Source organism: Lottia gigantea (genome assembly GCF_000327385.1).
Source record: "Lottia gigantea unplaced genomic scaffold LOTGIsca_21, whole genome shotgun sequence".
Classification (NCBI taxonomy): Eukaryota; Metazoa; Mollusca; class Gastropoda; family Lottiidae; genus Lottia; species Lottia gigantea.
In genome coordinates, this window is record NW_008708458.1 from 2,279,316 (window position 1) to 2,423,494 (window position 144,179).

The window sequence follows — 144,179 nt, forward strand, 5'->3', positions numbered from 1 at the left end:
ATTTGTTTACAATGACGTATTGCTGAGTACATTGTTGTCATGGGATGAAATGTAAATCAGTGATGGTCAATTATAGTATCATTAATGGGAAAAATTCAAGCGCTGTTCCCAAACCTGCTGTGAAAGCAAAGTTAATATACCTGATGAAATCAGGATGGAGGTCTACTCCAAATCTAGATAAATTCCCTTTCTCCTGCAGGTTAGGGCAACTGTTCTGGCAAAATTTCCCTCAATGCACTCTGCATGGCGTTGCCCGTCTTCATTAGCCCACATGGTGCAGAAAAGCAGGACGGAATCCTCATTTCATTTCATTTCAAAGGGAGGTAAACGGTCAGAGATCTGATATTCATGCAGAGATACCAGAACCATTATTATTCAAATCATCTCTAGTGGTGGGTGTTTTCTGTGGCATTAAAACTAAGTTTATCATTTCTATTTTCGTAACAAAATTTATTGTATTAAAACAAAAACTATGTTATTGAACAATTATATCTTTATATACGATCTCCCAGACACCATTAGTCTTGATTTACCAGTCTGTATCAAATTCAAGTGATTATAAGTTGAAGGTTGATGAAAACAGACTGGTCTGGTCTGGTGGCTTGAATAATTCAGATAATATATGATAATTCTGACCCAACTCAATAGTGATTTAGTCCTTTTTTTTTATTTTCTATTTTCGAGGTAAGTATGTTTGATATATTTTTTCAAATTGAAATTTATCAATGTTTTTAATTCAATTATTAAGAATATTCTTCCGCATTTTCTAATATCGAAAATTCTGTTGAGGTCTTGAAGATTGTGTCTCTTATTCAGTGTTTGTTGTTATTTTATTGTTTTATAATACTGCAACATAAGATGAAGCAGTGAAGCAGTGAATGAGTTGGACAAAGGAACAATTAATTTTCTAGCCTTGGAAAAGACAACCCGAGGTTTGGTCCACTAAATCTAATAGACCCATACTATTTTATTGATAAACAATGGCCCAGTACATTTCTATTATCTGGCATACTCCGGAATTCACCAATCTTAGATATATTCCACTTAAGTTTCCTTTATCTTAGTTATAAGCAATTTTGACATAAGATCTGGCGGCTTGAAAGGAAAGTAACATAGACATAATGTTCTCTTCAGGGATTCTCAGTTACATTGTAGGTTAATTTAGAGAACAGTTTTTTTTAATTTGATGATTGTAGCATATGGTTTCACTGGACTATTTTAAATGTTATCTCTGTCAAGGGAAATCACTCTACTAACCTAAACCGGATATAGTTATTATATATCACTCAAGGGAGGTAACTTGTAGTTTATTGGAATAGTTCTGATAACGTTTCGTGTTACAATCCAATTTGACCATCAAAGAGTGTTACGAAATTAGGTTGTTAAACATTTAGCTAAAGACGTCTATTGCCATTAAAACTGTTGTTTGATTTCCCAGTTTGAACACATCTATAACCCTTCTTATACCATTCTGACAGACTGACTGACTGGTTCATGTCGACCTTGCGACAGAGCAAATGTAATTTCTGCTGCAACTAGCGGCAGTTTGATTTGCTTAACCATTGACTTAGGGAGGGAACGGACGAGGTGCGGTTTCTAGTGTGATGAGGGATCTTACAAGGAAATAGAAAAAGCGAATACACGAGATACGGTTCGGGCATGATTGGTTGCTTGTAGTGTTCGGACACCACACGACCTCGTCTATTCCGACCTCGTCTATTCCGACTTCTTAGGCGACCCGAGTGAACCGACATCTAAAAAACGCACTTGCCATCAACTACAACCATCCAGTAATCACATGTGTCCATTACAAGATGAATCCCAAGACATTCTGCGAATCACCAGTGGATCTGAACCCCTTTGGATATGTTGCCGGATAATAGCAATTAGCAAAAAAAAACACGACTTTCTTGATCATTAGTGTAGTAGGGTTTTGGATATAATTTGTAGATTGCGGTTTGGATAAGAAAGCTAGATGTCAGTTATCCCTTTTTGGTTTCAATCGTACCATGAAGATAAAAATTAATAAAATATAAAATATTTTTTTCATTAAATATATGTATTTTTTCAATATTATATTTTCTACAAAAGACAAATCTGTATAAAAAATTAAGCAAATACATTCTTTGATCGTATTGTTAAATGAGGTTTGCTCATAAAGGTTTTCCATAATTATTTGAATAAAGATATGACACAATGCACCTATTTGAATATGGTGCTGTGTAGAATACGGTTACTATAAACTACAGATGGTATATCTTCAAATGTGTCATAGATATTACGAATTTCATACTTACACCTTGACTGCAATAGTAACCTTTCTTGTATCACGGAAGTTTGTAAAAGAAGTTGTAAACATACAGCCTTTCTTTCGAGGGCTCTGATATGCAAAACTTGCTGGCGTCCAATCCAATCAAATAGCTGTATACCGTGATGCAAGAAAGGTTGCTATTGCAGTCAAGGTTTAAGTACGAAGTTTGTAATGGCTAAATATTGTGAAGATAAAGATGTTACTGTCAAATAATCGAGGTTGATATGGTATTCAAAGGGATGTAACTAGAAAGATTATCGTGGGTCTACAGACAATATTTGGTCAATTCTAAAAGAAAACACACCAATATAATATATGTTAGCAAATGTCCTGAAGTATTTTGTGCGAGTCATTTTCCAAAAATTCCAGCAACTGTGTATCTCCAAGTATACATCAAAACACACTCTATATTGCGCCAGGCACATGTACCTGTTTTAATAGTCCTGCGCCAAACCTATATTGAGAAGTAAAAATCAGTAAATTTGATGATGAAGATAATTGTAAGGATTTAAAGATGGATGGACTATACTCTGTGCCGCGGATGGATATCCAATATGGCGGTTTGGGTGTAATATATTTAAAATGTTTTGTGTTGCCATAGTTTCAGCTTTTGAACTTTTCACTTCCGTTGCACGTTCTCGGTCTCGTTTATATTTGGTTCTTCTGTTTTGAAACCAGACTTTGACCTGAAGTAAGGAGATATGGAATTTAACTATATTTAGGACTGAAAGCAATGCTATATCATATTGTGAGACTGGTATTGTCGTCCGTCCGTCCGTCTGTTTGCAGCACGTTACGGAAAAGCTATATATGGAAAATGTGGAAGTAAAACGTTTTGACTTCTATGCGCATTTCCTATTGATAATTTGAGTCACCCTAACTGTGACGTATATTAATACTCAAAGTTACGAAAACGAGAAACGCATGACCAAAATGGCTTGTTCTTACCTGCGTTTCTGAAAGCATCAACCTGCGAGCGAGATCTGTTCTCTCCTTACCAACTAAATACTGATTCTGATGAAATTCCCTTTCTAAAATATCCAACTGATCTCCAGAAAATAATGTCCTAGCTCGTTTTGGTCGGTCTAGGTCTAGTGCTTTGGGAAATACTAATTCTTTGGTCACACCATTGGCATCTGAAAATACAACAGCACTATATGTAATTTAAGAACCAGTCGAGTCGAAAATAAAGTCGGAGTTCTGGCTGGATTCAGCATTCCATAACCTCTCATTTAGTCGTAAGGGTTACGATGCACGATTTGCGATACAGTAGGTCGTATCAAAATACTTGTGTTTTCATTTCTTCTATTTTCTACTGTATTTAATTTATCGGCATTCTACTAAGACCTTAAACGTCACAACGTCGTTTCTTATCATTGACGAGCTACAAAACCGCAGTGCGTTTCCTAAACATATACAGCGATTTGTAAGCTAAGCTTAATGATGAGAAGACGTGGACCTTGATAATAACAGACTGTGCCCAGTGAACCCAAAATACACTTGAAAATGTCAGTTAAATTCAAGTTGACAGTGGGACAATCGACTTCTCCATGTTTTAGCTCAGATTACATCCAGCCCTACTGAGAGGTAAAATACTTGTCACTGTGAGAATAAGATAGGGTTTTCACGTGTTAAATATTTTATAATTCAAACACAGCCGGATTGAAATTGACATAATTGTGTACTTGTAGATTGAGGATTATGCCAGCAGTTCGTGTGCAATTAAATCCATTTACTTTAGATATTTGAAATTCTATTAAAATTCTAAGTCTAAGAATAAATTTTCCTACACCATTTTTTACTCAAGGTGATTTTCAGTTTTCCTCCGTTAGCAAATATTCTCATGGACCAAACCATCATTAAGTTTTCTGCTTAACAATGAGGTATTTAACATTACATTGTAATGAATATAGCTCAGACAACGACAGCATATATTGAATTGTAAATATATAACATTACAAAAACATTTCGTATAAAAATTTCGGATGTTTCATTATTTCGGATCATTTCATTTCAGCATCTAATATGATTGCTTGTTCAAATCATTTGAATAAGTTTATCAACCCACAGGTAAAAAAATCACTCGAAATATAACATAAAACCCCATTTGAATAAAAAAAATTGGAAATTAAATGAAAACGAAATGAATGGAGTTTTACGTCCTATTTTTATGTGGGGTAATTAAGAAGAGCAACGTCATGCAGGTTGCGATGAGGGAATTTTTGTCAGAACAGTGACATTCGCTTGCTCTTTTTAGATTTCCAACTGTCCAAGGGATCCTTAACTAATTCAGCACTGGCTCGCTCGATGTGTGATTACATTCTGTTAGTATTCAAGGTAAAACCAGTTCTTTGAGGCAAGCTAGATGACCCGCATGTATCCAAATGGATAATGCACCTAATGCCACGGTAACTTGAAGGCGTGTCTAATGTGATTTTAACGAAAAAAGAAATAATTTTATATAATAAACGATAAGAATTATATTCTATCTAAAAGCTATAATCAACCAAGGACAAATTTCATTATAGAGAAGATGGTTTAGTGAGACTCCTAGCGACAAGAACATTGTACTACAGAGACCCCTAGTGGTGATGACATTATCTAGTAGCGCCCCCTGGTGATTATAACATTGCACTTCTCTGCCACCTGGTGTTTGAAGGTAAAGAATGATTTTCATAAACGTCGTCCTTCAGAGTAAGATATAAACAGAGTATTTAGCTGTCACAGTTAATAAGATAAGTTGAATAAAATGTCGAGTAAATTGTGACAATCTTCTATAATAAAACACAATGATTCAGTTGAGTAGATGATCTCCATGTTATGACAGTCAAACAAAACTTCAAGATCTGCTCCAAACTTAAAATTTCGTTTCACATTATTACATGCTTCGTTACTTCGTTTTGTGAATTCCACAAATTACAATATGCCACATGCATTCTTAACTAATTGATATTTTAAATTGAAGTTTTGTATTTGATATAAATGACGTTATGTAGTGAAACATTTTGATGAATGAAAAATGCTGAATTGACATTGTGTGTATAGTTTTGTTTGGAATAAATTGATAAATACAACACTGTACTTCTACACAGCACCTTGACATTGAGCACAGGACTTTTAAGGAAATTTTTTATCTTTGTTGATTGAAAGTTGGGATTTCCTGGTACTTTCATATTTGAACTAGACAAGGAAGTAATTTTTTTCCTTTTTCACAAATAAACCAAAAAATATTATATTTAATTTCGTTACGCCATATCATGGAAAATATTGTATTATATTATTTGAAATATATGGTCGTTCCTTCAATAAATTCTTCTAATTCTGATAGAACTTCATATGTTTTAGATATATATTACAAAAATCGAGCACTTGCTTATCTTGTTAAACGAACAAAAATCGTCTACTTTCACAAGTGTGACTGTACATGATAATGAGGAGATGACATGATGAGGTTGCAATGCCCGAAGCGTTAGATTGGCATCAGATAGATGAACAATAGATCAATGTTCTGTGTTTTATTTTGAGTCAATTGTCTTGTCTTCGCCGTGCACATGGTGTTTGTAAAAAACAATCGCACCATTGTCCAGTTTAACCGAATTATATCGTAGGTAGGGAATTTTCGTTACAGCAGAATTCGGAAATAAAATTTCACATGATAATCAAATGTGTCGCCATATTTCATTATGGTATTTATCTTGGTCATTGATTATATCAGACTATTCAAACATTTTTTTGATTTCCCATCACTAATATAAGAACTAATGCTGAAATTTTTTTGATATTTCATGACAATTGTTTTTGCAATTGTAGAATGCAATTGCTTTGATAACGTACACCATTGAATGTTGATTTTGGTTTTAGTTTTTGTCTAACCCTATTTTGTCCGCATAAAATGGTCCTAATGGTAGCAGTATACAAAATATAATTAAAGTTGTAAATTATACATAAAAAGATTACTAAAATATGCTATTTACTTTCTTTATATATATACCCAGTGCTTCTAAACACTGGAAGAATTCTCACAAGGGGGAAATTGAAATACCATGTGGAGGAATTATTGTCAAGTGGGGAAATGGGGAGGAATCGTCGGACTAGGGAGGACAGAAGCACTCTACTATACTATATTTGTATAAGAGGGGTTATTAAGAAACAGGGTGTGCCAGTTGTTAGCAGTATTGGTGCTTGGGATCACGACGGCTCGTTATTTGTAGTACATGCCTTCAGACATAATTCTCCACAACTATGCGTTAATCCGTACATTCGTTTCCGAGGATTACGCAAGCCCATTTGAGCAATGTTCTAAAACAAACGGCAAGATACTTTTAGTGAAAACCTCCGAGGGTCACATACATGTCCCGAGCTTGTGATGTTTTTCATTATTTCCAGCACCTAACTTTTCTAACCTAATCAGACTGCCAATTTACATGCGAAGTAGGTTAATAGAAAAAAAACAGAATATGTTAAATTAGAGCGGAACTGGTAATCGCATGACAATCTAATTTTTTTTGTGATTTCTTGAATTCATCTCTAAAGATTTAAACTGTTTTCGCACTTATCTCGTAAAATCTTTTAAAAAATATAAATTCATGTAATTCGATTTACCGACAAGAGTACGAATAATAATAGTAGGTAGGGGCAGCTCTGTGAACTTGATTTAACTTGGCATATTTGACTGAGAATCCTAGAGATTTACTCATATTGTCGTGAGTTTGTTATTATGGTGTTTTCTGTCATACTTTTCATTAGTCGATCAGATCAGTTGTCTCGAAACACTCGAAAACATTTCAGGGAATGGAGGGTTTGATTCAAATGAACAGGCCTAAGATGGAACAAATACTTATTTTAGAAATTGGAATAAGCCGCTCTCTAATTCCCATGCTCCTGATTTTCCTTGAGAGAGAAAGACAATTTCGTGAAGTATGCAATGAGAGGAAGTTTGCTATCAGAAAACAATCAAAAGTAAAATCTCACCTTGAACTGTGATAGTTTGACAATATTCTGGATATTTAGATCTTAAATCTTCAGACTGTATCATATCTCCTTTCGTATCATTATCCATCGTCGAATCACTCATTGTGTTTAATTATTCATCTAATTAATTAGGTACATATTTATCTTCATCCCCTAATATGGTGTTAACACTATTTAACTACTTAAATATCTCAATATCAAAATTTGAATTTGGTGTTCATTCAATCATCTATTTTTAACCATTACATCGATTCGATATTTCAAGTTCCAAGATTCAATACAAATAAAATCATCTAATGTGAAAAATATCTTCCACATTTTACTTAATGTATGACTTGAGAAACATTTTTCCCGTCTTAAATTTCTATTGGCTGATGCATTGGTGTAGCTCGCTCTTATTCCATGCTTCAATTCCGCACCCCAGGGAGCTCTGATCACGTGATGAAATTACTCCCAATTGAATAGATCATGGTTATATGAATCAAATGAATTTTTTGTGGTTTTTGTACTATTAGGTTTAAGAAATTACAAGCAAAAACACTAATCATCGAAACAATCCCTTGAAATCAATTTTATGTTATATTTTGAGCACTATTATAACAGTTTAACTAGTCTGTATTTGTAAAACATTCTCGAAATAAGCTGAGTTCCTTCTATAGAATAGTGAACTTTGCAAAATGTTTTAATTGGCAGCAGGGACTGCAGGGCGTTTTGGAAGGATTGTCAAGTTCCCCACGTGAAAAGTTCATAAGCTGTTATCAATGATTCGCCATTATGCTGTTTTGGATTTCGGGTTTCGTTTTGGATTTCGGGTTTACTTTTGCGATTCGGCTCATTAATACATATTCAGCTATTAAAAACTATTAGCTCAATGGACCCTTTGCACAGAAGTTCATTCAGATTACATGGATTACGCGGTGTTTTCGAAGGATTGTCAAAAAATTATTAGCTCTGTACACTCTCTACATAGAGGTTAAATTCATACACATTACATGCATTGCGGGGTACTTTCGCATAATTGTCATGCTCTGCTATCAAATTTTTTTTAGCTCTGTACACTCTCTACAATTCATACACATTACATTCATTGTGGGGTATTTTCGAAAAATTGTCATGCTTCGCTGTATAGCTATATCAGAATTGTTCTGTAATGGAAAATCTAAAAAAAAATCAGTATTTACATGGGTATAGTCGTCTGAATATTTATTTTACTATTTTATTGAAGTTTCTTCCGAGGTAAAATTATGCACTTTCCTGGTATGTTGTATTAGATTGAAGAGTAACCGGGAGTCTGAAAAGTAATAAGGGTACCTGAAAATGCGCTTTATCCGTTTTCAGAGCTGTAAAGCCAAGATATTCCAGATTTTTCTTGTGGGCTTCGATGAAATTCAGATCATGTTGGTGTTTGTCATACTTAATGTGATTCTATATTATATATCTCTGGTTATGAAGTTGCAGATTTTATTATTGACAATTTTGAAGGTGGGAAAGGTTATTCCGTACACGTACTTATGGCTAATATTAAAAAGATATTTATAAAGAATTAGTTGTTGTCTGGTATCATCGTTACAATATGAGTAATTGACCTTGACGAGAACTATTAAAGTCCTGTCGAGATTCGCTGTTGACAACACGTCTTGGTGATTTTAATGGTGAAAATCCTTAGGTTAAAGTTAGCACTATGTAGCTCGAGGAATATAGATATACCATATTTCAACCACGTTTAGGCGAATCGAAAAACACTTTCTAAACGTACACATCTATCGGGGCCATCTTTATCTTGAATTAACACCATTCCTATTTCCAGTTTCATGCCTTTATTTTCTGTAATTTACATAAAAAAAACGTAACCAGATTATGATGTTACTATGGCAAACAGCACGTGGTTTGAATCATATTGCAAAAGCCACGCCTTAATGTTGAAACACCTTCTAGATACTAACAGGAGTTACCAACGTCGGGCGGACCTCTTTAGAACATTCATTCATCATGAACACCTAATCAGAAAACGAAACGAAACTCAAACGAAAATTTAAAAGGAAACACCATCATAAAAAAGAATAAATAAATCCCTTTTTATCAGCTGCTTTTCCGTCATACCATTTTATAGCTATGGCGACTCGAAATACAATTTTCATTAGCATTACTGTTTGTATTAATGAAATGATTTAATTTGCTATAAAATATTTCTTATTACAATATATTTTTATCTACAAAATGCTAATTTCAACATTGAAACAGTGTGAGACCAAGTTTAAATTTTCACCATACCAACTTGAATGCAACTAATAACACAAAACAGTTTGAAAGGATTCTTTAATGAATGCATCTAAACTACTCGAGGATCGTGAGTGTCGTTTATTTCTATTAATAGGGTTCGGATGAAACCAATGGGGCCAGAATAGCAAGCAATCCCAAACACTTGAGACCAACACGAGCCAGTTTCTTTAATTTCCCTTTCCGTGCCCCTGATAGAGCGAAACAGTTGGGCAAAATTTCAAAGTGCCCTGCACAAACACTTGAGTGAAATTGGCTAAACTGTGATCAAACACAAGGACAATGGCCACTTCAGTTAATTCATTGGTCACTCACTGGTCATTCGAGAATAAACAATAGTTAATAAAGTGATCCCCCTTTGAAATAATCAACGTCTTGTTAATCTTGACACGCCCTCTATTGTATGACCACGCCTCTATGATTGAAAGAATTTAAGAACGCAATTACGAGAAAAATGTCATTATCTGTCTCCAATATGTCACTTATTTGAATAATTATATTGAGCTTCAGAAAACTGCAGTAAGAAGTTATTGGGTCAATTTTCTGATTTAACTATTTCAATTTGATATAGATTTGAAATGATACGAAAGTACAGAAATAAATTAAATTTCACGTGTAACTGTGTGCAGTAGACTAGGGAGTGTCTTGCAAGTCCAGTGGCGTATGTCTTTTTCAACTTAAAAAATGGATGAAAACGGTGCACTCTGAACCCCGGATAACAGTAATGTACAGTTTATAATACATTGACTGAGAAACTCCTACCACCTTAATGTATTAAAGCTAGGAATTTCTCCTTTCAGAGGTTTTTTTTCAGAGGTTGGAGTGGGAGGGGCTTTGCCTTGTTCCTCTGTAGCTACGGGTCTGGAAAGGGGTGATCCAAATTTAAATATTTGGACTTGCGTTGTACTTGCACTTTGTAAGAAATGGCTCAACAACCAGTGACTCAACTACCATAGCGACTGATTGAACACAGCCCATGGGCTCCACGGGATCCCCATCGACAGAAAACATACAATGTGTACTAAATTATTAAAAGGGTAACACACAATATGAAATGGACAACTTATGGACCCTACCAAGGGTATTAAATCGACTTACAGAAATGGTCATAGAATGCAGGAGAGCATACATGTTAATAAAATCCACGGAAAGGAGCCCCCACCGACTTGACATTTGTGTTTGGAACTCATGGCCACTTCAATTTTTCGCAACCATACGCAGCTGATAATCACTATGATGTGAGGACACATTTAAAATAATATTCTCATTGCACCCCCAATTGCACACCACTTCATTTCTAAGAAATTTCAAAATATGATTTTATACATTTCATGAACTTGTCATAATACTGAAGGGTGGTTTCAACAGCAAGGCCAACCAGCGTTTACCTTCAAACGCAAAGTCTCTGAGTTGGATAGTTTTATCCGTCCAGCAATGAAAACATCAGCTGTTGACGCGAATATTAGATCCCTCAATCGGAAATGGCTCTCTAAGGTTACGCAGGTCCTGATCGACCATTACCAAACCACACTTCAAGAGAAGCTGACCACCATTGTACCAAGTCTTTATCATCACCTGCCGTCGACCGCATCGTTTCTCATGCCCTGTCCTGGGCCCGTCGCTCCTATGGGAAACGTCTCACTCAAGCTGTAATCACCAAGTTCTACCAAACAATCAACGAAACAAAAACCAGAGTAACCATATCTCTACCAACTGAAATGGATACTACACCTGCACCATCTAGAGCCACGACGCTGCCGAACCAAACCCCTAAACGAGCCCGAAGTTCAACCCTAACCCTAGCGTTTTTGGACCAGCAAACCACCCCTCAGTCTCTATCCACGTCGAGATGTACATCCAGACCTCCCCCCCCCCCACTCGAACGAGATCCCAGTCCGTTCCCAATTCTACAATTCTAACAACTACCAAACCAGTACCAATCACACCGTCGACGACCATTATATCCGCTACCAAACCGTATTATCACCAAACCAAGGACAAATCATTATGGAAGCTACCCGCTCTCAAATCTACCTTGATTATTGGATCATCTAACCTGAATCGAATTACCAAAACCAGTTCAGACACTGAAATACATTCTTACCCCGGTGCCCAAATCCATCACATACAGTCAATCCTGGAATCATACGACCATGATCCCAAACCTACTACCATTATTCTTCGTGTAGGCCTCAACAACCGTGATCAGCTACCAAAGACCTCCTTTAACCAAGCCCAGAAATTAATCGCCACAGCCAATAAAACCTTCCCAAACTCCAAGATCCTCTTCACATGTATACCCATTTCAAATAAAATCTCGAAGAAAGCACAACAGAACCTCAGCACTCTCAACAACATGATGATGGAGTCCAGTATCAACAGCGCAATCTTACCACCCTACGAAGAAGAATTCGAACCAGTTGATAATCTTCATTGGTCTCCAGAAACAGCAAACAGCATTTATTTGTTTTGGATACACCAGCTTCAAGCATCGAGTAAGTCTTTAAACTAATTACTGGGGATAAAAATACTGAGAAGCCACCGCTAGGCCAAACTGTAGTTAACTTGAGCCGCAAAATTCTCACACCCCTTCAGCATTCAATCTTAGACCGTGGACTTAAATTTATTCCCACACCAAAGATAGCTAACTTGAATTATCTCCGACCATCCATTGAACGATTTCAACGAAATCTTAGCTGCACATATTTTTTTCGAAACCACCCCCCACGTGGTGCTAGAACAATGTTTATTCCTAAATCCACGTGGACACCCCCTCAGGCCGCCATCCATCCTGAAATATTGAAAGCATTTGCGAGTATGAATAGCCAAATAGTGAACCTTTCCATAACACACGAAAAGCCTAATCTGACACGAGTGGAACATGAAGCGTTAAACTTACTTAAGAAAGACGATAGTATTATTATTAAAAAGTGGTTCAAAAAGGTTCATGTTGTGTCATTCTGAATAGGGAGGATTACGTTTCAGAAGCAGAGAATCAACTGAATAATCCTAAACATTATTCCATTTTACCGAAACCAATTTTCAAAGAAACTGCTAACATGATTAACAATATTCTTGCCGATTTAGTCAAAACTAGTTATCTCAAACAGAAACAATATGACTATCTGTCTGCCAAACCTGATTGTCGCGAGAGACATTTGTACACTTTGCCTAAAATCTATAAGAATCCAACCAAGGAGTGGTTTATCTCGAATAAAATCCCTAAAGGCCGCCCGATTATATCTGACTGTGGTAGTGAGTCATATGCAGTGTCAGAATACATTGATCATTTCTTACTACCTCTAGCATGTCAACATCGCGCCTACCTTAAAGACACAACCGATTTTGTCAATAAAATAAAAAATCTTCGAGTTCCTTCTAATGCTATTTTAATTTCTATCGACGTTTCTTCTATGTATACCAATATCGATAACACTACTGGTTTAACGGCAGTTCGTAAAGCTTTTAAACCCAGATCCAAACAGACCCGACGATGCAATTCTACAGCTTTTAGAGATTTGTCTTAGTCGAAACGATTTCACATTTAATGGTAAAACATATTTACAAACTTCAGGGACAGCAATGGGCAAACGATTCGCCCCTTCGTACGCAAACCTTTTCATGACAGAGTGGGAACGTGAGGTGTTGCCCCTCTGTCCATTTGACCCACTTTTTACGGACGCTTTTTGGATGACATTTTTATGGTTTGGACTTATTCTATCGAACAGTTTTGGGAATTTTTTGAAAATCTCAACAACCACCATCCTTCTATCAAACTAACCGCAAACGTGAGTTACAAAAGCATAGACTTTCTCGATACTAGTCTTTAACGGAGATTCCATAGCAGAAACAAATAAACTGGATATTAAAGTGTATTTCAAAGAAACTGATACTCATCACCTCTTGCACAAGAGCTCCTTTCACCCAAAACATACCTTTTCTGGTATAATTAAGTCACAAGTTTTACGATCTCATCTAATTTGTACAAGATCTTCTGATTTCAACCAAGCCTGTACGATTGTTTTCTCAAAACTGAAAGAGCGTGGGTACTCTAAACAATTTTTACGAAACATAAAAAATTCCACCTTAGCACAGATAGCAGCTAAAAACAGACTTTATGCCGAAGTACCTCCAGGTTTAAGAAGTGCTCCCTGTTTGTCCAGTAGATGCAAAACATGTCCCTTTATATCAGAAACTCATTTTTTGTAAGCAACTCTACGAATAAAAGGTACCCGATTCAGGAACATCTAACATGTGAACATTCGAATGTAATATATTTAATTTCATGCAAGAAATGCCCCAAACAATATGTAGGAGAAACTAAGAATAATTTACGAACTCGTTTTAATGCTCATAGGTCAGACATCAAATTAAGGAAAGACAAGCCTGTTTCTAATCATTTCAACCTCGACGACCATTCAATAGACGATCTCGCCCTAATCCCAATTGAGCGTATAGAAATTGACTTGCCCGAAGATGAAACTACCAAATTCCGTCAATCTAGGGAAGCCCATTGGATTGAGACATTGAATACAGCAAGACCTATAGGACTAAATATTCATCATAATGTAGGCATAGCACCCTTTGTTGTCCCGTTTAATACAACCAGCAATCGAGCAAGCAAGATAGTTCATGCCCACTATAAGAGCCTTCAAGAGAAATGTCTATAGGCAGAAAATGGTTGTTGCATATTCAAAAAATAAGAACTTAAATGATAATATTGTTCATAGTAAACTAAAAACAATCGGCACATAACAGATACTATACTTCTTATTTTTTCTGATTTCAGATCAGAATAAGAACAGAAGAAAACTCAATATCAAGACCCTTAATCCTAATTTCTAAATAAAGTGTCTGCTCCACCATAGGCCTGTACATTTGGGAGAATCAAACCCTCCCTTCCCCGAAAACTAAAACAAAGGGTTCTTCTTCCTCCTGAGTTGAGACTGATTTGTATCCTTGGGCCGGTGATCGTTTCTGCTGTTGGTTTAGTTGGCTTTTATCATTTCGTGGATATGCTGGATTATGTTGGGGTCGTCGATGTAGTGTCCCAGAAGACCTCACAAGGATGCCTAGCGGTCGGCTCGATGGAATACGGGATACGCGATGATGGTTGGTTGACAGTTAGTATAACGATATCTGACTTCTTGCCAGTGGTTGTTGCGGTTGGAATTTGTCCAGAGCATAATGAAACGTTTTATAATAATATAATATATATATAGATTTAAACAGAATAATATTCTATATTTTAGTGTTAAAGCAGAGATCAAGGTAAGCAATAATGCCAAAAGTTGGAAATAAATTGAACGTATATTCTAAGTAATAAATGACACTAACAAACATGTAAGGAAATAATAGACACGATTATGATAATCTTTATAAAGCACCAACACACTGAGTTTTTAAAACTCGTGTACTTAAAATATATTTGAGGCGATAAGAGTGAAAACCTGATATCCAACAACACGCTGAAGCGCAGAAAATTGCATTTGAAGCATATCATTTGTTGCTCTGACAAAACAAAGTAATATGAATATTTTAATGCTTAAATAATGATAGTAGTTATTTGTGAAATTTTTGGTTGGTCAGTAAGTCAGTTAGCCAACTTCTCTCTGACTACAATTTTGTCAGGATCGCATTTTTGCCGGTTAGGAGATAATTAAACTACTTGACAGTGGATTTGAGGACCAGGAGTTACCCACGGTCGGTGTATTAAAAGATCATCTTAAACAATATTAACAGTAATCCATCTCTAAACTTGTTGTTCATAATATGCCCACCCCCAGAGCAGAAATACACCGGCATAAAACTGACTTAAGGAGGGGTCTCAGAATGCAGGAGAGCATATGTTAGGAAAAAAACTCACGGCCTCACACTCATTTATTTGAGTCACTGCCATATTGTTGGTGTTGTTAGTTCAATTTAATACAAATTGATCATTTTTCTTTTGTCAGGCTATTGTTGGCTCTCAATCCTCCTTAATTCAACAATGAATTATTGGATTGAGTTCTAAATAACGACATATTTTGCAAAACTGTAGGGGGAAAGCTCATGGAATTCATTTCAACAGAGTTTTCTCCCTTCCACCTCAGAGAGAATATGACGTTTATATATTTTTAGCTTGCATGTTGCCAGCTAAACCGGGAAGGCGCAGAGCACATTTTAAAAGATTTTTTCTTCAGTATTGTTAGTGGTAAATGTGAAAACTTTGTATATGGTGGCAACCAGAATAATTTTACAACACTTCAGGTAGGTTCAGCTTTATATAGGATATAATCGTTTTTATAAGTTATATAGAAATGGACGCAAGTAAAGAGGTATAAAATTTACTGGTATACTTAATACTATACTTTTAATGCATTTCAACAATTCACATGCTCATACAGGCAACATTATCAAGATATAATGATAAGATTTAATGGTTCTGTCTATAGAAGCGGATAGAATATAATAACATATCTCTTTCGGAATACCCCCTGTCAGTGATGCAGGTCGAAGGGGCTGACATTGAAAAAGCGTCTAGTCGTTCAGATGGGACAATAAACCGAGGCCCCGTGTGCTACAGGCTGTGCACGTTAAAGATCACTCGACAGATGGAAATTGGAAAAGAGCAGGCTAATGTCGCTGTCCTGGCAAAAATTCTCCCGTTGCACCCTGCATGGCGTCGCCCGTCTTCATTAGCCCACAAGATGCAGAAAAGTAGGACGTAAAACTCCATTCATTTCATTTCATTTATTTTGAACGCTAAACATTTACCTAAAATTATGACCATTATCGGTTAAAGGGAAAATTGACGACTCTAATAAATGAATAAGGTTGTAATATTGATAAATTCATAAATTCATTTTACAAACTTAACGATGTATTCTTTCATTTGTTTACAGGAATATGAAGAGTGGTGTGGAAGCAGGGGCCAGTAATAATATTCTTGAGGGATAATCTACCGAGGTAGAATATTGAAATAAAAGTTTGATATTTTCACTTTCGTTTTTTGTATCTGTCTTGGGTTTAGCATCCGTATTAGAAATCGTAGAGAAACAGTTGGAGTTGATTGAGCAGCATGTACATCCATAGAGCATTCAATCAAACGTCTGTGGTTCTTGCAATTTCACTTAAAAGGTAATTCTGTTTTAATTTCAACGTGTAAACTAGGCTTATTATACGTGATATTATATGTATGTCCTTTGTATTGTTTGACCTGGCGACAGAAAAAACCATTTTATGCATCTAATTTTAGAATTGCTGAGTTAAAAAATAGAGGTTTTTGAACTACGGACCTACAACTCTTCACTTTCGAAGGAATTTGTGGGTTGGTCCTAAAAGGAGTAATATTAAGAAAAAGATGGAAAACCCCTGTTTTAGGCTACGATTAATCTGACGAAATTCTTTCACGATATTCATCTCCTCGTCATTCTTGTCATGTCACAAAGAAGTAGACTGTTACTATACATAGATCATTATCTAAACTTGGGACTTCTTGAAAATAGATTTAGTTACTGGGAATTCGACAGGTGGACTATAGCCGGGATCGTCATGACCTTTCTCTCCACCTGTAGTTAAAGGGGCACGATGTTCATACACTAGGCTGCGAAACATTTTTTAAGTTAGATCCTCGATCTAACACAAAATCTTCCAGTTTATTTGTTACCAGTTCCAAGTTCTCCTATACCACACAATTTGATTCTGTATAAAAACTTGTTGAAATTCAATATTTGTGCTTCACTCATTACTACAGAAGCCTAATCTGCGTCATATACACTTAGTTAATAAAATAAAATATTTAAATTACACTTGTTACCTAAGTTATTGTCCGATATTCAGACTTTCATTGTGTCCTGATAATATGGTGTTCCAACTTATGAGGTTTTTGTTTTTTCTTTTCCCCAAGTTATTGAACAATAATCTGACTTAAGCACCATTCCAATCCATTTCCTGGAAATGTGAATGGTTGTTTTGAATTCCAATCATTCATCCGTAATAACCGACCAAACCGGAAGTTGATAAAACCCAATTGTAGACATAATGTGAACATATTGTACCTAGTATTTAACTATTTGTACTGATGGAATGTAACGAGTGGGTATAGAAAATACAATACACAAAGACGTGTCTGATTGAAGTTTAAAATCTACATCGTCACGTTCACCAATATTATCAAGCCCCGATTCAACCTGGTGTGTTCACCATAAAAATAAAACATGAAACTGTATCAAAAATACCAGCAGAGTTAACGGCTAGTAGAAATTGGTCCGTAGATTAAGTTCGATCTCTACAGGAAAAAAGCCCAAAAGCGTTCTGTTCACCAATACGCTGGATGACCACTATCTCACAGAGAGTAAGTGTCTTCTAGCAGCGACAATGTGGACTCATTCACCTAAGATCGAATGCACTGTCAAGTAGACGAAAGTAAAGTCCCTTCTGACCTTCTTTCTAAAACTCGTGAACTAACAATATAAGAGTGTTGTGTAGGTGTGAAGTGGGCTTTAAAGTATGTAACTAATCAAACAAAACAATATTGAATAAAAGATGACTGGATGTTCGAATGATAAGAAGTGATCTAACTAGCCAAGGGTGCGGTTTTCAGTTAACATTTTGTAATCAGTGATAACATTTTCACTTTTTCTTTTCTTAAAATTTGTGGGAACTAAAAATGAAGTACCTTGTTGCTTTCGCGTTGGTTGTTCTGGTTGCTTTGGTAACTGTAGAATCGGCGTCTGTTTGTAAGTAATTATTTAAAAATTATTTTGAAATTTTGGCACTTTGTCAATTGATAGTTTATAGAAGTTTGGGCAAAAAAGTGGCTGAGGCGTATTGATATGAGCTTCATATTCTGCATAATGTGTCGGTTCCTGTAGGAAAGTACCAACCCCTTTGGATACAATTAAACACAACAGGGAATACCACCAAACACAATATGGGGTACTAGTAAATACAACAAAGGATACGATACCAAAAAACACAACAGAGGATAAAAGTAAACATAGCAGGGGATACTAGTAAATATAACAGGAGATGCAAGTAAATATAACAGGGAATACCAACCCCTTTGGATACAATTAAACATAACAGGGAATACCACCAAACACAATATGGGGTAACAGTAAACACAACAAAGGATACAAATAAACACAACGGGGGATAACAGTGAACATAACAGGGGATAACAGTAAACATAACAGGGAATAAATATAACAGAACATACCAGTAATTACAACAGGAGATGCATGTAAATACAACAGGGGAGACCGGTAAATATAACAGGAGATACAAGTAAATACAACAGGAGATACAAGTAAATACAACAGGAGATACAAGTAAATACAACAGGGGATAACAGTAAACATAACAGGGAATAGATATAACAGAACATACCAGTAAACACAACAGGGGATACCAGTAAATATAACAAGAGATACCAATAAATATAACAGGAGATACCAGTAAATACAACAGGAGATATAGGTATATACAACAGGAGATACAAGTAAATACAACAGGGGATACAAGTAAATACAACACGGGATACAAGTAAATACAACACGGGATATCGGTATATACAACAGGAGATACAAGTAAATACAACAGGGGATACAAGTAAATACAACAGGGGATACAAGTAAATACAACACGGGATATCGGTAAACAAAGCAGGTGGTTCTATAAAACATAGCAGATGTAACGGTAAATATAATATATATTTTATTATAGCTTGTAAGTTGGCATCTGAACCTGGAATGTGTAAAGGATACTTCCCAAGATTTTACTTCAATCATAAAAGTGGTAAATGTGAAGGCTTTGTGTATGGTGGATGTGGTGGCAATGAAAATAATTTTAAAAGTCTTCAGGTAGGTTCAGCTTTATTGAAAGGGATATGATTGACATATAGAATACGAGTATGAAGCAAGGGACATGGACATAAGGGTATATTATGTCTAAATTTACTAACTCAATGTTTTACATGCTCACATAGGCAACGTTATAAAGATATACTCTAATATTCTAAATCATTCATTCATTCGGTTTTTAAATTGTACGATGTATGATGTATTCTGTCATTTCTTTACAGGAATGTGTGGAGCGGTGTGGAAATGGGGCCAGTAATAATATTCTTAAGGGGTAATCTACTGAACCAGGAAACTAAGAGATCAGCCAAAATTTACTTAATGAATAAAAACTTAGATGTTTTGTCTTTTGTGTTCTGCATATACCTAGGGTAAATCTTTGGTTTCTTTTAAAATATAAACTTAAACACGTGATCGGTAAGAATTGGTTGATCAATCTGTACATTATGTCCTAGTCCAGATAGCTTTCAGTCTGGTCATCTTCTCGTAAGCAGTGTCGCCGCCATTGCTTGTAACCATCCTGTCTGGCTGACTTGAGGGACTGACAGGGAAAATCGTCCACGCCTTTCGATTAGTAACCAGACGTTCGTTGATGAGGCTAAGAGGGCCTCGCATGGTCCAATCATCTGTGGGTTGATGATGAAAAAAAAAGATGTTCTTAAGCCATTATTTAGTCTAGGTGCTAAATATGTACCAAATAATGCATAGCATACTCTCACTTTAAAAGACATACTTCGGCTATGCAAATCAATAATAGTGTTCAAAGCTTACCGTATAAATCTTGGCCTTCCATATGCATCCATAATTACCCGTGTTTGAAAATAACATTAACCAGTCGCCTTTTCTAATTCCGCAACTGTTAAGTACTGGATAATCAATTATTATACGTTCTCCTTGTATATCCAAATTAGACTTTATCAACAAGAGAAACAGTTCTCGGGTACTTTAGGTTTTGGGCATTTGATAAACTTGTGAAAAGAGCAAAATTACAAGAGAAATATGTCCAGTTTAATTTTGGAATTATGAATTTCACTATATTCAAGGCCCAAATCATCCCATCAATCAATGGCTTAAATGAGAATTTGTCTCCTTTTATATCTATCATATCAAATGTCTGTAACATAGAGTGAGAAATAATTTTTCTATTTGGATAACCTCAGCTCAAAGGGTAAAAACTGTAATGAAACCAAACAAAATTTATGGCTTTGAAGGACACGTAAGGATGCTATGAAATTTGTAACAAGATGGAAACAATAGTTCTCGAAAGTTAAACAGACGAAACTACGTATGGTTCTTACATGGAAATAACACACACGATCGTAGTTCACAGCCATTTTGAATCTCTACATTTACCTTAATTTTTGAATAAGTATCATATTTCAACAATGCCTTCAAATAACATTTAAAGCTATTATTAAGTGTGATTTGAAGGCTTGGTTGAATATAATAGCCTTTATTATAATTAGACTTTCTAAGTCGAGGAGGAGATTCTAAATGGTTTGGAAATACGTTCGTGTGTGTTATTTCCATGTAGTTTCGTATGGAAAGTGAATCACTCAATTTGGAGATTTCCAAACGGAGGAGATATAGTGATCAATCATATTAAATGGACAGAACCTGTATCCTACAACTTAGGTCAAATATTACGATAAAGTTTTGATAGAAGGCAATTTTCAATCATCAGTGAGCTCTGAGCTGAATGTTTAGGAGAGTATCTTCTATAACACCTATAACTAAAACACAAAATGGTAGATCTTATCAAATTTATTTGAAATTGCTTAAAAGGATACTACATGTACCTCATGTCCTAGTATGGACATAAAAAAAACTCCATTGATGAACGAAGACTTATTTTAACCAATTTTAAAAGATTAAATTTTTTGGACATAAAATTATATAAGTAATAAAGATGCAATGATAAACGTATATTACCCTTCACCAACAATTAGACATTTCATGATAATGGACCGTCACCATTAAAAATATGCCTGAAGAGTCATTTTTTTTTCTTCCTGTATAACAATAACCTTCAATTTAATTGTATATTTTTCATTCACCACATAATGCTACATTTAATTTACCTGGTGTCATAATTACACAATTGTACCTCTTTATGATCAGGTTAAACCATAAAACTTAATAATTATTGAATTTATTGGATTTAAATTTAATGTTCATTCTTAGACATTCTTAGAGATCGCCTGGACTCTTTGACGTGGTTGGCTAAAGCCCCCATTTCTCAAAGGATTGTTTTTTTCCTTTCTCTCCGATCTATACCAGATTGTTCCCGATGATTTCTTTTTTGATCGGCCCGATTGTTGTCAAAATCGTCGGCTCGTGGTCGTCTTGGTCGTCTTAGTCGTCTGAAGTTCACTTTGTCTCGCCCACACTCTTTAGCTTTCGGTTGAACCTCTAGCACTCTCGAGCGACGTGTGTCAAAATATACAGCGGCTCCATGCGTCAACATAAGCCCACATTCGGCCACTCTCGCGCAAAGAACGGTAGAAGAACGGCAGTTATCGGTAGCTAAGCGGCCGATCGTCAATTTTTCGCTCGAAGTTGAGTTGTACCTTAGGATACTTGCGCGTACTTTCGCGTACCAGAAACAAATCAGTCGTGCGAGTAACGTCCGTGATTACCCCTACCCATTCGATTTAGGACTATTAGAGGCAGTTAATGGCGATCAGAGTCGATTCGGAACGGCAGTTGGGCCGATCAAATAATTTAATTCAACGGGGAGAATCTGGTCCAGATCGAACCAACTGAACAAAAACAGTAGCCGATCACTTTTCTGTACCCTTCCCTCGGAGTCCATCACTCCAGATCTTCCCCGGAGTGTATAGTGCTCGATAATGCTCTCAGGTTCACGACTTTATTTTGCAAAAATGAAGCCGATATACCAAAATGTTTCCGTTTCCATGATAGGCGTTAAACGTCCACAGCACTTAATAAGGCTAACAAATGAAATTAAACAAGACATATCTGTTTGTATGCAATTTTTAAGTAAATTTTAAGGTGGAACTATTTTTCCAGAAATTGAATTGCATGGTGCTCATGTTCTACAATATACTGTGATAGTGCTGGTAATCATACTTTAGGCTGTGGGGAATATTTTTCTGGGCGTTGGTTTTTCTTTCAATGGCATTGTCATTGGAAAAAATCAAGCTATTATGAAAGACAAAACTTTCTTAGAGTCAGTTCCCATAAACTGTCATTTCTTTATGGTATAGTCACCTATCGAACAACAACAATATTATTTCATATCTATAACATGTTTTTGGTCACCATTTTGAACATTCACTTCATCATTTAAAAGGGTTATGTCGTTAGTTCAACCCTCTATACCTTATTAAACAACATCATATTTCGGGCATGTCATATGCCTCGTAAACTGAATAATATCTGTGATTCTATTTCCCGTAAGGATTGGACAAGTTTTCGGGCTGCAGCTCCAGAGGCAGAATTAAAACCATACACATACAACAGATTATTAGATGCCGCTTGGTCACAGAATACTTACATTTCCTGTAATACGGGAATTAATTAACTCCTTTTCAAAATTCTGTACACAGCAAAGTCTCTCTGGAATATGCCCCACTCCAAAATATCATGTTGTCAAGTTTATTGCCTGGCTGCCACTTCGTAACCTGTCATATTAGACAATTACTGCCGTTGTCAGTAATTGTAAAATAAGAGGTTTAGTGGATACTAAAGCATTTTATAATTGAAGAACTATTGCATGAAGCAAAGAAATTAAGATACACGACAGATACAAGATTTCCTACTATTTCAGACCTTTTTCGAAATGATGGCATTCATTAATCTTCAATAGGAAACTTTATTTTTCTACTTACAATTCAGGCTGCCATCACATATTTTATAGAATGGCCTTCATCTACAATCTACCCTCCATTGTGAAGGAATTCGATCCATATAATGTCGAGACATGTTATGGTTGAAAACCTACGCTCTACAGCAACTTATTATTGTCATTCAGAATACCTTTTGAAGCGAAACTTAACTTAAAAAATACATTAAGAATTGATGGGATCAGTTGCCATTATCATATCAATGACTGCAATTGGTATGAATATCATTAGTAAGTTTGCAAACTCTGCCTTATACCTTGACTACGATAGCCACTCTTTTGTATGACGGAATGCAGAGATTTGATTACAGTCAATAAGAACCCTCGACAGAAAGGCTGTAAAAATTGTGGCTCTAATTGACTGTATTCACTAGCATAACTGCATTTACTAACTTCATTGATGTCTCAAAGGTGGCCATTGTAGTATTGTAGGTGTAGGACGATATTCATAAAACGTTGACCATTGTGAATATGAGCTAATATGGCTACATTGTATGGAAGAGAATATAACCAATCATAACCCGCGACAGAAAGACGTTGTAAACAATATGGCTTTCCGCTTTTTGTAGGTCGAAAAGATTTTTTGGCTCAAATTTGTCAAAACTATACACCAAAATAAAAATATCCAGTCGTTAATTTTTATACGCAAAAAGTTTTTAAAAAGAATCACGTAAGGTTTTTGAGCTCGTTATGCTTTTTGCAAGCTATTAGAAACCTAAATTTAGATGTCAACCAGTCAGTAAAATGAATTAGATATTTTAAACGAGATAATTTTCTTCTGCATCACCGATTCAAAAATCCAAGATAGTGTCTGAATTTTTTTCCGCGGACTCATAACAAAATTAAACCACGTGCAGCTAAATATAAGGCCATTCTGAATTTTTACGTGACTACGCATGCATACATAAATTTATCTCTAAGCAGATATCTTTAGTTACGCGCTCACACAAGCATTTGTTCATTCGTGGGAAAAATTTTTCGTCACGAATGACCAAAATCGTACACGAATTTACTCGCACATGAAAGCTATCGTAAGGAGAAGTGCACGAATGAATTCTGCCTGAGCTGATGGCTCGTGTGTGCGCCGGACTTTAGATACTTTTATAACTCGACATATGACGTCTATGGTGGCCCATGAGCGCCATAGCTGTTTTATTATTTTATTTATGAAAATACCTTTCTTTTGAATTTGAATTCATTTTTATTTCACTTTCATTTTGTTTTTAAATTCATTTCGTTTTTTATTTTACTTTCATTTTGTTTTTAAATTCGTTTTACTTTCATTTTGTTTTTAAATTCGTTTTATTTTCATTTCGTTTTTTATTTTACTTTCATTTTGTTTTTAAATTCATTTCGTTTTTACTTTTTATTTTACTTTCGTTTTGTTTTTAAAATCATTTTACTTTTTATTTCACTTTCGTTTTGTTTTTAAAATAATTTTACTTTTACTTTCATTTCACTTTTTATTTTACTTTCACTTTCGTTTTGTTTTTAAAATCATTTTACTTTTACTTTCATTTTCGTTTTTAAAAAAAAATTCTTCTTCATTTACTGCGCCATAGTGTCCAGATTATCCAGTCACACTTTTGTCTATCATCCAAGTGTTAGAGTAATTCCCCTTGAATGTGGTCGTGCGAGAATTAAACTCTCCTTTTTATACGCCCACATGAATATGTGGTCGTATATTGTCGTCGCCCCTGTCGTCGGTCCGTCCGTCGGTCCGTCCGTCAACATTTCTTGTGAGCACTATAGAGACTACAGTTTTTATCTGATTTTGATAAAACTTGGTGTGATGCTTTAGATTGATAGGATCTCGGTCAAGTTCGAATTTGACATATTTTCGATGAACGGTTTTTGAGATATTGCCCTTGACTTAGCACGCCTTGAAATTTGTTAAAAATTGTTCGTGAGCAGGATTGAAGCTACAGTTTTCATCCGATTCTGATGAAACTTGGTGTGATCATTGGAATTCATAAGATCTCGGACAAGTTCTAACTTGACGCATTTTCGATGAACGGTTTTTGAGTTATTGCCCTTGACTTTGTAAAAACGCGTCAAAATTTGTTAAAAATAGTTCGTGAGCAGGATTGAAGCTACAGTTTTCAACCGATTCTGATGAAACTTGGTGTGATCATTGGAATTGATAAGATCTCGGACAAGCTCTAACATGACGTATTTCGATGAACGGTTTTTGAATTATTGCCCTTGACTTTGTTAAAACGCGTCGAAATTTGTTAAAAATAGTTCGTGAGCAGGATTGAAGCTACAGTTTTCAACCGATTCTGATGAAACTTGGTGTGATCATTGGAATTGATAAGATCTCGGACAAGTTCTAACTTGACACATTTTCGATGAACGGTTTTTGAGTTATTGCCCTTGACTTTGTAAAAACACGTCAACATTTGTTAAAAATAGTTTGTGAGCAGGATTGAAGCTACAGTTTTCAACCGATTCTGATGAAACTTGGTGTGATCATTGGAATTGATAAGATCTCGGACAAGTTCTAACTTGACACATTTTCGATGAACGGTTTTTGAGTTATTGCCCTTGACTTTTTAAAAAACGCGTCAAAATTTGTTAAAAATAGTTCGTGAGCAGGATTGAAGCTACATTTTTCAACCGATTCTGATGAAACTTGGTGTGATCATTGGAATTGATAAGATCTCAGACAAGTTCTAACTTGGCGCATTTTCGATGAACGGTTTTTGAGTTATTGCCCTTGACTTTGTTAAAATGCGTCGAAATTTGCTAAAAATAGTTCGTGAGCAGGATTGAAGCTACAGTTTTCAACCGATTCTGAAGAAACTTGTGGTGATCATTGGAGTTGATAAGATCTCGGACAAGTTCTAACTTGATGCAATTTTGATGAACGGTTTTCGAGTTATTGCCCTTACCTTTGTAAAAACAAGTCAAAATTTGTTCGTGGGCACAATAGAAGCTACAGTCTTCAACCGATTCTGATGAAACTTGGTGTGATCATTGAAATTGATAAGATCTCGGACAGGTTCTAACTTGACGCATTTTCGATGAAATGTTTTTGAGTTAATGCCATTAACTTACGAAAAACGCGTTAAAAGTTGTTTTTTGCCCTTGATTAGAGCTGTGTGATTTAATTGTTTGTTGTATTTGGGTTATTGATATTGATTTTAAAAAAATTTGTGGAATTATTCAGCATGAATGATTTCTTCAATATGAGAAAATTCGTACTTTAGTCACTAAAGACTGTTTCATTTTTTCTGACAGCTGCCAGTGGGCGTATGTTACCTTGTAACGCAAGCTTTTTTTAATCTATAAAGGTGCTGGGGGTATTCATTTCCCAATATTCAGCATGCTTGCAAGGGAAATGGAGGCAGGGAAAGCTTGAGGTCGTACTGATGGTGTAACTGACAAAATATTTGTGCCGACAGGTTTTTTAGTAGAAATACTACTACAAGAAGGCATATTCCTATTATGTTCATTTGTTGTGTTCATGTCAGTCTGAGAAAATTCAACGAATCTGATGTGAAGTAATTTAAATGATTTGATCTGATCTGATCAATATTTGAGAAAGATGGCCCTCGATCTCCTGCCATGATATCACATTTGTAAGAAGATGGAATATCAAAATGTTTTTGACAAGCAGCCTAGTTTAATGCTATCTAATGTCATGACATTTCCCCGTTAAATTCCACCATTGTGAGGGGACCAAGACGGCGATATTTTTGACATTTACCCTCAACATGTTCTGAGAGTCTTTGAACAGTTAAATATTCCAAGGTTTCGCCATCACTAGTTTGGTTTCTACGTTTGGCAATTTGGGCCTTAAAATCTGTCCATTTTCGTTTAGACATAATTATTTGCTCCGTTAAGGGGGAGGTTACTCGCAAGAGCACAAGGGAAATAACTCCTGCTCACACTAGTATGCAATGACGTCATTGCTTGGATGATAGAAAGTGTGACTGGATAATCTGGACACTATGGCGCAGTAAATGAAGAAGAATTTTTTTTTTAAAACGAAAATAAAAGTAAAAGTAAAATGATTTTAAAAACAAAACGAAAGTGAAAGTAAAATAAAAAGTGAAATGAAAGTAAAAGTAAAATTATTTTAAAAACAAAACAAAAGTGAAATACAAAGTAAAATGATTTTAAAAACAAAACGAAAGTGAAATAAAAAGTAAAAATGAAATGAAAGTAAAATGAATTTAAAAACAAAATGAAAATAAAATAAAAAACGAAATGAAAGTAAAATAAAAATAAAAGTAAAATAAAAAACAAAATGAAAGTAAAATGAAAAAACGAAATGAAGGTAAAATAAAAATAAAAGTAAAATAAAAAACGAAATGAAAGTAAAATGAATTCAAAATCAAAATGAAAGTGAAATAAAAATGAATTCAAATTCAAAAGAAAGGTATTTTCATAAATGAAATAATAAAACAGCTATGGCGCTTATGGGCCACCATAGACGTCTCACTACATGTTTCATAGGTATTGATTTAAACTAAAAACTGGTTAAGAGAATTTCATATGTTTCATCGATTGTTAGGAGTTTCAATTGAAATCAACAATGGGAAATCGATAGGAACCTTATTGTTTCTCTGTATATATACTTGATGTCGTCAATATTGTTTATAATTGTATCGTTTTCCATTATTCTATCATCTTGCAACTATTATTATTCCAACCTTGATAATCGAAGATATAGACTTGATTATATTTGTCGGTGTTAGTGAAATTATGTGGGATACTGTCTTATAATTCGGTGTGGTGCATTTTTAATCCCTTTCTAAACAACCACCCAATATCAAAGTTTAATAACGGACATATGATTCAGATAACATTACCATGAAAGCATTTTACAAACGTGTTACCGTTGCTTTGCTAAAGTTTAAATCTACCAGATATTGAAGCATGTCTAGAGGAATGTAGTACTTTCTTATCAATTTTCTACAGCTGCAAGCAAGTTTATCTTAAAACACTGAAGCGGTTTTCCATGACGTGAGTTATTCATTACTGTTTCAGTACAGTATTTTTTTGCATGTGTTATGGCCGTAGAGAGTGTTTTTAATAATAAATGAACTAGTTACGCTGTTCAGTGCCGATTATCTGTGGAAAAACTAAAAGCAAATTTAAGCAAGGTGAGTCCCAGTTCGATACGGACACTATTAGCTTCTTCTATTTTTTTATTGTCTAGATAGACCATTCAACACTGTTCGCCATTAAAACATAACCACAATACTAAAAAAAGGCGACACAGAGCCGATCGCAAGTGACATGTTGCAGGAAGGATTATGACGCCTATCAAATGTGTTGATTGCAGTAAAAGTACTGTAGGAAGTACTATACAAGGGTTGGACAATATTGATACCTTATATTTTTCTGGTGTTTCTGATGAAATTGCGGAATAACTGGCGTTGCTATGGAAAACACGAACCAATTCTTTAGTGTTCTTAAAATGTGTGATCAAATTGCAGAATAATAGATGCTCTGACTAACTTAAGGTGCTTTTACATCATAGCTATCACCAGTGTTGTGTATGGTTGGGAAAAACGAATATTTGCCTGAACGCAATTCTAATTCAACTAACGACATCATTTATTGCAGCAACCTTCTCACTTGAATGGTTACTGCAAAAAGCTTCAACGATGTATGTCAACAACACTAGCTATTTTAACAATGAATGAACAGAGTATTTTTGTTAAATTGCTATTAAGGTAAGATTACCATTTATTTTTATCCATCGTATTGTTATTGAACAGATGCCTCTGGCCATGTTAGGCCATGTTTTGTTGATATTTTCCTCACTTCCGAAGGTACAAGGGTTTTAAGCCTTTTTTTTTTAAATCGAATCCGCCAAACCCAGATATATTCGAAAAGATGGATATTTTAGTAGGTCAGTCGTACCATCACTATGTACCATTTGTGTCTGTGGTTCTATCAAATATTTTTTTTTAACGAAACTAACCTCTTGCCGGCCATTTAAGACTACGTTCGCAATCAAAAGTACAAGGTTACGTGAAAGTAACGGTAATTCCCAACACTAATATACGTTCAACGTAAAGGTTATTTAAAATATGTTACAAAAAGCACCTTCGGAGGTGTGAAAAATCTTCATGACAGCGCCTAGTTTTTCTGACTCTACTACAGACAACAACTGTCAATAGAGTATATGAATGTAGACTTGTTTACATGGGATGTATGTATGTATGTATGTTTGTGATGAACATATTGATCTTTGACTCAATACCGAATCCTTAACACATTCTCTTCTTTTTTTCCTATTTTCAGAATCATGATAATGTCTGGACGATCATGGCCACGGTGTGTCTGGATGTCAGTGATTATCATAGTCCTGGTCAACATGGCAGCTATAATTCGAATATTGCCAACAGACCAATCGGTGACACAGGTTGGAGTTGTTCAAAGGCGACTTGTTCGCAATGCTTGGGCTTCTAAGACTTCTTTAAAATCGCTTCCAAATTCCATGAGTAATTTCCCAAAGCCAAAGGATGAACTAAATTTCAAAGAGTTTCAGGGGCTAGTGCGAAAACAACTGGAAAATACAAATAAAAATAAAAATAGGAGTAGTGTGTTTGCCCTCACAGGTAATATGCAGGAATCATTTGCACCGGAAGCGGAAGTGCGTCATATCTATTTTCTGAAAGTCCACAAATCAGCGAGTTCCACTTTGATGAACATTATATTACGATTTGCCATTCATAGGAATTTGTCAGTTATGCTGCCTCGAAAGGGTAATAAAGTTCGTAGATTCAAAAACTCAAGTAGCCTTATATTACCATCATTTCACCCTAGCGGTTTGTATGACATCATGTGTAACCACGCGGTTTATATTCGGCAAAATATGGCGCCTTTATTTCCAAAAGACACTGTTTACGTCGGTATTGTGCGGCAACCGTTCAATCAGTTTGTGTCTGCTTTTGTATACTATCGTGACAAGTATAAACTGAAATATCTGAAACGAATACAGGGAGATAACCCAATCAGAACATATTTAAATAACCCTTCCAAATATGAATCAAAAAGTCCGGGTTTTTCATACACGAATAACCGGATGGCGTATGATTTCGGATATCCGCCGAGCGATTTTCAAAATATTTCAAAATTTAAAGAATATCTTGTGCAGCTTGAGAGTGAAGTGCATTTTGTGTTAGTAGTTGAATATTTTACAGAATCGTTGATTTTATTGAAACGATTCCTGAATTGGAGTTTTCAAGATATTTTATATGTGATACGCAATGTACGTGCAAACACTACAATGGATTTAAACTTTACAGATTCTGATAAACAGCTTCATAAACGTTGGGCCATCTTGGACTACACACTTTATGAGCATTTCAAAACTGTGTTGCTTCAAAAAATCGCCAAAACAGGACCGGATTTTCGTGATGAAGTTGAACATTTTAATAAGTTGTTGGAAAGAGTGAGAATATTCTGTGAGCGATTTACTAACATAGGTCACTTATTTATCGAGAAAAGTCCATTTAATCGTCCATTTTTCGTGACTAAAGTAAATTGTGGCGAATTTCATATGAGATCTTTTGATATTATCAAAGTTGCTCGACAAAAACAGGCAAATAGACTTGACCAGTTGGGTATTAAATATTGTGCACTGGATAAGAAAGTCTCAGAATGTTTAAACGCTACAGAATTACCAATTGCAATAAAGTATTCTCCTAAAGCAGTAACCTGATCTTCCCCTTTCAAAATGGGTCAGAATTGCAGTTTCCCCGTACCTATCGCATCGGAATAATTATGCTTCTTCTTATGAAACACAATCTGTATGACATACAGTAGATCTAAAACATGGACCTACTATGATCTGTTGATCTCATTACAGTAGTTAACTGACCAGACAGATTATTGAAATGTTTAAACTGACTGTAACTGTAATTTTTTTGATTTTAAGGAATGCGGAAAAAATAAAACAATAACGTTTAACGTACGAATCAATGAGTTGTTTTCTATGAAATAAATGTTTTCAAGATTGTATTGGAATGTCTATATATATATGTTGACACCTGTTTCGACCATGCTCTTTTGTTGGCGCACAATATGTGTTACATTTTGAAGCAAGTAAAAATGTGTATTCAAAAAGAAAGCATTTTACAAAATAACCACAGTATCAAATACCAACTAAACCAGGCAATGCATTTCAAACTAGAGTTGCTCGTAAAAAACGGTATGAAGCCACAATACGAAATATGATATTGTGTACTACTATAAAAGTAATAACCCATTCAATATACGATAAAATTCCTTTTTTTCTTTGCCTTTTTATTTTGGGATGGAGGGGGGGGGGGGGAGATAACATATATTATGATGCTATTGTGGTCTGGTATTGATTACGATTTCTCTTGCGGGGGCTGCGTCATTTCCGGTTAACTCTTTCTGGAATTACAGGAACCACAGGCATCGGACGAAGAATTGGAATGTGCCAAACAAAAGTCAAAGTGTCCCTGATGCACATAAAAAGGCTTGAAAACCTCTTTGAGTTGTTAGAAGTAATCTAACTATCGTAGATCGAGGTCTTCTTGTGAAATCAATGATAACATTTGTAACTGAAAATGAAGTACCTGGTTGTTTTCGCATTCGCTGCTCTAGTTGCTATGGTTACTGTAGAATCGGGAACTAATCGTAAGTAATGTAGTTTTGGTTTAAATCAGAAGTGTAATTTTGAAACTTTTTGGGGGGAATGAAGGACTTAACTTGAAAGATAGAACCTGTACGTCTATTTCGGAACGAAGTAGTAGAGGAAATAAAGGGACAGGTTTGACAGCGAGAGTTATTGCAAGGAGAAACTGTAGAATTTTTGGCAGAAAATCTTCTCGAGTAGCCACGTTCTCGCAATTTTTGAAAACAATAGAATATGCCTCCTCGAAGTCTTTCTTGCGAGTGCAAATTCGATGAAATTTGTGACTTAATAATGCCAGAAAAGTATGTTCCGGATGAAAAGATGATTTGAATAAAAGTTGGTATCAGTGGATTTGAAATAAACTTTAATATCTAGAGAATGAATCTCTTTGTCGCTAAAAATGGAAGTTAATTTTGGTTGTTATTGAGAATATTAAAATATTCCCAAAATTCATCAAGTGTATGAGTCCAAATCAAGAAAATAACATCAAGGAATCTTACATAAAAAATTGGTACTTTGGGACAGAGTGAAACTTCTTTTTCCCATTCTACCATGAAAATGTTAGCAGTGGAAGGAGCAAAACGTTTTCCCATGGCAGTTTCTGAAGCCTGAAGATCAACTGTTTCATTAAAAGTGAAGTCATTGCGTTTCAAACAAATTTCTAAAAGAATTTCTTTATCTGCATGGTCTCTCGGGCTCGCTCGAATACCTGCTTTATAGCGCGTAATCCGGAATCATTATCGATTCGCGTATGCATACATGTTCTGAACGTCTAAGGACACTAAAAGGGCATCTTCTGGGATATTTTTTTTATTTTCTCAACAAAGCCGTTGGTATCTTTGATATAGGCAGGATGTGTTGACGCAAAAGCAAATAAAAAGTTATCAATGTATTCTGATACCCTGTACGCCTCGCTTGCACAATCCGATATTACGGGTGTCCTTTAGGAATTCTATTGGGTAGGAACCATTCAGTTTCGGAATGTTTATGAATTTTTGGGAGAGTGTATAGATGTCTCTGACGTGGTTCTTGATCTGGTTTTAGGTAATCAAATTGTTTTGGTTTAATATTGTCTTTATCAAGTAAATTTTTAAAAATATTTGTTATTAATTTAGAGGTTTCTTTATAGATTGGATCCTGCAAACGAGTGTAATGTTCAGGATTGAACATTGAACTGTGTTTCGGCCTCATCAAGATAATCCTGCCTATTTAAGATCACGCAACAACTACCCTTATCACTTATTTTGATAACAATATTCTTGTCATTTTTTAGAGCCTTCAAAGCAGTACGTTCCTCGTGAGAAAGATTGTCTTTTTCGTTTACTAAAGGCAACTAGATCATTCATTTCTTTAAAAGTGTCCAAAATGTCTTTGTTCATACAACTATCCGCGGGCGTAAATTTAGATTTTTCTACTAACTGAGTGATAGGACCACGAGAAGACGTGTTTCTATCAAAGTAGTTTTATTTCAAATTTCTTTCGAATCTCTTGGTTGCTTCCACTAATTGGATGCGTGATGAGAGATTCTTGGAAGGTATGAACTTCAGACCTTTATCTAAGATTGTATGTTCATGTGAAGAGAGGACTCTGGGAACCCCCACTTCCAGTTTAAAGTGCTTGGGTATTGGCGATGAAGTCCACCCAGTGATCATAAATGGCTTTGGCTGTCATTGGCGTCCAATGGATATCGTCTCCTCTGACTTTGATGATTGTATCTGCGTAGGGAATGATGGTGGTATCTGGTGGCTATATGAATTAAAGTTATCCAAATTCTTGCTGTCTATTTTATTTTTGAGTCGAAAAGTATGAGCTGTAGGTATGTGGGTGATATAGATCTGGGAACTGGGAAATACGAAAGAAGCCTTAGAAATAAGGTTGTTCATTTTCTCCATGATGGTTTCACTATAGCTTCACTTCTGTTTTTGAGATCGACATGGAAAATAATATGATCAGGGTCGATGCTGTGTTAGCTGCTGGTTGATGTTGATATTTTTTCAAGATCTGAATAATGTGATCTATTTTTGCTCCTGGGTAAGACTCGATCTGAGTATTTTGCCTCACCTTGGCTTTATCAATTCTTTTCAGATTAGATGACCCCACGAGGAGAATTGGTTTCACAATAGCAGGCAATGTTCACGAGTCTTTATTTTGATTGGCATGATATTAGGATGATACATCGAAACTGGGTCGATGAATTCAATTTTCATGAGAGCTGCTAAGATCCATTTTTGGGTCGCTATGTTTCGAGAATTAATACCATGACAGAAGCCAAATTTAGCATAACTTTTGGTGTCTATACAAGGCTGAACCATTGATGGGCCCATATATAGACATTGGCGGATATTCTACAATGTTTCTGTGCCCCACAAGGTAACAAAATACAGTCGAGATGTTGTCTTAACTTACGGGGTTGTACGAAGCAGTGTTTTACCGTATTGGTCATAGAGGCATCGCCAAATATTTGGCAATATCTTGTAATATGTTTCCTACTTATTCTTAAGCTTTTAACAAAAAATATCGAGCCTTTATGAGGCCCAGCACCAAAACCAGTTTAAGCTGCTCACTGCTTGCTTGCCTATACTCCTTTTTACCCTTTTTAAAACAAATTCAGTTTGATCAAGTAGTTAACATAAATGTAAATAGCATATTTCAAAAATATTTTTAGATATAATATACCACGTTTTTGCATACTTAACCTTTAAAATTGTGTTAAAAAATTATTAGCAGGATTTTTCTGGTTAAAGTTTTCAGATTCTATTTTTTGTGAAGAGTTTTCATGAATTTCAGCAACAGAATACCCTAACAAATCTCTTTCGGAATAAGATTCAGGTCAGTTTTTTCTGTAAATGAATAAAACTTGTGTTCGGTTTCAAACTTAACGATGTATTCCTTCATTTCCTTACAGGAATGTGAAGAGCGGTGTGGAAGAGGGAGCCAGTTATAATGTTCTTTATCTACTGAGAATATAAGCAGACTGTCAGCTACAATTTCATTAATGAATACAAATATATTTTGTCTTGTTGTCTACATATTTTTTATGCTCTAGGTTTTAGTTCAGTATCGATATTAAAAATCTAAATCTTTGGCTACTTTTATAATATAAACTGTTAAACAGAAACCATAGAATTTGATTGAACAATATGTACATCCGGAGAGCAATCAATCTGGTTTCTGCGTCGGTAACTTGACTGTCATCGTCTACTTAACACACACACATATATTTCTATCGTGTTTCCCTCCTACAAGTAAACCTCGCATTAGGCTACCTGACACTGAACCTGAACAGTACCGGACCAACAGACCAATCAAGCACTCATATGATAGGACATACAGAATATTAATGTCTGAAATTTGGTGTCAGAAATATTTAGGGCATAAAACTATATGATCTTTAATACAAATGCCCTATCTCACTCATCAGTCGCAGCGAATCAAGCGAACATCGAAAGGCGCATATTCTCACCATGGCGATGAAACATCTCCGAGAGGTCGCCAGACCGGATGACAACCAATTTACCCGGGAGTCACGAGGACGTCGCAGCAAGGTCTCCCAGATGTCTTGTAGGTTGATACATATCCGTCAGCACGCACCAGTCACTTGATCTATAGCGCGAGTGAAGCAACGTCGCGGAAACGCTGCTACAACTTCTTCTCAGTCTCTAATAGGCTTCGGAAAAATCGCGTAGACACCTCTCTCGCAGACAAAATTAGTCTTCGCAACTTCGCCGCAACAGATAGAAACAACGCGAAGACGTTTTGGAGACCTATTGGAGACTCGAGTCGCCAACTGGTCGCCAACTAGTCTCTAGACCAGCGCGATGGACCCTTTTAGGGGCTTTCAAACAAACCCATATAACACCAACATTCTCTTAGAACAGCGACATAGTTCCCTTAGCATTATAGGTACTTATCGTATATAAGGTTAAAAACAAGCCCAACTGTTTCAAGATGGCGCTTGTATTGGAATGTCTATAAATATATAATAAGCCATCTGTTTTTTCATCAATACATTTTCATTCGATCATATATAATATTTGTTAAAAATTACGTTTTACATTTGCAGAAAGTAAAAATCCATATTCAAGATTACGACTAAAGCTGGAGTATACGCCATATATGTATTTCTTCGTAATACAGAAATTGTGAACGTTAGTTAGCAACACACAATGCGACTCTATGAACTCGTGCTGCAGACTGTCAGATTTGAACGTACAGATTGAACGCCATTCTTTTTGACCAATCATACTAGTCTCAGAAACGGGATTTTTTTTAGTCCAAGTCAATGAGTAATAGTGTTCACAGTCCACCGTCTAAATTTGAGCCTTCAAGTCCATGTGTGTCCATAATTATCCACGCTTTAATGCCGACTCGTCATTTTAAGATACTCTGTGATATATAGAGAAGACATATATAGAAAAAGTTCCTAGTTTAAGGTATTTTTGAAGGAATTACACAATTTTCGTATATTTCTATTACTACTTACATATTTTCAATACTCAAATTAACCCGCTAAAATGGCGCATTTGTCCCTTAAAATCAATAGTCCATACAATAACAGGTACAATGCATTGTTTGGCGCAAACTCAACTGTTTGTCTTCGTTACCCCACTGTTTTGGTTAATTTTCCATCGACGTCTATATACATATTAACCTGTCGTTAAAGATGTGTTCCCTTATTTTCATTTATGAAAATGAAAACGAAAATACTGATATGAATAGTAAGTAGAAATGTTCTAATGACTTGGAAAAATACCAGTTTGTCTCACATGTCCATAAGTAATTCATAATAAGCTAATTTAGAAGAGAATTACCAGCAGAATTCTCCAATAAGTGACCGATCAGGAAAGGTCATTATGCAAAAACAACAAAACCACATAATAAAATAAAATATTTAGTTCAGTTTTACTGACAATAGGTACATTACAGATATTAAAAATGTTATTTAAGAGAACAAAACATGAGCATTTAAAAATATGAAAATATTAATTATCAAATTACAGATTTCTGTATCCTTTTAATTTAAAAAAGAAACTTTTCAGATTATATAGAACGATTTGTTAAGACAATACTGCTTGTTTGAATTATTTTAATTCTGGACGCGTATTCTCGAAATGATCTTAGCGCTAGGATATCCTAGGTCAAACTCTTAACATTGTTTTAAGGATATTCTTACGCTAAGATCGTTTCGAGAATACGTTGTCTGGCCAGAACAAAAATGATAATCAATTGGGATTATTCACCTTCAAATATCAATGTATTGAATCTAGATATTTTATTTTCATCTTTTGTCTGTACCGCTACACTTGACATCCATGATTTAAGGGGGTTTTTCTCTCAAATTGAATTTTTCATCAAAAGTCAATGAATATCCCGGAATTCCTTGAACATGGTAAGAAAATCTTTTCTGGAAACGAAACATCAAGGTATGCATTTGAATAAGATTGTGCATGATCAGTATATCATTAATTTTATGGATCAAAAATATTTCGCATTTCTCAGTTTGAAACATCTAAATCAAACGAACAATCATCAAAAAAAAACAATTTAAGGAAAGCGTAAAAACTCTTACAAAATAACAATTATATACTATCAAAACTAAAAACAATCAAACGTGTCCTTTTCTTAAAGGCAAACAACAAAACAAATAAACAAATACAACCTTTTCTTAAAAAGACATAACAGATTAATGAGTAATGAGCATATTTAAAAAGTAGTAAAAATTGAAATACAAAAAGTGTATATTCGAGCATACTCCAAGAAGATTCCTTTTCACATGATTTTAACTCTTCCTTTCACATGATCTTAACTCTTCCTTTCACATGATCTTAACTCTTCCTTTCACATGATCTTAACTCTTCCTTTCACATGATCTGAACTTTATTTCACATGATCTGAACTTTATTTCACATGATCTGAACTTTATTTCACATGATCTGAACTTTTTTTCACATAATCTGAACTTTGTTTCACATGATCTGAAATCGTACAACTTAAATCTGGCTAACCCGAGAACACAGATGTCAAAATGGCAGCCCCAATGCAAAGTTCATCAATTTTACCATGCCTTTCAAAAACCAATCAAACATAAACTTTCTCAACATTTGAATAAAACCAGTGGATCGTGAAATAGATTTAGGAAACTTAGAAGTCTAGTCAAATATACACTATAAGGCACAATGATAATAACTTTGATTATAATCCAGAACTATGTTGATGCTTTGGTAGGATAAAACAGTTTCTGTTGCAGGTATTACTTCAAGATCCATTTCTGAAAATAATGGTGACCTTCACCTTTATACCGGATCAATGTTGTCTACTGGAAGAGGGAGGTGGAGATAACTCTATAACTTTTTGAGATTTGTTTGAAGTTGTAACATCTTCTTTCCGGTTTCTATTACAATTCATCAAGGAATGCAGAGTTGACCTTAACCTGACTGGGTAAACCACGTGATCAGCATCATCCAATAAAAATTCTAGTTCTTTCTTTAACCTTACACCGGAGTTTTGCCGTTTCGTGTTAATGGGGGGTGGCTTGGTATTCTGAAAATGGAAATGATTGCTTACTTTCCAGTTATTAACATTTCGTGTAAGCAATTCAATTTTATTGATTTAATGTTACCCCACACAATATGTTAGAAATATGATATTCGAATACAAGACGTTTTTGAAAACATCAATTTAACTGTGGGTAGTATTAGACCTCTGATCCATAGGATCTGCTTGAGTTTATGTTGAATATATTATGAAATGAGGTATCTTTTGCTTCCATGTTTCTATTTTTTACAAAGTTATCGCAATAACTTACTGAAGGTGTGGTTTGTACTGGTTCTTTATTGGGAACATTTAACCTGATTTCTTTATCCGTTGAGGGTTTGCTTTCAATCTGAAATAAAAGAGAAAATCATAGAGATACTTGCCAACAACAATAATCAAATAGATTCAGCCGTTGCTTCCAGCTGCTCTTTGTAGCAAAAAAAACGTCTTCATTAGCCAACATGGTGCATAAAAGTAGGAGGTAAAACTCCATTCATTTCATTGTCATTTTCTTTGTAGCAAAAAAAAAATAGCTAATGATACGAACTACAAAACGGAATAACATCGGTTGCAGGAAAATAACTATGCATATGAGGAATTATATCAACTATAAATGGGGAAAATTTCAACGAAAGTAGGATCAGGTGTCTAGAATATAAGCATACCCAGGCTGGCGCCACCATTGAAAGTTTGGCTTGAGCAAGAATTTAAAGGAGATATCCGAATATGAGAATGTTTTGGAGAAGCTGAAAATAGGTTAAAGATACAGTATCCTACTTTTTCATCAGTGTTATCTGAATCCGATACTGTTGCTGGAATACCACGATCTTTTGGTGGCTTCCTACCAAATTGAAGACGTCTTCGTGCTTTAGTAATGGATGCTAAAAATAAAATACAACCAAACTACAAATCATCGTTAACAGATTGGGCGGTGATATTTATCAGTAACAGAATGTCACTGTTGGATTGTAGGCGAACTAGAGTCATCGGATTGTTACACAGATAGTTGCAAATCAATTCTGATAAAAAATGAATATTTTAGAAAACCGCACACTCTTATAATTCAGATTATCAATATATTATATACGTACGAGGATGTTTGTCACTGGATGAGCTGGTCGGAGTTTGCTGGGTAGGAGTATAGTGACCATTTCTTCTGCTAGCCTCGTATCGTCTAGTCTTCTTCCTTGAACCCATTTCATTCGATAAGTGGCACACTGTAATGACAAACAATGTATTTCATTTGAGATTATGAACATTAAAACATCTGGAATGCATTGTATTGATCAATAGAAACACTGGAAATACAAACAATTCATTTCATTGGGCATTATGCTCATTTCAAGCAAATAAAACTCATTTCATTTGTCAACGGGCATACTGGAGTGACAAATATCATTTGACATTATGCTCAGCATTGACCCATAAAACAAAATGGAATACTAAATTTAAGCGTTTTTTGTACCCAATATGTCAATCAACAGAGAAGAAAACATTACCACATCGGCGACCAATATGGATTAGGGATATCAATTCAAAGGTCCTCGAAAGGTCCATACACAATATTATGATGCGTGCAATTAAATTCAAGAACAAAACCGAAATATCTCATACAAAATACCAAGGTATCACCTTTCTGTCTCGTCTAATTAAAGACCGGGTTATCTAAACGTGGTTATTCATTAATTATATACATTATTCATTATAGTCGCTTGTTCGATACACCCACTCAAGGCAACAATTTAGTACTACACAATATCTTGTGGTCTTATTAGTTGTCGAATCGTGGTGGAGGTCTTTAACTATTTATAAAGTATAGATATCAGTTGAAGTTTAGACTAAGAGAGATCATGTTGAATTGTAATTGTATTCATGGGACCGAAAAAGAACGGTAAGTAGAATGCAATTACTCTACATTATAAAGTCCATCGAGAATGAAATTCATGCTATACAATGGTAAGCATGCACATCTTGATGAACACGATCAAACTGGATGTATTTCAATGTCAGTCTCTCTGACTAGCATCTATAAACCGTATATTTAGAAATTCGGCGACTTCGACTACATCGATCGGCTTTATGATCACGTATTCCAATTGTTTAGATAGATAGTCCCGATTCAGTGCCCATTAACGTCCGCTACAACAAAATCCGCACGACATATGCTTCACATAAAAAAGTAAAACTATGCAACAAAATTCATATAGCTAGAAAGTAGAAAATGAGCCTCTGATGGCACCTGTGATTTTTCGGTCGTCTTTATGCTCATGTCGAATACCACAGATTGACTTAACTGAAAGTACTGTAAAGAACTACAGAACGTTCGGAACAAGATCGCGTTACAAGATCGCGCGTTAAAATTCAAATACGCAAATGGTATATTCTTACAAGTATTCGAAGCCGGCTAAGCATGCAGGGGCAAATCCAGGGCCTATTTCGCTCTAGCAACCAAAGTGGCAACAGTCTGTATGCCTGGAACTCAACCATCGTCGAATAAAAGTCCTGCTTATCTATTTATGTTCAAAAGGGAATGTAATTTTTGCTGCAGAAAACTCTCATTTGCAACTGGAAGCGATATTTATGAAAGGGTGAGAAGCAAAATAATTTAAAGCAAACAATTTTGTTATTTGTCTAGGAGCACGCCCACATTTACTAACGGCATTTTCCATTTTACGAGCATAGATTTGTGTTAGCGTTCCATAAATTAAAGGAAATTGAACGCCCAAGCTGTCCCGGAGTAGTCGATGTAGTTATCTTACAATTTTGAAAATTTTTAAATTTATTCTCTATGATTTCTATTTTACCAATATTAATTCATTCATTCACTCAATTTGTATATCTATACTTCACTTTCTATTTTCTATCTGTTTGTATGACGTTTATCTATGTTGAAATCTTCAAAATTGGAGGAAATAAAGGAGTATATAAATGTGCAAGAGCAATGGTTTACGCATATCGATTTAACCGATTACCAAATCCCTAGTCGTCAGTCAGCCTAACCTACATTACAATATCACAGTCGTATATCTGGTATAAATCATTAATCCTCTATAACCATTCAATCAAGCACGTTAATCTCTTCTATACCTTACACACTACTAATCTTCTTAATCCCACCCGCTACCGGGTGATATCAACATATGACGTCACGATAGAACGTTGCTACGTGACGTTTAGAACAATAGGATCTAGTTAGTCGATTGAGTGGCAAGCTGGGATATAGGTATAGGGCTTCGATCTGCGAAAGCAACATTTTCTGTCCTGTATTCGTTTTGTGTTGTGTTTTGGAATAAAACTGAATGAAATATCGTTTGTAAAAAAGGCAGGATTTCCATAGAACCATGACGGAAGTCGAAGGTAATTTGTTACTTTAAAATATTCTAATCTACCAGTGGTTATAATTACTAAAAGCCAGAAAGATACGTTAAATGCAGTTGTAACCCAACATTGCATACAATGGGAAATGTATTATCAATATTATAAATCTTGAAAATTGTTTTATATACTACAAAGAAATACACCTGGATCAAGATAGGATAGCATAAATGTATAAGAGTCCATAAGATCAAATCATGATACTAACTATCTGTATCATAAGAGAAGATATGGGTGGTCTATGCTCCTTGGAGAATTAGTTACCACAGGTTGGGCATGCATGCAGACCAAGAGCAATTCTTGAAACCACAGTGAGTGCGTTCGGGAGACTACGTCTTGTGTTCGACCACCTGTCTTATGTAGATCTATATAAAGAGGACCATATTGTTTAAACCGGCGTAAACAAACCTATCTGATCTATATATAATTAATAGTATCATGTTTCCAATTTAATCCATGAACAAGATCATTTAATATTTTAATACCCCACATGGCTCAGTACAGATCAATTCGACCCCCGACTGTTAAACACTGGTCTATTCTGTAGAGTTGAAATTGAATTCTTCAGGGTTGACATAAAAGTGAAATGTCGAAGTTAAACCTCCGATGGTGGCGTTGGTGAGGGCGGGTTGGGGATGGGATTGGCCACCAGTTTAGAATTTCTTATCATTGAGTTTATTTATGCCTCGTGTTGTGAGCCCTCCTAGATAATTCCATGGTCCCCACTCAGCCCTCCGCCTTATGATGATAGAGACGGCACTGGCCCTGGGTTCTCAGCAATTACCCATTCCTTGTTACCTTATTGCAAGACACAATGCCTCATTTCCTGGCTTGAAAATATGTCTTGTAATTAAAGTAGAGCACAGTATGACGGGAATGGAATGGAAGTTCTAATAAAACGGCATTGTTTATCAAGAATCTGTTCTCCAAGAAATGAATATTTATTTGAAAATCGAAGGCTGAATACAAATATTTTTGTATTTTCAATATATAACCATATTACTAAATTCCCTATAAATCTAATTTACAGCAAATAGACGCGGAGAGGGCTTCCCAGAGAAAGGTATAACGATGCTTTACCTCATTTTCTGCACATTGTACACATTTGCATGCACGGCTGTCATAGAGCACATTGAAGCTGCACTTCTACACTTTCACTGCACAAACTTGTGTTTGCACCCAATGCATTAACTTAATACGTTCTGAATTTGATTTTCATAAATAATAATAATTATTGTTAAGTTACAACAATGTTGGGACTTTCGAGGCATTCGACAGCTCCTTCATATATTAAATGTTGTGCCTTATCTCGTTCTTTAAGTTCTTTGGGTGCCTTGATTATTTGAGCCAAAAACGTTTCCAATACCAATCTTGTCAATCGTGCTATCCCTGCATTGTGAATAATTATTGTTTTGACATACTTGACTTTTCTATTTTTTAGGTCTGTAAACAATTCGTGCTATTTAGAATTTGCATTTTATAGTTTTTACATTTGTTCCCCCACAACATTTAATAGCATTATGGTAACAATTATCGGCATTGGTCATCAAATCATGACATCCAGGTTAATATTATTGTCTCCTTCTTTATACTTTCTTTTCATCTTTCAGCCGAATATGAAAGAATCCGTAAACAAGGCCGAGAGCGGTTACTGTTACTCTCTAAACCAAAGGAGGTAAAGAAAGAATGGTATACAAACGTTGGGTAAGTGGTTCAACTTCCACGTCTGAACAGAAATACCAACAGCATAATGCACTCCTCACCCTGTAGCATTCAGTAAACACTTAAATATCTGAAGCATTGCGAAAAGCTTTAAAATTCGATATTGCATTGTGGAAACCCCACTGGTTTCAGTAATAAAACACTTGATGAACTACGACTGACATTTAATTGGAAATTCATTTAGATCAAAAATACTATATTCTATATTAGCAAACGTCTAATTCTTGTTGCACATAGCACAACGTATTGGCTCGATTATTACATGTCGTTTCTGAGACTAAACCATCTCCCTATAACTGATTTGCTAACATGAAATAGATTGTAAATGACCTGTCTTTGTCGTATTTCAGACCAGATGTATCTTGGGGTACACAAGAAATGCTATGGCCAGTAACAAAAACCGCCAAACAAGCTGAAGCTTCCAGAAGGGTCAGAGAGTTAGCCACACCAAAACGTAACTTTCAGGACGAGACAAATAACATTAATGTGTAAGTAATCGTTCAAAATCGACGATCGCCTAATTCAACAGTTTACATGAGTAACTTAAGTAACTTTCGAAGCCATCGTTTTTGTATTGTCTTAATTAAGAGGTTGCATTGGTAACTTTTGCATTAAGTACACGCACATCTATAATTATAAATAATTCATTACCAATACCACTCGAGAGGTAAAACTTCAATAAGACACCAGCAAAAAAATAAAACAGTGAAATGGACGTACTGTCAGCAAGTGCCAAGTTGTCTGCAATCATCTTCGACAATATTAAGGCAATGAAACTTCACTGGCAAATTGATCGAACTGTTATTTTGGTTTATGCCTTATAAGTTGTAACGCACAGCTATCAAGTAAAACTGATAATGGTCCCTTTATTTTCCAGCCCCTTGTACTACTACAGTTGTGGTAGATCGTCCACCATATTTGATGTACCAGATGGTGCTAAGAAAGCTTCAGCATCCGCTCGTATTGAACAGTTAGCCCAACCTAAGTCAGATGTTTGTAATCATAAAGACGATATGTAAGTAGACGTTTCTGGACTAAAGAACAACTGGAAATAAACCACACATACACAAGCGTATATATACTTACGGTCCGAAAAGCAAACGAAACCCAAAATGTGAAATAAGAATTGGCAAAACCTTGGTACCATCTAATGAACTATTCATTAAATGATATAGAACAGTAGAGTAATGAGGAAGAATAATCGAGCTATGAATGGTGTATCAAAGCAATATAGAACATCTCAATATTTATCTATGATAATGACTCCGGGCACAGTGGTGCTTTCGTAGATAATATGGAAATATTTGTAGGTAATATTGGTTTAAAAAAAAACTTAGTATTATTTACTAACAGCAGGAATAACCCAAAATTCTATAAGAATAATCCAGTTTTGTAAATTGAAGAGCATCTTGTTCCGTAAACAAGCACAATATATTCAGATGAAATAACAGCTGTAAGAATGTAACCAATGCATAGTTATGAAGATCGTTTCTGCATATACCCATCTCATTTCAGTGCCCAGTTTGTATACAGTTGCGGTCGATCCAGTCCTATTACAGCGGCCCCACCCGTACAGTCAGCAGAACGACCCCGAACCAATCAACTAGCCACCCATAAGAATCCACACCCTGAATTCGAGCCCAGTAAAGAAATCCAAACCATAGTCAGTACAGCAGCGATGAAAGCCAGCGCCTCAGAAAGAATAGAAGGGTTAGCAAATCCTAAAAATAGACCAGTTGGTCCTTTCAGAGAACCAGAATGGCTGGTAAGTTGCTAAATGTAGCTCTGAAGAAATCGTGTTCCTAAAATAAGGCTCAAACAACTTACAAACCACGTGATATAAGCTGATGCCAAGCAGTGGTACTTCTGTCTTCAATGAATTCATTTGTTGCCAAATAGTTGTTGCCAACAACCGTTTGTTGAGCAGTCTATAACAGTAACTTCAGCATGTCAATTTTGAGACTTTCAGCTGCAATTTCTCAATGTCACTTTCGAAAAATTAATAGTGATTAATGTCTCATAGTAATAAAAAATCTTGAACAAGGCTAAATTTTTTACTCCCTTTTACTTTTCAGGTATCTGACTCGGCTAAGAATGCAGCAGCTTCAACAAGAAGTGTAGAACTAGCGCGTGCAAAACCTCTAGCTGAGGGTTACCAACCACATAAAGAAATTGAATGGCCCATTAGTAAAGGAGCAAAACGAGCACAAGCTACACCTAGAGTGAATGAACTATCCCAACCTGTAGTCAGAGCGTCCATGGATCACCTCCAGTTCAATCCTGATGCGTTTGTGGTAAAGGCGAGTGCTCTGAAAGGCATTTGTCCGAAAAGAGTGGACGAATTGGCACAACCTATACAGAGATAATTCACATGCAAACATAAAAAAAAACTTTTTTCAAAGAATTACAAAAAAAACCCTAAAATAGAAAATATTTGCTACTGTATTTTACAAAAACTTAATGCGCCATAGATGATTCTGTGAAAAGAGACGTTTATATGATAGGACGTATAGGATACTGTTCTTGTATATAAAAACCAAATTTCGTATAGTCTCTTCAACATCGAAACTATTACATATTTCTCCCGTGTTTTGTCTGTAGCAGGTAAAATTATGGTTGTCCAAAAGTAAAACTTAAGCAAAAATAAGGGGGCGCATCTGCACAATGTCAAACCATAATGAATGAAACGTTTTAATTTATTGCAATACTAGTTATTCGCTAACGTGCAATCCAATCAAAGTAGTTTGATCAAAGAAAAATAAGATAGCTTGCCAGGCAATGTAACATACGCCAACTACCAACTGTCGGAATTGATAACAAAGTCTGTAATGGTTTAATATGTGAAACCAATCATCCGATTGTTACTGATTTCAAGCTTTACTGAGATCTCATGCCAAGTTTCATCAAAAAACGAATAAAAAATGTAGTCTCTATCAGGTCTTCATGCCAAATTAGAGGCAATGAATGGGCCATAACTCCAAAACCATTCATCCAATTTTTACCATTTTTGAACTTGAGATCTCATCAATATATACATGCATACCAAGTCTCATTGAGATCAGATAAAACCTGCACTCTGTATCATGGCTGCAAGCAAAATTTGAAGCGTTTTACCTAAGTCATGGGCAATAACTCTAAAACCATTCATCCGATTATGACCAAATTTAAACTTGACCGAGACCTTATCAATATATACATGCATACCAAGTTTCATCAAGATCGGATAAAATTGCAGCCTTTATCATGCAAGCAGAATTTAAAGCGTTTATACTAAGTCAAGAGCCATAACTCTGAAACCGTTCTTCCGATTAATTTCAATTTCGAACTTGACCAAAATCTCAACAATATATACATGCATACTAAGTTTCATCAAGATCAGATAAAAATTGCAGCCGTTATCAAGCATACAAGCCAAATTTAACGCGTTTTTACTAAGTCAAGGGCAATAACTCTAAAACCGTTCATCCGATTATTACCAATTTCGAACTTGACCGAGATCCCATCAATATATACATGCATATCAAGTTTCATCAAGATCAGATAAAAACTGTAGCCTCTATTGTGCATACAAGAAAAATGTGGACGGACGGACAGGGGTGACAGCAATTTGAATGTGGGCGTATAAAAAATGGCTATTGCAGTCAATACGAAGTTCGTAATAGGTCGACGTTGTGAAGATGCAGTGGGGGAGATGAATATCAAAGTCATTTTCTAGCCACTCACAGATATCTAAATTAGATACATGATGTTATTTTTTGACCAAAAAAATTGGAGTAGACAGCGTATTTGGATTTATTTTGTGTGTTTGTCTATGTCTACAAAATTCCTTCAAAATCTTTTTCATCAGGTTGGTTTCAATTTACAAACATTGGGCCTCTTTTCACAAAACATCACAAAGGTAGATTTTAGTAAATATATTCAAGTACAGTTAGCACATTGACTAATACGTCTACTGGTAACGCCAGTATTTCTTGTTATTGGTTCATTCGGCAACCTTCGGCAGTTTCCGTTAAACTGAATCACAGCAGAACTTCCACGGTAGGCCATTTGTAATTGGACATCAAAAAAAACTTATGATCAATTTTGTCATTAGTTTGGTATTTCTATATTTAAAATTCCACACTAAAGACAAATTCTTATGAATATATAGCAATAGAGAGCGTATAGTGTATTTGATTCTATGTACACACCCCTGATAAGTTGGAAACTGTAATACCCATCAGTATTATATATAGTAATAAATTGTTTTAGTTAAAGAACTGTTTTGATTCTTCCAGTGAAGCCATAATGTACAACAATACCTGTCACAATTACCTTCTTTCGAGCTCTTAAAATGGCATAATAACTAGGCCAAACTATATGGTCAACTGAGTAAAAAGCATATTTGACGTTCCACAAGACAACATAGCCAACCATACTGTAATAGCAGAGGTGCTGGTTGGAACAGAGGTTTTGTCTATGGATTGTTCACTGGTCTCAAAAGAGCTAGTAGTAAATTTGTCAAGCAGAGACAATCAAAGTAACACAAATGAAACAGATACTACTGTAACTGCAATTTCGGTCTTTTCTTTTTCATTAATGTTACCAAAGATACAAGATGTGCTATGGAATTTCATAACGCATACTTTGTTCAGTAGATTTGTGTAGAATGGCTCAGCTTTTGACTCTGAAGACAAAATGAAACACAATGATCAATGAGTTTTTTTTTATTTACAGAATTTTACATTATGATGTGAACATGACAATTCTAATGAAATGAATTTTGAAATCAAATTGGGAAATGTTGAGAATGACCTTGACAGACAAAACAACAACATTTTCACAACAAAATTTAGTATCTTTCACCACAAAGTATATTAACATGATTTCTCCATCAAGAACTATTCTAACTTTGCGAAAACAGAGTCAAAAGCTGCCACATTCATAAAACACAGTCCTTATGTCATGAACATCTGATTAGAACTTGAAAATATCTTTGTTTTAGCACATAACTGTCTTGAAAATGAGCTTTGATTTGTTTCATAAAATCTTTTGGTAACAAATCAGCATCTATTTTAGAATTGGTTATCAAAACTACACTTTTAATCAATTTTAATGACCAATTGGAAGAAGAAAAATATCTGTAAAGTCTTTATGAGTTTAGATCCCGATTTTGCATCCTAATGGTCAGCCTGTCATTCCCAATTTGAAGCATTTGTACCTGCAAACAACAGTATGTCAATGAGGTGTAAATTCAAGAACTATCATCCCCACCTGTTCTTGAAGCTAAGAAATCTTCATATAAACCTGGAACTTTCTTAACTCCTTCTATTTTACGTTTAATCTGTTTTGGTGTGTGTTGAAATATATTCATTGGATCTCGAGCCATGGCCTGAAAGAGAGAACAACTTGAAACAGACATTTTTTTTTTAAAAGATTTCATAATTATCGCGATGGAAACGACTAATAAACGAAGGCAATAACTTAATAACAATGACACTAATCGAAATATGAACCAAAAATATGACATATTGCATATTGACATATGTGACATTTTTCATTATTTTGAATTATAGCTTCTACTGACCACATAATCTTCTCCATGTTTGTCCATCATCTTTAAACAGAAGTTAGCTATTTCTGGTGTGGTCCATATTGCTTTTAATCTTGGTGTGTAGGCGTCCTCTTCCATGGCTGAAATATTAAAGGAGACAATTTTGATGATCAGTCAAGATGAATTTTACTGAAGCAGCCTCTTAGTTTTATCACATTACTACCATAAAAGCTGCTAATAATAATAAAAGTGCATCACAGAACGCACAATTTCAGTGTAATTGCAAGAACCACAGACATCTGCCTAGATATTAGTATGGAGCAAATTGATGCTATCAGTGTCCTAACCATAAGAAGTTAAGAAAACCTCTTTAACAATTCAAACATAGCATAGAACATGACCAGATGCAAACATGGCCACCAGACTTTGTCACTGCTCTCTTGAAAGACTGGGAAAGGGATTAGGTGAAAGGGATAGTGAAGTCCAACATGTAAATTTTTCAACTTTTGGACTAGGACTTATCGATTGTAGTTTGGAAATGAAAAAAATCGGTTTCCTCCCTTTGATTGCCGATGCTGATGTGAAGTCTAACGACCAAGAAAACTTTTAACTCAAACATAATTTGAATATAAACTGTCTTATTTGGAAAGGGCAATAACTCAATATCATTTTAGTCTATATATTGAAATGTGTGGTCAAATGCATACAAACCTTGTACAACTTCAGGCTTTGTGATTTTTATTTCTTTTTCTACTATTTTTCCATCCTAAAATCATAAAACAATACAAAAATGTCTGTCTGTGAGTTGTCAAAAATTTATTTTGTAACAAAGACCTGTATAATGATGAATCTTTACTTTTTGCCAAAGCCGGAAACGAAATGCCTCTTTAAATAAAACAATCATTTTGCATAAGTTATGCTTCTTTAACTTGAAAAGTTCGATTGTGAACCCACATTGAGCTAGTTCTTGTGCTTAGGTGTTGGTAGAGACCAGAGTGATGTAGATCTAAAGTTTAAGACATTAACCTTTCTTATTTTCTTATGAAGAGTTTTATTTGGATCATAGGACAGACCCATTTCATCTAGATTCTTCTTTAAACTTTTCTTTTCATCCCAAGCTGTTCGCATAGGTTCACTAAAGAGTAAATCAAAAGGCATTACATACCATTAAATATAAATTGGCAGTTATTCCAACAGATTAATTTGCACAATTATGAGAGGTAAGCCAAAAATTGCAGTATTTTTGTCAATTTCCTGTCAATATTCTTTTGATTATTGAACCTGACCAATATTAGGCTAGATCTATACAAACGATCACTCTCAACTACAACAATAACTATTCAAAGCCAAAGATCAATTAACCTTCTGTAGCTACAGGAGGACAATCAAGCCTTCAATTAACATATCAATAATTTAAGTTTTGTTTACTTTGCACGATTTGACAGACAAATATTGAAATTTTCAGGACGAATTGACATATGGACGATTTGACTTATACAAATGTAGAAATTACCATCCAATTGTTGGCTTTTTCAACGATTTTTTCCAAGCTTTCTTTCTGTTTTTCGTGTGGTCAAATTTTCTTCTCATTCGTTGTCTTCTTGTGCTCCCCATTTTATAATTTCATTGATTTTTTGTCAAAACTACAAGGTAAACAAATCTTTAAAATAGCACGTGTGTACAGTCTACCCTTATTTTTCGAACCATCCAATTAACATAAAACGAAATATGGAACAATTATTTAATTTCAACGAAACTTTTGACGAATCGTGATACAATTAGCGTCCATTTTTCAATACTCATATTTTTGGATGAAATTGACTTGATTATATTTCACTGTAAAATTGTTTTCATATCTACGTTTTGAAAAGAAAATGGATAACTTCAAAACACGAAAGGTCAAGGTTATTGTATGTTTACTCTCTGTGGAAATGGATGAACAGTCTGAACAAACGCATGGAAGTCCAAAGCGCCCTACCCCACAGTTTAAATATATCCCCCCACCAAAGACTCGAAACCAGTCACGTTTGTCTGACAATAACACTGATGGCGAGTTTAGGCCAATTTACATTCCCAGAAACCAAACTCTTAATGATGCCATGAAACGTTATTTGAAGGAGAATCCACTTGTTGCGATTGGTAAGTATTAGCCCACAGAAAATACTTAAAAACTAAAAGGTTAAATTAGTCTGTGATATCCTTATTAGGCCAAATAAAAAAAATGAATTGGTTATCGTCCTTGCTACTAGAAAAAGGCGGTGCCGAGTACTGACTACTGTCATAGATGAAAAACAATCAAATAACACGCCAGCAATTAGTCACGTGACCTTGTCTATCGCTGCCAGAAATATTTTTGAATGGGAAAGTAGCAACAAAATCTACAATCATTGGCCCCCATGGCCAATCAAAGCCTCCCGTATATTCCAATCTAAAAAACATAGTGCACACGATCTATTTGAACGATTGATGTCGAAATATGTGGATGAAACATTCAAACTCACCAACTAGGACTTGGACAAATGATCGTCTGCATTCCTCCTGCAGCGGCTCGCTGTCAAATTTTCCGGCTACCAATTCTGAGTAGAATTCGGAAAGTGTCTTGTCGCTGGAGATGCAAACCCCACACCATGCTTTCAATAATGTGGGGTTTTTATCTTGCGCAATGCTAGCTACTACAAAATCCATTACATTAAATAAAAATGCGAAGACTAGTAAGTAGGCTAGTTTAAATGAATGTAGGATCAAAACAGTACTGAGTTCAATAACTTCAATGCGCAAGCGCAATGTCAAGGGAGGTAATTGTACCGGAAGCTTATACGGAGCATTCGGAACTGCATTGTTATTTCGATAAATTTGGACACTCGGCACGCTTTTTTAGACATTTTATGAGAAAATAAAAATTAAAAAATATATCGAGTCGGGCCGTTTTCTCCGGTCGGGCGGGGACGATAACCAACTTTTTTTTTTTATGTCGCCTTATAGTTATAGGCCTAATACATAACTGATAGACTGCACTTATTATGACAACATGTCATTTTTGCTTGGTAGATGGCAAGTTAACGTTTGCTTCCAGCGGATGCTGATAGAGCAAACTATGTAGTTGATGATAGTTGTAGTAGTTGGTAGTCTTTATTGTAGTCTTCACATCTATTATACTAGTCCAGAGAAATAGTCTGCAATCAAATCATGACAATTGACAATCGACATACATATTCTCGGATTATAGAACCACAGACTTGTTTCTATTTAATCAACTCATCAGATAAGGTTTAATTAAATTTGCTTGTTGAATCGAGTGTTTTTCTGTTTCAGGTGCAATTGGAATTCTGGCATCATTTGGTACAGGTCTGACACTATTCTACCGGGGAGTTCATCCAGTATGGGAAGAAAGAATGATGTGGTCTCGCTGTACTTTTCAAGCACTCACTGCCCTGGCTATAGGCTATAGTGAATATAAACGCGTCAAGGAGGTGGAAAAGATTTATAAGCAATATACACCAGAACAGATAAATCAGGTATTACAGAAGAAATATGGCATTGACCCTTCGAACCTTGAGAGTAAAAGAAAAAGTTGAACGTATCCACGTGAACTACAAGTAATATAAGTTAAAACTGTGTAACTTCATTTGGTAACAGCCGGTTTACCAATCGCTCGAGTATATTTTGCGTAATTATGTGGCTGGTAAACCGTCTCTAGGGTTGAAAGGGTTAAATAGAAACCTTTATTCAACATTATGATTGCAAGCTACAAGTTTAAAGGGGTGGTTATTTCACTGTGATTATACTGGTATAAAGAAAAAATTTTTCACCTCTGTTACGATATGAGTATAATCATAGTACCGTACTAGAGTAATATCTGCTATTGACTAAAAAAACAAGAGCTTTATCATTCACTAGTTTTACAAGTTTTAAGATTTGTAGATGCTATAACGTACTAACTGTCTTTTCAGAATTTACATTGTTGTAATTTCTCTTTGCATGCAGCGAAGAACATTTATTATAGTACCCTTTCAATTTCATCTTTAAGACTCAAATTGATAATTCATGTAAAAGAAACTTGTATGTTCTCTTCATGTGGCCTTGGTCAGTGCTTCTATAGGAGGGTATCTTCTATAACACTAACTTGAGTCCACTTCCACTTCTGTTTTTTGTTGGATTGTCCAATATGACTATGTGGTATTTACTGTGGCCGTATTCCCCAAAACCAAAGTAAAATCCAAAATTTAAGGAATACAGTAATCTGATTGAATAATGAAACTTAATTCAAAATCGATTATAGCGATTTAACAATAAGCTTATGGCTGGAACAATGAAATTTAAATTTTCAAGAATAAAGCCCCAGGACCAGTTTCTTCAAATATCATAAATTAACCTACAAGCATAAACATCAAATTAACGTCTTTCTACTCACTGAACTTGTGTCTAATCATACAAAATTTTGAGAAACAGGGCCAAGGTCTAAACTATTATAGACTTGAGTATTTTCAATCATAGTCAATGAACAACAGAAGTGCACATTTTAATTTCTATAAAGTCAGATTTATATGAAAGGTGACAATTATTTATGCACAATTGGTTTTTTCATCCATAGAATGTGATTTTAAATCATTATTCAAAAATAAATGACAGTCAATGTATATATTTGAAATTCAGGCTATATACTGTTAAGTTTATATCCTTAATATTCAAGTCAAAGGCAACTAAACACTGAATATATTATCATCATGTAGAAAATTATCAAATATGCCTTATTAAAAGAATGAATAAAGGGTTAGTTATGTTATAAGTTCACAATATTGTTATGTAATATAATGTATGATAAGTTATGACTACAGATTATGTATAATAATAATATGTGTGGATGTTAGATTGGTAATAAAGTTTTTATTCAGTTTGAATATCATTTGTAAATACGAGGAATAGACTGTACAGAAACCAAACTCAGCATATAGGACAAGAATGCTGTTTTGTACATTACCATTAAGTTTTTTTCATTCCGCCTACATCGTTAAAATATTTATGATTGCTATTTCTCTTTCATCTTTCGGTCTAACATTTATCTATGATGGATGGCTTATTTAAGGACATGTCCTGGTATCTTTGACATAATTTTAAAAGGCTAAGCTCAGATATCTGCTAATTGATGCAAATTTGTACAATATCTTTGTATTTCATACAATGTTTAGTATATAAACTTTTTTTATTGTGCCATAAATTTGAATATTTCTGAGATTGGAATTACCTGGGATGGCTACTTTAATTATGTGTATCCATATTGCAGTCCTTCAAATTTTGTTTGGTTTATAGTTTAATATTATTGTAGCCTAAAGAAGTAGCACATCTTGTGCTTTTAAATTACTCAAATCAAGTACATGTTATATGAAATTGTGTTTGAATGTGCAGATACTTTAATGACATATGATTCAAGAAAACCGTTGTGGACTGTAGTATTTGATATTCACTTGTGAAGGGAGATAAATCTATATTATTAATAATATAAACTACAACAAGCTTATTGACCCGGGAAGGAGTCGTAGCAAAAAGTCCAATACACATTAAAAGGTCAGAATTTATTTTCCCTACCACCTATAACAGCATCCAAGTTTGTTAGTACACCTGTCATAAAGTTCATGATGTGGTACAAATTTGTAAGAATAAAATTCCAGATATATCTTAATGTATAGCGCTTTTTTTAACCCCTCTCACAACGATATCTATAAACTGGGCGAAAGGAGGGGGCGTGATCGCTTCGTTCTTGTTCTTACAAGATAAGTGTAACATATATGTTTATATTTCAGGTGATTTAATAACACTCTTAATAATATCATAAAAATGTTTATTTTTATCACTACAATAATCATTAACAAAGTGAGTTAAAACAATATGAAAGAAACATTTTTTATGAGGATAATAACTATCCTGTCTATCCTGCACTATAATCTATCCTCAAAATAACAGTAAATACTGGCCTTATAACATATTACATAATATTGATGCAATAATAACATATTTTTAATACATTAATTGTAGAACGATATAGAAATTAAAACAGAACTTGATTGTTACTCTAAGAGTTTACGCTATCTTCAGACAACTGACCTATTACATATAAACTAATGCTCAAAAGAAAGTACCCACCTATATAATTTACAGTACGATTAACAAAAATTAAAATAAAGTGATTAAACCACTGTAATACACCTCACACACGGTCAACACAAAATTTCACATGAAAAAATGATGAAAAAAGTGAACGAATTACGCAAACGACGCTAAAAATAAAAAGCGACAAATTCTGATGTTGCACGAAATGCACGTGCATGATGAGGGTATAAATCAGTTTACTGGACAAGTTAGCAACAGAGGATAAAGAAAAACACCAAAAGTATGCCACGTTTGAGCCGGATTGAACGAGAAAGAGCTGTGGGAATGGCGCAACATGGAGCAAACATCACCTTGATCGCAAAAACCTTCGGCTGCTCCAGAAAAACTGTAACAAAATTGATGCAGCGTTTGAGGCAAACAGGCAGTACATCAGACAGGCCTGGGAGTGGTCGACCACGTGTCACAACGCCAGGTGAGGACCGCCACATCAGGACAATTCATCTGAGGAATCGTTTCGTTACTGCAACAGCAACGGCATCGGCGGCATTGGGGCATCGTATCAGTCGACACACAGTGTACCGGCGACTGAGGGAACGTGGTATCCGAGCACGTCGCCCCTACCGAGGAGTGCACATGACACTTCAACACCGACGTCGTCGATTGACATGGTCCAGGAGAGTTCGGCGATGGCAGATTCGTGATTGGCAACGTGTGATGTTCACGGACGAGAGTAGGTTTTGTCTTTACAAAAATGATGGTCGTGCTCGTGTTTACAGACGTATAGGTGAGCGTTTAAGACCAAATTGTGTTCAGGAAGTCAGAGCGTTTGGAGGCGGTAGTGTGATGGTGTGGGGAGGGATCTGCGATGATAGGAAAACACCACTTGTGACTATTCGTGACAACCTTAATGCTCAAAGGTACAGAGACGAGATTTTGCGACCAGTTGTTCTACCATTTATCCGGCAACAACCCCGTGGCATTGTCTTTCAACACGATAATGCAAGGCCACATACAGCAAGATTGACAATGACTTTCTTCAAACGCCAACGTCGTTGTTTTACCGTGGCCAGCTTGTTCTCCCGACATGAATCCGATTGAACACCTATGGGATTACCTCGATCGGCAAATCCGAAATCGACCGACGCAACCTGTCACTGCTCAACAGCTGGAACAATGTCTCGTAGAAGAATGGCAAAGAATAACGCCTAACGTCATCCAACGTCTTACATCATCAATGCGTCGACGTGTTGTCGCCTGCATTGCTGCTAATGGGAGTCACACTTGCTATTAATTAATTAATTGATAAATAAATATTGATTATTTTTTAAAGACAATTTGCCTTCTGAATTTCTGTAAAAGTAAACCCGACCCCCCTTGTCTTTGTGTGCCGGTCGAACAGTAAACACGGCTGTCTGTTACTTAAATTTGTGTAAATTTGTTGTAGAAATGAATATTCTATTGGAATTACATAGTTGTTCATTTCTATCTGCTTTTGTTTTCTCCTAACAATTGGTCAAACCTAGTGGGTACTTTCTTTTGAGCATTAGTTTATTTTACCTTGCCCCTTTTCTAAAACCTCTCAGAGGATATATCAAGTTTAATTCTGTTATTTATCTTTTACATGATTGCAATGGCATAAATACATGTAACTCTAGAAAATAGAATATTAATTTTTTGTATCATTAAAGAAAGTACAAAATCTATATAACTAAATTAACATTTGATTTCAATATCGCTCTACAATTGATGGATTGAGCACTATGCAATATTTTAACAGTGATATTTCTATATCACTCTATAATTGATGTATTGAGTACTATTTTAACAGTGAGAATATTTTGTTATTTGTGGTAATCCAAACTTGAAGTTGGTAAATTTTTTAAAATCAATTAAGAGGCTCTAGTAACAATGCTTGGTTTTATAAAAAAAAACTTCAATTATATCATATTTTCCCTCAAATTTTCTACTTTAGATTGTTAAAATTTATAACACGTTCAACTTCAATACCTCATCTATCTATAGCGTCATCTAATAAATTCTGTAGATCTTGACTGATTGAAAAAAAATCTCTTTCGCCCAAGATTTCTGTTAATTTTTGCTACCAAAGACATTTCTGAGAGTTGTTTGAGCAAGAAGCTGAGTAGAGTGAGCAGCATTTTGAACATCGACCACAGCCACTGTAGGGTTTGATATTTTACAGTAGACCTCAGCATCGACTGAAATGTCTCTTGTTAGTACCTCTTGTAGAGAGATATCAAACAATTTAGTTCTTAAATCAAATTTTGTATATTGTTCAATACATGGTAATATATATGGTCCCTTTGCCCCTCCTGATACTAGTCAACCGAGACTAAATATAACGGCTCTTTCATGGTTGGTAGATGACAAGTTAACGTTCGCAACCAGTGGATGCTGATATCGCAAACTAGGTAGTTGTTGGCGGCTCTTTCATATTCTTGAACAGCCTTTATACAGATACACAATAACAATGGTATAGCAACCATGTCAAAGAAATATGGTAGAATCGTCAAACAAAAAAATAGCCCACTAGAATCTTCATTTTCACAAGATACGAAATTGATATCCTGAACATTCATTCTCAGTCATCATGCGTCGTTCCACAAGACATGTGGTTCATACACAATACAACAAGTGTGACTGGGTAATGCGATATAGCCTTTTAACACCTCGGGTTCTCGACACCTATGACTCTTTGATCCTCCTAACAAATGAGGGTTTAAAGTGTTGTAATACCTTTTCCGGATTATCAATTGTTTGTTTTTCTTTTTCGTGACAATAAAAGTGTCAACTCTCAGCCAATCGACGCCCTTTGTCCAATCAGTTCTCCAGGACAGGGACGATTCAGTTTCAACCGATCAGAATATAGTAATTGTTTCTCCTGAATGATATTATGAAGTTATAATCTAATAAATGTTTTACTCGTAAGGATGTTTATGTGTTTTACATGAAAAACAGTAAAATTTTGGAAAGTAGCATTGAATTAGCGGATAAGATTCGAACATCATAAAATGGCTAACAGCAAAATGCATAAAAAAGTAAAGTTAGATCTTTACGAATGGAAGTGAAAGTTAAAAAGAAAGTCAAAGAACATAAGAAAAAACTAAAGAAAGAAGCCAAGAAAAATCCACATCTTAAAAAAGGAAAAAAGGACCCTGGAATACCCAATTCATTACCAGATATTGATATTGATGGAGGCTGAGAAACGTAAACTGCAGCAAGAAGAAGAAAAAGAAAGACAGAAAGAAAGAAATTAGAGAGAAATGAAGAAATAAGAAAAGAAATTTGGACACACTTGTTCAAGAGGCATTGAAGAAACAAAGAGTTTTTGAAAACAAGAAGACTACTCAGCCCAATGATACACCTTCTCAAAATGGTGGTAAACCACTTGAAAATTCTATGAAATTATTTTATAAGGAATTTCGTAAGGTTGTAGATAAAGCTGACGTGATATTGGAAGTTCTAGATGCCAGAGATCCGTTAGGTAGTAGGTGTCATGAAGTGGAACAGTCTGTTTTATCATCTGGTACCAATAAAAAACTGGCCCTACTGCTAAACAAAATAGATTTAGTACCAAGAGAGAATGTAGAAGCCTGGCTGAAGTATTTACGCAATGAGTTTCCGACACTACCAATTAAGGCTTCAACACAGTCACAAATGGATAATCTGTCACAATCTAAACTAGATATTAGTAGTATTAGTGATGAACTCTACAGATCCAGTCATTGTCTTGGAGCTGCGAAGTTGATGAATTTATTACGAAATTATTGTAGATCTGAAGGCTTTAAAATGGCTATCAATGTAGGAGTCGTTGGTTTCCCAAATACTGGTAAAAGTAGCATTATAAACAGTTTAAAAAGATGTAAATCGTGTAATGTTGGAGCTACACCTGGTGTTACAAGAATGATGCAAGAAGTTCAGTTAGATAAACATATAAAATTACTAGACAGTCCTGGTGTAGTAATGGCTCAAGGCAAATCAGATGTAGCCCAGATTCTTAGAAATGTTGTCAAAATAGATACTTTGCCAGATTCAATTGAAGCCGTAGATGCTATAGTTAACAGGTGTAATAAAGAACAATTGATGCTACATTATAATATTGTGGATTACCAAGATGTACGAGAGTTTCTGGCCCTACTAGCTATCAGATTGGGTAAATTGAACAAAGGGGGAATACCCAATGTTAATAAAGCTGCAAGAATTGTACTTCAAGACTGGGTCAGTGGTAAAATAACATATTATACTCATCCACCAGAGCAAAGTGATGTACCAGCCTATGTCAGTGCTGAAATAGTTACTACCATGTCCAAGGCGTTTGATATAGAAAGTATTAAACCTCAAGAAATTCAAGTTCTAGATACATTAAAGAAGAAGTCTTGTAAACACTTTTTGGTTGATAGTGTTGGTCCAATACCAACTTTAACACAGGAGCCTCTATCAGAAGACGAACTCATGTCAGATGATGATGGGAATGACGAAAATATAATGATTGATAATGATGAAGTTGAAGCTATGGATGAAGAAGCAGATGGAAAAATTGAGCTGAGTAACACGACTATTATCTAAAACTAAGAAAACGAGTCAAATTACAGAAGATTATGTGGTAAGAGATGTTATGGAAAAATGTACAGCTCAATAAAGGAAGAAAGAAAGAATTTAAACAATTGCAGAAGAAAAAGAAACGTAATGACGTGATAGCTGGTAAGCTATCTGATGCTTTAAACTCGGCCTTACCTTCACAAACTAAAGCTGACATGATGTGTGATGATGATGATGATGATAATTATGATTTTGATTCTCATTTCTAAATTTGTATTGAAAATAGTTAATTGTATTGCTGTCATAAAAAAGATGTTTATTGTTCCTTTCATGGTGTTATCCTTCCCAAATAAATAGTCTTCAAGCCTCAAAGGTATCATGTTATTCATAGGCGTACAGGTCGAATGCAGACTGGTTTGTCTGAAAATGTTGAAATGTCGAGCGTAGCACTCCTCTGAGCACCGATGGCGAGAGTCGACGAAAACACTTCTGTCTGTCCGATGTTTTTCGGTCGATAAGATAATATTTGCGGTATACAAGTTCACCATTTTTGGGGAATTGATTTGGGGCTTCAATTTATGTAAATAGTCTTCAGTAGTACTAGAAACGTACGACAATCGCATAATTATATCAAAAACTAGGATTTCTATTCATATTATGTCTTTCCTAAATATGGCAGAATCTCAAGAGAATGCGAGTGCGCACGCGCACATATCCTTGGGTAAAAGGGCTCGACCCAGTTGCGTGTTTACACTGCACTAATATTTTGCCATTTTTTGGGAACTCGGCCAACTTGTAATTAGCACCATTCTGACCCCCTCAAAACTCGTTCACTCCGCAACTTTGTCCCGACTCGTCCCTGATAATTTGGCAGTCTAAACTAGGCTTAAGGTACGATTGGTCAAACAAATGGCAAACTTGTCACTATATGTAATGCTTTATTTTACATACCAGAGTCTCATTAACTGACTGTAATTTCTCAGTGGAGATTTTGAGAGTATTTACTATCCGGGATTTGGTAGAATTAATTCAACGTAATTCCGACAAATATTTTATATTGGTAATGATGTACACCACCACAGTCATACTAATAGATAAAACAAGAGGAAACGAACCGCAAAACGAAACCCGAAATCCAAACAACATTTTTGGCGACACAATAGTATTTATTTACGTTGAAACTAGGTTTGACTGACGATAGAAAAGTAAATAAATGTATGTGATGCGTATACCAAATCCCATCACTTCCCCATGATAGGTTTTAATGTCCACATATCCTTACACCATAGATTCTGTGACAGGAGCGGCCAATTTTGACCCTAGAGGTATAATGTTACCTGTCACTTAAAAGGGGAATTTGCACCATTTATCTTTCTGTAAGAGAGGTTTTATGACTAAGTTTAATAAGAAGGGGCTCTCTTGACCTCGAAGGGATGGTCATTATATTATGGCAAATTCTTCTGGGTCACAAATAAAGGACAAGAATTTCTGCATTTAAATATATCTAGAGATTGAAGCCATGCCATAATTGATGGGTCTAAACTGAATTTAAGATGACATGATCTTTAAATGATTAAGGTACAGTTGGTAAGAGTTGAAAAGTGATACCATATTATGTGAAATAGTAAAGACTTACCTGTTCCACATATGGTATCCCTTTTCATTTCAGATGAAATGATGTGGTATAAGATTGAGCAATGTGACTCTTATAATATAGTTAAGTGAACCTCCTATCAACTATGCCGTAATAACTGTGACGTTATTACGTTAAGATTGTGTCATCTTTAATTCAGAACAGTCTTATTACTTATGACATGGTAACAAGACGATGGTGATTGGAAAGACACAATTTACTGGGGATCTTTCAATCGAGAATAACCCAAATAGAATACTGCTTGCTAAACAATACTCTGGAAATAATTTGGAATTTATATTTCTATAGAGCCTATAGAGCAAGATAAACAATACATTATATTGTTTATCGTTAAATCGATATTGTTTGACTGAAATTGTCCTCTGTAAAAACAAATTTAAAAGTAATAATGATATGTTCGGCAAAGCAAAATCAATCAATCTGAATGATATTCCGATTAAACTATAACTGCGCGCAAAGAAGACCATGCTTTCTCTTTTCGAAACACCTGATGATACTTCTCTTGTAGGCGTCCGCTACTATACAAATTTCACCCTCGATTTTGCCATGTTTTGGACGAGATTTTTGATAAAAGGAATTGCCTTGCTTGTACGGATTTTTATTCAAAACTAATCGATAAACAATCGGTGGCTATCAGAAATAGGATGATTTGTTTCATGTTCAAATATCTGTCAGAACTGTGCTTAACATATTAAAAGACTTATATATTCAGCTGGCTAGCAGCAGTGTACCTTATTGACATTATCTGTTTCCAATTCTATGCCAGAACTAGGCTTGGCTTAATGACAACTAGTTAGCGGAACAGCGCTTGTCTTAGAACCAATTAATTTTGATAAATTGCTTTGCTGGGGTCCTGTTGTTACCCGGAATATGTTTGGTACTATGACGCTGTTTTCAGAACAACATGTCTTAAAGGGACAGATTCGCCATTTTCGGGTCTTTAATGTATGTAAACAGTCTTCAGAAGTACTCGAAATGAAAGGATCACAAACTTTCCTATATATGACTGAGTCTCAAGAAAAGACGAGCCATCTGTTAAACTTCTAAACACAGATAAGATCAGGACATATATACGTGGATTTGAAGTCTCAAATTTCGATGGTGAGCTGTAAACACTATTGCAGATTAGCTTACCTATAAAAGATTAAGGTATGATTGGTTAAAGGAATGGTCCCTTTAACGAGCACTAGCTATGTGCCCTAGTGATTGATGGGGACGAACATAATTGTATTGCATTCTTATGGTGTTGTTTTCAGTCGTATAATATGTTAACCAAATCATGCCACGATTGATAGTTAGGAAGTAAATAGCCAAGCCTTGTTTTCGGTGAAGGAATCCGCGGAATGATTGAGATGAGCCCATCATTTGACAAAATCACCCATTGTTGGGTGTCATAATCCATATGATTCGTTCGCATTATACTACCGTTACAATATGATTTACAACATTCTTTTGTTTCTGACCTCATTTTTGATGTATCATTTTGACGTCTGACGTCCATTACGCTGTGTATGACATATAACAGCTGACGTAACTTGCGTGTCCGACTATGATGAAAAATGTAGGTGGTGCTCGAGTATAAAACTTGTGGTATTGTTTCAATCGAATCATTCAAGTTTTGGTTGTCTCATCTCGAGGAGTTATCACAGTAAGTGGATGATAATAGTCATTAATGAGGACTCGGGCTTCAGACTTTAAGCTTATCTCACTGTCATAGAACATGCTTGTTACTTCTCTTAAGAAAGCAAAAGGACAAACTGTCGGTGGATGTTTAATGTGTACAAGCTGTATGCGTTTCGAAGCACAGTATGCGATAAAATCAGAAGTAGTATAGGCTATCCACATATCTTGTGTTCTTTATGTTAAGCTTCGAACTTGCATATGTCTTACACATATTAAGCGTAGAGGCTACAATCTATTATACCTCAACTGGCATTGAACCATCGAACTTCATTTTATATATCTTATAATGTAAATATTTCAGATAAAAGAAGCAAAAATGATGAAAATACTACTTTTAGCTATTTGTTGTATGTGTGTAATCGAGGCACAATTTTACGGACAAAGAATGTATCGTACCATACGGAGACCAATGAATTACAGAGTTAATACCCTGCCGGCCCCAATGGTACAATTAGGCGGAGTTGGGGCTATCTCAGGATTAGGCGGTATTGGTGGTATCGGAGGTCATATGCCATATGGAAATATTATGTATGATATTGATACACTCGAGCACCCATCATACGATAGACCCGATCCAGTTTTTATTGTTCGAGGTGCCGGTGGTAGAGGAAGTTATATCGTCAGTTAAACGGCATGGTGAGAATTTTACCGTATTTTTTGTAGAAATTTAATGTACAATGTATGACACTGCTCTCTCTAACCTTTCAAAATGACTATGACGTTCCTACCGAAACTTACTCTTTGGGGAAAATTTGGAACAGGTTTTCGTCTTTGGTACTCTCTACGTGTGGAATATATAAACATATTTTAAAACCTTAAACAATACCACAAGAATGCAATAGGATTATTTTCTAGCTAGTGCTCATTAAAGGGACAACCTCACCATCGTACTTTAGTCCCAGAAACTTTTCTAGGTAAGCTAATCAGCAATAGTGTTCACAGCTCACTGTCGAAATTTGAACCTTCAAATCCATGCGTGTTCAGAATTATCCCTATTAGACGTAGTTTTTAATAGCTTGGTATCGAGAAACTCTTACAGGGCTACCCACACCAAATTAGCATCTTCATACTTCTAGATTCTTATCAATTTCATTCTTAATTTCAGGAGAAGCTGTTAAATATGTCAGTGAAATGTATAAGTTGTGGAATACAGACGTTGTACATAATATGCTGTGAATATTTATAAATTTTATTGAAAAATATATTTCTTGATATTATTTAAGAATAAAATTCAGTTGAGTTTAAAATTTATTTCATTTCCCCATTGTAGTAAAAAGTAATGAACTATAACATATATTGTTATAATCCCGTATGACAAATAGGAGTATGACTAATGAGAGTATGACTAATGAGAGTATGACTAATGAGATTATGACTAATGAGAGTATGACTAATGAGATTATGACTAATGAGAGTATGACTAATGAGAGTATGACTAATGAGATTATGACTAATGAGAGTATGACTAATGAGAGTATGACTAATGAGAGTATGACTAATGAGAGTATGACTAATGAGATTATGACTAATGAGAGTATGACTAATGAGAGTATGACTAATGAGAGTATGACTAATGAGAGTATGACTAATGAGATTATGACTAATGAGAGTATGACTAATGAGATTATGACTAATGAGAGTATGACTAATGAGAGTATGACTAATGATAGTATAACTAATGATAGTATGACCAACGGGAGTATGACGTGTTGGACACGATTGTTTATCCCATTTGACCAGTGAGCTCTCATGCCACAACCAAGTTTTTGGATGGCACGTTCTCATCAGGATAGGTCGTTTTTTGGAAGTGGGAGTAGTTAACTTACTAAAGTTGGTCTTTAGGCATATTATCAAAGTCAGCATATACTTATTGAACGTAGAAGAACAAAGTTAAGTTTATATAGTCTTAGCGAATGGCTTGAATTCCCGTCAAGGCAATAAAACATCTGTAGGAGACGGCCTCATTCTCAATCCCCCCTCTTATATAAGACAAATGTAGAATATTGTAATCAAAACCGTCTGGTCAAAATGGATTCAAATGCATACACTTTACTCTCGCATAGTTACCTCAAATTAAGAAAAGACAATGGGCTAACTCGGCTTTGCTCCTCCCCACCCTGAACACACAGCGTCAAGTTTTCAGTATAAACACATTGAATGTATAAAATTAGGGTTTAATTTTCAAAGATGAAGAATTAATATGTACAGGGATAAATAAATTCATAATTTACACAAAAATCTAAATAATATGGACATATATATGGCAAATAGTAGGTAAAAATTCCAAATTTGCTGGAAACGGTCAAGAAATGCCAGTCTATTTTGTGTATAGTGTATACACTTGCAAAGGTATAGATACTTAGTGGATGACAAGCTACGTGAATAAAATGCCAATCTGGTTGTATAGTCTCGTGTTGTTTTCTGTGGATGTTCCCACTTGCCGTCCACGTCCTATTGTTGTACAATACATATCATGTTGTTGGTCATTTCAAACTCAACCAATCAATTTTGTTGTTAAATGGAAGATGTCCTGGCAATATTTGAGGAATTCTTAGAATGCATTTGACAATGTTTTTGATGGTTGGCATTTATTCTGACATGGCATGCTCTTATATTAAAATTCCACAAGATTTATTGAAGAATCGCGCCGGATCATGGATGGCAAGTTTAGTAGGCTAAAGAACAAAATATAAAACGTCTAGTTCATATTGGGGTAACAGACCTGATAGCCCGCTCTTGGTAGTTTATGATAATCACCCAGCAAATTAAATGTCTATGCCGATGCAAGATTGATTGGCAGACAAAGATTAATTTAAGATGGCAAATTCAACAATCGGAAGCAGAGTAAGATAAAGGAAAATAATTTATAATTAATATATACAAAATTGATTCAACAAACACGGAAGCAAAAGTTTATAAATGAAGGATAATTTCATCGTCCCTTGCGTCTTGTTCGAAACCAGATCATAAGTGACATTTTAGTATAAATATGATTGGTCAAATTTACGCTGATTCCCGTCAGATGACGAAGACTAGTTACGGTCCTATTAACCTGACACCTAGCCACTGGTCTTCAAAATCACTCTAAATAAAGCCTTCGAAAGGCTGTAGTAGAGCATGCATGAATGCATTTTCTCTTAAATTTGAGCAAAAAAAAAAAAATACACGCAAATGATTATATACATAACAAACGAAGCGAATGAAAGCCGATAAAAAGGATTTAGATTAAGAGAGCGTCCGAAACATCATTTTTCAATAATCCAGACTCAAGAGTAGTTCTTGTTGAAATCTGCATTTTGAGTCTGATGCGACATTCTTACAAAATGTAATCAGACAGCCTCCCGGTATCGAGGGTACAATAGGGAGTAGATTGACTGAATGGGAGATAACTGTCAAAATACAGCGCCTCTCATGGAGCGTCTGGGAGGGTTCTCCCGATAACAGTTTACAAACCTAACTTATTAGATGATTAGCTATAGTGGAAGAAGCATAATTGTAAAAGGGAAATTACATATTTACAATCCATGGAATGCATATAGTACAGAATAAGATTATTTATAAAGAAAACTATTTAAAGAAAACAAAATGCGGACAAACGCTTACTGACTAGTGACGAAAACATTCACACAACACAGTATCACATGGTAGTCACATGGCCTGTCACATGATTATCACGTGATTAAGTAGTCTGCGTAGGCAACATGGCGGCTGCTGGTAGGTAAACATTGGAAGACTTGTTTTTTTTTGTCATTAAGGGTTTTAATTGTTCTCGATATCAAGGTCTATAGAATGGAACTTTTTTTCAAACTTTTTTAACTTCTCCGAGTCAGTTAACTCGGGTAACTAGCCTCGTTGCTATAAGTATCACATAATTATGTCAGAAATACTGAAACACCATCTCCAACACAATTCTTGCCTTGTTAACAACGACATAAAGTTAAGATGTCACATCCAATATACATGTACAGTTAGTTAAATTTCATTCAAACACAACACAACCATAGTTTAATGAGATCCAATCAAAATTCATATTCACAATCACATGATCAGTTAGGTAATTATCACTTATTCACAAATCACACACGTCACAGTAACTTCCGGTCTCACCAAACCTCACATTTAACACGAGAATTCATGTTACTAGAATATGGACAGTCAAATGCCCAGGCGAAAGACCTGGAGTTCGTTAAAGCACCGTTTACTCTGGAAAATAACAGAAAAATTATTAAAATTTTGTCATTAATACAGTGAAAATACGAATTAACCAACATGGGAATAATTTTGAAATTGCAATGAGACAATCAAAGCTTCTCTCGATATTATACGGATATTATAAGTATCAATATACAGTTGAGGTACGGCAGCGGAGCCTTGTCATCAATAAACATTTTTTCTGACAATGTTTTAATTGGATCCGTATTTTCCGGCACCAGCCAATGTTATCATAGTCTAATACAATCATACATTCTGATCATGCATGGTTAACAGCAGAAATCTGGCCCGTTGGGGTTATTTGTATAGAAATTCGTGTTTACCTTGCTATACCAGGGCTGTGTTTTTCGGTTAAAATATGATTCAATAAGCCAAGTTGATCCCATTTAGCACAATACATCTGAGCATAACTGACAAAGAAAACTTGATAATTGGTGAGGTTTAATCCTGGTAGCAGGAGCTCCTCGCCATTCTCTTCTTGCCAATTTTGGTATGCCTGAAAAAAGAGAATCGTTTATACTGACACTAGGAAAGTTTCAATCAAATTTTACACAACTGCATGGAAGATATAAAAAAGAAGAATACGCGAGGATGACCAGACGTTTCAAAAGTACGTTTCATTCCAACTTTTCTACATGAACAACCTAGGAGTAGATATAGCTTAAATACTCATAAATAGAACATAATATATGTATAATACAGTATAACACTTACAAAATTTGCTGCCCTTAAACCTGCATTATCAGCAATATTCTCATCTAATGTTAAATTTCCGTTCACCTACATAAAACAAATTAGAATTTCATTTACATTTACAATAAAATTATAACTCAAAGGGAAACTCCAAAACCCGATCTTCACTTACTACAACAATAACAGTCAATTTGGCGAGCCGGCACAGAGCGATATGTTTTGATCTGTAATAGTAGACCTTCCAAACCTTGTAAATGAAGAGTACCGAGGTGTATTTATCCCAATAGCAAGCTAAAAGCTAAAAGCTAAAATGAAGTGAACATTGAAGGGAATCCAACATATCTTCTGGTCATTCAGGAGGAAATAACAAGCGCTTTCTGTCGAATGCACAGTGCTGAATACAGCAACTATCGTTAAAGCTGACACCTTTGATTGAGAACATACCTTATATTCTCCAACCTGTATTTTGCTATACTGATCTCTCATACATTGAGTTGTCACGTGGAATTTCTGTGCGGTTTGAGGTTCCCACCAATCAGATAATCTACCTTCGCTATCATGCTTTCGCCCTGAAAAAATAATCAAAATTCATAATGGAGGCTGCATTCTATATTCTGGGTTATTTCATGGTTATCCTTAATGACGAACAGAAATAGAGTTTTGCTCATGAAGACGCAATAAGGTGTGCAACCATGCCAAAGACTCCTCTTTGTCGATATCCAATTGTCGAGGGCACATTGGTGCCTCCTGTTATTTAATGTTGTAATATTGGTTAGCGTCTTATATTGAGAGTAATGTTTAAACTTTTTATGGACCTAGTAACAATTTAAACAGCCGAGAAACCTTACCTTGAACATCAAAAGCATGAGCAATTTCATGACCCACTACGGACCCCATAGCACCAAAATTCATAGCCCTGTAAAGATACATCAACATATTACATTTTGTTAATTAAATCTATAACAAAAGCAGTGCTAAAAACAAACAACGATTTGGACTGATTATCACTGTCTTCCTTTTCGAATATGAGTAAATTTTAGCTCTGTGGCTAGCCTTCCTGATCGTTATATTTTTCTCATTGTATTCTATTATCTCCCTTGAACGCAAAACTGTAATTTTCTGATTTTAGCACATTCGTTGGAATTGAGTTTTGTGGTACATTTTGCATTTTGAATGACTATTTTGTTATACTTGTGGACTTCAAATATGGACTGCAGCATGGACATTGTATGTATTGGCATTTTCGTGTGAATAAATAAAAACAACTTACAAAGGTCCACCAGCAATATAAAATGGAAGATGGAACATGGCCATGGGAAATATAACATCATTTTTTATTGGTGAATAAAAAGCATTCACCGTCACTGGTGGACGAATTCCCCAACTGAAATTATCAAAATAAATCAAATTGATAAAAGATTATATTGTCATGGTAAGGCAAACCTTAAACGACATTATCAGAAGGCAGGATGAACGTTATAATAGCCTCCAATTGCTCTATACTTTTATGTTCTTACCAGGGCCAATGTCGGTGCTCGTCCTACATACTAACACATGCAGTACAATAGTGACTCGCATCGAAGGTTTCTGCGCTGACCCGTCTTACACTTAATTAGTTAAAACTTGTTTAAACTGTAATTCTAAGAGTAGGAACAACAATACATCTTGCTATACTGATTTCTTGATTGGTCGTTGGTTGAAACCAGCTAATAATTAGAATTTCAAAGTTACGAACCTATTTTCTCTATCTGGTTTTTGTTTTAACAGATCATTCATCTTCCCCAACTCAAATTCTCTCCAGTGGACGACATTTTTAAACCAGTCATCACTCACTGTAATAAACTGAAATAGAGTACAGATTTATTAATAGCTATGATTTTCACAGCCTCTGACATATAACAAATCCAAGGTCGAAAAATTTCAAATATGTCGTCTGCCATTTTTCACCAGTTGATATACATGTAAACGATGTATTTAAGACATTAGATGCTTTTATTGTTATTCACATCATAACAAAGCAGCAAAAACCAACTGATGAATTGACCACATGACCCTTCTAGGTGACATCGTTCAACAGAGAAAGTTCTTACAACAGATGAATAACTTACTTTTCTATAATACGACTCTAAGAATGTTGAGTTTAAGATGAAAGATGGATAACTTATTTTTTCTATAATATCATCTATCTGGAATGGTTAATAGAAGGATTGGTGTTAATTAGTCTATATATAATATGAATTGCGATCAATTACAAAAAGTATAAAGAGAGAGATAAAGTTTACAACAAATAATACATCGACAACAAGAGTTTTAATTATCTTAGATTTTTTTCTCAAAAAAGTTAAGGGTATCTTCTGCTATCTGCTGAATCCAAGTTGTTTGACAGGTTCTCGGTGTTTTGTCAGTACCAGTATATTAACTGAATGTAGTGTGGCCCATGGAAAAATCATACAAAAATATTTACAAACCTTTTTCGATGCTTTATCTTTTGTGACTTCATCCATCCAAAATTTCCTCAGAAGATAATCTTTAAATGAATCTTTAACATACGATATTAATTTCTCCATCTGGAAGGGAAAGCAGCATCAAACTTTAGCAGGAAATAACAGAATTTTTATGTGGCATTGAAATAGAATGCCAGAGATTTTTAGCGTTTATGTGAGTCCTGACCGCCCATGAAACACATGGTATATTTTGCTGTACAGAAAAATATTCTCTTAAGATCTTTCATATGGATTAGTGGTAAATGCAGTGGCGTTTCTACTGGGGAAAGGGGCACGACTTTGCTGTTTCCTAGAAACTCCACTGGGTAAATGAATACCTTTTATGTTCAAAGCTTTTAGAAAATTGCTATCTTAGGTATAGAGTAGACATTGACGTTCAAAACTTTAATATGGAAAGCAAGTCAAGTAAATTTTTAATGTTAGAGAACGTGAGAGCTAGATAAGGAGGAGAATTACAACTTACTTCATGGATATTATCTGTTTGTGTTGTACCATGAACATAAATAGCACCAGTAGCAAACCCTAAAGCTTTATTTGTATAGAAGGCACATCTTTCCCACTGAATAACTAAACTTTCTTCTTCTACAAGACAATGTCATGTTATCAATAGGATTGTTAAAAAGTTTTTTTATGTGTTTATGTGGGAACACTGATATCATTGATTTATACCATTCCAATTTTCTATCAGACGTCTGTGGTTCTTGAATTTCCACTCAAACTAAGAGTTTCATGACGTCACTATTGCAAGAACTCAATAATTAATATCCCGGAAGGCGCCAGAATGATAATTTGGAACTAATCATCTGGAGTGATTGTAACCTCATGATTGATACCAACATCCCAAAGTATATAATATGCATAAAGTATATATCGTATAGTGAATGTTTCCAGACCAACAACAATGCAGCATAGAGTTACAAATAATAGTATCATTCTTACCTTTGTCCTCAAAGTCAAATATTTGAGGATCAAAATATGGTTTCAATGAACGGATTAGAGACAGCACCATGTAATCTCGTAAAGTTCTGAAATGGACAATAACAACATTTAGCTAAGCGAAACTAGGTACCCGGTATATATGATTTTTTAATCTCAAAATGCGCTGTCGCTGTTTTGTTACGGCGTAGTATCCCTCAAAAACCAGAATTAATGGCTAGAATAATCTCAGATAATCTCAGGAAATATTCTGAATATATAAATACATATCTAGCAATCGCATTTAATAACTGGTCTTACAAGCGGTGTATCACTTACTGTGTTGTTGTTGTATTTGAGAGATAATCTTCTACTAAGTGGGATAACTGGGTTAAATAAAGTGGATGTAAAACGACTACATGTGAATCTCCAGTAACTGTCAAACCTAAACTGTTCATATACTGTATCCAATCAACCTGCAATGTACAATTTAATGTCTTACTACCATCTTAAGTGTCGATTGGGAAACAAGACAGGTTATTCTGCTACTTGGTTTATTCATCCGAAGCCCCTTTTGGAAAATTCACATACTTCGGATGTGAACTTAGTTAATGCTCTTTGGAATTGCCAAAATCTAATACTCTCAGCTACTATGCTACACCCCGTCCTGTAAAAACCAGGAACGACAAAATATCGTTCTAAAGAATTGAGCTGTCAAAATTTGTTTCCAGATAAACATTAAAACGTGACTTTCCGCAAGACTTGATAGTATTTATATTAATCTTATTTATACGTCTATGTCGTGCTAATAGACCATGTATCTAATTTGAGGGAGAGTTTTAAAATTACAAAACTAATGGTGCAAAACGCCCCTATCTATTACTAATGATGCGAAGCGTTCCAAACATTAGAAACATCTCAGAAACTCATTTCGTTCAATGACATGTAACTAATACGACTGATGCTAGAATTGATGTGGTTTCTACAGTCTGGTGGCACACTTTGATAAATTTGATCAAAAAAAAATATCAAAATTAAATAAAAAAATCTGCTCTAAAATTGATTCCAGTGTGTCTACTATTTTGAAATTGTGATCAAGTAACAACATTTAGATAGCAGGATAATTTTTGTGGTTGGTAGTGATTTTTAAATCTTGAGGTATTTTGGAGGTTTTGCTGCGAAATTTGTTTTATCACCTTTAACAGCTGGAAAAAGTCAAGTAATATTGCTATCCGCATACATCAAGTCGAAAGAACATGTCGTTCACTAGTCTTAGATAATTCTAGTTCACACAACCCTTTTGTTATCAAAGTTTCACCTGAAGCCATTCAACTGATAGCTTCGATTTGTAGTTTTGAACCATTCCAATTTTTAGACAAACGTCAATCACATAAACAAGGCGTTTTACAACAGCACTATTGCAAAAGCTGCTTGCAATAATGCCTACTTTCAAATACCTAGTTCTGTTTTATTAATCAAATTGTTGAATGACTTACCATAGGATATTCTGACTCCATCTTCTCAAGAATTTTGTCATTATATAAAGCTGACGGGTCGTGGGAATGTTCATTCATAGGACTGATCTGAAATTAGCATACCAACTTAAATTATAGAATGTTATACGGTTTGATTGGTACCAATCCGTAAAATACTCACCACTGCCATCAATCAGAAGCAACCGCTAATGGCTCGAGCTTGAATATTGAAATCTTGACATACAAATTGACAAAGATCGTTAATTAATTCTGGAAGACTATGTCCTGATCTGAAACTTTAACACGATATTCCGTTTTGAGCATCTCCCCATGAAACTAATACTGGGTATATTCAATCCAACTTACAGTTGCTAATGATTGTTCTAAAACCAATAGTTCTTCAGCCTTCTGTCTCGCCTCTCTTTCTGCTAAACCAAAAAACATTAACAAATGCTTTGTTTCTTCTATTACACCTTGCTTAATCTGAAACAGAAAGGAAAATAGAAGGTTAGCTTCTGACAAAGGTTGACGGGCTGACTATAGAGTAACAGAATCGAAAAGACAGAAATTGTCTTCCTTTGTTTTCAAATGCACGCACACTGCATTATCAAGCTCGCGTATAAAGGGTTTTATTAGAAAATATATCTAGACGTACCTCATTTCTGTCTTTCTCTATTATAGTCTCCACTGGTATACTGGTTGGTTTAACAGTTGTATTGGTGGGGAGGGGTGTAGTGCCCGTCCTAGGGGTGGGGAATAAATCTGAGGGTAGTTTGTTCTCGCCAACATCAATCTACAACATAATATAAGATAATCATTGCTACCAATTGTTTTTTAAATCCCTGTTCCAGATAAAGCAACTCAACTGGCGGCAACAAACTTTACAATCATATTTGTGAGAGACGGTGATATGTGCTGGGTGGTCGATAGAGTCTTGTAGTCATTTTCGTAGACTCTCTTGTATCGTGTTTAACCTAGGCCTGCGAGGCTCCGGTCATTATTCTTCCTATCACTTTGCGTTTGGTGTGTCATCTATGTGGATGTAAAAGAATTATCTCTTATTATGTCCCAGAGCAATATAGAAATTAGTAGCAGAAAGCGAGTGGAATGCCCTGTGTTTTTGAAATTGTAAAGGGAAATGAAAGTAGCTGGCCCAAAAGTAGCAAATTAAACAAGCGCCTACCTTAGCGATGTGTTTCTGTGTAGGATGCGTCTCGTCAATCTGTATTTTAACTTGGAATAATGGCCATGCTCCCAGTTTGTGTATTTTCTCCAGAGCGACGGTAAATACCCAGGTAGCGTTGGTGGTATCTTCAGGATCAGTAATGGACCATCCTCCTATGTTCTGTATTAAAGTGTTTAACTGTTCCCGTATAAGATCCCGGCTATCAGAATGAGACTTCATACAACTGTCATAAAATACTTTCGCCTTTTCCTCGGCTTTACCCTTCATTGGACGGTTTTCTGCAACAGGAAATATATTGTGTGTTTAGCTACATTATTTTTAAAACATTTTAACACATGATCTAACGTTTTATAATCAACCATGCATTGATATGATTGAGTATTTTGGCAAACATTGACAATAGTTATGAATGATTTATTTTACTATTTTGAAAAATCAATTGTAGCAATGTATTTTGCATACGGCTATAGGGTCTGTAAACTTCCCTCAAAAAGCTCAACCCAATACGATGTCACAATTATAAGAAGGTGCTCTTCATAGAGAGCCAAAAGAATGCCATGGTATGCCAGCCAAACAAATTTTTCTTCATGTAAAAGACAGTTGTATGGAACATTAATAATTGGTTAAAGTCTTGCGCAACGTTTTGATGCGTTTCTCTTGTGGTCCTCGGGAACATCGTCATAAAAAGAAAACTATACTTGATTCACGTGATTCCTTCGATAAAACTGTAAATTTAGTTTTGGATTCTGAAGAGCTAACTGGTTCTAACATTACCAACGTCCTTCTTGGGGGTTATATAGAAATTTAAGTACATCTTATAAAGAATACAGATGGTCTTACCTATAAGATTTTTCAAGACATAAAGATTCTCTTCGGACAGTTGTTGAAAGCGATCCCATAAATGATGTCCTGACGGTAGCGGTGTTTTCATCTCCCATCCTCCACATGCATATTTATAGAAATTGGAACATGGTCGTACTGTGGTGTCCATATTGTTCAGGATCGAACTCGCTGCCTGTATACATTCTGGAGTTTTACAGTATTTCTTCTCTAAAATAGCAGAATGTGGTAGACAATTGATAATGGAGATCAAAAGTAACAGATATATCCGGTAGGGCACCATTTGGGAACTCTATAATGTGCAAGTTGACGATAAAAACAATTCTAACGAAGATGCCTGTAATGAGCTAACTGATAGACTTTGAAGACTTCTAAAGAAATCAGGAACCTCACAGGAGTGATGTTCCTCTTTTATATTCCAACTGAAGAAGGATAATTTACATATATAATTCCTACTTGTAGTCCGAAACAAATGACAATGTTTTTTACTCCATTTTCTTGACTAATACGGCGCTTTCTGACATAAAATCCCCAAACAAATATACTTTTTTTCATATTCATTTGATAATTCCTGTAATTTTATCAAAAAGAGGATGAAATAATCATTATACAACTGCATATATATTGTGTATCATTGAGTACCATAATACAGTAATATCAGTAAGTTCAGAGATTCGGATTTATCTAATTTGCAACGTCTACTCCAGGGACCCCCCATGTATCGGGCCTAGAACAATAGACGTATTAGAATACATTCAGAATTGAGAGAAAGACTGATTTTATTTCAGTATAAAGTTTGATGGTAAACAACCGGTAGAGAGAATAGAAGGTGACAGAGTGAAATGTATAGAACTGATTGTGACAGTCTGAAGTTGACAACAAGAGAAGGAAATATACTGATTGGAGCCGTGGAGACAACATCATTTGGAACCGCTAAATAGTTCCTCTTGTCAATGCAATCGAACAAAGAGATCTATTATCTTTTGATTACTTCATCCTTATAACAAACAGCAAGATAACGGATGAAATATTATGATACTTCATGACCGATCTGTTTGTCCTTTTGTATACATAGGTGATTCTCATTAGAGAAAATCTCAAAAGCTGAACTTTAAAACATTAATTTACGTTCCTGCTGTCTCTGAGTATCCTACACGTCGATTCATTCCAATGAATCCTACTCGAACACAGAGATCTATTGATAACCTTGACAGTATTATTATTATTATTATTATTAACAGCAAGATAACGGATGAAACAGGTTATATTTTATGGGTGTTTCTTGTTTCCGTTCGAAAATTTCTCAGAAGTTGTCCTGACATCAATTCACATTTCTACTGTCTCAAATTTCCATGCACAATGATTCATTCCAATGACAGTATTGTCATCAGAAACTTGCGGGATTAATTCTAATTGAAGGACGTTTAGTTTATTAACTAGACTGTTGTTGTCTTAATTGATAGAGAATAGTGCTCTGTTTCAGTCAGTCGAGTCTCAGCTGATATTGAGCGCTTTTAACTAGTATTCACAGCTAACATTTAGACCACTATACCCAAGTTAAGAATAACCTAAGTTATATTAGTCTGACAGCAGTCCTCGGAATTATATTTCATATTGTCTGCAAGAATAAATTACAAGAGAGTGGAATACAACCAGAACCTAATGTTAAAATACTCCTTCATCAGTCTAGAAGAGACACATATATTACTTTATTCTATTTTAAATTACTTTTTAAAAATGTAATTTCTACTTGAATTTCAATTTAACATGTTAAACTGAAACTAATCTATTTCAACAGCCAGAACAACGTGCTCTCAAACCATCAGTATCAATTTCAACCCAAATTTCACTTTCACAGTTTCTAATTTTACGTGAAAAGAAATATCTTTCATTGATAGTGCTATTAAAGACTGACGACGCCATGCAGTGTGTTATATTGGGAATTTTGCAATTAATTTTTAATTGGAAGGTGTTGCATAGACATATTATGCGCATGGAAGAAATTCAACTTTATGGGGTCGGATGTTGTGGTTTAAGAGTAAGATGATAAGGCAAACTTTATTTTATGATGTAAACTCTTACGGTAAAAATAATACCCATTCCTACCTTCTTTTAATATTGGTCTGGTTAATCCAACTGCCAATCCGATTATCACAACAAACGCAACTAACATGGCAGCCATAAGGAACTTTTCCAACCCAGTCCGATTTCGACAACATTGTGGTCGGATTGCCAGTACGTCGTAATCCTCGACAATGTCATCCTCGGAGTCGGATTTCCCAAACGGGGCGTCCGTCATCTGAAAATATAAATGATTACTGTGCGATGTGCATTGAAAAGATCGGGTGTCAGGTGTTGAGGTTGTTTCTTGCAAACACCTTAGTCTGTCTGCTATGCCCATCTATATTGGCCCATGTATCTGATTAATTGGTTTCCGGACGTGAAAAGAGAGATGATGTGTGTGGTTCACAAGAATCAATGGAATATTTATATACCCACAATTGTGACGTTCATATTTAACAAAATATCTTTTGTATACAATTCCGGTTTAAAAGACGATTTTAAACCTAGAATTCTTATGTTTTGTTTTCTTGTATTTTTCTCGTAAGAAAGTAAATGGGAGACAACTCGTTGAAACTTCTTCGTTTAGCTTCCAAGACTTCCGTACCACACGGCATGTTAAGCTGGGAATTTTGCGAGTTCGGAATAAAGACGAAGCGTGAATGTTTCATTTAACTGGTGGAAGGAAGGTGCTTGGGCATTCGAATAGTTTTTTTTTTGGCAGTATGATCAGAATTTGACCAAATGCATTACCGACGTCAATCCAAATAATTACCTATGCAGCTGTTTAAGTGTAAGTGTTTCAAACTGTTATAATTCGCCTGTCTCATAGGAAAAAGGCACTCTTAAATATGTATTGTACACGTTACAATAATATCTCTAACAAATATGTTAATAATGCCACTAACCACATAATATGGGTAATTCTGGGCTGAACATGACCTCGACATAATGTTAATTACACGTGTTACTTTCTAAGGTGCGGGCATTCGAGCGGTCTTGGTCGGAGATTTTTGTCGCCGATTAAAGTCTTGAGTAAAATCTCGCGTGTGCTCTTACGTCCAAGACAAATTGTCGCGTTCCCGACCAATTTTATAATATCAAACAAGTTTGATAATTGTCTCCGATTATTTTATCGTCTGCAAGACGGATCATCATCATCCCATCAGATTCATTTCCAGTGCACACTCCGCACGTGATTATCGACATGGAAAACGGCAGACTAGAGATTTTTGTCCCCCTGTGTGTCCGCAACCGGTCGGTATAACTCTTGACAAAACAAAACTCTAGTCGACGACAAAAGATTCCAACCATGACCGTTTGTGTGCCCACACCTTAACACAAACTTAATCTTGCAAAATGGTGTTGATAGGTAGTGTAGGAAATAGGGCTTACCTTGATTGAGTTAGCATTTAGAAGTTCGTTTTCCTCCGAACAGGCAGTTCTGAAAATAGACAAAAAGCTCTATAAATATTATGTTTAGAAAAAGAAAGTCTCATTGTAACATCGGAATGCCTTTGATAAACTGTTTGTTCAACGAATTAATATTTAATATGATAATATGACATGTGAAAAATTTACAGACTATATTGAGAAATATCTGAATCATAATCATAGAGGTGGCAAGAAATATAAAGATGAAAACATTTTGAAAGTCGGTTTATATTTTTAATTACAACTAAAATGAAGTTCTTTAATATTTTGTTTTATCCATATTCCTCGAACACGTGTAAGTGTTAATATTATATTTTAATAAGTATGATGTTTCTAAGCTATGTTGCAGTAAAAGCATGAATGCATGACTATTGATATCATCATAGCACAGGTGTATAATATAAAATAATATTCCTATATTACATTTTATCATGTTTCTCTATATTATTATCTTCAGTTTCCATCTTACAACACTTTTTATCGCGAGTATTTCAAACACGCCTGCCTTCAACCATTTTATTAAGAAATCACTGACGTTATTTCATCATTTCCGTATAATCTGCGTGTTAAACCGTCCTCACTTTCAGTTCCTTTATTTAAATGCAAAATGTCAGACTTGCATCGGAAATGTGATAGTGAAACAAGGCTCGTTCAGAATGTGTACGGCAAATATTAAGACACATTATTCAATAATAACGATCTTTTATTCACTACATATTATCAGTAAGTCTTGCATTATTCACAACCACATAATCACCTTATGTGTAAACGCAACTATAACCGATTGATACACAATACATGTTTTACAAACAATCATCACATCACCTACACACAATATCATCACAAGAACCCGACATTTACGCAGCAAAGGTAGATTAAGAAACAGTAGTCCATTGCTGATCAACCTAGCTCTAAGTGTTACATGGCGCTTTGGAAAGAATAAGGCAAATGCTACTTACTGTAAATGTACATTATCAATGTATTTTGATTTATTGCATTAACAATACGATAAACCATTAACCTATTGAATATCGCATTCATTGCAGAACGATATTTGTGAATCAGAGACCACAATACCTTCAAATGTATCAACTAAAACCTGCTGATAATGAGAGTGAAATGTCAAGTTGACTGTGTCTTTTTTTTCTCTTCTAGTGAATAATCAATCTATAATTGTAATGGTGTATTTTATGGAAATCATCATATTATAATAGAATTGAAGCATTCACGGTACCAAATCTTGCATGTCATTACAAGACACACTTGTACTGCACACAAGATCAATTGTGGTATATACCTATTAGTCATGCAATAGCACATGTTTTATGATTTTTACATAATTGAAAATTATGTTACTACACACAAACAGGTTGTTGCACACCTGTATTTATTATTATATCGCAAGAACACGAGTTAACAATATTTGTTCGATCGACGAATGGTTTCAGATAACAGATGAAGCAATATACCACTGAGTATATTTATATACCACCTATAAGCTGATACGAATCTGTTTCCAATTAAACAGTGTACAACCTGATGATCATTCTGAACACAGAAAACTACCATTGTGTCGAGTACAGTTCTCTGTGAATCATTGAGCATCCATGACGCTTCATTGCCATCGTGTCAAATTACACACACCACTTTTTGAAATCAGAACTTTATCTTGAGTACAAAAGATGAATATAAATGGGTTGAAACCGTCTCACCTCAAGAGATGCGAAAATCCTCAAAAATAGAAGCTTATATTTCCTAACTATATACTTCGTTGGACTAAAATTGAAATACTGCACTCAGAACATTACTAAATATGCAAAGTTATGGCACATGTTCAAATCTGATGTCATTTAATAAACAAAGGTTGGCCTAGATACCATAATGTCTCATTATTATCATACCGAAATGTCGAATTATACTCCCGAATAGTTGACACTGAATCAGTAGAACAATATTATTTCAAGCTGAATAATGAAAAAACACGCATGGAATACATCCGAGGTGATAGTAATATGGAACAATAGTCACTTTTGATATACGCAGATTTGCAACCATCTTCGACAAGAACACATGTGTTAGGATCTGAATCTATAGCATCACTGAATGATCATTCACTATGTTATATCCTACTAATAGATCCCCAGAGACATAAGGTGCCAATACGACGCTATATAGATCCTAAATCAGCAACTATGCTACAGACGAGCACAACCGAGCACCGCTAAGCGCCAACGAAAAACATTATAACTAATAACGCCCATGAGTAACGAGAGAGCAGTGACAGACAATAGTTACACAGGTTCAGAAGCGACGCTACATACCGGCATATCCAAGTGGTGATGACTCCAAAACAGATGTCAGCATTTGTAACAGTAATCTAAAATATCTTGGTGACACAAACAAAGCAATCCAAGCTTCTAAAGACAGATTAAGGTGCCCAGATGAACGAAATAATACAGATATTTACACAAATCTCGCAGTGAAGACTTTATCTCTTTCAGAACCTTCCACCTGGACACTACCGTCCGTATGTCACATTAATAGACTCCACTAAATATTTCAAAAAGGCAACATTGTTTTCCGCAGTAACAGGTAACATTAATAGTAAACGCTGACAATAAATACTTGCTATGTAGTAAATTCCACTACATTGATAGTAAAAGACCAGATCGTTTCGATTCAATTGTATATAATCATCATTCTTGTCATTAATTATAATTAGACCTGGACTGTTACAGCTGGGACTGTAATTTTAACAACATATTTGTAAAACCTGATAGTATTTTTCAATAATAAATTGTAATGATATGTAACGAAATAGAGTGATAAGATTTTGCATCGTAATGGGTAAGTTAAGTGTTACATTCCATTGCTCTGAAACGAATCCAAGGTTTACATATTGCTTTACCCATTGCTGGGTTCAGGTGCCAGTTGTGTATTACCAGTTGAGTGTGGTTAGGAATGCTGAAAATACCCGAGGTGTCAGATATCAACTTGTCACAATGCCGAAATCTTGGTACACTCCAAGAACTCATGTTGAAAGTAAATAGAGCCTATTCTGACAAAAGCGCAGATTGTGTTTTATTCCAAGGCAGAATGAAAGGCAGCAAAAAGCGAAGAATTTCATAATTAGAGAACTGTCAATGTAATACATTTAAAAAAGATAATTGACAACATAATTATTCAGGTCTGTTACAGATGTTATGTGAATTGTTTTTATCAATTTTAACATTATATATCATCGTATAGAAGTTTAGATTGGAATTCTAAGTGCAGCTGTTCTAAACAGTACCAGTGATTGTAGGAACGTGAATCAAATTGATTGTTGAATGTCGCAGTGCCCTGGATAATGATATCTGTTGTTACACACCAATGCGTCAATGACAGTATTGTCTCGCTGATAGCTGATTATTCGTCAACCTATTAGCTATTCTGCTATTGCTGTTGCATTTTTATCGTTTTTTTAACCAGGTGATAAGATAAGAAAAAAACAAGTATTTTTGTACAGTGAGAACAACTTGGGTTCACTTAGGTTCGTTTCGTCCAGCTGGGTATTAGACAAACCTCTAGGCATTGATCCTATTCGGATCGACTATAATATTGAAGAAAATTGACTTATTCAATGTCAAAAAATTGTATTTTTGAGCTTGTGACTGTGGACCTCCGAATCAAAATATTTGCAGCAGTTGAAAAGACTTTGGATAAAAAAACTGGTTGTTTTTGTCGTCCTTCCTCTTCACTCTTCTCAACAAGAATCACATTGGGTTCCTATGTGTACAAATCATAAATTGCTGATTTGAAGAAAAACGAACTGGTCGCTCATTATCAGGATTAAAATCCAACTAATTACAGCCAATAAACAATTTCAAAGAAAGTATAATCATCAATATATAATTGATGTATCCAATTAGCCCAATTTTAGTCAATAATTAACTTTAATTAAAGGCTGAAATATCTATAGTTCGATTATATGAATGTTTCATTCAGACCAACAACCAGACTAATTTGAAATTCGGGAAAAGATATCTGCAAATTTTCAACTTTTTTTTCGTGATATTGAGTTGTAAGAACGAATATCAGATATGCAGGAACAATTTAGCTTTCTGGTTATTAAATACACCTCTACGATACTCTATGCTTACCAAATCAGCGAAAATATCAATTATTCGATTCAATGACTGTTCCATAGAGGCCAAAATTCAGGCAAATATGAAATTCAGAAAGATGAACGATCATCGAATTTTCATACTGTGATGAACGAAATTATACCTTAGAGATACAGAGATATTTCAACTTTCGAAGCAATATGAAAAAGTGCTTACTATCTAAATTAAATATCAGAGAGTCTATTAAATTTGTTGGAACCATTAGCTACATGAGCTAAAATTTATTTACATCTATCTTTGAAATTCTACAAGAGCGAGAAGTTCCAGATCATCTTATCACTTAGAGCCAGCTTGGTGTGATAAACTTAAAATAGCGTAGTCGGGTCAATTTTTAAACTATCCCACTGGTATTTCATTAACTTCATTCTATTCTGCTAGATATATTAAGGATGGTAAGTGAGAATCGTTAGTCAATCATGTTTAAAATACCCCCACACTTCAGTATCTGATCAGCGACACAAAGACTAAAAATGTCCGATGGTTTTAGTTCATTTACTCTCAAATTGAGAAGTTATGTTGGTAGATTAGTATAAAATATAGTTATATTATGATGGAAGTCACTATATAGTCGATGATTAGTTGAGGAGATTTCTAAACGAGTAGGTAAAGAGTAAAATATTGATGTCTGTGTTGAACAATGATGAATGATTACCACAGACATCAGGCTTCGATAAAATGATGATTTGTCTTCATTTCTCATATTTGACAGAAACATCATTCTGAAGAGAGCATCCTTTAAATCGATCTTGTGTGTTAGTGAAATGTCATATGCTATTTTTAAGTCGATTGACTCAGTATGACCGGTAAAGCCTGTGTAATATTATTGATAAAATGAATAATTAGCGCGGACTGCAGTGTAAGCATATTATTTCAGCCAGTGAACAAACCCTTTGTCTGTCTAATAAAAGAGCATAATGAGAGAAGTAAAATGATCTTTTAAAAATGTAAAACATAGTCTCATGAGAATATGCCTGGTATATACAAGAAGATACATAAACGCAAACATTTGTATTCCAAACAATCAAGTAAAGTGGAAATATGCACAACAAAGTCCCATGAGAATATGCCTGGTTAAATTAAAAAAATACATGTGATAATTTCAGCAAAATACTTTGCATCCCAATCCATCAATTGTATCATAAAGCTAAATGTGCTGATGCAGTAATGTGAAATTGTATGGTCATTCAACGTGGTTAAATGGCTTGATCTTCGTTGTTGACAACCGGATTAAAACGGTAGTCGGCATCTAGATGATGTAAGCTGAATTCCGACTTATAATGAGCTGCATTTCTTTCAATAAAAAAAACAATACATCCTGATGTACACTATGCTACAGACGTCTGACTTCTTTTCAGACTCAGTGATAATACAATCCCTTTACACTTTTTATATTTTTATTGAACGATAATGACATTATAAAAGTCAATCGGATTGCAGAAAATAACATACAACACAGTCCCACATGAATACCATTTCTTTCAGACATCGTTAACTGAACCATAAACTGCTGACGACAAGATCGCAGTGCGTTATTAGGTTATTGTACAACTAACATAATAAACCTGTATAGAATAGACTTGTTAATAAAGAAATGATGGAATGATTATGACTGCTTCAATAAATACTGGAGAATTAAACCAGGTTTTTATTGGAACTCTGGAATCAATCAACAATCAAACCTGCTCTTACTGCCAATAAATCCTATTGATTTCTAATTTGAAGTAGCTTAGACGATGTAAGACATTCTCTGATGGACTCTATAGAAAGCCATATTTTTTAAAGATAGCATTCATGAAGTAAAAACATGACACCAGAGAAGCTTCGCCGTCTAAATATAAATAAATATCGTCGGTCATCTAATGGTGTTGTTGATTAGCATTAATTTTTTTTTTACAATATGTATAGAAATCTGATATTTTGTTTCATGTTCGTTCTCTATAAAATTACACATGCCATCAGTGGTCTGAAAAATTTGACCCAATAGCACCATAAATGGTTATACCGTATGTTTACTAATCAAAAACCTGTTTAACGTGATTCGAGCATTTGATTGGTTGAATGACATTGAATGAGAAATGCAATACAAATTTATAACAGAACCCATGTCAAAAGAGGGATACAGATAAATGAGAAGATGTCCTTATCCGTGACACTCATAGCAAATCTAATAATAACACTAATTAAGCAATAAGTAAAACACTTTCAAGTTTTCTTTTCACCTTTGTTTTTACAGTACGAAAAGTTCTTATTGTAAGAAAGTGATCAAAATATTTCATATATTTAAGTAGTTTTTCATGTAACAACCTTACACAACACTTTCAATATAAAGTGCATTATCTGAAACACGAAAACACACACTTTACCGAAATGTTAATTATACAAGATCTGTATTTAATTAGGTAAAAACTCATTAATAATCTACTAATTATTGAAATATATCGTTCATGCTTTATTACTAACACCGATCTATTCATTTCACGGACAATTTGAAACGGTGAAAATATTTTTCATGGAAAAAATCTATCGAAATAGCGGTCTTAATGTTACTTAACACTGTTGAACAATGAACATAAAACATCAGTTAGCGATATGGAATTGATATTTTTCTTCTATTGCCAATGCTAATACTATTTCTATGCAACATTGTTTTACGGTTGAAACATGATTTTGTTATTTATTTCATTAGGCTAATGACTTTTAAAACAGGTAATGAATTATTAAATATTGTGATATTACAACAGTTATTGTGTAATCAATAAAGTGCCAATTGAATATTTTAGTAAACATAATCTGATTCGTCATTCTTCATCGATGATACAAAATCAGAATCGAAAGTCAATTTCACATATGGTGTTCCAGAGTTGTTGTTGTTTTTGTATTTTCAGCCCTTTCTGATAAAAAATGATTTCAGTCCTAAGTTTATGACTTTTGGTCATTTTTTGTAATACAATAACGTAAGAACGTTCATGTTCCTTTAGCAACTTTGTACGAAGTTACTGATTTTGATTGGTAGATAAATTATTTCTCGACCAATTGGATTCTTTCAAACAAATTATTGTTAAACATATTAATATTAACTATTGCACCGTTTCTGGTAACTTACCCATATATGTTTTAATGTATCTACTTAATTGATAAACATTAATTAACTAACACTGTTGATACACTGTTCCTCGTGTAAGGTACAATCTTTTTAGAATCACCATTAAATCAGTTCATAAGATTGTTGTTCTATTTTCGCTCGGAATATATTTTATCGGCAACATCAAAGACAAAGATCGATAGACAAGGGAATATCAGGGTTTAATTGGTAGAATAATTGGCTACCTGTCTTCTACATCATTATTCCACATATTCCTGATAATCAGATTATCACAGACTTGGGAGAAGATTGCGAAAGAATTAATTTTCCGTGTATAAAAACAAGGCCTCGTATTGATAATAAGATTTATTGCATGGGTAGGTTTTCCTTGAATAATGTCAACCCGATCTGATGATTTTTCGTGGACTTCCTGATAATTAACAGATTTGTTAAAGGTAAACCCCGAAGTCAGAAGTCAGAAGACATCATGGTGAATTTTATTCACTAACTCAGTCATTTTCTGTGAAATCACGAGTAAAGTCTAACCTATTCCAGAAAAGACTATACATTCCTGTTTTTAAAACTAGCGTGGATTTAAAAGACAGTAATCGGTATTTGGTCCCATACTTAAACATAACCATTTTTAACAGAAACGACAAAATTGATAGAATTCAATGGAGGCTATCAAATGCATATCTTTTCCGTTTAAAAGTCGAGCTGACCAAAAGTATTATATGTCAAATATAAAATTATAACAAGGGGTAAATGAAATGGTATGGTGACATATTGAGATGTGTGACTGGGGTCAGGCTATCTTCAATGTAACGTGACATGCCTTTCAGAGTGAAATCAATTTTACGGAGTTATCCGGATGTCCCACAGTAAAATGTTTATTTACAATGACGAGGTTGTTGACTAAATGTAAACAAAGTTACTTCGACCCAGGTTCAATTGTCAACAAGATGTAAACACGCTGTGTAAACAAACCCTATGTTGACTCATGCAGGTGCTCTAAATAAATACAGGCTAGTTATGTTGTTATAATACAGTTCACCCTTTCATATTGTTGGAGATTGGGATCTTAATATGCATATTGTGACCTATCGAATGATCATGCTTTAAAAACACTTCTCCTGATGTTAATGTAAATGGGACATAATATGCGCCATTGTTTTTGACCTATCATACTTTAGTGAATTTTTTAGCCAAGCCAATCATTAATAGTGTTCACAGCTCACCGTCGAAACCTTCAAATCCATGTCCAGAATTATCTGCGTTTGAATGTTTAAATGACGACTAAGATTATTACTCTGTGATATATAGAAAAGACATAATTAGAAATAGTGAATTATATTCCGAGTTGAAAGTATTTTAAAAGAATTATGCAATTTTCGTACATTTCAGTACTTCTGAAGACTGTTTACATATATTCGAAACTCAAATCAATCCCTAAAATGGCACAACTGTCCTTTAAAACTGTTATAATCAAGACTTGAACGTTAAGGAGTTTGATATTTTGATAACGATTGATATACTGGTTCACTAAAATTACATCAAATCTATGTTTATACTGATATACATAATGTCAAGTTATTTATGATAAAATATATCCCATTATTTATCTAGTGAGGTATAATATTACCTGCTAGTGATTGCAGTTATCATTGTGTCAATATTAATATTATAACAGTAAATATATCATATCTATATTACGTATTCATTATTATTTAACAGTTGTCATAACTATACCCCAACCCCTTTCTCAACAAAACACATTATACACAATCTTTTTAACGGAACCCGATTTCAGATTATCGTACTGAGAGAAACGTACGTAGGAGAGAAATGGGTTTTTTTTGTCAGCGGCGGCGCCAGTGGGTTTGCATCCCAATTGTACCTCCACTTTATTTTCAACAAATCTAAATGTCTATCTTTTTTTCTCCAAAATATGTGTCAGAATGTACAAAATCAATTCATTTTTTCTAAAATTTTCTTGAGAGAACCCTCTAAGAGGCTCTTTGAGAGGCTTGTGACTATGACACCACCACAGAGAAGACAAAATTTGAATTCAGTCTCAGCAGTTGTCCCCATTGAGTCAGTCTGCCCCCTATTTGTACCCTCAGTCTCGGAAGGCTAGCGCCGCCACTGGTTTAAGTAAAGCTGACAAACATTCGCCCTTCACAGATATAGTGTTGGGTGGGATAGAGTTATTCATTCACTCTCATGGTAGTTTATGTTATACATGTAATGTGCTATATGATTTCTACAAAAAAGATTCCTATATGTGACTGTCAAAGTCATCCCATGTTATCGGATGTTGCAGAAGGGTGGACAAGATCTGCCTCGCTAGCGACCCCCACCACGATACTAATCTTAGATGTTGTTTTTCATTCACGAGAGCATTCTTTTTATGTTAATTGCTAAACAGAAGTTACATTAACGTTCAGATGCATTTCAAGGCTAGCTGTCTAATACATCTGTTAAAATATGAGACACATTCCGACCCCACCCCCGAATTAGCTTGGCTAATGTGAATACAATTGATTCTGAGTTATAACTATTGACCCCAATGACCTCAAATTACCCCAAATTACCATTAATGGACTGAATAATGGATTAGATTCGAGTCATTGAATATCATTATATAGTATGATATCTACGTAAATAACATGTTGGATAGTTGGCTGATAACCAAAGTCATCACTGCTTTATGGTTTACTGTTATACTCGCATTAGCAAACCAGAATTAAATATGCAGTATTAAAAACAATTACATTAAGGATAACGCTTGTCAAAAATAAACTATTGTAATATGATATTAAACCAGAGTTACGCATAGCCACTGCTGTAAAACACTCTGAATCAAATAGTTTAAGTCGAGGTATCAAATAAGTTTATCGATATCTACACTACATATAAGACAACTTGAAAAGTGTGAATTCGATATTTCTTAATAAAAGTTTAGAAAGCTACGGTTTTCCACACCTGGCTGAATGCTAATCATGCTGTTAATGATAACTAGGCTATGATATGGGATTTGATATAATCGCATAGCTAACTATTGTCACCACATATATTAAATGCCAAAAAGTAGGCCATATGGACGCCGGTCATTTAACACTGTGTGTAATCGAATGCTTTCTCTGCAGTCCGCGTCCGTAAGATGGCATCAGGTGTGCTGCCTGATACAGGCCACCATAGTGCAAAACATACAAACAAACAGCATGTCAAGGTGATAATGGATTCAGGTATAAACATGAACACGTCTATTCATCTACCCTATACAAACGTATTAGGAGATTAAAGAAGGTTTAACAAACACTTACAGGTCTTTCATCTCAATCGAAGATAATCCTCCCAAAGGCATTAATCCAGTGTTAATATACTAATCCATCAGGTAATAAGAAGTGTAACACATAACAGACCGAACATAGGAGACAGTCCCAGTGAAGTATATTGTCACATTGAGTTATTTTAGGGTAGAAATTAGGTCAGTGTACTCGAGGCGACAATAAACTGATAAATAACTTCAATGCGTAGAATATAATATACAACGATCCATATCTCGATTTCAATCTTGGGTGTTTTCCTACAAAAGTAACAGAATTTGATCCACTATCTCGATCTACGATTTTATGCTTGAAGACGATGATGTTATCTAAATGTCCCATTCAGATGTTTGATAAATATCCGTCAATTTTGCGTCTCAATAGATCATCATCTTGAATGTACTACCATTGAAAAAGAATATATTCCAGATCACGATTTATATTTCACCCAACTCTCAATTCATAACCACAATACATCTGATTATCAAATCGGAACAACGAACATTTTTCAAATGAATAATGACAGCCTCTTAAAATTGATATGTAAACAATGGTTATGATATGCTAACATTGTCTACTTCATTTAAAAAATAGTTTGATAAGTATTTGTTATTTGCGCAAAAGTTGCAGTAAGAATATCTGTGTGAATTGAACGATATGTTAAGTAGTAACTATTTCAGATCTCTCCATAGTATTTGTATTATAGTTTTAGTAAGAATTTGTCAGTTTTTCTCAACATGACTTAAGCGATATATTATCAGTAACTATCGCACTTCCCTCCATGTTTATATATTTATTTGCACAATAGTTTATAAGAATGTTTATGTATCAATTTTCTCTCTGCGATTATCAGTTTATAATATAACCTGGTTATAAATAATTAATTGAAATATCAAGTGAGTATTGCATGATAGAAAGGTTATGGAAGGAGTGGTATACCACATAGATACAGAGGTGACCTTTATGATATACCAGTACAGATATATCAACTAATACGTGCTTATACTAGGATATCAACTTTTGTTTTACCCATCCTGACAGTGAAGTGCACCAAGATGTCAACTTACATTTTACCCATCCTATTCCTACTGGATGAAAACTGTCACATTTTAACATGCACAAAAAATATGTTCTTTAATTTGACTTTCCATGTTTATGTTTATTGGGTTATGTCACCAATGTTAATGTATTCTATTTCTTCAAAACTGGTCACTTCAAGAACATACATTGCCAGATTATTGTGCGGAGAAAGTTTCCCTTACTTTCTTTTTGTCTCTCTAATGGTAGGTAGGTAGGTAGATGACAAGTTAACGTTCGCTTCCAGCGGATGCTGATATCGCAAACTAGGTAGTTGTTGGTAGTCGTAGTAGTTGGTAGTTGGATTGTCTCTCTAATGTCAAAATGAACCATTATAAACCCCAGCTTAAGATAGCCAGTTCATAGAAGGATATAAGTGTTATATAAACATGAAATAAAACCGAGAATATTTTCTAGTTAAAGAAACATCCACGTATAGTCGATAACGCTTATAATATCAGCTGACGACGCGTAGATTCGTGTCTGTGGTTCTTTTATCATTTCCATTCATTCAGTCTGTTAGTCTGGTCAATACTGGAACTCCTCCAGGAATCATCAATTTAAACCAAACACGAACGTACTGTCAATGGCTAATCAAGACTGCTCTAAGGAACTATAAATTTCTCTACAATACCAAATAATAAGTTAACTGGACTCTCATGACAAGTGGCCAATTGATTTACCGAAGTATATACTTGACTTGATTATTTCCCTTGATCCTTTTGTTCCACTCATTAAACTTATTCTTAATTTTGAGATGTTACCTTCTACAACTATTACACTCATTCGTCCATCCCACGTCTTGCTGTATATTTTTAATATATCATAAGGTTGCTGCCTTTGAAACACTATCCTCCCCCAGGACCTGTGTATTTTTCCTGTCTGCTATCTGGCACGAGACGGTCTAAATTTGTTATTCTTGATTAATGATAGGCGGATATTTTTACCAATTAAAAGCATATTCCATCGTCTTAGTTACATTACCACAGTCAACTAGAATGCACTTGTTGGACTCCTGCTAGAAAAATTTCTCGTCTCTTCAACTGACAGATATATCAATCAAGAATCTAAAACCTGTTCTTAGAATGAAAGGTTCCCAGTGCCACTCGATCTTTCGCGATTGGAAATTCGTAGCTGATCGTGGAATTCCTCTGAAATCCCAGTTTTGGTATACACGTTCTGATACGATTTGTTCATGACCACTACACAGGCCACAGTTTTAATCGTGTTGTAAATCGTGATTTTTGGAAACAAGCATAGGCGAAGAATAAGACTTCCATCGACGAATATTACTCGATGGTGAAAAGAAAAATAGGTTTAAAGCAAATTAATTCAAAACTCTCTTGTATGTCAATGTCGATCGTACACACCATCCATTGTGTTCCCATAGCCGTTTTAAGAATCGTCATTCTTAAACGCCAAAGCAGGAATATAGGCCAACTCTAGCGTTTATCTCGAATGAGAGTTTTAGTATACTCAATACTGTAATAAAGTTAATGGAATAATTTGTATGTAAAACATTAGTTCTGGTAGATATTCCTGGAACTGACCTATTCTGGAATATTGGTCAGATTTCAGACACACCATCACCGGTCTTTGATACTAGTAATCAAATAGCCAGTTTTATATTAACTATCAATCCATTATGTAGAAGTATATTGGTAGAACAGCTTCTTGCGTTGTTAAGGCTAACAGGTGTTTTACATCCCAAGATGATATTGTGCACAGGAACAATATTATGTTCATTTTGTTGTGGCATAAGAGTCTTTAATGAATTAATTTGTAAAGACAGGGCTCTCCAAAATTAAATATGCTCGAGGCCTTCGAGCAATTGAAATATCTTAATAAATCTTCAAATGAGCAGCTTTAGCCCTGTACATATATTGTGTTATAATGCCATAGCTATGCACAAAGTTTATGCTTGTGGTAAGCCTGGAAATGCAATGCTAGATCATGAGGAAACTCAGCGGTATAAAATATCAAATTAAATTAAACTGTCTACTCTTAAGTTCATTGTATTAGAGTCAGATATCACGATTCATCTACAGATTATAACGAGACTTGCTGGATATCGATAAACAATTGAACACTATAGATTTTGAGTTAGTTCTGATTTCCATTGCGTGAGATTTTATTGAAGTTTACACGAGTTATCGAACTTTGGTTCCTGATTGTCTATTAGAAGTCTATATAAAGACTGATAACATGAGTTGCTATAAATAGAAGAGACAATGGTTTTAAACGTACTCCAGGAACTTTATTACAACTTGATCCTTAAAAAGCTATATAGTGAATGTTATGTAACAGTATTTCATTGAGTATAACTATTTGTATATTGGATAGCTTCGTCAACATGCTATTATCGTATATATCAGCCAGTCGTGCAGGTAAAGTTATTGAGTACAGTAACATACGGTTAAGCCAATCCACGATGACATATACATTTAGTGGCAATAATAATTTGTTACAAAGGTCTGTATAGCAAAACGCATATATTAAAAGGTAAGCCCATGTGCATTTCGACATAACCATCATCAAAAGATGTTTAAACAACTAAAATGTCATCAGTAATTAAAAGTTTAAAAGTATATTTCAGCCCCTCGAGAGAACAATACAGAAATCTTAGCTGCTAGAAAAAAGAATTAAAGACACAGACAGCGAAAGTAGAATGAATACGACCAAAAGTGGAAGATCCGGTAGGTTATTTCAATGTCTGAAGAGGATCCTCTGTGTTAAAATGTAAAAGAATATCGTTTAAAAGCAGGAAGATAATCGAACTGTCGTCTCAAGAATTATTGATTGTTAGTTTTTAAATTGAAAGTAAGAGACATCAGCAATATGCAACCTTCAACTCCACTATACCATAGTTTACAGACAGCCTTCCATTTATAAAGACTCGACAATAATTTGCAGACAATATTGATATTATACTCAATAGCTTATTATAGACAAATATACTTAAAGTAGACAACTCGTATTCTTAAAACATTTAGTAAGAGTCTTAAACTTAGAGACGTACATTGTGCAAATTTCATTGCTGCAAGAAGATCTTGTCTGAGAATTTTAATAGTTTGACAGACTCATCACTGCAGTTCTCAATCGCCAGGCGAACTAGCTAGCACCAGCCAAGATTCTGACTACATAATCCCAGTTGTATTATTTACATAATGAACAAAAATACGTTGCAAAGCGGTATCGAGTGTTTAGGAAGTCGTGTTCTGCTATCAACACCCATTACATAAGCCCGGAGCTCCTACCCGTTAAAGCGTCGTGAATGTTGATTTAGAGGCTTAAAACTCATAGATTGAAGAATGGCCTAAATGACAATCTTGTCAAAGTTAATGAAATTACAATAGTTGTAGATCTTCCTGTATACTTCATAACAGGGTAGAATTAGATACATTAGTTCTATTAAATGAAGAAGTCAGAAGAGTAAATATATTAGAGATTCTATATAGCCTAGTCAACGTAAACACAATGATGTGATGATGTTCAATTCAACTAGCAGTAGAAAGAGGACAATGGTCGTTGATGCGATTCCACGATCTCTTCCGTACACAATAAAATCCAATAATCTTAGCATCAAACCTCTTATCATGGTACATTAGTACGGTTCAATGGGTATAATTTAGTACAATGGAACCGATATCGGATTAGAATGCAATATGTACCACAAAAGAAGGCAATAAGCAATTTCTTCAACGAGGTTAAGAAAACTATCGTCAATTATTCACATACTAAAAGTTAGACTTTGGATTAATGTGGTACTACTGGGGTTCATTATAAGACTAACAAAAAACACTCTTCAAGTTAAATTGCGACAACGAGGAATTATCCTGTATTGGTCATAAGAAGTTCCTTTAGATCTTTTGTTTATAGCTAGCAAACCGTAGATTAACACTAGTAAATCATTGGACATCTGAATTCCTTATTATATTGGTGATGGTAAGTGACAATGAATCAAGGTTCTGCAAGATAGTCAAAGATAACAACATAATTTGCCATTAATTGACATTAATCTGTTGCAATGTTCATCCATAATCGACCTTCAGATTGTCAAGATTTCAACAATGATGGAAGTGATCTCTTATCTTCCCTAACAATCTTTATTCTGTTCTATGATCATTGAGTCCGTCTGAAACAACCTCTAATAAGACATTACAATCCGTCTTTAGATTCAAATAGATAAACGTTTCTGAAACATCTCTGTATATATATCGATAATCTTTCCTGAATCTTTGAAAGTGAACAATTCTTGTATTTTGCCTGGTCAAACTCAGTATTTCAATTCATTGTCCAGATATATTGAACATTGATTGGTCAAACATAACTTTGATTCAGCTAAGAGATATCGGACCTCAAGAACACTTCAGCATTTTCTTGTTCTTATGGATATTATTTACTTTCTTGCTCTTTGAGTGGTTAATCGTTCATCTTAATTTCCTGATGATCTGTATTCTATACCAGTGATCTTCAGAATGCTTGGTTACAGAAACCTTTGATTTACTTTGTTGAATAAACTGGACAAAAGGAAGAATGCTTGAGGTATCTGTACTTCTATTCTTCATTAATGACACGATATTTTAGCAATAAAGATTGTTGTCAGTGATATTTATATTGGTAATTGGCTCTTGGCATTGCCTTCAAGATAACTTAGGTCAATAATAATTCAAGGTAACAAAGCATTTTTATAACGCAAGTTAAACACCTAGATAGAACTCGAGTATCGTAGTGCGACAAAAACGGTTTATTGTTTATTACGCCAAGAATTCAGAAACAGTTATTATGAATGATACGCCCTGTACGACTCTTCACTGGCCTTACTGGTATCGATAGGCCCCGTGTCATAACCCTCTTTCAATGTTCATGCAAATGGTTATCGGTGATTTCTTTTTATCATAGAACGATTTCATTTAACTAAGTGTTACCACTAAGATTACCAGAACGATAACTAACCTCAGCACAGCGTATCCGTTATATAATGTGATCTTTACAATGTCGCTTAAGGATGATTTCATTTATAATTTTAGATGACCAAACAAGGTACTAACTAATTTGCCATTGAGGCTTGTGAATTTTGGCTTTTCATCATTGGCTATGTAAATTTATCGTATCTATTTCATGTAAAGTTGAGGTAAAGAGTGGAGATGTCAGCAATAGCTAATCAATTACAACCATCAATGTCGCTGAACATTACTTTGATTTATTCATAGTCGTGAACCAGTGGAAAAACTCTTTAATAGATACATCAAAGATGGTCTTCATTGGAATTGAATGGCCATAACTAGGTCAAGTGATCTGGTATTGAGGTCACAGTGTTTCTCTTGAAAGATCATCCCATAGAAGCTAGAATCTGGATGATGACGTTTCTCTTTTACACATTGTTTCATATATCAGTTTTACATTTACATCAGTAATCAGCTATTTTATATCAACATATGATGATATTTAGCACTGTTTTCCCGTAGATTTCCGGTTCCATAACCACTATCAGGCCACCGAAGAACCACCGAGCATCAGCTTTATTGGTATCGAATGCCAATCAACTAAAGTGTCAAATTTACTTATTAGGTCACTATGAATCTTGTTCCAAGTAAGCAACCAACCATCGTTTGAGATCAAAGGGAATCATTCGGAGTCAACAGATATTGGAATTGGTTGGAGATATAAGAGCAGATGTAGTGGAATGTAGGTCATCGTGTATCAGAGCGTCAGAACACCAGACATTACTAATGACCTAATTTCCATAGGCAGTCTGGGTCCTTCCTGTTCAATATACCGAAGTACATACAAAGCATTCACCTTTTTATCAAAGGAATTGAGACATAATCGGTGTGTTCAGGATAGTGATGCAGGCAATACAATGTGTGCTTACTCATTCTTGCAGATAAATTTTTTCCCTGTATAAGACTCAGACAACTAACACATACTTATGTCTTAACTTATATCAAGGCTTTGGTGAAATCGTTGAATGTAAGTGGATGCTGGCGCAAGCAAAGCATTGTAATGGTTTGTCTTTAGGAGCGAGCACCTGGCACCAAAAGTATAATAGTCTAGTGGACTTCGAATCCTAGCTTGAAGGTTTGTGACACACTTAAAGTACTTACTTTAGTTTTGTTAAAGACATTGGTTTTTATTGGAATTGTAGAAAAAACAATTGGGTCCACTGTTCTAGAACACCGGTTATTATAGTTTTTTACAACAATATTACCAGGAAGCAGTCTACTTGAGATGGCATTCCGTCGCTCTAAATTAACAGCAGATCGTTATGACTGGCATACTGAGTGGGAGTTGTGGCCACCATAAGAAACCAGACAAGAAAGATTTATGATTTTTCTGGCTATTCAAAGCTCTCTGAGTAGTTGCTGAAGATATCATGCACTTGACAAAAGAAATATGAAATATTTCAGGCTTTACATATTGAATTATTAACGAAAGATATCTACAATGTATTAGTGATGAGTATGTCTCTCTTTTAAACCACGCATTGTCATATCGCTTCTATGTGTACATGAACATCGATTCTGTTTATGTGGTTTTGTTTCTTAACATGCATTTTTTGATACTATCAAATAGTGGGCGTATAGCATAAAAGACCTTTCCGTCTACTTTCATGAGCATTTATGGATTAGGTTATTCTAATGGACTCGGTCACACTTGACCAAAGCTTTAGAACAACCAATAAATGTATCAATTTGACCATACTATCAATTGGTCATCAACCAGACTTAACCAAAGCTGAGACAACTTATCTATCTGACAGGCCAGGATTTGCCTCTGTTTAAATTCGATTTAAACTAATGATCATTGTTGTTAATTGGGCCGATAGAAATGTCAATTAGTTTTCGTCTTTAACGACTTGAGACCATTAAGAAACTATGTCAATCTGACCAAACATAAAAAATGAATTCACAGTCTCAGACAAAGCTGGGATATTGCTCAATACTCATTAACGAAGATGATGGACTATAAGTTAATGACAATGATTTTGTTATGCAAATACCAGTGTACAGGAAGGGTTGTGCCAAATGGTTTCTTTTATCTGATATAAGACGGTAAGACCACGACATAATATCTAGATAGGCAGTGTCAAAATAGATTAACCCATTGATTCAAACGCTAAATTCGAGAACACATGCACCGGCCATATCTTTGCCCATGCAATAAAATTGTTATTGCAAAACTGCAAAGAATACAATCTGAATCCTTCGAATTGCAACAGCAACTTTTTGTTTACATTATAGATGTATCCATAGTCATTTCGTTTACCAATCAAACAGGTTTTTATCTTTTAAACGATTCGTGGACTTAAAACGTTACAAAGTATGTCAAACCGACCGAACCATTAAAAACCGATTTGTCATTATTAATTCTTTGATACACCGAGTAACATAACATTTAATATCTCATCAACACAGATTGAGGTTTAACATCCCATCACCTCACTGAATATATTGTATTAGAAACTTGACTTACTTTGAGGCCATGATCTGCTAAATCCTTCTTGAAATTAGTTATTTATTTTCCTTGACAAATTTTCTTTCGTTTTCTAATTTATAAAATCTAATATTCCATAATACTAATGACTCCAGTCAATATATCGACCAACGTCTCTAAAATATTGACAACCCCGAGTTGTTTACCTGTCGACTGAATATTTGAAAATAAACAAATAACTTACCTGTCGATGTTTTTTTCGCCTGGCTCGATAACAAACAAACACGGTGACGTGTCATCGCCTTCAGGCACTTTCTCCTGCATTATTCGATTAGTAAGATTCAAATATTGTCTTAACCAATCAAATCCTTTCTTAGAATTCATTAACCAATTAAATTCTTTGTTACCACCTTAACGTGACATGAATTTAACGTGGTGACATAATCGGTATATCATGACGTAATAATCTATAATGCCCGGGAAATAACCAATTATAACGTCAATATCATAAATAATATAATGATAAGTATAATCTTGAGTGGCGACAGATTTACAGCTTAGCTTTAATTATTGCTCTTTACAGTCAAAGTAATCCTCGTGGCTATAATTCCCACCTTTAGGTAACCTTTTAAGGCATTTTCACACTTGAAATCACATTCAATAATAATCATCAATGATCAAAAAGGTTTTAAGTTATACACCATAATCACTTTATGCAACCTCTAATTTTGTCCTTAGTTCCGGCGTTACTTGGAGAATGAAAAGCAAATATTCATTCAAAACTGAACGATTCACCTAATATGTTTCAATTTTGAAACTCACCACTGTTCATAAATTGCTATACCGTTCCACTTTAAACAACCAAATCATTCAATAATATATATTTTCATTTCCATATTCGGCTGGTAATATCGAGTAAAAAGCACGAAATACGAACATTTGAATTTCTTATCACTAAGATATGTAGCAAAAAAGAAAAGAAACATCGATATTTTTTACATGGATAACAGCTATACATGTGTTTTTGTTGTACAATATCCAGTTTGTCCTTGGCCAATTCTTTGGCGTTGATTTTTTAGACGGATTACACCTACGCCGTAAAGCCGTAGTTGTTGAGTTGAGTTGTACATTAACACCAACTATGACACTTTATATCACAGAGAATAACCTTGATGTTCCCACATTCACACGGAACTAATTGCTTCCCTACATCCTCAATAATGAACTATTCAAATCTAAAATAAATTCGGATCCATGAAAATTGATTTTAATGATGTAACTCCATCACTCGTGGAGAAACTTTCAACAAATTAAGAAAACTGTCAGCAAATTTCACGAACTAAAGATCTGCATTTTCATTAAAACTTCAGTAAATTCGCCGAATCGAGAGAAAATCACGTCCTTGGCTCTCCCGGATCAATCTTTAAATGAGTTATTTTTAAATCATGTTAAACTGTATTTCAGTTCACAGGTCAACTGCACGTTAAAAGGAAAATAAAAACCAGGAAAATGTCGTTGTATTTCTTTTGAAAACTGATTATTTTCAAAGTCACCAAATTCACAATAATTTGAAAACGTGACGGATGAAGAATCAACAGTGCTTTAAGAACGCAAAAAGAATAATAACAGGAAATAATCTGAGGTTTCGATGGGCAGGTTTTATTCCACAGACGTCAATCCAATTGGTTAAGTCACAATATCAATATCTCAAACTCTATAATGTACCAATAAGAAAAACAGATAACCAAAACAGGGATGTTCCAGAAGACTGGATAGAAAAGAATAGCTTTCAAAGAATCTATTTTGTTCTGTCCAAAAATAAAGAGTACAACTTATTCGAAATCCTGCAACAGATCATCCTATAGACGAACAGAGCTCTAATTAAAACTATACTAAAATTACAAACGTTATATCCTGTCATGTCAGCATTTATTATACTGTCAATATACCATTGACTAAACACATTTGAATTTCTATTAAACACATCCTCTATACTATCCAATATATCTCATGAAGATCCCAGTGAAAACCAAGAAGATTCGACAGTGTTGAGCTAAATCTTCTAGAATCTGTAGCATTATGCCAAACACCAGTAAACTAAAACATTCAACAATCTGACCACAGGCAACTGATATTTTTTTTCTGAAAACCCTGACAATATAACGACCAGTCTTGAACTGCCTAACTATAGCTCCTGTATTACGTCAATAACTGGGTTATACTATATACTAAACAGTTCCTGGAAGTCCAATATTCTCTCTCGAGTACCACCAGTTAAAATAATCATCTATAAGACCCTGATTATCCCAAAATATGAGAATATTATTGGCTGATCACGTCTTAAATTGGCTCAATATAGGAATCTAGAAATCAACAATCAGTGGATATTGGCTGAAATAAATGACCGCTCTGACGTATTGTCCACTTATAGACTAAGTCAAGTTACCGTGATAATAATATGATGTTTCGGTAGTAGCGTGTAAATTACAGGAGTTCTATCCTGTTCAATATCAACTCATTTCATTTAAAGGATACAAAATACAATACTTATCAGCCAATTCCTGAAATGGGCGCTAACTATCTTATATATGACTTAAACCACTGTGCAAAATAAGCAACTTCACTGAGAGTGGCAATAAAGGACAAAAAAGTCTACACCAAATTTACAATAAACCAATATTCTCTAAAGCTACAAAAAGTTAAAGGCTACAACAATCCCTGTTTTCATTGATCACCATGTTTTGAAAGTAGCGGTCAACTCAAACTGTACAAATATGTTTTAAAAGAATCAGTCATAACAGAAATAGAAAATCATATACAGAAATATTTTAGTAAGTTCACTCTAGTCACGTGAAGCAAATCTAACAAGCACATTTACACGTTACAGTGGATGTTCCACAGATATAAGATATCATTACCGCATTTATAGTACTCCTAGATGCTAGATCATTTTTATTACTTTTTCAAAACACCAACCGACAGGTAAGACTGACAAAAAAAAATCACGAAGTTGTTTTAGCCTGTTCCAGAGCAGCAAGGTAATGTAAGACCATTGGATTGAGACATTGAATACGGCAAGACCTATAGGACTAAATATTTACCACAATGTAGGTATAGCACCCTTTGTTGTCCAGTTCAATACAACCAGCAATCGAGCAAGAAAGATAGTTCATGCCCACTATAAGAGCCTTCAGGAGAAATTCCCCCATGTCTATAAGCAGAAAATGATAGTTGCATATTCAAAAAATAAGAACTTAAATGATAACATTGTTCATAGTAAACTAAAAACAACCAGTACATGACAGAAACTATACTTCTCAGATACTATTTCAGATCAGAATCAGAACAGAAAAAAAAGTCAATATGAAGACCCTTAATCCTAATTTATAAATAAAGTGTCCACCCTAGGCCTGTACATTTGGGAGAATCAAACCCTCCCTTCCCCGAAACCCAATCTTCAGATAAAATCTCCGAAACAGCAAGGAGAGTAAGTATAACTTTACCCAGTACAATACCGATGAAAAAAGCCTGGTCAATACTAGTACAAAATCTAACAATAGACCACGAAAACTATATCATTAACTACCATAAAACATATCTCTTGTATTAAAGGAAATCAATTTTTGTCAGACACTTAAAAAAATCACATATTTATCCCGAAGCTTGTTTGTAGACAAAAAGTTATCAAAACGTTTCAACTCGTCTAAAAAATGTATCTTTTAGATAAGTTTTTATCAAATGAAGTTTAAAATCTCTTAAAGATCACAAGTAACGAAGCCAGAGTACCATCTGAAGAGATCAAAGGATCAGAAACTCGACGTTCTGCAATGTTTTGATCTGATATCGTCAAATCATTATATTAACGTTTTGAAATCAAAATAACTTGAGACTGGAAGAGGATAGTTCTAACGTCTACCATCAAGAACAAACAGACAGAAATAACTCAGTAACTTGAGCAGCTAATACATGTACTTTAATCTCTGTCCAAGTCGAACGATTTTTTTCCTTTTACATTGTATATTGGTAATGCTTACAAACATTCGTTTTCCTTTCTTCTGATATTGTCCAAATTCATGCCCGTCGAAGGTTTTTCTTTCTTCTCGTTTTGTTTGATAATTCATTGCTGCAAAAAAGCTGTATATTTTTTCCATTAGTTTTTTCTACTATCTACCAGTATGTACGGGGAACTATTTTAGAGAGTTGTAGGTGAAACGTGTTACTATTCGCAGAAGTTGAAGTAAAAGGCTAAACTAAACAAGTTACTTTTAGACTTTGACCGACTTGTTGAAAGTCTATCAATATATTTTCCATCAATTGATTTTTGAAACTCGTATTATTTCACTTAGTCACGTACCAATAATGTAGTACAAACTGTTCTATTTTGTACGCCATACTATTGTTTCAAAGCCCTCGGCCCTCAGAATAGACTTTTTTATGTAGCTATGTGGAATCTCCGAGAGAACTAGCAACACTCTCCACATTGCATTCGGTGCAGACTTCGACTATAGTTTCAATAATTCAGTAATAGAGTTATGACAACTGTTTTACAAAGCCATTATCAAGCATCCACAATGCGAAATCACAAGGTAAAGTATTAATGGCCTGCTCAGTATTTTATAGAAAGACAAGGCTCTGTCAACATTCATTTGTTCGCTTTTCAAAAACAAACTTTCACCTACGACGGATCGACACATTCCGTATAGACATTACCATTTAAATGTTTTTGCTAAGTAAACAGAGGTTTGTACGAGTATATAAGCACACTACCTCTATACACCATATATACTTATGTCAATTTGTTAAATCACAGACAGGTTTCTGGCAGGTTGATTTAACAGATAATGTTTACAGTGTAGGCAATCAATTCGTTAATAATGTATTTTAGAAAGAGATTTTTTCAGTCTGAAGGCAACACATAAAGATTAGTGAATAATCCACATTGCAGACAAAAATCTAATAATGGGAAATTATTTTAGGACTTGATAAAGTCTCCGAATCCTATAAAATATTATCTTATCCAAATATGGAAATCTTCGGTAATTGAGCACCACAATTCAATTTTCTGTGAAATGATTTAATACATAAACTAACCAACAAATATCCACAATTTGTATCGTAATCGACTTCATAAGTCTCCTTTCAAATAATCGACTGGAATCATACCAGGTGTTATAACTAATTACATTATAAACAGAATCAGATCAGTCGAACTCACACAAAAATAAATAAAAGCAAAAAATCAGAGAACCTTTTCGATTACAATCACCAATTTTAAACCCTTCATCCTCTAATAAGCCAAAACCAAAATGAACGCATGATCTATTTCAATGAAGGTGTTACTTCTCAATAGAATAACATACCTAATAGGAATTTCATTTCGTCAAATCATCACACCAAAGGTAACACAATGTATGAATTCAACTAATTTCACAGCACTAAATAAAAACTGATTCCGTGTCAGTCGGAAATTACAAGCACACTATCTGCCTCACACTGTTTACAAACAAACATCTTGATCACATCGACAAGGCATCATTATCACCACCTACAATTCCTGCTGAATTCATCCAATCTTAGTCTCCAACAAAACACTTGACTGCAAATTATCCTTAAGCCATTATTTAAATACAACAAGAGTGGAAATCATTAAGGAAAGAACATTCAAAAGCTTTTAACGCATTTTAAAGTGAGAGTGGCTTTCATATTTCAAACGGTTTTCTGTTGGATTAAGGCTAGGAAATGATTTTAATTGAAATGGAAATATTGTAATTTTTTTGTAAATTTGTAGCAGGTCCATTGTTTTCGTTTCTAAATCATTTGCACTAAAATCCCGATGGAGGTTTATTGTCTAAAATGCCTATACTCAAAATGCTCTGGATGTTTACTACTAAAATTTATTGTGCCCTATTTGCGCTAAATACGATACAATACTAACAGTTAATAGAATAACGCGAGTTATTTAATAACATTGTAACAATTTCTAATCAATATTCACAAGTGATCAGTACAAATCACCGTAAACATTGACTTAATGAATAGATTTGGTGAATTGATAAAAAAAACTAATTGTAGCCAAATCAATTTAGCTTTATTCTTGTTGCCTTTACGTAGAAAATGTTATAATAATTATGGATTTAAAAATGTAAGTTAATTAATGTAATGTTAAACGTAAATCCTTTACAAACTGATCGAAAATATATCAAGCCTGATTTTCTAAGAAACATTAATTCTACCGACAAATATTCGCTAATTCAGGGTCATTTTACTTATTGTCTGGTCGATGAGAAAAATTTTAAGGAACCAACACTCATGCTTTAGAAACCTGTTCGCCCTTGTTCATGTTCACCCCTGAACGGACCCCGACTAAGGTCTAACAGACCATGACCAGGGGGCTTACCGACCCAGGACGAACGTGTAATAGGACGAACGGACCCTATGCCTGATTTCAAGACTTGTATACATAGTTAATAATTCTGAAACACTTCCAGAATGAACATGTGCTAGAGAAAAAGATTAAGAAGACAACTGTATTCGCCTCCAAGCTTCTTTTTCAGATAGTATGCGAAGCACTCAGCTGACCCTTAAAAAATAAACCAAACCTGGAATCATTTGGAGCATTGTACACTAGAGAACCAAAGTCCTTTGACACACATCACAAATAACTTATCTTCACAAACACACTATTCAACTAAAGGTTACAGAAGAAGTGTTTTGTTAATTGGTTTAATCAGAAGCATTTTTCACGACCATTATACCGTTTCCATTACGAAAATATTGATCCATCATTACTTTTAGAAGTCAACAAACATTTAGTCACTTTTGAAACTAGATTCCATCTTCCGTCTCAATGAATAATCGTCCTTTTATCCCACCTGTGACTTGAAGAACAGGAATAAAAAACCCTCCAAGAATCAATTTGATTGTGTCGTAATCCCAGTTCTAGTCTCATAGTCACGAGAACTGAGGCAGAAAATACGTTTTCAGGAATAATAAAAAAAATCTTATTGCTGTTTTCATCACGAGGGACTGGCACGTCATCTGACTAATGCACCATCTTTCAGTCCATGACCCTCACGTGACCTTCAGACCATCAGAGACTTGACATCAATATTAAAACATTATTTTATCAGGAAATGCCAATCAAAGTTGTTAATCCGGCATGTCTGGCTTATCTATATATGATTTTTGTCTTTAATTACAAACAGTAAAGAATGATATCGACAAAGTTAAAATGAGACAATGTACTCGAAATCTGTATAAGTTGTTATCTAGTACAGAACATTTTTCTCTTAACAAAGAGCACAGATGCAGTCTTGACCTTGAAATAAGGCAAATAATTAGGACACAGATAACGGTCATTTTGGATCTCTAATTGAAACTTCTAATTTTCGTACGAAGTCTGTGATTCAGATGCCAGGGATAACTTAAACAGATATTGACATCAATACTAACAAAATATCCTAAATTCTGTGTATCAAGAGACGATGTAGAGTAAGAATAACCGGACTAACTCTTCACTCGCTAATCGAGTCGATGCTGGTTTATTAAATAAAGACCAAATGTCAACTAACGATTCCTTTCTGCATGTGAGTGACCTGTTATTAATGTTCCTGGCAATATTCTACAGACTTTTTACTGATAATCAATCATACCGTCTAGTCTAATGTTTACTTCCAGGATTCCGTTATTCAGGAGGTTGCTTCATTGCAGGAGACATGAACTATTAGTGCCAAATCAAGTTCAACCACAAGAGCATCCTTTCTATCAAATTTCTTTGCTTCATTTCAAAATCTAAAACCGGTCGATCTAATTTTATCAAAATAAGAAGAATGTTAAGTTTTATAAAATCCCAGCAACCTCCAGTCCATTGCATCGATGATGAAGAATTAATGAGCTGTTAGTATTTTAAAACCATGCTGGTCAGTGCAGCTTATTTGAAAGGGACCAAAAACAGCACAAGAAATTTACATTTGAGAACCTTCAAAAAATTCCCATTTTGAAACAAAGTATTAAAATTATTGCAAAGTTATCTTACTACATGTATAATAAAAAAAAGTACTGGAAAGGCAAATGGTACATATTCAAAGCCCTCGGGTATGCAAATTATGTTGAAAGAAAGGATGAATTCCTTCATGGAAATCTGCCGGTTTCGACCAAACTACACATCGTCGCATTTGTTTTTTATGCTAAAATGCCAAACTCTTTCATAAAATCGCTATTAATATTTAATAACATACATTTAAAGTAATATGAATGTCCAAACTTACATATTAGAGGAAATGCCACTTATCTCTGTGTACAGTAATGCTTGTGTTTCTTCTTTTAAATATCCTAAATGTTTTTCTCCAAAATAAATTTTATACAAATTAGTGTAAGGAATGAAAGAAGTAATTCACAAGTTGACAATTTGTAAACAGAAAGTGTGAATTTTATCACCCAAGCGAGAAATATCGTCTTTATAAATGTAAAGATTATGTCGTTATTCAACTCTAACTGGAGAGTAAAAACCCAGTAATTTGAATCCGAACGGCCAATAAAATCTCCATAAAAACATTGATTTCAGATGAAATTCGGAGAAACACAAATTAATTTAACCGTTAAGTCATTTATTGGTGTAAAATATTCGATTTCAACTGGCCTAGACAATAAATTTATCTTAAAGTAGCCCCGCCAGGCTGTTATGGGATTTATGATTTGAAGAGTAATAATCTCTTTTACAAATTACAATGTTAAGAAACGATAAGTATGTCATTTGCTTGTCGAAAAAACCTGTACTTTTCCAAACAGAGCTTGCTCGTTATAAGGTATAAAAATCACAATGATATGCTGTTTGATAAGGAGCATGAGCGAGAGCAAATCAAGAGCACTTTGGTGCTAATATATAGTAGAAATTTTTATTTTGCGAGAAATTAAGGCTGTATCTTTAATAGAGTGCCTCTACAATTTACTGTTAGAATAACAGGAATATGAGGACAAACAGAACAAATTCCTTTCTACAAACCTCAGCCTTTACATTTTTGTAATCTCTTTTCAGAACTAATACATAATAATTACCACAGCTCTACTATTTGAGAACACCACCCTCCCCACCCAAATCCGAGTGAGCCCTAATGATGCTAGTCTCACCCATGTTATAATCTACCTAAAGTTTTTTCGGTATTTTTCAACATCTCGATTTTAGAGTGGAATCAACAACTGGATGACAATTTACAAATTTTGCATTTTACTAAACAGAAAATTTTTTTTATTCGTGTTAAATTAACCAATTCCACAAACGGCAAGAATAAGTTTATTCCAAGCTGATTCTAATCAAAGTACATGGGAATCCATGTTTAACTGAGATGTGATAGATTAACTGAAGTAATTGAGCGATTACCATAAACATGACAATAAATATTCACAGACTAAACGGAACAGTTCTATATTTAAACGGTTCCTGTAAATGTCACAGACATAACAATGATGGCTCTTACTACTATAACGTAGAATGGTAAACTAGAACTCATTTTAATCGTTAAATGACATTAAGCAATTGCGAATATGATATATAGACACAGCATTATGGAAGAACAATCACTGGTTAAAGTTTTATGCAATGTTTCGACGTGTTGTTCCATCGTCTTCAGATATCTTAACCAGTCACTGTTGTGTTATACTATGTTTAGAGAATGGACAAACGTGATATCTTTTAATGCAAGAGCAAAAAATCACCAAAATTCAAGAAAGCTAAATGTCCTTGCTATCATTGATAGAGAATGGACAAACAACGAAATAGAATTTTTTTTAGTATCCCAACAAATGCCAAATACTGCAATTATGCGACATTGGCCTTCAGACAAAACTACAATGGAAACTGTAAAGTATTTGGTGCACTTACTGCGACGAAAAATGACTAGAAAAAGACTATTTATAAGTCAATCTAAATCGTACTCAGCTACCAATATCAAAAAAATTTGGCAAAATACTTGAAAAACCGACCATGCGAAAAACACAGTATTGAATCCAAACCTTCTCTTCAACTATCACAAGGAATAAAGTGGGAAGAAAATTTTCGCCGACGATGCTAAAAGGTCAATTGGTGTCCTTCACTACCAACATCATTTATCAGCTGACAAAACAATACTGTGGATTATCTGAAGAACTGATTTTCAGCAAGCACAACATCCAAATCCATATCCATATAATCATGATTCATTGAAGATATCAGCAGCAAACACTAACTTACAAATTTAGAAACTACACAGAGCAATTTTTGACTGACTGACTTCCAAATAGCATAAACTGTATACGCATTTTATCAAACTACTTACAAAGTACCAGAAATACTGTGAAATCGCGACGACGCACAGGGACGTTCCCAACACTGAATAACTTAAAATAAATCATAAAGTGGAGTATTTGGTGGACTGACTTTTCGATGAGAACTGAAGATACAGAATGATTGAGTGAAGAAATCGGTTTATATTAAACCTATAATACCACTGGGGGTAAAATGTCACGAATCAATGATGCGATAGACTCCATATGGAATATGAAGGGAGAACATATGAAAAATTATGACTGATATTAAGGGGGGTTGTCTGAAATTCAAAATTCGACAACTCATACTGCGTCATATTCTCAGGCCTCTCTCATGGGACGTCTGAAAGGATTCTCCAAAAGATAGTTTCGAAATATTTACTTGCTTTGGTGCATTTTATCACGCAGCATGGCTCACCATGTGCACTTCATGAAGCAATGGCATGAAACAATTTAACCGAATAACATAGCTTGATGTACGATTTGTTTTGTCTACAAACTATTATCACGTTGTGGAAGAGCGCCTAGTCGTTAGGATGGAAGATTAATTGTGGTCCCATATGATACAGAATGTGCAGGTGACACCTCGACTGTCACAAATACAAAAGGTAGGCCATATCCATTGATGGCAGTGGCGGAGCCAAAGGGATGCAGAGGGGGCAGCCACCCCACTCCCAGCCCCTCTTCGCGGCGTCGAATGCAAGTTTTTCGGGCAAAAATCTCATAACTAGGTTATTAATTCGGGAAATCTCAGTTATCTCGCCCCCTCTCGGACGTCATCCTGGCTCCGCCATTGATTGATGGCAAACTTTGCCCCATTGTTAACTGCATAACGTTGTCTGTCTAAATCGGCAATATGGTTCAGAATAGTAGGACCTAAAATTTCATTTTAATTTACAACTATTAAGTATCGGACATCGTTTAAAGTAAATTGTTATCTATGTGTAATTTCAATTCACGACTTGTATCATTATTGTTAACGTAGAATAGATGGTTACATTACAATTTATGTAGGGACAAACACTAGATACAGATCATGTTTTGTGTTATTCAATCCTTCGTTTGACAGGTTAGTAAAATTTATTACAACTCTGCACGATAGCACAACAAGCAACAAACACATACTATACTCGTTCAAACTTCCAATGAATTGAATCATATGACAACACATCTCTGAAAGCATTATCTGCTTTCGGTAGCTTATTGCTTTGGGATTCATAGGAGGGACAAATGTGAGTTCTCATTCACTGAATATATTGTGTCGATCTGCATTTGTGAAGCGCTTTTCGCCTTTGTTTTTCTTGCTTGAAAGATTTAACCAGCAATATGTGACTCAGCTTTCAAATAGTATACTTCGAACTTACGTTGTGCAATTCCACGAAGACAATATCAAAAGCTATCTTGGCATCTTTGCATTTTGCAATGGCTGCTGATTTCAAAATCTCACCCTCCCTCCTGATGTCAATCTGAAACCGGGTTTCCTTGATTGTCTTTTAAGTATTAAGTTAACTAGTTCAAAGTCTGCTCACAAAGAGCTGACCTTCACAGGAAGAATAAGTTGTAAAAATCCAATAAAGTAAAGGAAGAAAGAAAGAAAGAATAAAGTAACTGTGAAGCTGTGATAAATTGGGTTATTGTTGAAAAGGTTTTAACGAATGTAAAGAATTGACGACATTAGAATGAAGTAAAATTACATTATACAATACAGTGGTATTATTCACAGTGCAGTGTTTTTCACTAATACTGGTCCTTTTACCATACTTAATGATACGAATGTATCTGTATATTTGAATCCCTTCTGGCTGTTCTTGAAAACAGAGCAGTTTGAGTTGTGGGTATATCTGGTATAGCTAGTAAGCTCATATCTATGACTTCGGAGACGGAATGAATAAAACATCATTCTAATCTCATCACAACAACAAAAGAATATACCCAAAAATAATTCATATTGATTATCATTGGCTTTATTTACATGGCAGTACGGCATTTGCCCCCCCCCCCCCCCTAGAAAAGTGGTTTGCACCCACCCCCAATTGTACCCACTCTATATTTTCAACAAATTTCAGCCTCAGCAGTTTTCCCTTCCTCTTTATCACTCAGTCTCGGAAGACTGGCGCCACCACCGGTTCTATACCGTACTTGACGAAAGTAAAGAAAGGAAATATAAAACCAGTACTCCACAGCTCGGACATTCCACTGAACTATAATATTTCCAGTCAAATAACTTTATCAATAAAAATATAAAAATTGCAGAAAGAGAAGGTTTATTTACATTTGGATTATTGGCAAGGATTAAGAGAAGAGCCAGAGGATTAAGCTTCTAGAAGAGAGATTAAAGTTAATACGAGATAAAACCGATCTCTTAGCTTCTACTTACAGCCGTCGTTTTATGTGACACTCGAGAATACGTTTAATTTTTATCAGCCCATAGTTAGATGGTAATAAGTGTGGAGAAGGCTATAAAAACTAAAATAAAAGTACTGGCCAATGTCAGGTGATTGCAGTCCCCTGCATTCAGATCAAATATTGTTAATAATAATGTGTCAAGAGCCCAGTATCTGAATATTAGCTATTCTAAGCACACACATATGAGCCCTGGCTTAAAATCCCTTATCTCAGCTATCATTGGTATAATACTGGCATCTACTGGTGATTTTATGTGAGTCGCAGGCGTCTGAAAAAATCCTTTTGACATTTTTACACATCCTTCACTGAACGTGAAAGTCCAGATGACGGCCTGTAAGATCCAATGGACATACTTCTTTTTGACATATTTACAGGCTCTTCTGCTTGACGTTCAAGAAGGAGAGATGATGATGATGATGATGATGTCTTGACAACTCCCATTTCTACACCAATTGGTAAGCGAACGTGATAAAAGGGGTGATCATGGCTTCTCCTTGGCATCTCCCTTTATCAGGGAAGAGGAGGAGGCTGATCAAAAGTCATAAAGTTCCCTTTTTCCATCCATGAACAATCTATTTCTATGACTCTAATAACGTTTTCATAATGAGCTGTAATATCTCTAGACGAAACTATATAGAGAGAACTGAACAAGAAACAAAACCTCCAAGTTTCATGTTTCGATCGTTGACATCAACTAGATCAAAATAATGGAATATACGCTAGCTAATGTTTCATTGGACAGTTGGTGTGCCTTTCGTGTTACAAACCAAAAGCTTTTTACCTCGACCGGAAACCATTGTATTCAGTCCAAGAAACACTCGTGTTTGTCCCTTGCTAGTCAATCAACAGTGCGCATACCGGAAGTTGTATACCTGGAATAATGGATACCACTTATGTCAGTTGTCATTTCGACCCATTAGTTAGCTCCACTTACAGTTCAAATCAGTGTGTTTTGTATTAGTTTCTGTCTTTCCAACAAGGTAATCTGGGAAGATATTAGGGCGAATAAAAAGAAGTTAAAACATTAGCGTTACGATCTAAATATTTTGAATAACTTATCTTACAAGTCATTGAATAAAAACAACCCCAAAATCCTTATCCAGTCCTGCACCAACCAGTGCCTGTCGTTTCTGTTTAGTGTGGATTGGCCTAAATACTTTTTTTTATATTTGCAGCAAATTCCTCGAAACAGAAAAATACTGGTCTTTACTCCACAGTTCTTTATAATTGCTTTATTTCTTTTAACGATGTAGTTTATTTGAATTGCAATTCTTTGCGCAGTGTATAGAATAATGAAAAATGTGCAGGAATTTAAAAGGAAAGTAAATATTATCTTAAGATTCACGACAAGAAACTCTTGAGACCGAACAGAAAGGATATTAAATCTAGCAGGAACAGTTCTTACTTCATTTCTTCTATTCAAATAGTCATTTCCGTTTCTACGCACTTACACAGGAAGTGGGTAGAGAGGTAATAGTCTCGCAGTTGGAGGAAAATGAGATTTGATTGGTTATTTCTAAAATTTCCTGCTAAGAAGAATAGCTGTTTAAAAAGCTTGGTAATGGACAGGAAATCATTCTCCATGTCATACCGAGTTTCTTTTATTATATCTTATTAAATTTCATCACAGGAGGAATCCGTACAGATAGCGACACGCTAAAGGCTGATTCTTACTTCGACCGACGATACAATAAATTGACTCTAGCCTACCAGGATTTATATTTTAGACTACAACTCTGTCTATTTGAGCTTTCTAATGAATCCGGGTCCGTTCGCCCTGAAACGCGTTCACATCCATTTTCGCTCTGTTTCATGTCCAATAATAATTGGTCGAGTTAGTCATTAAAACGTAACAGTAACGGAAATAAAAAAAAGTTTTCACATTTACCCATAATTGAGCTTCAGTTGGAAATCATTTGCATCTATTCTAGTTGTTGGAAAATACTTGGATATTTTGAGTGATTTTTTAGGTTTATTTTCATGGATAGAAACACAAATGACCCCAAATTGCAAATGTTTTATGTCGCATTAAATAGTTCCAAAAAACTCATTTTATGTCAGGGACACTCGTGTCTTTACCAAGTTTTAACTGCGACGGAACAGCTTGAATCTTTGAAGACTTTACCAACTTGTTAAGAACAACAAACTGAAAGCTGTATTTTGTATATCAGTGCAGTCTTCAACCACTTCATATTATGTATCTGTGCCAGAGTTCTGCGTTCAAGAGTCAAAATTCGAAAATAAAAAATATTCCAAGTAACAGTTAAGGAAATAGAAACATCCTTATTACACTAATTCTATGCTATTATCTTAATAGCTGCCATGATAATATATGCAGATTGCTATGTAAGTACAGCTAGAGACATCTCATTATTCTATTTCCGGATATAATGAGGGTTTCGTACAACAACAATACCATTATCACATCACGAAACGATGTATATTGTAAATCATATCTGTCAATATTTCATGTATAATTATAATTTAAACATTAAGTTCAAATTAAAGCTAATGGAGCTCTAATTACGCCATATCCGATATTTTGCAAATTTGAATTTCAGCATTTGGGATAATCGATACAAGCTGTAATATAATTCTAATCATAAATATATAAACATACGAAATGACAGCAACCAATCATAAACCTCGATTACACTCGCAGTCGATTGTTTACAGTCTTTCTGTCGAGCGGTCTCTTGTTGACCTCTTCTATCGTCTCTGTATGCATATCTGTGGTCCCGAAATACGTGTCGACCACTGCCTGAAAATACAATGATATCTTCCCACTTCTCCTGTGTCCATCTCTATTTTTAAAGAACTGACTCAAACCCTCAATATCAATATGTACATTAAGCTACTCTCCAGTACTTACAAACACTCGAAGTTTCTTAATTTCCGTTCCGATCTCCAGCCAAACACAATCGTCTTGGCTGTTTTTCTTTTCAAGTAGCACTGATTTCCTGTGATATACAACTCAATGCATGGTATTTTAAATCCCATATGCAGTTTCCCCCACTTAAACACAACTTGTTTGTTATTTTAAGATATGGTAAAGTTTAGAAAACTCAAAGCATTGATTCTGAAGACAATGAGGAAATGATTGAGAAGAATAACGTGTTGAAGGAAATTACAAAACTGGTTATATGCAAGAACCTGACATTTGGGAGCTTATTACATACTAAAAATCCACACCACACCAGACATAGAGTAACAAAGAACTTCTTTTAAGTACCCTATCAGAAATTCAGATTTGCTTGTCGGCCTTGATGTCTGCTTGGCCTTTGGATTATGTTCTCATATGTTTTCCATTTATGATACCAATATATTTTGGGCAATTTTCGACTAGATAAATCACAATTAAAATCAAAAGGATAATGCCTAGCTTAGGCAGTCCAATGGTGACATGGACACAATATAATAGCCTAGCACAATAAAAACATATTGATAAGCAATACCCAATTTGGACTCTTGAGTCTAAAATATATTTTTGAAATGCTCAATACTATAATCCCTACATTTCAATAAACAGATTACAATTCTTGACATTCCAATAAACAAACAATAAAATAGAAAACATATTTTGGTAAATCCACTGTATATTAACACGAGTTTAATAAAACAGTCGAATATCTTGATAGTTATCAATAAATACCACGAATAGTTGCTTAAAAATCATTTAAAATATATCTTGATTGACACTTCGGTCCATAACATGTGACTTACTTCTGACTGCTTCCATTGAGTAAAGGATGTCTAAAAGTTAAACAGTGGTTTAATAGGGTTGGGTAAAACTGAAAACGTATCTGTTTCGATCAGACATATTTCACTTACATAAGTGACATTTGTCGATATGAATTCAAATTTTTAAGCTGATATTCGCTACAAGAAACATAATTAAAAGTTAAACTACATGCAAGATCACTAGGATTCATCCGCGCTCGCAGCATACTAAATATGCATAAAAACGACTTTGAAACCACTGAAGAAGGTAAAGTCAAAGAAGCTATCTGTTTCCGAAGCCTGAAGGCCAACATGTCAAGTGAAGAAAAGCCTTTTGATCTATTGGCTCTCAAATTGAAATGTATCTCAAGGTTTATAAAATACCATCTCAAGTTTCTGGATTCGGCAGCTGCTTCAACCGATCAATTCCTTTATATATTTATTTTTAAGTTTAACGTGCATGCTTAACAATATGTATGACAGACGGATTATGTAAGCTATACAAAGTTTAGCTCTGAAGACTTGCGTGACCCTTACACCATAGCGATCACTCGTTGCATATGATTGCGAATCAGAATAGCGGTCATGCAACTGAGTTGTGAGTTGCGTTTTGAACTCATGACCACTTACATTATTAGCAACCATACGCAACTGGTAATCGCTATGGGGTGAAGGCATCTTTAAGGGTTACAGCAGTTAACGTATTCTCTAGGACACCTTGACAAAACTTGACAAAACTTGACAAAAATTGTGAGTGCATCGGAAGCAGGACAAACCTAAGACAAGCTTGAAGAGTTTATCAGGTTACAGTGACCCTGGACCAGTAAGAAAAGAAGATGAAATATCGAAAACTACCTGAGATTATACCCGTCAGTTATTATTATAAACATAAAGAGGTTGTTATAAAGAAAGGTTTGTTTATTTTCCCAGTTCATCACAGGTTCAATAAACATAATATTTACACACAGTTTATCATATATTGGTAATCATAGACAATTACAACCAGTTTCATATTGTCTGAAAGATAATCACGCATGTTTCAATGCCTCTATTATGTTATTTGATACAAATCAATCAAGCTAAAATTATACCAGTTACGTGCTGAGCTGAATTAAAAGAGACACATTTTCAAACCAAAATAACACTTCTGTATACACCGTGTACTTTAACACAAACAATTCCAAAATATACAGGAAATCATCATTAAAGAAATCAGAATATAAAATCCAAAGCAGAGGTAGTCAAAAAAAGACTCATATCACAGTGACACCATGCCTTCACCAAGCTTCAACTGTACAATATCTTATAGACATATTAAAGTGCGACTTATTGTCAAGATTATTGCATCAAGAACATCGTATTACCATCCCATCATACATCAGGCATACAATCTGAAAATATCATTCTGGAAAATAGCAGAATGGCTAATCTAGTTATTCAAGTAGTCGGAAAGGAGCTGAAAGCATTAGTCCAGTTTCGAATTATGATATGATAACAACATGGCTGTAAATTGATTCAAATTGAGCATAGATTCATTTGAACGATGTACACTTTTAGATAGGAAGTTAGACAAACAAATCATTAACTGGACAGCAATTAACATGTATCTGGTTCGTGAACACACTTCAGTGTACAAATTCAATTAAACAATCAAGTTAATAATAGTCCAAAGTAATGGACATCACATTGTGTTGTTTGTTTTATATATAATTGTTATAAACATCATGAAAACATCAATAGTGGTAGAAGTAAACAATAGTAGGCTGATGTCTTTTTCAGGTATGTGATGGCGAGAACTTTTCAGAAACAAAGGTCACATGTGGATCATTTACAATAACAGGAAAACAACGAAATGTGAGAAAGCTGATATTGAACCATATTGAAAAAAAGCAGCATCTCTTTAAGCACATTCGTATCAATTAACCCTTAAGGTGCAGAACAGTAGGACGTAAAACTCACATTCATGTTAGGTAAGCACTGCATAACAGAACATTACGGTAGGTCAAAGACAAATCGTCTTATGAATCTTGGTATGCAAGTTAACTATGAAATTAGGCTTCCCTGTTTCATCTAGGGGAGACTATTTTTTTTCAGGTGAGGAAAATATCCCACTTTATATTCTGCGATAGGAATCTATCCTGACTGCTGATACAGTCCTAGTAGAATAAGAAGATTATGTGAAGTATCTAAAACATTGTCAGAAGTTGGAGTGAAGTAGATATCAGCTATTGAAGACAAATTAATTCCTGTTGTTTTCTCTGATATTCTTTGGTTTTCACTTGTAGGATGTCTTTAATATGGTTATAATAGAGATGATCTACCAATCACTAATAACAAACAAAGACATTAAAGGAGGGGTCCGTCTTCTGGGGCTTAGTAGCACAGTATAAGTAAAGTATACTACCAATACTAGAGTCAGAATACAGAGCTGACCACAGCCAAATTATGGACTGCAGCAAGAAACGAGATCGATAATCCCATGACTGCCAATGATAAGCGGTGATTCGTGAATAGTGAATAATTCATATACATATATTTTCCGCACTGTCTTTTATTCTATAACATGGTACACTGGTTATTATTATCAACTAATAGATGACAACATAATGTATTGTGTAAATAAAATATTTAGCAACGAGTAAAAGCATGTCTGTGTTTGTAATATCTCTTTGGTAACATGACAGCTTTAGATTACTATCAAAGTATCATTTTACTTACAGAGTCCAATACATCAGAAACATAAAAAGATTGGGACGCGGAAATTAGGTCTCAGGAAATTCGGTCACCGGAAACTTGGTCACAGTACAAAGGTCACACCGTAATTTGATGATAGTAAAACGGTCACACGGTAATTTGGTTACCTTTTACCAAATTACCATGTGCCCTTTTTACTGTGACAAAATTTACGGTGACCGGATTTCCTGTGACCCAATTACCTACATTCAAATGATTCAGGAGACACAAATCACAAGTGAAAATCTAAAACACCACAAATGACTATGTGATTTATTTCATAATTTCTTATCACAAAAATCAGGTTTTGTTTACAATTGAGATTATTCTACAAACCTATTAGAATCTATTTCTCAGTGTCTAGTTTCAGGTCGTCAATTGAACCGGTTGTCCTAAAATATAGATGACAATCTACTCAATAGAACCTATAATCTAGATCAGCTCGTCAGTTGAAATCGTTGTGATCAGGGAATGGTTTACGATCTAGTTTACACTTCAGAGCGTATATTTGTATTATAATGACAAGCTAGTTGATAGAACGTACACAATACACTGTTTCAATTTCCACGTCAATAAAACGATGTTGATATTTGTCATTAGTGTTGCAATTATAAGGTACAATTGACACAAGCGCAGTAGGCCTACAAATCGTTCACTCTTAATGCATTTTACGCAATACAATAACGAAACAATGCTTCTACTAACACATACATTGGGGTAAATCAAATTGAAAAACAGAACCATTTACGTCTTATTGACAGACAAAAAGTTGAAGTGTTTTCGCCAAGTTGGTTCGAAATAACCACAAATAATGTGCACAGTAACATATTTGGGTCGTTGTAGTTATTCTGTTGATTCAGTCCTTGCTGTGCTTTTTGTTTCCGAATTCCAATCTTTGAAACAACGAGTAAGACAATTCGTAACTCAATAATTCATTGGAACATAGTAATACTGTAGAACCAAGGAAAGGTTTAATGGATTCAATCACAGTTGTCTACCCTTATACTGAATGAACCTATTATAGTAAGGTCCCGAGAGAAAATTATTTCCGAGTATTGAATGGCGGAAAGCAGACGTTATTACAGATCTAGACCAGAATAAGTCCAAAGGGATGCGTGACACAGAAAACTTTGATGGTCTGCAGATTTCAGTGCACAAGAACATTTGTCGATTTTTTAGCAAGGAAAATAGGGCTGTTATGAGAGAGATTGGGAAAGGGCATGGGTAAACCAGGGATTGAAAGACATCTTAAGAAAGCCAACATGCTAAAGGCTACGAAACACATGCGCACAGTAACTTTGAAGGAAACAGGTCGAGTTTGTGTGCACATAATCTCGGTAGTGAAAGTTGCTGTTGCTGTGTGTACTCGAATGTCCCCACGATATTTCAATCGAACTCCCTCTGGGAATTGAAATGAAGTAATAAAAGTCAACTTACAATGCTTCGTTATCAGAGGCCATGTTTGATTATTTCACACCGTCAACTTTTGTTGCTTATTCCATTAAAAATTAATAAAAAATTCTTTATTCTCTGTTAATTCATGGATAAAGAAACACGACCATTCTTTTTTGACCGAGTTTATCACACCTTGCCGGTTAAACGAGAGAAAACCTCGGATTTGTTTAATAATTAATAATTCTTGCTTCTTGTCAGCTCATAATGCACTTCATATTGTCACTTCTAATTGGCTTATTGACTTTTTAATAGCTCACTATAGTCTAGAGAATATCCGCTAAACGTTTAGCATAAATGATCAATATGATTCTTTTTTACACCTTTTACCCATTTTTTGAGGTAAGTATATTCATTTTCCTTTGTGTTTCCTATATCTTTATTTTAGAATACGATTGCAATATGATTGGCTCTTAGAGTTAATGCTCTTCAGAACGAACATCCGATAAACGTTAAAGACCAAACATTTTGTATTATACCTTTGAATAATAAAGTTAATAATAATATTTAACTAGATATTGATACATTCATAAACTTATATTATTCTGTTCCACTTCATTAAATACTACATGTTAGGATATTAATCTTCTCAAAGGAACATCCGCAATAACGTTTATGGCATTAGACTTATAAGCTTCGCATTGTTCTTATGGAAATAACTATAAATGTCCTATCCAATAATATATCGGGTTTCAATTAAGCGTGTTTATATTATAGCTATCGATACATATCAGCCGATTGTCAAAGATTTAAGTCAATCTTTGCGTTTAGTTTTCAATAATCACCCATAAACAGGTCGGAGACGAAGATCGCATCAAAACTTTTCTTGGTGGCAGACCACACAAACTGGCATACCTTCACTTGCGAAAGTTCCTATTATGTCTGTTTATAATTATGATACTCCATTCTTGTATGTGTTTCATGTTAAACAACGTTTATAATACCCTGCGATATTGTGCTCATATTCCACATTCCGATTATTCAATCTTGCAGTTTCAATCGATAAGTGGAATCGTTTCTAAATGAACGAAATTTCACTTAAACAACACTGATGTACAGGGACGTAGCTGCAGAATGTCCACATGCTAGATGTTGTGTTCTTAGTTCTTCACTTTGAAAGATTCGAATGGTGTTTAAGAAGTCTTTCTAGTAAACGCTCAGCTGATAAGTAATATACACCAATCTGAAACTGTATCACTTTACATCAGCTATTTAAGCACAGTGGTGGCATTTAGAAGCGCAAACCCGATGAAATGTCTCCGCTATATTAATCTTCTTAAGGCCACACATTGCATCCAAGCGTTCCAGATCCAGATTTCTAGATAAATCGTTTCAAACAGAAATGCTAATCATAGGACGTTTGACGACTCATATGTCACAGTTACGTCAAGAGCATGCCGATAATATTTCACAATGTACATCGCTGTATTCATAGTTCTATTCTACTTAACCAATCTAAACAAGTCACTGAGCATTGTCCTTGATGCTTAGAATCATTCCAAACAATGGCAAAGATAACAAATATTCTCAGGTTTTTATATGCACAGAAGTTTATAAATACACCCAGAGCATCGAATAATCCAGCCCTCTGAAAGCAACACCCTGTATGCGAGTTCTACCATACTCCCACAACAATACTATAGTTTGTTTAACTTGGATACATACAGACCACGTGTTTTCCGATACTTCCAGGCTTCTATAGAACAGTCCTTACTGTTGTCTTAATACACAGGTAGAAAATCGACTTTGATTGAATCTCAGTCAATACTTAGATGCATCCAACACAATAGAACGTTAGGTTGTAACATTATCATATTGTCAGTGATGAAATGTTACGTATAGAAGATGCTGAAAACTATTATTCTATGTAGAATGCTTTCAGTTTGTGAAGTAGCGACAGCATTGAACTTGGAATCAAGTCGAGAGTCATACTTTTATCCAATTTCATGGACTCGTGGATTAAAATCTGTGTGCATTACTTGCGATGGGAACCAATTGAAAACAGCACTTTATCTGGCTGCTATCAAATGTACCGTGTCAAACCTCATCGAAGGTTTCATGTCCACTTGGAATCATACTTGTGAGATTTTGTTTTACATTACATCATTACGAATACATGCATCATAATGTAGCTTCACTAAGTACAGGTATTTCGATGTTGATTTCCATGGCCATGTAGTTGTATTCATACATAATTTTCACACATTTCAAAGTACGGGAATTAACGATTTTCCTACATGTTCACTTCCTTCCGTCCATCAAGCATTAATGGATCATATTTCCACATAACAGTGCTGACAGTCAGTAAGTCATATATGTACATCCAATGCTAACATTCACTAGATCCGTATGAGTAATTCATTAGTATAGTAAACAGTCAGTTCCAACCTATTGACTAGATAAATGAATATATATTGTACGCTACGAGTATATGATGTAAAGGTTTACTGATAGTTTTAAGTCGATAATCAAAATCCAATATTTTTAATCTAGTTCAAATCATACTATGAAGCTATAATAACACTTGTTCATTTCTACCTGGAGTGGTGTGAAACTCGTTATAGTCCAGTTGGGTTCAGGTCGACTTTGCGAATCGCAAAATTTGAGGGCAACGGCATTTGAAGACATATTATGTAAGAACAGACTAAATAGGAGGAATGACTCGACCAATTTGCAACTAGCTACATTTGCCACCAGTTGCGTCGACCATTTGACTGTCAAACATTGAATTTTGCCCTTGATCTGAGCGGTTAGAATCTGCTACCGTAGAGTTCATCGCATTTGATAGTCGATCACTCATTCAATATGAACGTTTCGCTCTGCGACGAATTGGATCAATTGGAGTGTGAAAGATTAAACAATCCTCTATTTTTCTACAAATACGGTTGTAAAAGAGATTCTACAAGAGAAGTGCTGATTGTCATTTAGATGGTATAAGTAATGTGATCTTTTGTATAAAATAGGATTAAGTATAGAAGCAATTCAATATGTATATCATTACTAAATTAACTTGGCGTTTGAAATGCCGACATCATTACCAAGAGAGTATTTCCCTGGTTAAGTGATATATCTACGATGTTAACATGTTTAAAACTGAAATCTGATTGAGTCTAAGTTGGTCTCAACTGTCAGCCTCTTGTTATAAAATAATACCTTTACTGTCTAGACTGGAAGCGGATTTCATGTTAATCGGAAAATGTCATGTACAGAACAGGTATCAAATATCGTTTTAGAAACGATTGATGTCATTTTATCTCCGTGGTTTATTGGGGAGATGTAAGTGACATCATGTTAGATGAATTACTGGAGGTTCCTCTCTATGGTTAGATAAGGTGAAAACACAAAAAGCACCTGCTCAATTCCAGCTTTTGAGACATCTGGGAGCAGCAACATTACCATGATAAATCGATAAGAATGGAGTATGGGAAATATGCACAAAACGGAGAAAAAGCCCGGAGAGGCAAGTCATGATAAACAAAAGTTTCACAAAATGTGCAAGGTTTACAATACTTTTTGCATGGTCCAAAAACATTTGGTGGGCTATCGCTGTCAAAGACATATTTTTCCATCAGAATGAAGTTTGTATTTCATGTCTTTGATCTCATTGAATTCAAGCACCATCGAACTATTTCCTAAATAAAAATCTTTTGAATATTTCACATCCATAGCCAGACAAGACAATTCCTTTGTATTTCAAATCAAATCGACTATATTCAGTAATAATATTAGGACAATATAATAAAATGTCTGATAAGATGACAATAAACTATGAAATAACGGTATATTATAGTCACTCTGATGTAATTAACTGTCATTTTAAATCTAATAAGGAGACTATTGCTTCGTTTAAAGTGATATTCACTTCAATATTATAGCAAATCAAACCGAACAGAATAGAATCAAGCAAAACGGATAGAACCCATCAACTCTTCGCCTTGTAAAAACTCTGTCTAAAACCCGCTGTCAATACATTTTAAGACCAAAAAAGAGCGTATATGAAGCAACTAAACAATGGCCTGTGAGTCAATACTGATATTACTGGATGAAAAATATCAAATCAATCGCTTAGGTTGTCGGAAAGTTTCAAAATGTTCAACGAGCAACGTTTAATAGTAACTGTGTGAACAATTACAATCTTAAACGTTGATTTATTATGGTGAAGTCCCAATTGAAACTCTCCATCCAAGAATAATTGTTGAGATTGTTAGTGATTAGTGTGTCTGAAGTCCATAACAAGATACCCTTACTTCAAAAGCACCACATTACAATTCTGAGATATGGCATCCCCTTGATATGGGTAAAATACGTAATACCGTCATAAATGCATTTGTGTTGTATATTAATAATAAGGTAATATTGCCTATCAGTTTATATTGATATACAGTAATTAGAAATAATTTCTTCAGGCAACCAGAAAACTTCACTTAATCTCTTCACCTCTACATTACACTTCATTTCCGTTACTCAAGAATCCTCATTGACTATTGATGTTCGCTTGAACTAAAGTTCAACCACGAAATAAATGTCTTGTGTTTGACCACATATTTAATTAACCTGCCTTAACTTAGGATAATGTTACGGCAATTTGCTGTTTTAACACCACACTAGTCGTATATCAACAGCATTATGTTCTGTTATGTGCTACTATATTATAATAGTGTTCAAAAACCGATTTGTATTGGTTCAAGTTTCCAATTGAAGCGACGCGGCTCTTCAGAAATCAAATGCAAAACTGTACGGATTGCTTTGCTAACTGAACACGGATAGCTTACTTAAGGCAAAACATTCCTAGAAGCAGAAAAGAATATTTCCGAGGAAAACGTCTCGTAACCTATTCTATGTTTTTACTGAAAGAGTCAGAAGCTACAGCACATGGGACGATAGATGTACTGGAAAACATTGAAGAAGTGGACGTACATCTATTTGATCTAAATTCTTGAATGAGCTAAATACAGCCTGCATGTGAAGTATTTTTTCATGTTTCAATTTTCTGAAGTATATTATCGGTAAAATGAGTCCTTTTTAAACTGAAAACTAATCATCGCTTATCAATCTACAACAATGAACACTCATAAGGCGATAACGACAGAAATAAACAAACTGCAGGGTAAATTATGATTAATCTGTAGAATTCAGCTAAACCAGAATTAATTATAAAACCAAGGGCAGATACCAGGTAATAACAGACACGGTTTGACAATTAAAACACATCCGATTCAGAATAAATTTTTAAAGCTTAACTTAGCTTTGTAATAAAATTCATACCGGAAATTACATACTATTTGTGATAAATGTAGTAGATCTTGTAAGTGATAGTAATTATTATTAGTTCATACAATGATCACTTATATTGTTATAATGTACTTTATCTGGTTATCAACTATAAAGATGTTCCAGATATAGTAAGCATGATATGTCAATTGTCAAGGTTATAAGCTAATAATTTATCTGATTGAATACATAGTAACACATAATTAACAAAACAGGTAAAAAAAACATTCGTTCTTCTATGGTCAAAACCTTGAATACGGCGTGGTTTTTTTTTAACTCTGTAGGTCCGGCTGTATATGTTTAAAAGCAATCCGGGAAGAGATGTGCCAAGAGGTTTGAACAGCTAATAAACTTTATCCCATCATATGAGCCAGTTATTATCCTTGTACAAATGGGTGTTTCTGTCTTTGTTTCCGACAGGTAACCAGATTAAATCATCTATAATATTTCGAATAACTAGAATGCATATTCAGAACAATGTGCATTAACAAGATTTGTCTATGGTCCCTCTTTAAGTAATCGTTTTAAAACCACGAAATGACCTTTAAACTATAGTCGTTTTTATCAAGCATTTGAAAGAGTAAAATCAATCGTAAAGAAGAAGTAATGGTGTTAAAAGAAGAGACAGACAAATGGTTAAAAAATCAACTCGTTTCAAAGATCCCATAAAACTCTCGGTTTAAATCATTACTTTAACAACTCGCAGTCTTTAACACTCGATTATAGTAACACTTCATTGTCGAGTTTCAGCCTTGAAAAGGGTAACATTAAGTTTGGTTATTAACACTGTCTGTGTATAACATTAAAGGGGTTAAAGCATTAAAAATATTCGTTTCCCAAACTTATTGAGATCTAAAAACTGATGGTGATCAAACTCAGCTGCATGTATGTGCCATTTAATGCATCAACATTGAGCATAAAGCTTAATATAAACGTCACTGAAGTCTCAATTTCAGTATCCATATCCATGATTGACTACATGATATGGGTAATATGGGTACATGGGAGACAGAGCATAGCATCATAACCATGATACCGGCATGGGTCGAGATGATACCATACTTTTCATCCCGGTTTAACCCGTTTTCTGTCAATGATGTAGGTAAGAGGGGCTGACATGTAAAAGTGTTTATTCGTTCAGATCGGACAATAAACCGAGGTTCCTTGTGCTACAGCTGTGTACGTTAGAGATCCCTCGATCGAAAAAGAGTAGGCTAATGCCACTGTCCTTGCAAAATTTCCCTCAATGCACACTGTATAGCATTGGGTGTCTTATTTAGCCCACATGGTGCAGAAAAGTAGGACGTAATCTCCATTTATTTCATTTTCATTTCAAAACCATGCTATACTTGACGTGAATCATAGCATGTATTGCTCTCGATTCACGAAATATACAAAAAAAAGACGAATGAGACCTAATACTTAAGTTCCTGATAATGATTTTGGAAGCTTCAGAATATTTTACAATCATTGAATAATATGACGGTTAAGGCTATCAATATGTCGCACTGTTGAAAAAGAAATCTGTTAGAAACTAGACAAACACTGCATAATTTCGTTCTGATATGGTGTTATTGGAGAGAGATTGAGAATGCGATCAATATAGCTGAAAACTAAGTAAATAAATATAAATAATTCAAACTAATAATAATCACTAACAATAAATGATCAATTAATTCATCCTCTGGGGAACCAAAATATATTCCCAGGTCCCAGCGGTATGCTTTTAATCATATATATAATCATTATATAGAGTCACCAGCCATTTATTCCATGCCTAACTTTATCTCCATGTTAAAATCAATTTTCTATATTCTTTGAATATAGATCGAAGAAGAAATAGACCAGAACGAAAGAAACAACATTTATTAGTTTGCACTGATAACAACCTAAGTCCACCCAGATCCTGTTGACATTGCCCTTTTGTGGAGTGTGGCTATACATTTGCAGCTTGGTTAACTGGAATAATGAGAAAGATGCACTTGCCACTTTTACTGGTCGTGGTTTCTAACATGTTAAAGTCCACGTTAACTGCTAATTTTAAATAATTGAAGATGTTTTCTTATGTTGCGGGCACACGAACAGTAATGTCGCCGATTTTATGTCACAGATGCGAATTTTAGTAAAATTTGACATTTGTCCGACAAGATTGTCGCGTTGTTGACAGGATTTATAATATCAAACCAGTTTGATTTTTGTCGCCGATTGTTTAATCATCTGCAATACAAATCGTCATCATCCAATCATATTCATTTTTCTTTTTATTGCATGATCCGCAAGTGATCATCGACGTATTGGAAAACGAACGACTTGAGAAGTTGTCTTCTCGTGTGAACGAAGCCGGTCAAAGAGTGAAACTCTTGACAAGACTCTTGTGGGCGACAAATGGTTTACTCTAGGCGTCAAACGGATTAATCAAAAGTTGCAAGAGGTGGAGAATTCGGGAAGACATATACCGCAGAAGATAAAAGTTTTCGGGCTGTTATACACAAAAATTCTATCGTAAAAGTTAAATTGGTTTATCTTACGGTATCTATACTAATAACGAAACAGGAACATATCAATTGCAAATAATTATGTTTCTGATAAGTCCATCACAGTACAACGTCACCAGCAAGTTGATATTCTTACTAAGCCATAGTGCTATACTATACTCTATTCAGTTCTAGCTATATAGAATTTTCTAAATTAATATATTTCACGGTTCATGTTAGCCGTCAATCATATTTTAGCTTTTATTAACTATTATATTGTCTTATTGTTTGATTTCCTTCTGAATTCATCTTAATTCAACCCTAGTGACTCTCGTGATAGTGTTTTAGTAGAGCACGATACGCTTGTTAACCTAGTTTGATAAAATAAAATTCTCAGTTTGAACATTTTTATTTTGAATACTTAAATTCTTGAAAGCAAAAATTCATTTAAGAATTCCTCTGGGAGTATTCATTTCATAACTTCATAACATTATCTTTCATATCTGAAATGTCAGAGAACACCTTGTCACCAGTTATACCATGGTAAATTTTGCTGATTCTACGTGTTCAATAAGAAGAACTAATTGTTCATTTTGGATACTCAGTGGTCAGCTTTCAGTGCTACTCGCCGTCTGGGTCATTCTGTAATCTGAGATTATCTTATAATAACAATATCTTTTGATCATTTATTGTATTCAGACAGATTGACTCGGAATCAGGTGATGGACCTACCACGATCGTGGTCTTCAAAGTACCACCATTTTGTTAGTCTGGACGTTGTCGCCTTATGGTAGATAGACAACGCCACACCGAATTTCGGGACTTTGTAGTCAACCCCAAGTTTTATCTGTCGCCTGGTTCATTCCATGATTTAATAGTATTTTTTGGTAATTCATTATATTCATGCAGATTAACATAGTTCCTGCTTTGATCATGGACGTTAAAGGTTCGCCAGTTTGTTATATAGTTTGGACATTGGTGCCTTATGAAGGAAAGACAACACCATGCCGTGAGTTAGTAAGTTGACGTGAAATGAATGTTTTTTTCCACCAAATGTATATGCCGAACATTTATATCATCTTAATTGCAATCAATAAGAGGCAATTAAATTGGAAATTGGACGTCATTTTCAACCAATGGTAAAGCTTGTTATATGTGTGAATTTCAAACGTTTCGACGTTTTTCCATTGGTTGTTTCTCCTTTCATGTGTTACTGTTAGCGTGAGAAGTATCATCGGGTCAGGTACGAAGACCAAAATACGGAAACCAACAATTTTAACCGTGTAGACATGACTTGAGATCTCAAGGTTGGAAGGAATGACAAATTCAGAAGATTGTTGTGTAAAGTGTGTTATGTTGACAGTAAACCTGTTGTTTTATACCTGTAATAACTTCTTGAGACAGATTACAGGTATTACTATATGGATTGAATAGGAGATTTCAACATAGTTAGATTGGTTTGGAAGTTGGTGTTACTGAACACAATGAATATGGGATATCGACATAGTTAAATTGGATTCAGTTTGGAAGTGAACCAAAGAGGTCATCCAACTGCTAGGACGGTTCGTTTTCTAGTTTTTGTGGAACAATGATGGTAAATATGGATAACTAAAGTCACCAGACCAGACATTCGGTGTTTCTGTGAGATTTTTTCGACTAACTTTTCGGAAGCTCAAGTCCACGTCCCTGGTATTTATGTAAGAAAACGCTGTAGCAATCCAGAACACAAGTCAATGAAAGTATAACTGAAAACATTTTCAATTTCTTTTTATACAACTCCTAGCTTCTTCAAATACCCAGCTCTCTCCAATGATATTTTACAGAGCAGGTTCATAGAAGACAGAGACGAAAAATACTAAACAAAATGAGCTTGATTGTAAATCTGAATCTTGACAAATTTCAATTTAATTTTATTGCCAAACTCGAAACAAAAATTCAATTTTCAAATTTGTCTTTCGAAATGAGGAATTTCTCGCAACATAACAGAATAATGTAATAAACGTGGACAAAAAGTGAAAGTGGAATGAAACTTAATTAAAGTGGGATATTTCAGAGAGAAAAAAAAACCGCGAGTGAATTAATCTACTGGATAGAGATTTATAGTTCAATGTTATTGTTTCATCATTTCTCGAGATCAATTTAGTTTGCCTCATAAACTACAATCAGAGACAACATCTCTCTCGGGAACCGCGCACTTGTCAACTGGCGGGAAATATAACCTAACGTCTTAATCAACTTGGATGCCCATTGAAGAACATATAATTTTTCCTTCATGGGGTTCTTCTTCTGTCACCTGCGAAAAAAGTAACACAGATTCTGTTTCACATCAACACGTCTGTCTTGAGATATAACCTAACGTCTTAGTCGATGTGGATGTGCCTTGAAGAAAAAAGAATCATCCTTTCATGAGGTACTGCTTTGGACATTCTCAAAAGATATAACACAAGGATTTTGTTACACACTAACATGTCTTAGTAACGTAGGTGTCCGTTGAAGCAAATAGAATAAATAATTCTTTTGGGGTTTCTTCTTTTGACATCATCAAGCGTCCGTCTTGAGACCCCACAGATTTGTGAGTATACACTACAAATAACCGTTCTCACTCAAAGTTGTAGGGGTGAGTTTTTGTTGATGAATAATCCTCAACTACAATTTGAAGGCAAATTGTGACATCCAAAGAAATGATGGCTAGGTAAATGAATTTGCTGATAAAGATAAACGTTAACTGATTCATTGGGTACTGGAAAAAGGAAATCGAAGGTCTCACAGCATTGTCAAAAGAAGTAACGCTTGTGGGTGAACTGGCAAAATCGGAATCTTTTTCGAAGATAAGGGTCATAGATTTATTACGGTGTAATAGGCCTCGAATGTTTCAACAACCGTGATATAAATCACATTTAAGAAAAACAAGATAGGATAGAAGTAATCAAGGCAGGGATTTAAACTGCAGCAACTTGACTAATCCCTCCAACTTAGTTTGATAGTATTGGATAATGACAGATGTATTTTTTAAGTTCCCAATAACAAACTAAATTAAAGCAGCGATTTACTTGAATATCCTTGTATCTAAATGTATAATTATATATTAATGAGAGACTAAACAGAGGACGTGAAAATTCACATAGCAATGCACTATGTCTTTCTAAATCTATTCAATCGAGATTTATTCAGCTCATACTGCAATTCTTAAAACATTGTGAATTATGAAACAAAGGAGTTGTATACCATAAGCAGATGATTACAATGTAAAATGTTGAAACGTTGTGTATAATAAAACCCAGGAGAAGTATGCCATAAAAAATGAAGATGATAATGTAGATTTTTGAAACGTTGTAAACTTTAAAACCGGGAGTAGTAAACCATATAACTGAAGATGAATATGTAGATTGGTATAACGTTTTGTATGATAAAATCCATGAATAGGATCCCATAAAAACTGTTCCTTCATTTTGAATTTATGGATGTCAAATTTGACTTGTTTGTAATTTGGTATTAGGACAGATATAGCACAACACTTCCATCAAAGAGAGAAGAAAAGGTTTTAAACGAGGTATATCCGGTACTTCAGTCTAGGGTATGATATAAATTCTATGGAAATAGAATGGTTTTTAATACTGAGTGGTTAGTTCTGATGATAAAACACAATATTAAGTGGTCTAGTTTGAATTATAACACACAAATCAACAATAATCGCTTTAGTTTGCGTCCAACTCTCATCTCGACGGCAGGTAAACGTGATTTATACTGTAACAGTCTTTCTGTAAGTGTTTTGTCAATTTCAGGTCGAAATTAAACGTTAATAAGTTCTTGTAGAACATTGATCTGCGTTACGGTCTGTTCTACTCCAGCAATTACGTCTTGTTGTACTGCTATGATGGACAATCTAACTAAGTCCAAAATATGAACATTGTCAATCCAACAATCGTCCTGTCGTATGCACGAATGGGTCTATTAGTTATGATTTTTTAAGTGCTAGACAGTTAAATGAAATAAATCCTAAATTTTGTAGACAAAAAGTTAATGCATATCCCAAATTTGCATGAGGAATGAGGATACACGTTTATTTAGATCTAACATCTATCAAGTAAATTAAATAATATTAGAAGAAAGCTCCTATTAGTTTCCTAAAGGATCTATAAACCTTGAATTGCTTCTTAGTTTTTTCTAACAAGATTTGATTTTTCGTGTCAATTTGACACTTGATCATTATTAATAAAATTACCATGGCAACGAAACAAACAACAGATTATTCTACAAAAACATCAAATTTCAACAATATTGGATTTGCTATCAACCTTGTATTGAGTAATATTAAGCTCTATCTGAAATTCTATATGACAAAGGTATAAGCTCTGCTTTGGGATATGTATACTAAATCATCAGGATCTATAGAAGATCTATAGGATAATAGAAAATTTTTTCATCCCTTTACGGCCATGTGCTTTGTGCAATACTGTACAATCAAAATCTCTTATAAGGGAAATAAAATTAATGGAGTTTTACGTCCTACTCTTCTGCGCTATCAAAAGGGAAGTATGAACAAGCTACACGATAACAAGAAGTGTTAAAACATTATCTCTTCTGTACCGAAATTGCACACAGTGTTACATTGTAAAATCATTCTTGCGTTTTCCATTAATGTTGATATTAGTATTGGGAGTAATCATGATTTTATAAAATTCATTTGCGTAATATTCAGATTTTCAAAATAAGAATACCGTAATATTTCGAAATATACCAAGTTAATCGGCGCTTTAAAATAAAAATCCAGTGATTTTCTATAACTACTACAAACAAAATTTAATGTCGAGAATGACAGTATCCTGAAAGCGTTCATGCTCCGAATAAGATTTGTGAGATATTCCATGTTTGTACAAGAGATATGTATTGTATGAAATATAATTCAGATCCAGATGGAACATCATCAATTGATGATCAAGCATAAAGTTGACAGATTCCAAATCGACGGAAAATAATAAAGATCGCTGATCGGCATATGACGCCTTTTATGTCCTTGTAATTCAACGTAAATCATTGTACGGAACACCTTTATAAAGATAGCAGACCATCAAGTGCTGATCAAAACATATTTTCTGAAACCTGTTGTCACACCTATTATTGAATAACATTACAAAAGAACTAAAAATTCGTTCCTCAAACTTCATAAAATTCGTTACGTTAAAAACTGAGAATGTGGTATTGTAAAAGAAATTTGACTTAAATTTGATAGAATAAGATGTTTGTTGATTAAAAGTTTTATTGATACTATGACGACTATAGCATCAATAGTCATCTCAAACAGAGAAATCAAAGCAAAATGGTGCATGGACCTGGTGTTGCTAGTTAGTTGACTAATGATCGAATGACTAATGAAAGACAGAAGGCTAAATAATGTTGATTGACATGCAATAAAAACATGTACAAATTCCAATTAAAGAAATGGATTCCTTTCTTCCATGTTGCAGATTTTATAATTAAAGTTGTTGTGAGAATATTGATTCTATGTTGTCATAGTAACAGTATTGTTATTTGAAAGTTTTTATAACTTTTATTACTCAGTATATGTATCTTTTTTTTCAAAAATAATACGCTGAATAATTACAATAAAACTTGATTGTTGGTTTTTATATCAGTTTCTTTTATTCCCGACATCTAACCTTTCAAACAAAACGTAGAACAATGGGAAGAACAACTTCTTTTCATTTGCTGAAAGATTTTTAAAAAAATAAAGCATTTGACATGACATTTGTGCTGGTTGATAACAACTGAGATCTTTTGTGATGCATGTATTTATAATTTCAACTTGAAAGACGTTGTTGTTTTTGATCTTCAAACAAATGCCAATGAATTTGATAGATAAGTTTAATGCTCAATAAAGGTTTGGATAATATGAAAATCATCGATAGAAGACTGTCTTGGTGATTTCCTTGACAACTCAAGCATCTCAATAGTCAGAAAGCTTTCAGCGGCCAGATGGGGACCGCACATATATTAAGGGCGGGAAAAGGTCGACAACCAAAAAGTGTTACCTGAAAGATGCACATGGATTTATTGCATTGTCTGTATGTTCTATAGACATAAAAATGCTAACTTATATTTAGTTTACAAACTATACCAAATTATTTTCAACATTATGTTCGATTTTTTCACTCTTGCACTATAACGTACAGCTCAAATCTATCCCCCGCCCTCCTCTCGGTGCATTCTGCCCGATATATCAGATGTTGTAAAATTTTATCCACCAAAAACGTATCTTTTAGTACCAAACTTACAATATGTCTGCCGTCGTAATTTGTCCTTATAACTCCGTCACACGGGGAAGGCGTCCTTACTGAGCTGCCACAGCGACGGAACATTAGCTCAGAGGATGTTACGTTCGCCATAATCGTGGTATAAGCTAGAAGGAAGCTCACTTTGGGCGCCATTGTCGGTAATAATCGACGTTGAGATCGCCACAGTAGAAAAGCGTCGTAACATGTCCATAAACGTATTTAAATATGAAATGCGCAAAATCCATTAATTTAATTAGAAATTGTAATTATATGGGACTTTTCTTGGATTTTATTCACCTTAGCTTCACGATCGCAAATGGTCCGGTGTGACGGGGCCGTAAGATAACATTTTGACCGCTTTTAACGTTGCAATATGTCACGTATTTACATTATACTCTTCGCCTTGTGCATTCATCATGAATAGAATAAACAATGCTGACTCGAGGTATTTTTACGCTTGACACGCTGACATTTAATGTTTTCATATTTCAACATAGCTCCTATAACACACGATCCGTAATGAGTGTCGGTATTTACATTAATTACATTCTGTAATATAATTGATATTTGAATCGAATTTAAAAATTATTACATGAAAATCATTTTAATTGTGAAAACACGACACTACCATTAAGCACAGAAAACATAGTTATTGGTTATCCCAAGGGTTATATTGGTTATTATTATTATAACATGTTTGGTTAAGCTTCACGCCTATTGATTCCATTTGTAAGAAATCTTAGAATTTAATCCAGGCAATGTTCAGAGCCAATTACATTGAAAGGTCCCCTGGCCTCTTGGAGGGAGGTCCTCAACCTGTCCCTTGATATTTTTTATGCTAGTAGACTAATCATTCTCGTTCAAGGGGTCCATTGGTTCGAGATATTGTTCAGCATAGCACATTTACATTTCGTGTAGGTTTTAAAAAGAAAAACGTGATGCTCAGTGTAAATTTTTTTCTTTCAAGTCAAATCTTCTGGAGAGTTTGATAATTTATGATTATACATGTATTAAGTGAGCAAGAAGAAATTGGACTAGACGACGCCCGGTGTGGACATGGCCAATTAATTAACGATTGATTAAAGATTTGTTCTTTACATTGAAACAAAGTAATTCTAGCCAATCTACTGGTAGAAAGTTCTTATCAATCACAGATTCTAATTTCTTTCTGACTAGCTCTGTAAGATTGGTTGTGAGTCTTTCCACCTGCGACCATCCATATCATTATCACTAATAATCCGGTTCCTTGTTTATATTATTTTCAAGCTTCCTCTAATTTGTCATGGTTTTGCCTTAGGGAACAAGTACCCACTAGAAAAACCATCGAATAGCACAGTTTCTATAACCGCCGATGGATAATGGCGAAACTCATATTGTGTGTGTGAGGCTCGTTTGTAAGTAATTTTTAATAGTATTGTACAACAGTAAAGTGATCTGAGAACTGTGGCGAGAAAGTAATTACTTCCATTTAACTGGAGACTTCAAAGATTAACTTTGCTTTTAGTGGGCGATTCGGTTCCGGGTGAAAGCTTGAGACACTTTAGTGTAAGAACTGTCCAAGAGAGAAGAAGACTAATGTCACAAACAACTAACTGTACCCTTGGTTGCTCTAGAAGAAGTAGCCAAAATTTACAGAATATCAAAACATTAAGCAATATTATTTTTAACAGTTCTAATGCAGTCTCTAATCTCTTGCTGATGGTCATCGTATTGTGTTGGGCAATGAGGAACATCTTGTAGTGATCACTTGTCTACTGTATTTGATTTCCATCCACTCGTAGTCCACTGAGAATACTCCATTTACCACATACACTCTGGTAACAGCCAAAAGGAGTGAGATTTCGCCTCCAATGTCTTCAGTGACGATAATAAATATCCAAATGCACCATTCTTATCTTATGAATACTGATTATAATTACATATATTGTAATTCATTTTAATTTGCTTAATGAAAACTGTCAAATATAACTACAAAATAATAGATACAGATTGCCTGTGACGTCATCATCTCAAGCTGGGATTTGTCTGATAGCGCAACCTTTCGGGAAAATAATTGAATACAATAAACACAATTATTTGTAACAGATATTGATGGTTTTGTTTCCATGCAAAACTGTCTAATTAGCATCTAAAATTATATATGTTTTCTCTTTGAAAATTTCCTGTCGAAGCCTATAGGTTGTGTTTCATTATCTGGCAAACATATTTTGATTTGGTCCGAGGACATTTTTAAACTATTTTCAGTGTGGAGAATGTCTGATGTCACTAATTCAAACAATATGGTTATTAATAGTTATGCAGACTTAACCATCAAGTTACTATACATGTCCTTAACTCCAGTTTTGGAACGCTGAATTTGTGGCACTTGGTTACCTCAATGGGATGCGATTCTGGTGTTCAATAGGCTTATGTTGATGTAACTTCGAATGTTATTCATGGTAGGAAAAAATCGGATTTCACGACTAATACCCTTGTGGAGCAACCCGGTATTAAAAATTTAGCATATATCCAACTTATCTCGATTCCCGCTACCTGTGTTGGAAAGTCTTGCATAGCTCAATGCTCAATTAGCGATGTTTGTTTTAAACCAAATTCCCGTCCGTATATCTGTTCACCCTTTAAAGCTAAGCCATTTCGTCCTCACTGACCAAATCATTAGCCAAGAGTAGGATGTAAAACTCAGAACCATTTCAAGTGAAGCTATATTTTTAAGTCTTCCCTCACTCAATAGGAATCTGAAGGATCATTGTTTCCCTGGCAATCAGTTAAACTCAATCGTGTCCTAATCCAATGATAATGGCTGAAACTGATGTCAATAGGCCGAGATAAGATTCAGTTAATCACATAGACAAGTTAACAATAAACTCTCATTTAATTCAATTGACTTCCAATCAAGTTCAGCCCTTAATCAATAGCCACGATTACAAGCAGAGAGAAAACTGGAGATTCAAGTCAAGGGGAGTAACTCTATTATTTAACGTGATTATTTTCTACTGTGATAATCGAGTCTGTATTGATTGAATCTGTGTTTAAATTGAAATGATCGGGGGTAATATAATCATTTAGATTTGATGGCCGAACTGTCAGTTTAAATATATCGAGTTCATGGTCAGAGTAGACCAATCTTCAACAGTGATCGTCGATAGAACTGGTCGATGGTACATATAAAGACATCTTTTACGATAGAAGCTCTATATAGTTTGTACAATCAACTCCCAGTCTCATTAAGTGAATCTAATTTGGATTTGAACCGCTATCTAAAGCGGTCATCATTTTTGTTCAAAAATGGTCAGACCAACCATGCACTAAAACAACGAAACCTCGTTAATACATTGATCTTTTTAAATTTCTGGACACTGTTCTGTTTCAGTCACGTGCAGGGTGGTTAGTAAAACTACATTTAATTTCAAGTTAAAGGCAATACTGGGAAACCCAATATCATTTACCGCATCTAGGATCAACAAAGTCAGTTAGTAATTTCATGAGAACATAAATACAAATTAATTCCACTAATGAACTAAATACCAAATGATGTTTGAATAACTATCATACAGTGGTTATTCGGTAGAAAATCAACAAAGTTTATGTCATTAGGGAATTTTAATTGTTTGAATAAATTGTGGATATATTCAACACGAGATCTATTCTAGCGATACTCGACTATTCAACTAGATTTCAATTGCTCCTTTAGGAATTTCCCTGTTTCTACAATTCTATTGTAATGCTCTAGAATAATGTTTAATTATTTATTCGTCTCTAAACTTTTTACTGTTTTCTATAGAATTGAAATATAATACAGAATATTTTATACGAGGAACAGTTCATTTGTATGACAAAATGGTGGAGTTTTACACCCTATTCTACTTATCTCCCCTGGCTGAGGATGGTGAAGGCAGAAGCACAATGAATGTCTAATGAGGGTACTTTCACCAAGACAGCGGCAGCCTCTTCTTATATCCCCAAAAGTCGAGCGATATTTAATAGCACAACTCTTGCACGAGTCCGCGATCTATCGTATTATCTGAGAGACTTAACAGTTTTTCACGCCATTCCATTCAATCTGGACCATTGACCGAGGGCAATTAGGTTGAAAAATCTGTGCTAATATTGTTTTCTAGAATGAAAAAACAACAACCAGTTTGTCAACATTACCAGACTGTTTAACCAGAACTTAGAGACAATAGTAACAATAGATGATGGAATGATAATTATGTCATATAAATGTTTATTTAATACTGCTCTATCAATATCATACTGCATGTTTGTTGACTTTTCCTCGTTTTCTATTTCATCTCATTAACACTATAATAGTCAGTCTAACATTAAAATACAATCCACTATTTAAATTCACTTTCGACCAGCAATGGTCCATGAAATATAATTTGTCTTACAATAATAAATTATTTGTATTAAAAAATCAAAAATGAAACTTGAAGTTTGTTTCTCAGAGTTCCAGGAAGAGTGATATTCAGAGTACGAATATATTTCAGCCCTTTTAGTTTCCACGGTCTTCGAAGTAATCTGTGATCAATAAAAAGCTTTTTGGAATTTAATAGTTAAAATGAGAATAAAGGCCAGTTTATACTCCGCTAAGCGAATCAGCGAAGCGCAGGTTTTTCTTCACTCAAGCGTAGCAAGCTTCAAAGCTTGTACCTTTAGTTTGCGATATCAGCATCCGTTGGAAGCGAACGTTAACTTGTCATCTACCTACCTACCTACCGCTGTACCTTCGCAAGTTTAATTTTCAACCCAGGAGAAGGAGTAGTATGTGGTCTTACTTTTTCTCTTTGATCTTTGCAACCAATCAGAGACTGACGAAACAAACTGGTGTTTGGGATGCGATGCGGATCAAAGCTTCTCTTATCTTTTTTATCTTCACTTCGCCCTTTCTCTTAGCGGGGTATAAACCGGTCTTAAAGCACGCCTAAATTCTGTATTCGATGTTTAAATATTCACTTCTAAGACTAAAAGAAAGTTTTATTTTAAAATCAACAAGACCGAAACATCTGCATCTATTCCGGGCAACCCACAACTGTCAAAATAGCTATCAGAGGCTGGAATAGAGGAAGATGTTTCGGACTATATAATGACATGCTACAAATTGCTCCCAAATTGCTTCCTAAATAACTTTTTTATAACCACAATTATAGAAAGTTTTAGTCTCCCAACACTCGAACATAAATCATCGATAATTAAAGTCATTACTACACTTCCATATGTTATTCTCAAATCTCATTTGGCAAAGACATGTTTAATTTAACTGTGAGATCTACTTGAATCTTCAAACAAGACATTTAAAATAGATTAAATTGTGTTTTAGGTTCAGCCAGAATGGATTACACTCAGCGGTAATGGGTTTTATCTAAATGTGAGTTCACAGTTGGACATACTCCATGTAATGTGGATTTGGAAGACTAACGCTGATACATTAGTGATCTAAATCAACGGCAAAAATGAACGTGTTTTGAAGAATACCAATACGGGACACGCTTAACACTGTAATTCCCAACCTGCAATACGCCATTGATTTTGATACCAACACCTACAGTATTAGCTTTGAAGGCTCCGAGACTATATCACAAATCAGCGAGTGTATACAGGAATTCTGTTTGACTGCCACCAAGTGCTGATTTGTGGTCGAGACCCCACCTGAATCAATAACATACACAGCCCTCTAATGGTTTGGTATTGAGCTATGTGACTTTGATATTACACGCAGACTTACGACACTCTGTCACTTTGCCCAGTTTGCACCAACAGTTTTATTTGGGGTGCAATATTGATATCAAATTTTATAATCTAAATTTTCTGCTTTGCAACCCACAATACTGCTATTGAGTGCATTTGATAGGTTAAACTGAGCAATAACATAGTTTAATTTCATCCTATTTGTCGAATAACACATTTCTGGCAGGTACAATGATCATAATTTGGACTGCATGTGAGAAATTACAGATGTCAGTTTTAAACTACAGCAGTCTGTTTATATTAATGATGGCTGGAAAATATTTTTAAATTCTATTTCTTTTTCCAGTTATCTCACATCATTCTGTTAAAAACATTCTAGTACCTGTAATTTCTATCATTACCTTCGTTATTCCGGCAGTAAATTACCAGAATTCCTTCTTTATTCCATTTTAAATCAACATTTCCTGTTTTCTGACAGATTTCTCAAGATGTAGGTGTGTACACTTGAAATAAACAATTTATGTGTCTCTCTGTCTACATATTCTATGTTTTCTTTGCATTTGAGATTAGACAACGTCTCAATAGATGATATTGTAGGGCCCAAATAACGACACGAGCTCTTTGAACCATACAGAATTTAGAATGCAGTTTTGTTTTTACGTTTGTGCCTGATGTTAGATATTTTTCATAATAAAGGTTCACGAAGCTTGTATAATATCACGTGATTGTGTCGAAATCAGATCCATGAAAACATCTTGTGAATTATGAACCTTATATTATATGAACTTTTCAGATATCTACATACATGGACAATATTTATTGGTATCCATACATATGCATAATTGAGATTGGAAGAATACAATATTTACAATACTCTACCAGACTAATAAGGATAACAGAGAAAGAACTGAAAGATGCAGGTGAAATGGATAAACAAACAAATTGGTCACCTAATAATGTACCTGATAATAACAAAGTTGTAAAACACCCACTTAAAAAATATAATTGTCTTATCTAAGAGAAATATAATATGTATGTACAATGACAAAGAATACATCCGATTCTCATTGAAAAGGGTTTGTTGGAAATCTATTATTTGCTGAAGTATTGAAACAACATAAGACAATATTGTCAAAGTATCGAGTAAAGATAAGCAGATATTTACCACAATATCGAATCAAAACAAAGCAATATTTATAAGATATGATTTGATATTTGATTTCCCACACCTTCTTGATAATGATCTTGTTTAATTTATCAAATTTCTTTTATTCTTTGTTTTCAGTTCGTGATATGGAACAATCTAACTAGTTTTTATTCTGTGTATGAAGATATGGATTAAAGGATTATTCGACTCTGACAGCAAGAATTGATAAATAGATCTTGCGAAACAGGTCTTTACAGTAACATCATCAAAATACACAGATTTGCAGCTGAAAATAAATGCTACGTTTCCTATTGGCCTTTATAATATTTCCCAAAGGTTTTCAAGTATATAGCCTCGCCCAGTAATAACATCTTAATAATATACCTACTTGCTTGGTCTACCGCCGATTGTAAAGAGACTTCAGAAATGTTAACAAAATAATCTGACTGATCGATAACCTTCCCCTTTCAATTTTTCTTGTATTTGGAGTAGAGGAGTTCCCGTGACACAAGTTTTTCAGAATTATTGGTCTGAATATCTCCTCCAGACTAGCACTGACAGCCTTTACCAAAGCAATAAATACCACGAAAGCTACAGACCTATCATAGTCTGTCTCGGACTTCAAGATCACTTCAGACTCAGATCTGTGACAACATATCACTTCAATAAATCTAGTGGATTTAATAGAACCTATCTCCTATAGTCGCGGTGAAACACGAATGGTATTGAAATGTATAGTAGAGTTTGATGCTTCATCTTATAGGACTGTAAAATTTGGAAGTATGCAATTATGGAAATTTCAACATTGCAGCCACACACATTAGGCACATTCGCATTTGTTGACAACAGACTACGCTTCCCATTGCATTTGATAACTGCTAAATGGGTTCACATTGAAAACGTGACGCAGACTGAACACTTCAATGAATGGGTATTACGAAATTTAAAGTCTTCGAATGATTAAGACCCTATTGTTTGTCTGATATGGTCACTATACCATTTAGTTTATCGTCCGCAAGACACACATATACGTGTTCAGGTTAATATCAACAGCCATGGGTTGGTATAATGGTCTAGACCAGAACAAAGGCACAAAACCAGTTAATCGCACGGGATACGAACAATGAAGCTCTAAAACCTATCCAAAAAGAGAATGCATAGACAGTGAGATAATAGTTGTGATGGAAGCTAACGGTAAAACCAACAGAATCAATGACAAGTACCAGACCTTTACATATTGAAATGAGATTTTAAAGAATTCGAATTTGGAAAAAAGTGTGAATGAACTGTTTCGGGTCTATCGTTCTATAAGAGCTTTTGGAAATGATATAGAAATAAATGACCCTTTATGTGAATTATCTAATCAGATGCTGAGACGTCTAGCGTCTCAAACTGTGTGTTGCTGAATTGTTGGAGCTTGGACGAAATGAAAGAAGTCCTTCCAGGCTCTAGTCTGTAAGTGTTGGAACGAGTCTCAGTTTCAATGCTGGAGTGGATTTCAAGTATCGCATCAGACATTACACTATCAACTTTACCCCGTTATTTTACTAACTGTCATCTCTCTATTCAATATCTCACACTTGAGTTAAATGCCCAGTCGCGAACTCAAATACGGTAAGGAAAATACAGACGCGTAGGTTGATACACAGGATTTTACGATGTCAATATCATTAGAATCAAGGGTAGGCTTTTCCTTCCTCGTACAACACGTATGTTGAGCTTAACCTTCGATTGTATTTCCGGACCAGCTGCTGAGTTACAGGTACATAGCAGAATATCCGGAAATATTGTGATTGATTCATGAATGATACCTCTTTGTATCGATACCAAAAGTGTTGTCAAATTTGGCTATGGTCATGGTGAAAATTCTCAAAAACTAGCCATCCAAAAATGGATCGGAGCAACTCCCATAAAATGTGACCCTGACCGCGAAGGTATCACATCCATTTATCACGCCCAAAGAAAAGATAGGACCAGATTTGTCGGGCTAAACTGAGCACCAAAAGGACAATACATAGGCGCAAACAAAGGTTTACACAATTTTCAGACACATAGCGTCAAAACAAGTTATATAATGGTATCTATGCATCAAATACTTTTAATTTTTAATTTGCATTTCTCACTGCTTCGTGTGTGATAATCGAGAATACCTTTTAATAATTCTGAAATTATCTGATGTGATAATCATCTATTTAGAACTTTTGTTCCAGTAATAAATATATTGGCAAAGTGGCTTTAAACGCCCTGTAGATAATAAAAAGCCTTTTTACAGGTATTGCACTTAAAGGTAATTTTATTTCCATCTATTTTGTCTATTTAAATGTTTGAATGTGTTAAACTATAGTACAGGCTGTTTGAAGATATAGTTTATGTGAAATAAAACTAGTCTAACTGTACGTTTATGTAAGTTTTACGAACTATTAAATAATTTTGATGTTTTTATTAGAACCAGAACTATTTAAAACAATCATAAATACTGATGTAATCGGGAAAATATTTTGAAATGCTCATTGAAAGTTATAATGGCACCCAAAAATACACACCAATAAAGTTCGCTCAATTTAATTGCACAGTTGGGTAAGGTTTTTCCAACACCGATGCAAAGCAAACTAGTCAAATAAATGTTAACTGTGTTAATAATTGAATTGTCAGGTTAAGTAAATTTTACCATGAAGTACAGCAAAGTTACTTTCTAAGGTAGAAGAAAAAGTCTCTCAATAAAATGTAATGTTTCTCGCGGTATTATAATAAAATATGGCAGATTTTGCCACTGAATTGTATCTTTAAAGGGACAGATGCACCCTTTTTTGACCAATCGTATCTTAGTCTCAGAAACGAGAATTGTTTGGTTGAGCTAATTAGTTCACAGGTCACTTCCTTCAAATCCATATGTGTCCAGAATTATTCGTGATTGAAAGTTAAAAAGACGTTTTTTCCTTGAGACACTATCACATACAGAAAAGACATCTATAGAAATAGGAAAAGAAATTCCTATTTTAAGATATTTTAGAAGGAATTATGCGATTTCCGTGCATTTCTAGTACTTCTGAAGACTATTTACCTATGTTCAAGACTAAAGTCAACCTCCAATATGGCGCATCTGTCCCTTTAAGTTTCAAAATGGCAACAAATTAGTTATAACGTTCACTTTGCTCAATCGTTGATAAATTTACATCAGTAAAAGAGTTGAAGTAATTGTTCTGTATATCGAAAGTGCAAACATTGCAAGCAATTATAAAATAGTAACGAAAACTAAGGAAGTGTTAAGAAAGTTCTATCATCTTAAATGTGCAATTTCACTTTTACATAACAGAAAAATGCCTGCCACTTTGAAATGACACGATGATGTCATGTTTTTACAGGAATATTTTCTGGCACCTATTCTGTTCTGTTTTCTGACACCTATTTAATCTGGAATGTTTTTCTGACAGTTTATTTTGACAATGTCAATAACAGTTATCATAGCACAATTAGCTAGCGTGTTGAAATGAGGCTACGTTACTGTAGGTTAAATAGCTAAAACAGATAGCGAGCCGACTCAGATCACACAAGTTGTTTCAAATGAACCATTTAATGTTAGAAAACACCAAGTTTATTTGAAGACGCATAACCATTATATAACACAGGTAGATGTATTTTGTCAGAAATACCGTAACTTGAATACTTGAAATATACTTGATTAATTGAAATATACTTGAATACTTGAAATATACTTGAATACTTGAAATATACTTGATTAATTGAATTATACTTGAATACTTGAAATATACTTGTTTACTTGAAGTGTGCTTGATTACTTGAAATATACTTGAAATATACTTGATTACATGAAATATACTTGATTACTTGAAATATACTTGATTACTTGAAATATACTTGATTACTTGAAATATACTTGATTACTTGAAATATACTTGATTACTTGAAATATAATTACTTGAAATATACTTGAATACTTGAATACTTGAAATATACTTGATTACTTGAAATATGATTACTTGAAATATACTTGAAATATACTTGATTACTTGAAATATACTTGATTACTTGAAATATACTTGAAATATACTTGATTACATGAAATATACTTGATTACTTGAAATATACTTGAAATATACTTGAAATATACTTGATTACTTGATCTTTGTGTACTACCACGTGAATTTCTTGAAATGAGTTAGAAATTGTTGTTACTAACCCAACAAACCCCAATCATCACTTAACGGCATACTTTCTTTTGGTGTACCTGGATTCTAGATTTCCGGATGTACTCCCTTCCTCAATAGGAAAAACTAAGGGGTTCTTACATTACCTTATAGCTTAAAATCCAGATCTCTGACTTGACAATGCACAAATTTTAACCCCACAAATTGAATCCGGTGATAATTAAGCGGATAACATCAGAGAAATCGGTGATATAATATGATATCGTGTATGTTTTGCATATTATGCAACTGCATTTATGAATGGACTGACTCGCTGAATCCATGAAAATTAATTCCCATAATATATTTATCATGATATGAATATCACTATAATAGAAAATGACTTAAAATAATATGCCTAGATTACAATTGAAAACAAACTTACTGGTTCTGTAAAGCGTCGAATAATGTCAAGGCGAGACGATGTTCACGAACACAATACCTTCCCGCCATAAAAATCCTTCAGGTTAACGACATAATCCTTTGCTATAATTGTCTGTCAAAGATTCTAGTTTTGTTTCAATATTTTTGAACTTTATCTTTAAATACTTTCCCCATATTTTGAATTCGAGACACCTTACTTTCTTCAAATTTCGTCTAATAATAAAATGTCTCAAACACCTTATTCCACTTCTTGTTTTACTTTTTCACATACAGTTCAACTCTACATATCCGCTATTACATATTTGTATATACGACACACGATTAATTTTTCTCAATTTGTAATGCAAGAACCAATGTAGCAATGAAAACGATAAAATGATTCAAGGAAATGTTAAAATACAAATATTATAATTCATTGATCTTCCATAGACAGTAGTCTATTGTTCACCGCTAGTCAGTACTATCGCGATCATGCCCATGTGGCCGTCTTAGAACAAAACTGGCAGGTATGCTTGTTTGTGGAACCCGCCGTCTTTATTCCTATATCATAAATACTAATATTCATATCCATACTAGTTGTTCTGATCAGAAATTATGTCCAAAACACGTGTTGACAGTATAACAATCTCTATAAGTACTTGACGAAACCAACTAAA

General features: G+C 34.7%; 12 protein-coding genes across 12 annotated transcripts; 6 read left to right on the forward strand and 6 right to left on the reverse strand.

Moving 5' to 3' along the window:
- Positions 1 to 2,955: 2,955 nt before the first annotated feature.
- LOTGIDRAFT_79090 (hypothetical protein) lies at positions 2,956 to 3,445 on the reverse strand (the record flags this gene model as incomplete). Its single annotated transcript, XM_009054036.1, has 2 exons — positions 2,956 to 2,997; positions 3,260 to 3,445. Coding segments are annotated over 2 exons (228 nt in total), but the record flags the coding sequence as incomplete, so codon positions are not given.
- Positions 3,446 to 19,269: 15,824 nt separating this feature from the next.
- On the forward strand, positions 19,270 to 19,434 carry LOTGIDRAFT_115215 (hypothetical protein; the record flags this gene model as incomplete). The annotated part of the gene is made up of 1 exon (XM_009054197.1): positions 19,270 to 19,434. A coding segment is annotated over one exon (165 nt), but the record flags the coding sequence as incomplete, so codon positions are not given.
- Positions 19,435 to 29,891: 10,457 nt separating this feature from the next.
- Positions 29,892 to 30,626, forward strand: LOTGIDRAFT_74753 (hypothetical protein; the record flags this gene model as incomplete). Its single annotated transcript, XM_009054032.1, has 1 exon — positions 29,892 to 30,626. A coding segment is annotated over one exon (735 nt), but the record flags the coding sequence as incomplete, so codon positions are not given.
- Positions 30,627 to 38,201: 7,575 nt separating this feature from the next.
- On the reverse strand, positions 38,202 to 39,629 carry LOTGIDRAFT_159710 (hypothetical protein; the record flags this gene model as incomplete). Its single annotated transcript, XM_009054198.1, has 4 exons — positions 38,202 to 38,438; positions 38,704 to 38,781; positions 39,210 to 39,313; positions 39,524 to 39,629. The coding sequence occupies 4 exons, from the start codon at positions 39,627 to 39,629 to the stop codon at positions 38,202 to 38,204; spliced, it is 525 nt and encodes a 174-aa protein (XP_009052446.1).
- A 2,073-nt stretch (positions 39,630 to 41,702) lies between these two features.
- Positions 41,703 to 46,087, forward strand: LOTGIDRAFT_214487 (hypothetical protein). Its single transcript, XM_009054199.1, has 7 exons — positions 41,703 to 41,789; positions 42,838 to 42,870; positions 43,418 to 43,511; positions 43,880 to 44,017; positions 44,407 to 44,544; positions 45,045 to 45,294; positions 45,605 to 46,087. The coding sequence occupies exons 1-7, from the start codon at positions 41,774 to 41,776 to the stop codon at positions 45,893 to 45,895; spliced, it is 960 nt and encodes a 319-aa protein (XP_009052447.1). The 5' UTR covers positions 41,703 to 41,773; the 3' UTR covers positions 45,896 to 46,087.
- Positions 46,088 to 48,221: 2,134 nt separating this feature from the next.
- On the reverse strand, positions 48,222 to 50,699 carry LOTGIDRAFT_214489 (hypothetical protein). The gene is made up of 5 exons (XM_009054200.1): positions 50,576 to 50,699; positions 50,089 to 50,197; positions 49,774 to 49,828; positions 49,096 to 49,202; positions 48,222 to 48,900 (listed from the first exon to the last, which is right to left on the reverse strand). The coding sequence occupies exons 1-5, from the start codon at positions 50,674 to 50,676 to the stop codon at positions 48,763 to 48,765; spliced, it is 510 nt and encodes a 169-aa protein (XP_009052448.1). The 5' UTR covers positions 50,677 to 50,699; the 3' UTR covers positions 48,222 to 48,762.
- Positions 50,700 to 50,992: 293 nt separating this feature from the next.
- LOTGIDRAFT_231738 (hypothetical protein) lies at positions 50,993 to 54,869 on the forward strand (the record flags this gene model as incomplete). Its single annotated transcript, XM_009054201.1, has 3 exons — positions 50,993 to 51,201; positions 52,375 to 52,577; positions 54,861 to 54,869. Coding segments are annotated over 3 exons (421 nt in total), but the record flags the coding sequence as incomplete, so codon positions are not given.
- A 2,386-nt stretch (positions 54,870 to 57,255) lies between these two features.
- Positions 57,256 to 57,764, reverse strand: LOTGIDRAFT_115411 (hypothetical protein; the record flags this gene model as incomplete). Its single annotated transcript, XM_009054202.1, has 2 exons — positions 57,256 to 57,503; positions 57,554 to 57,764. The coding sequence occupies 2 exons, from the start codon at positions 57,762 to 57,764 to the stop codon at positions 57,256 to 57,258; spliced, it is 459 nt and encodes a 152-aa protein (XP_009052450.1).
- A 694-nt stretch (positions 57,765 to 58,458) lies between these two features.
- On the forward strand, positions 58,459 to 59,751 carry LOTGIDRAFT_115433 (hypothetical protein; the record flags this gene model as incomplete). Its single annotated transcript, XM_009054203.1, has 1 exon — positions 58,459 to 59,751. A coding segment is annotated over one exon (1,293 nt), but the record flags the coding sequence as incomplete, so codon positions are not given.
- Positions 59,752 to 62,260: 2,509 nt separating this feature from the next.
- Positions 62,261 to 64,343, forward strand: LOTGIDRAFT_231739 (hypothetical protein; the record flags this gene model as incomplete). The annotated part of the gene is made up of 3 exons (XM_009054204.1): positions 62,261 to 62,323; positions 63,363 to 63,697; positions 64,167 to 64,343. The coding sequence occupies 2 exons, from the start codon at positions 62,261 to 62,263 to the stop codon at positions 63,687 to 63,689; spliced, it is 390 nt and encodes a 129-aa protein (XP_009052452.1). The 3' UTR covers positions 63,690 to 63,697; positions 64,167 to 64,343.
- Positions 64,344 to 66,916: 2,573 nt separating this feature from the next.
- LOTGIDRAFT_231740 (hypothetical protein) lies at positions 66,917 to 75,169 on the reverse strand (the record flags this gene model as incomplete). The annotated part of the gene is made up of 17 exons (XM_009054205.1): positions 66,917 to 67,264; positions 67,597 to 67,769; positions 67,988 to 68,053; positions 68,411 to 68,535; positions 68,815 to 68,882; positions 69,237 to 69,350; positions 69,702 to 69,808; positions 70,075 to 70,152; positions 70,435 to 70,533; positions 70,934 to 71,052; positions 71,410 to 71,495; positions 71,725 to 71,861; positions 72,882 to 72,968; positions 73,227 to 73,343; positions 73,516 to 73,653; positions 74,044 to 74,324; positions 74,887 to 75,169. 17 exons carry the CDS (start codon positions 75,167 to 75,169, stop codon positions 67,165 to 67,167), a joined length of 2,178 nt encoding a protein of 725 aa, XP_009052453.1. The 3' UTR covers positions 66,917 to 67,164.
- A 1,285-nt stretch (positions 75,170 to 76,454) lies between these two features.
- On the reverse strand, positions 76,455 to 78,845 carry LOTGIDRAFT_159718 (hypothetical protein; the record flags this gene model as incomplete). The annotated part of the gene is made up of 4 exons (XM_009054206.1): positions 76,455 to 76,504; positions 76,993 to 77,185; positions 78,343 to 78,391; positions 78,805 to 78,845. The coding sequence occupies 4 exons, from the start codon at positions 78,843 to 78,845 to the stop codon at positions 76,455 to 76,457; spliced, it is 333 nt and encodes a 110-aa protein (XP_009052454.1).
- Between the last annotated feature and the right edge of the window lie 65,334 nt (positions 78,846 to 144,179).

Excerpts from the sequence above, each read along its gene's own strand:
- LOTGIDRAFT_214487 (XM_009054199.1), top strand. Across the intron at positions 42,871-43,417 it reads AGAGGGCTTCCCAGAGAAAG|CCGAATATGAAAGAATCCGT; the intron begins GTATAACGATGC and ends TTCATCTTTCAG. Across the intron at positions 44,018-44,406 it reads GAGACAAATAACATTAATGT|CCCCTTGTACTACTACAGTT; the intron begins GTAAGTAATCGT and ends TTTATTTTCCAG.
- LOTGIDRAFT_214489 (XM_009054200.1), bottom strand. The coding sequence starts at position 50,676 with ATGGGGAGCACAAGAAGACAACGAATGAGAAGAAAATTTGACCACACG. Across the intron at positions 50,198-50,575 it reads AAAAAGCCAACAATTGGATG|TGAACCTATGCGAACAGCTT; the intron begins GTAATTTCTACA and ends TTTACTCTTTAG. Across the intron at positions 49,829-50,088 it reads TTCATAAGAAAATAAGAAAG|GATGGAAAAATAGTAGAAAA; the intron begins GTTAATGTCTTA and ends TTATGATTTTAG.